The sequence below is a fragment of the Protopterus annectens genome, chromosome 8.part0 (assembly GCF_019279795.1).
Source record: "Protopterus annectens isolate FY-2018-M chromosome 8.part0, PAN1.0, whole genome shotgun sequence".
Classification (NCBI taxonomy): Eukaryota; Metazoa; Chordata; order Ceratodontiformes; family Protopteridae; genus Protopterus; species Protopterus annectens.
The window spans coordinates 497,010,857-497,155,035 of NC_056741.1; the positions used below are offsets into that span (position 1 = coordinate 497,010,857).

General features: G+C 37.3%; 1 protein-coding gene across 1 annotated transcript; it reads left to right on the plus strand.

The window, feature by feature from the left end:
* Positions 1 to 16,614: 16,614 nt before the first annotated feature.
* Positions 16,615 to 111,121, plus strand: LOC122808256 (melatonin receptor type 1C-like). The gene is made up of 2 exons (XM_044079220.1): positions 16,615 to 16,810; positions 110,331 to 111,121. The coding sequence occupies exons 1-2, from the start codon at positions 16,615 to 16,617 to the stop codon at positions 111,119 to 111,121; spliced, it is 987 nt and encodes a 328-aa protein (XP_043935155.1).
* Positions 111,122 to 144,179: the final 33,058 nt, after the last annotated feature.

Consider the following 144,179-nt stretch of genomic DNA (forward strand, 5'->3'; position numbering starts at 1 on the left):
GTTTCTGAGAACCAAATACACATTCAGCTCAAGACCTTTATAACAATCACTTCAAGTAAATGAAGTAAAACCTGATCAGTAATATTAACCTTTTAATTAATCAATACAAAACTATATCTGTTAACACATCACATAAAACCCAGTACACCTATCTTACCAAATATACAGAAATACAAGTTGCAATGCTTAATTTATTTGCCATCAACCTTTTTAGTATTTTAAAAGGCATGTCAGATTAATTGCCTCATGTAAACCAGGAGACTTATTTGCTCTTAACAGTGACTGCCAAAGTATTGTTTTTCATTCAGCTACACTCCTGTGATTATCTACTCTAAGATATTTAGGTACCTGTTCAGAATGGAACATAAAAACATTCTACTCTGATTAAACATGAACTTAAGTTAAAATAGGGCATTACTCTGGCCCTTAACTTTAATAGAATATAAATGTTTTGTAACAAAACAGTGTCAAGCTTACCAGGACCTAGACCATGGCCTTGGCCAATCCTTGATGGACTTGTAAAAAGTTGAGGGTGACATAATGTCAGTACCACCACATGTTTTAGCACAACAATGTAATATGTGCACATACCTCACATTTACATTGGCTACTGTTTTACTTGTTGTATTGGTCATATTCTGATTATGAGAGTACAACTGAGCTTAAATCTCATCCCCCAAAGAACAAAGACCTGATACCCATGTAAAAGTATGTACAGCTTGACACAATGATTGTTACAGTATTACAGTGGTGATCACAGTAAGCTGACCTGCATGCTCCTCTGCTGTGGAAACTGTGGCACCCACATCAATGATGTATGGTGTGATGGATGCCTGGGAGCCATCGTGTGTGCCTAGGTTCACCCAACATTCCTCAGTGGCCAAAAGTGGTTGTTCCACTGCAGGCCCTCCAATGGTAATGGCACAATTCCTGGCTACATCTGCTGCCCTTCATTGTGCAGCATTCACTATGTCCATTGCACAGTGTCAAACCTGCTCATATGTCCTGCCCTGGTGGCCCATGCCATTCACATCATGGACAAGGTCTGTCCACAATGCAGCCTGCAGTTTCCTATTATGCCTCTGCCTGGACAGTAAGATGTGATGATGATGCCTTAGTCCTTCCAGTATTATTTTATTCTTCACATCAGAGAAGGGTGCATGACATCTATAGTACATTATTCCTGAAAGACAACAAAAGGGGTACCCATTATTATAGGATCAGATATGTGGAAGTACACTATGTAGAGATACAGCAAGGACAAAATGGCCAGCACTATCCACTGCTTGCTCACACATGTCATACTCCACAGTGTGCAAATATACTACGTGTGTGGACACAACTGAGACAGTAGCAGTTCAGGTCTATATTAGACCACCAAATACTTAAAAAAGCGAACACTGGTTAATCGACCCTATGTAAGTGAAAGCTTACAATTTTACACTAGCAGAACAGCATTTTTTTCCTAGGGAAAAAAAATCGCTGTTCCAAAAAAAAAAAAAATAATAATAATAAAATACTTTAAACATTACATTAAGTGGGGGGCTTTGACCCCCCCCCCTACTTAAATATACCAACTCCGAGACAGCAGTACAGTGCTGATAATGACAAAGTAATGAAGCGGCCAAGCAATTTTTTTCCCAGGGAAAGAATTTGCTTAAAAGCCGCTTCAATATTTTGCCATTTCGGGCTTTTGAGTTTGACCAAGACAAATTTGAAAGAATGCGCCTTTGGTCTTCTAATAGGGAATCTAGGAATTCTTAGGTATTCCTCTGTGTGCTATGACAGATACTGCTGTATGATCATACACCCAACACTCTAGTCTAATGTGGTGTGTCCCCTAAGGGCAACCACCCGATAATATATCATAAGACCAGTGCCAGACAAATAGCAATGTGCTATTACAGCCACTACAAACACCACAATGACAATGCACACTTGATGTCTTGTATGTCCCATGTAGGTGTAAGAAAGCAGGATATCAATGACATGTCATTATCACAGGTCTAAGTCATGTTTAATACTGTAATCTCAATTCTCCAAACCTCTGTTCTCCCATCTGCATCTTGTTATACACAAAAACAGTTACATACCTAATGGAATGCAATACTCCTCTGTTGATATGTGCATCTAGTAATGTTTTCGTAAAGGCAGGCTCTGTGTGAGGAAAGTTTCATACAGAATTGTTTCCCATAGCCAGCTGCTTGTCTTTTTAACATACTTCTCATCATCAGGCGATTGCTTCTAAACCAATCTGTGGGTCTGAAATGTTAATTGTAGCCAACAAAGCTGAATTGCACTATCATTAGCTAATAACATGCACCACTGTGCAATATATAAGGCCTTCATGTAGATCAGGGCCCCTTTCTTCGATGTTGTGATGGACATTACTGGGGTTAGGAGCTTACATCATCTCAGAGGGTAGGTCTGTAGCAGAAATCTTTACATAGAGCTGTGTGTGCTACAGGCTACAGCTGCAGCTGCAGGTAATACACATAGGCAAAGAGTGTGAACAATGTGGAGGACAACAGGCTGTCGGAGTAACTGTGTCAGCCTTGTTGTAGAGGTAGAGCCAGAGTGAGGGTACCCTTTACACTCCAATTAAGGCTTGTGTTTAAGGTAAGTATGTTAGGCAAGTGTGTCAATAACAGAGTACTATGCAACATATAGTTTTGCTATACAGATATGTGACGTGTGTTCCTACCTGTAGCCCTGTGATTTCCAGCACTGAAAAGCAGTCATTTAATTTGCAATGCTTTGTGTGGATAAAGAGTGCATGAGTTATTCATTAATTGCTGGCTTCACAATAATGTTATTGAAATGCAATACACCACTGGATTTGAATCCAGGACTGTATGTGACAAAATATACTGTATGCAAGGCATCTAACAGACTGAGCTACTGAGTCACTGCTACAGTAGGTGTATTTGCAAGATATAAGTGCACACATACAGGCTGTGATAAACATTTTCTAGATCTATCAGTATGTGCATGGCTTTATATGGATGTATTTCTGCACCAGGGTCCCAGGTGAACATGTACTTTGCCATTAATAACTTAATAGGTGTCTTTCTACATGTTGCTCATAAAAGGGCACATTTACCTGCTATCACAGGCTTCGTTTACATCTGTTATGATGTCTTTAGCTTTCTACTGGTGTACTATTACACTAGAGTCCAAAGTACACTTCCCTTTTTCGCATTACTTTTTATTCAGGATTGTGCACCATGCCATGCAGCTCAGCTGAAACACGCCTAATGACTGTAACTGGCAATTACTATATTTTGTTTAAACCCCCTGTTTTAATTAAGAGTTGCATGGCATGGCAGGTTAATGCAGTGAGTCGCAGGTGCGATGGTCTTGGGTCCAAAATATGGGAGAAGTCTTTATTTTGTACGTGTCTTACAATTTTATGAACACATATAGTCAATATAGCTCTATTTGGCTGAGCTTAGCGAAGCTGCATGACGTAGAGAGACACATAGCATTGCACTGAAAAAATATAAAGAAAAAAAAAGGAGAAAATAGGAAACAAGTGAAATGGGGTGCACGCAGGGGGAAAACATAGTGGAAGGCAGGTAGGGATGTGCAGGAAGGGTGTAGAAGAGAACTAAAGCTATCTATTTCTTGTACAGCAACAACTGTGCACTTTGACAGAATTTGTACATGACTTTGAATTCTTACCCCCCAGAGAGTGGGATGAGGGCAACATAACTGCATTTTGAAGCCAATGGACCAAATTACATGTGTCCAGTAGACATGTGTGCAAAATGGAGACCTAGGTATGGGACAATTTTTTTTTTTTTTGGGACAGGTGGCCACTTTTTGTTTTTTAAGGTAAGAGTGGAATGTTGGGGAAGGGACATAGGTATGTGTGGGGAGGTAAGTTGGGTAGGTGAGGATGCATTTGCAGACAGACAAGACAGACAAGACAGCAGACAGGGGAGGTATATGACACATGTGGGGAAGAACACCTTAGATAATGTGGGTGTTGTGGAATCCAAGTCCCATGTGCCTCCACAAGATAGCAGCATGACTCGCATCCCCAACCATGGGACTGTCTGCACTGCTTTGTCACTGCCCCGAGGGTGGCAGTGGTGGAGGCTGGGCACTGAGGCAAGACTGTCCCACCAGGTTGGCCTGCATGCCCTCAATCTAGAGCAGGTGGTTGTCAAACACACAGTAGACCATCTTGCACTAGGTCCAGGAGTTCATCCCGGGTGACAACTCCCCCTCCACCACCACTCCCCAGAGGAGGGCTGGGTCCTATTCCATGGGGTAGTACTACTCGATGCCATGGGTAGTGCAGGGGCAGAAGAGGGGTCACCACTGGTCTGGATCCCAGATGTGCTGGGACCCAGTGCCATGGCCAGCTGAAGCAAAGTTGGAGGATCAGCCAGAAGTGGCCTACCTTGATGTCCTGTGGTAAATGAGGTATAGCAATAAGTTAAGGCTAGTCCTAAACAAACCATTGTTACAGCATGGAACATCATTTTAATTAATCCAAATACATATCAATGTATATTATGTGTAACACAACATTAAATAACATAACAGTCAGTATGTTAACAGCAAGCAAGTAAGAATTAAAGCATAAGGTCAACAAAATTATTAATTTAACAAGATCTGTTTATATTAAATCATAATAACACATAACAATGATAAAACACATTTCCCAAAATATAGTTATTTTAACAAAATATGTTAATATTACATTATAATAATAAATAACAATAATAAATAAATGAAGATAAGGGGTGGGTAAAGAGAGAAAAAGAATCCATTAGTGACATTGCAGATTATGCCCCTGAAAACACTAATATATCCTCTACAGGTGTGTATTGCAAGTTTTATGTACAATGACTACAAGTCTCCTACAGCTGATGTAGCATGAACATACCTCACAAGCTGTTTGCATGGGACAGTATGGGCCAAGCAATAAATGCAGGTACACAACTGCACAGAACAGTTTCACATAATATGGACTTATATAACTACCAAGGTGTTCTGTAAGTAGATTTGGGAATACATTGCATTCCAGGTAATCATTTCTGTGGTAATCCTGTGACAGACAGATTATGCAGTATTAATCACAGTACAAGAAATCGTGACACTTGAGAGGCATGTTTGTGTTCAGTACATAAACTAGACAGCCGTCATTCCTTAGTTGGCAGGCATGGGAATAGAACTCAATAGCTGTGACTGCAGGGGACATCTGCAAAACTGTGATAATTGACAGCAGCAACTTAATACAGACATGCAAGGAATACAGCTGTACTGGACATAGGCAGCTTTATTTAGAAATCAACAATGCTGCTTCACACTTTCTTGGTATTAAATATATATGAAGTCCACACACTATGTCTGCTCACAACATGGGCTACCTCAACCATATATCTTTTGTTCCTGGGGTGGTTGAAAAAAGGGCATTATGTGACTGATAATGGCATGGAGGCAACCTTGTACCATACTCTGGGTTGAACAATACATTACAGGACATTCATAATGCATTCTTGAACTGTTACAGTTTTATAACTGACTGTAGTTCATAGGTTCATAGGTTCCAAGGTGTTTACTAGGCTAATGGCCCTGGGGCCTTTACAAGCCTAGCCATAGGATTACCGTGGCATAGTGTCACCCAACCTTGGTTACCAGTGCCTCTGCCAAGTAGAACCACTGGCGTTATCCCAGGGTGAATTTTCTGTTTCCCATCCACTCATCAAGATTTCTCTTGAAGATGGTCAGGGAGGTGCTCTGCTTGACATGTATGGGAAGTCTGTTCCATAGCATGGGCAGTCTTTGGGTTATGAACCTGTCCCTCCAGCATGCCCTGTTAATTGTGGTAATGAGATTGAGGTCTCTGGAGAATGTGGTGTGGAGGGACTGGAATTTCTTTAGATGTAGCATTTCTAACAGAGCTGGGTCAGCCATGACTTTGTAAGTCAAGCAGAGATTGCCTCTAAGTAGGCAATATGAGACAGAGAATTGTTGGAGTTTTTTGAGTCTGTCCATATAGGACAAGTGTTTAAGGCCTAGGATCCTCTTTATGAGGTACTTTTGTGGCCTCTCCAGTTGTTGCAGGTGTCTAGTGAGGTAGATGCCAAATAGGGATTGTACTCCATGATTGGCCTAATGAGGCAAGGGTAGAGGGAGACAATGACCTCTTTCTTCCTGGATGCAAAATCTTTAGTAATGAGATGTGCCACATAGAAGGACTTTCAGACCACAGTGACAATGTGGTGATCAAAAGAGAGGTTGCTGTCAACCTGTGATCCCAGATCTCTTATAACAACTTCTGTGTTCAGTAGACTACCATCAATGTGGTAATTCATAGGAACCGGGTTTTTCCAAAGTGGATGACGACACATTTTTTGTCATTGAGCTTAAGGCCATATTTCTAACAACAGTTGTTGGTCTCAGTGAGGCTATTCTGTAGGATGTCAACATCACTTGGGGAGTTAATAATAGCTCCCAGCTTGCAATCGTCTGTGAACTTTGTCAGCCAGAGTCCCTTCATGTTGGTCTGGACTTCAGAGAAGTACATACCAAACAGGAGAGGACCTAGGACCAAACCCTGTAGGATTCCACTCATGACAGATCGGCAGTCTGACATGGAGTCAACTACTTTCAAACTGTGGGTTTTATCTGTAAGCCAGTTTGTAACCCACCTAGTGATTTAGGGGTTGATGCCAAGCTTAGTGAGTTTTTTCTGATTCCTGAGTGGGGAATGGCATCAAAAGCCTTGGACAGATCAAGGTAGACTGTATGAACCACCTTGCCTTTATCCACAGCTCTGGTGACTGACTCAAAGAAGACGACCAAGTTGAGCAGGCATGATCTACCCTTCACAAAACCAAACTGTGTGGGATCCAGAGTTTGGAGATTCCCTATATCCTTTTTTGTTAGGTCTATGATGATGTGTTTCATAGCTTTTCATATCAGACTTGTCAGGATAATGGGGCGATAGTTCCCAGGGTCTGTAGTCGCTCCTCCTTTATGAAGAGGGATGACTGTAGCAGTGTGCCATTCGGTAGGGAGAAAGCTTGAGGTGAGGCTGTGATTGAAGAGGGCACACAGGTGAGGTGCCAGTTCACTGTGTAGTTCATGTAGAACACAAGCAGGGATATTGTCACATCCCATAGAAGCTGTATTCTTGCCCTTGGTCAGTGCTGTCTTAACCTATGCAACAGTTATACTGGGTGCCTGGCAATCTACTGGTACTGTGATTGATCCTTTGGGAGGAGAGAGGTAAACTTGGCACTGAATCTGTCAGCCAGTATACTGGCAATATCTGTTGGCTTGGTATAGGTGGTACCATTGTGCGGTAGGTCAGAGCAAATCTGGGTATTGCCGTGGAGATTCTTTACATAATTATAAAAGGCTTTGTGGTTGTATTTACTATCTGCTGCCATTCTGTTTTCATAGCTGGCTTTAGAGGATTCGATGAGGAATCTCAACTTTTTATTGAGGCTGATAAGGGAATTTTCCCAGTCTTGGGACTTCACCTTATTCCACATCAGTTTCCTCCTTCTGTTGTAGAGTTTGTTTATGGTAGGGGACCACTAGATTGGCTTCCTTTTTTTGGAGGAGTGTGTCTTGGTTCTATTGGGTATAGTGAGATCCATGCATTTGTGTATGTGTTCATACAGTGCAGTCACGTAACTATTCTCCATTTGCATGGGTGCTGTGAAGTTAGCCACCTCTTTTTAGGACCCCAAAGTTAGCTTTGGAGAAGTTTTTCATGGTAGTTACCTTTGCGGGGGGGGGGGGGTGGATTTCCAAGGTGATTAGTTTGTGGCAAGATCTAACCAGGGAGGAGTTGACTATTGGTGTAGAGCAATGGTCACCCATGTTAGTAATTACCAGGTCAAGAAAGTTGCTACCTCTAGTGGGGGTAAGAACGAGCTGGTCCAGGGCATGGAAATAATGAACTCCAGGAAACATTGGGCAAGTGTATTGATACATGAGTAGTTTACTCAGTCAATTGAGGGGTAGTTGAAATCATCTAATATGAGAGTGTTAGGTTGGACCTTAATATTCTCCAGGGTGCTTAGGAATGTGGAGTACGAGTCTTTGGACATGGTTAGGGACCTATAGCAGGCTACAACCTGAATCGCTGTCTTACGCAATGTTGGGCTTCCAGTCTGGAGGTATGCACATCCTTTACAAATATGAAAACACCACCACCTTTGGAGCTTTGGTTCAAGTTCTGGGGCCGAAAGGTGTGGAATGAGTTATCACCTGGTAGTGCAGGTATGCTTTCTGCTGCCTTGAACCAGGTCTCTGCTACAGAACAAATGTTGATGTTCTCCATTTTTTGGAGTGCTTCAAGTGAGTGCATTTTGAGATTTAGATGTCTAGCATTGAGCAGCATGACCCTCAGATTGCATTTGTTTGTAGCTGTTATGGTGGTAATTTGGTCTTTGGAACGCCACCTAAAAAGGCATTATAGGGGTGGCAAGAGCCTTGACCAGTATCCAGAAGCCCAGGGTAACAGATGCAGGTCATCTCTGGCAAAGCATCAAGGTCTGTCAGTCATGTCATCCCAGGCAAACAGATACTGGATCCCCATAGAATGAGACCAGAAACTTAGCCAGTTGTTGAAATCAATAATTTTCTGCTTGTACTGTGGTATCATTCTGGGTGATGGTAGGATGCTGCTCAGGATGCTGCAGTGACAGTATAACACTCATGCTTGGAATACAGCAGTACTGCACACATTAAAAATATGTATTTATACATCAACAATGCTGCATATCAGTATATTGGTATTGCTGTTAAATATCTGTGAATTCTAAGTAAAATATCTGCTCATAACATGGGTTACCTCACCCATACACCTTTTGATCCTTGGGTGGGAGGAAATGAGAGCATTATGTCATTGATAACTACCTAGAGACATCCTTGAACGATACTATGATATAAACAAAATACATGTGACAGGACATTCATTTTGTATTCTAGAAGTATTACAGTGTTATAATTGACTGCAGGGACAGTATAACACACTTGCATGGAATACAACCATTCTGCATATATTACAACAGCTTTATTTAGGAATCAACAATACTGTTTCACACTTTATTGGTATTGCTGATATATTAATGTGAAGTCCACACACACTATTTGCCCATAGAGTGGGCTACCTCACCCATATACCTTTATTACCTGAAGTAGGAGGAACAGAGAATATGTGCCTGGAGACAGCCTTGGACCATACTATGAGTTAAGCAATACAGGCTGCAGGCTATTAGTTTTGCATTCTACAGGTATTACAGTGTTACACTTGACTGCAGCTACCGTACCATAGCCATGCAATGCTTACAGCTCTACTGCAGTGGTTTTGACAATACCCTTTTGCTGTACACCATTTTGCTTACTGTTATTGGTATTGTTTATTGAACTACAGTTGTTATTTTTCATTTATTGTACTAGAGCTATAATTGCCATTTATTAAAGTACAGCTCTACATGCCCATTTATTGCACTACAGTTGTACTTGTCTATACCTTATTGCAATAACTGCTTTACTCCTTCTTGCTTATTGTACTACAGTTAGGATTATAAATCTGTACTCACCACACTCACAGTGCAACCTGGCCAGGCGCCCGCCATGGGACACGACAGTGTGAGCCCTTTCAGCTGCAACTGTTGGAACAGAAGCACAGCATTATGAATACCAGTGTTGCATTTTGGTTAGACAGTGAACAACATACTTACATATTTGTCAGGCATTCCCATTTTGTGCCTTTTGGATCCAGGTTTGCCTTTTTCTCCTTTTCAGGTCATCATAATGGTGATGACACTGCTCTCCTGTGTTGGAGATACAACAGAACAAAGAACAAACATCTCAGCATTCAAAATAACCAAACAGAACCAAATGAAATAAATGCTGATCCCCTGTGTCTTGACACAGTGATGAGAACAAGGTCGCAACAAAGGCGAGGAAGCGAAATGTAAAAAACAGATGTTTATTATCCAAAGTTAAGTGCTTTCACTCGCTCAACTGCGAGCTTCATCAGAACTCCATACAAATGTAACAAATCCATTTAAACAACTCCATTTAAATAACTTCTTTGGCGCCAAAACTGCACGAAGTTAAAGTGGTATACACAGTATACCGCTACTAACATACAAATTAAGAAACTTAACAATATAAAACCACAATCTAAATATTAAAATGAGCATTAAAATATCATTAAAATAAAATGGAATAAATTTATACTCATACTCCTATTAAATTGTCATATTTGACTATCATTCAAAAACTGATTAAATTCATAAATATGATCAGTAATTGTATACATTATAACACTGGCTTGATACTAATATAATCATTTAAACCTGGTTCATTGGAGGCGTCAGTGTATAACTACCACCAAGTTTCTTTATAAGACAGTAGTCCTTTGTGATCACCCTCTCTGGGGTCCATAATAATACTGTCAATAATGGCAAATTTAAAATAATGTCCATCTCCGCATTTTTTGACATGCCTATAGAGTGCGTTATTGGTGTCCTTAGTCCTTATACTATATAAATGTGCATAGATGCGCTTATTAAATTTTCGTTCTGTTTTTCCTATATAGAATCCAGAACAGGCTGCACATTTTGCCAAATAAATTACCCATCTAGTGTTGCAGTTGCCTTGTATGAATCTAATATTTGTCTTGTTTACATTCTCTAATATTATATTTCCTTCCTCCAGAATAACATGACATTGCTTACACCTGCCGCACTTCGTGGTATGTCTGTGAATCAAATGTTTAGAGATGGTGCGTCTTTCCAGTATACTCTTAATATTACGCCCCATTTTATTAACAAATATTGGCTGAGTATCCAATATTTTAACTATGTCCTGGTCGGCCTTAATAATGTTCCAACTACTGGTCATATATATATATTTTTTTAATCTTACTAGTATACGGACCAAATTCTAAGATGCATGCTCTCCCAAAGTCCATATTCAATGTTATTGTTCTGACTACTCTGAATTACATATTATTATTTATATTGTAGTAATTCTGACCTAATAAAGATGTATATTTTTTACCCCATTCCTTGACAGTAATTGTACAAATGTGTGTCATTATACTGGTGTCATAACCCCTGTCACTGAAGAGAGAGGTGATAAATGACACCTATACCAACATCTCTGAATACATGGAGGTCATTCTAATAGCTCATATAATTTGACCTCTAAAAATGTTAGTAAATAATTTCCTGGGATAGTTGCTTGAAAATTCCAAGTAACTGTTAGAGAAAGTATTTTTCCTATACAACTTGGATTTAAAGCAGCCGTCACCCTTAGAAATATATGTATCTAGATATGGAAGGCCTTCCTTATTGCTTGAATAAGTAAATTTAAGAAAGTCACTACTTGAGTTTAAAAAAACAAGAAATTTCTCTAAAAAATCAATGCCTCCATCCCATAAGATGTAGATATCGTCAAGGTATCAAGAATAGTATTTAATGTACTTATTGTACTCACTTGTAAATAATTTCGATTCCTCCCAATCCAACATGACTAAATTTGCGTAAATAGGAGCACAAGCTGCTCCCATAGTAACGCCTTTTGTTTGTCTGAAATACACCCCCTCATATTCAATGTAATTGTGTTCCAGTACCAGGGACATTAATTCTAATATTAAACAAACTTTATCCCATTCTATTCCACTATATTTTTGTGTACTGTTGGCAAAAGCTTCTAAGCCAGTATCTTTAGGGATGCATGAGAACAGATCAGTAACATCCACTGTAACAAATAATAAATCTGCATTCCATATGTTTACTGGATATTTTCTCAAAAATTCCCATGAGTCCTTAACTTGATGTGGTATTCTGTCGTAAATATGTTTAAGAAATTTATCAATCGCTGTCCCTAGTCGAAATGTCTTAGATCTACTACCTGAAATAATGGGTCTGAACGGAGGATTTTCTATGCACTTGTGAACTTTAGGAATGCCCACTATTGATGCCAAAACTGGGTATTCTACCTTAAGAAACTTGTATGTGTCCGTAGTAATTCTTTGGTCTATAAAAAATTCCTCTATATGTAAGTCAGTGTGTCTGTATGGTATGTTTATTTCATTCATCGATACTATCTCATTGTTACCAGAATTATATAAGTCATGAATAACTGTAGTGTATTCTGTACTGTCATATATAACAATGCCTCCCCCTTTGTCAGGTTTCCTAATTCGAATATTTTTGTCATTCCTTAGTTCTTGTAGGATCTTATATTCATCTTCAGGTAAATTGAGGTTTGATTTGCAACCATTATGGTGATTCTGTAATAAGTATATTTGCCTGGACACTGATTTGTCATATACAGACACAATGGGATGCATAAGGGGCATAAAAGTACTTTTCTTTTTTAAAGTTTTCTGTTTGCACGTGTTTTTTGTCTTCCTTCTGTATTATTATTAAACAGAATAGCCAGATTTAATTTCCTTATGTATTTTTTAAACTCTTTAAGACTGTCAACAAGTCTAAATTTTGTTGTGGGTATGAATTTCATCCCTTTAGAAAATAACTTGAAATGGGAAATGTTGGGAGATCTATGTAATTGTATATTTTAAAATTTTGATAAGAATTTACGATACCTTCTCTGATAATATGTTCTCTTTGTGGAGTGCATGATGTACATGTAGTGGCTTCTCCGCCAATAGTGTTACTCCTAAGTTCACTAACATAACCTCTGTCTGTAACCATCTTTCCCTTAGTTGTCTCTAATTCACAGCCTAAACTTTGACATTCTTCAAATGATTTCCTAGTTGTTTCTAACAATTTTTCTATTACCAATTTCTCTGATACCCTGTCTGGTAATGACGAGGTCTGTAATGCGGCTGTACATATGGTTCCTTGATTTTCCCTTCCCAATTTTTGTCGCTTTGAGGTCTCCTGTTGCCACCTTGGTCCTAGGCATGTCAAAAAATGCGGAGATAGACATTATTTTAAATCTGCCATCATTGACAGTATTATTATGGACCCCAGAGTGGGTGATCACAAAGGACTACTGTCTTATAAAGAAACTTGGTGGCAGTTATACACTGACGCCTCCAATGAACCAGGTTTAAATGATTATATTAGTATCAAGCCAATGTTATAATGTATACAATTACTGATCATATTTATGAATTTAATCAGTTTTTGAATGACAGTCAAATATGACAATTTAATAGGAGTATGAGTATAAATTTATTTAATTTTATTTTAATGATATTTTAATGCTCATTTTAATATTTAGATTGTGGTTTTATATTAAGTGTCTTAATTTGTATGTTAGTAGCGGTACACTGTGTATACCACTTTAAATTCGTGCAGTTTTGGCACCAAAGAAATTATTTAAATGGAGTTGTTTAAATGGATTTGTTACATTTGTATGGAGTTCTGATGAAGCTCGCAGTTGAGCGAGTGAAAGCGCTTAACTTTGGATAATAAACATCTGTTTTTTACATTTTGCTTCCTTGCCTTTGTTGTGACCTTGTTCTCTTCAGCGTGTCAAGACACAGGGGATCAGCGTTTATTTCATTTGATTCTGTGTTGGAGATACCAGTAGCACTGGTGAGTTCCATGGCCAACCAGTCCCAAACCTCCACCTTACACTCTGAGCCCTAGTACTTGCCCTGCAACAACCTGGGTTCATGGCTCTTAACCAGGAGCCCAACAGAGACCTTGGACTCCTGAATGACGCATCTCTGCATCTAAAAGTGTGCACCTTCACCAGAACCACCTGCCATATCAACAACTGATTGAATGCCAAAGACTGATGCAGACTGATACAGAATTCCTGCCTATTGCACTTACTATAGGCTGTTTTCCTTCCCTTCCATGTCATTGAGCAACATTCAAAAAAGTGCTGCATTGCTTAGCAGTGTGAAAACCAGCTGAGCAGAGCTAAGCACTGAAAAAACTCGCACAACCATGGTTTTAGTGCAGACCATTTTTTATTTAAATAAAATTAAATGGTACATTAAAGAACATGTTATGACTGCTATAGAATTGAACCAAGGACCTTCTACACAGTACTCTGCAACTATACCCATTTAGATACTTGGATATTACGAAAACTTGTATACCTTCACATATACTACTAGGCTACCTGCTAGTGTTGCTGAGCAACATGCCGCACTGCACAAACACACTTAGACCTAAAAATAAATAATTACATCCAGTTGTATTTTTAGATGTCTGGCAGGTGTCTGCTAGGGTCTATGTTGAACGCTGGAAATGCTGAATGTCATATGGTCGAGAAGTGTTCAAAGGGTGACTTATAATGGCACCATATGGTGCAGAATGGGAGAATTTCCCTTTTCTGCACTGAAGTGCAGTGTTGGAGTTGGTATATTTAAGTAGGGGGGTATGGGGGTTCCGGGAGGCTTGCCCCCTGCTTGCATTATTAGTGTATGTTTTTCTTTTTTTTTTTTTTATTAGACATTCAAACTTCCAAATGGCGACCATTTGGTCTCGACCATATGGTATTCAACATTTTGGAAGTTTGAATATTTGACATAGACCCGTCTGCTATATATGTATAAGCACTGCTTGGTTTTGCATTACACCTACCATGTCGCGCAAATAGCAATTCTAAAAAAAAAAAAAAAAAACAATGATAATTGATTACATATGGTTTATATTTTTAGATGTGCAGCAGGTGTAATCTGTCTATATGTGCACATAACTTGGCATTGCTTTGCTCTGTGCCCCACAAATATACAAAGAGGGAGAAAAAATTATACAAATGAAATATTGCACATTTAAAACAATTCAAAGCATTTCAACAGTAGCAGGAAGCATCACATTGTACATAACATTTGCCCAGGCATCTACAACCATGGGTAGCCACTACACTTCTCCCTACACTGATTCAATATCCCTGTTCCTATGCTCTCCCTCAGCAGCATGCCATCATCAATATCCACTGCCAAGGGGAAACTGTGTCCGTGCACACATATATATTCCATGTAGGCTTTACATGGTTAGGCTTGCCACCCCTCCGTTTTTTTTCCGGACTATCAGGAAATCAAACTGATTCTCCAGTAGTCCGGAAAACACTGTACAAACTCCGGTATTCTGTTTCAAAAAGGAAACAGACTATTGAGTTTAATGTTGATTTACTATGCTTTTTTTTCAGAAAAGCATAGTAAATCAGCCAAAAGCAGGCGGCGGGAACGAAAAAAGAGGGCGTTCCCGTTGAGTGATGCTGTTGTGACATCACAAAATAGGAGGTATGTTGGCGGGAGAGGGGGTTGGAGTGGGCGGGGTTACTGGTGACGCGAGGGGCGTGGCTTTGCTCCGGTTTTAGCCGTGAAGGAAGGTGGCAACCCTATACATGGTGCCTGCACAGATTTTACTAAATACTGGGGTGTGTGTTCTCCAGCTCTATAGCAGAGTGGGAAGAAGCCCTATGCATAAATCAAATGACCCAAGTGTTGGAGTAATCAGTAGAGTAAAGTGTTGGTGAATAACTGACACTGGTTCACCTTTCCAGCAAGAGGAATAGAGTCTGATCTGTCATAACTGACTCCCAGGAGAGGTGATAGTTTCAGTATGCAGAAGACATGTCAAGGTATGTGTGCACCCCACAAGCAATGTGTTAATTAGTTGTCACATTTAAATCATGCAGTACTAAACAGTGTAACACTGTGGAGTCACACATACTTCAGACTGTAGCTGGGGCTTCAGTAATTAGGCCAGCATAAAGTGCATCACCTGTCATGGCTGCTTGGATGACCCCCTCATTCCCAGTGGTATGCTCTTGCTCTGAACTAACCATTGCAGTGGGGGAATAAATGGGGTCAATGATATTAGTAGGAGGGAGATGCTTAGCATGGTGGTGGAGGGAGGACTCTAAAAAAAGATAAGCAAGTAAATAGAGTGTTGTTACTTGCTCATAATATATATATATATATATATATATCGGACAACATACTGGTGCCCTACACATCAGATAATATTTGGTTGAGCCAATAAGATGGAATGGGTAACCCAATGAAGTTATTTTGGTGGAGGGAAAAACTCTTCACATCTCTGCATGACCAATTAGTGTAACTAGTTTCAGAGTCACCAAGCCTTAGAGTAAGTTATATCATTGTCAGTCACCAAGCCTTAGAGTAAGTTATATCATTGTCAGTCACCAAGCCTTAGAGTAAGTTATATCATTGTCAGTCACCAAGCCTTAGAGTAAGTTATATCATTGTCAGTCACCAAGCCTTAGAGTAAGTTATATCATTGTCAGTCACCAAGCCTTAGAGTAAGTTATATCATTGTCAGTCACCAAGCCTTAGAGTAAGTTATATCATTGTCAGTCACCAAGCCTTAGAGTAAGTTATATCATTGTCAGTCACCAAGCCTTAGAGTAAGTTATATCATTGTCAGTCACCAAGCCTTAGAGTAAGTTATATCATTGTCAGTGGGTTCTCCTTTCAGATTTCCATTCTTGAACAAAGAGCTTGGACAGCTCACACCCGGTCAGAGTATATGACACCTGTCTTGGTGTCTACATGTTCATTTATTGCTAGACGTGTTCATGATCTAATAGTGAATATACTGAATATTCAGAAGAGAAATACATCTTTCTTTTTCTCTGTCAAATATTTTTCATCAGATTCCTAAAATGGCTATCATGAACATGAGCTGTAATGATTGCTGGATCCAAGGAACAAATCATAGTGACCTTTTAACTCGACAGACCTCAGCAGTAGAGACAAAACTTTTGGTTGCTATGTTAAGCTTCACTATAGTAACGGACATAATTGGAAATGGTTTGGTGATTTTTTCAGTTCTGAGAACCAAAAAGCTAAGAAATTCTGGTAAGTGACTATTTTTGCAGTGCAAGCTGTATACTGTTATTGTGGTTATTTCCATGTCAGTAAAGTTTAAAAACACATACATTAGATTTTACAGAAATTCATTTGTATCACATCTGTCATAATATAAGTAGACCAAAGTACTCTTATTATTTGTTTTATACAAACCTTTAAGAATTACAAAAGCGGTCAAGACTAAACATTAGTTCCATCGTTGTCAAACTGTATAGCAGTTGTGCATTTTATATGATATTATTCATAAAAAGAGAAATATCTTCATTAAGCTTTGTCTCTGCATACAAACATTCTTATCAGTTGTTCTAATAATTTATATAGAGTGTGATAACATTTGTAGATTTTGCTAATTAGCTGAAGCAGTGTCTCAGCAATTCAGGTGCAAATTTATATAATGGATGACTACAACTTAATATGAAGTTAATACTTGAAAGCACTTTTGTATGATTCAGCAGTGTCAAATAAATAGCTGTCATATGTTCATAATGTTTTTCTGAATAATGAATCACATACAAAATAATTACTGTGCAAAGCATTGGGAAGCATAACAATAAGTCATGCCAGAGGAATTCTTAAACAAAGTATGCACTATGAACCATGGCCTGAAGCATGTAGGTATACAGCGAAGACAGTTGTGCTAGAATATATGTGTATACAAAGAAGTAGTGCAACTATACATTATACACACTGTACAACAATACAGTGACAAGCTTATTCAGTCTGATGAACAGCAGTACACATGTAAGACTGAAAGACTGCAAAGTGCTACTGTGTACCAAATATGCTACATGGAATTACAGCTGGTTCTTGGTCAAATGGGACCATAGGCAGACCCACGGCCATACCGATATCCCATTACTTGGTGGTCTTTCCTCAATTACCAGAAAACACTGCTCAAACCTTTCAGTGTGCATACTGTTTATTTCTTTTTTTCACTTTTACAATGATCCCTGAAATTGGGATTTAATTTTAAATTATTTCAAATTTAACAGCAAAGCATTGATAGACATTTACTAAATAAAACTGCCTTCACTGGAAGCTGTCCTCACCTTGGATGACACAGACATTTGTGCAGTCACTGAGACCTGGTTTAAGGCTGTGGAGAACACCCCAGCCATACCAGGTTATACCTCTTTCCACACATTCAGACCTTAAGCTGAAGGTGTGAAAAACTGAAGGAGGGAGTATCAATATTCATTAAAGATAAATACACCTTCAGAGTGGTTAAACAGTATGGCTCCCTGGAGACACTTCAGGTTCAATTAACTGTTGGCAGGACATCTATTCAAGTCATTGCCAGCTATAGGACCCCCCCCCCCATGAATCAGGACACCTACTCTGCCTATTTGCATCTACTTGAGTCTATCAATATACATTCTAACACCATGGGTTTGAGCAACTTTAACTACCTATCAATTGATTGGGCAAATTATTTGTGCTTAAACTTATTTTCCCAAAGGTTCCTTGACTTTGTTAATTCCAATGCCCTGGACCAGCTGGTTGACACCCCCACAAGAGGTGCCAACATCCTGGATCTGGTACTCACAAATATGGGGGACTACTGTAGCACCCCAACTGTGAGGTCCTCCCTGGTGAGATCTGACCGCAAATCTGTCTCATTTGAAGTGACTATCACACCTAACCCAACTCCAGCAACAACTAAACTAAAAAATGTCTCTAAAGCAGATTATAACCTCTTACAGGATGGTATAGATAGATTCACTGCACCTCCTTCCTCAGATGGAACTGGCAACTATGCTGAGTTCTACACCAAAGCTTTATACAAATAACCTGTATAACTGCATTGACTCGGCCATACTTGATAGGACCAAAACTAGCTCTTCAAGGAAGAGCAAACCTGCTAGGTGGACAACTGCTATTAACAGGTTTTACAATAACAGGAAGAAATTGCTGTTTAAGAGCAAGATGGAGTGAGCCATCCTAAACTGGAAACACTCTCTCCTCAGCTTAAACAATCAAATGAGACTTCTTGTGAAGTCCTCCAAAGCAAACTATGAGTCTGAACTAGCTTCCTCAACAAAGGACAACCACAAGACATTCTATAGTTACATCAGTAAACTAAAAGGAAAGGCGCAGATTCGTGCAGAACTGATAGTTAATGATACAGCATATAGTGAGCCTGCAGACACAGCTAACCTGTTGGGTGACAGGTTCTGTGAAAACTTCACTCCTCTGTCCCTGACATGCATACCTCATGACATCCATTCCACCTGTCCCCTACCTTGTATCTCTATGCCCTCTCTAAGGCCAAAAACACAGCATCTATGGGACCTGATAACATCCCAGGGCTGCATCCTACATGGGCTCCAACATGAATTAGTAATATCACTGAGTACTCTTTTCAATCATAGTCTAAGCACTAGCTTTGTACCAACTGAATGGAAAACAGCCACCATTATTTCCTTGCAAAAACCTGGTGCTTCCACTGACCCTGGGAACTATAGACCTATTAGCCTGACTAGCCTTATCTGAAAGGCCATGGAATGAGTCATCATGGACCTTATCAGCAAAGATATAGGTAATCTCCAAACACTTGACCCTACTCAGTTTGGATTTGTCAAAGGGAGATCATGCCTGTTAAATGTGGACTTCTTCAAGACAGTCACCATGGACATGGAGAAATCTGTGCATACAGCCTACCTGGACTTAGCCAAGGCATTTGACACTATTCCCACTAAGGTATAATTGACAAACTCACACAACTAGACATCAACCCTTATATCATTAGATGGGTTGCTAACTGGCTCACGGATAGAACTCATATAGACAAAATAAGGGAATTCACCTCCAACAGCAGACCTGTAACCAGTGGTGCTCCACAGGAATCAGTCCTGGGACCTCTACAGTTTGGAATCTATTTCTCTGAAGTGCAAGCAAAAACTAAAGGTCTGTGGCTGACAACATTTGCTGATGACTGCAAACTGGGAGTGGCCATAGAATGTACAAATGATGTCAACATCCTACAAGAGGGTCTTACACAAGCAAACAATTGTTGCCAAAGTCATGGCCTTAAACTCAATGCAAAAAAGTGTATTGTCATTCCTTTCAATAAAAGTGATGTTCCTGCTAACTATCACATCAATAGCACCAACTTAAGTATGCACTCAGTGTTGAGCAACCTGGGCAGACAGCAAACTTACCTTTGACCACCACGTCTCCACAGTGGTAAGAAGGGCATTCTGTATTGCTCATCTAATAAGTAAGGGCATTGCCTCCAGAAAAAAAAGAAGTTATTACCTCCATGTACTCTTCCCTCATCAGGCCAATAATTGAGTACAACACCCCTTTTGGTATGTACCTTTCTAAGCACCTGCAGCAATTGGAGAAACCACAAAGGTTCCTCACAAGGAAAATTCAAGGCCTTCACAATCTGTCCTATGGGGATCATCTGAAACCACTGTCACTTTATTCTGTTTCATACAGACTACTCAGAGGTGATCTCTGCCTTGCATATAAGGCAATCTCTGACCCTGCATTACTGGAAATGCTTCATATCCAAAAGTCAAATGGTATACGGGTTACTCGCTCTAAAGATCTTAACCTGGTATGTGACATTTATAAAATCTGCTAAAGGGACAGATTTTGTTTCCCAGAGGTTACCACACCTTTGAAACAGACTTCCACTTCATGTCAAACAGACCACCTCATTGGCCCTCTTTAAACACAATCTGGCTGATTGGATGGGTAACCATAAATTCACATCGGGGGTTCCACGTGTGTCCCTCTTGGATGGCGACAATAGGTGCTGATCATGAAATAAGTGTAAGAACTTGGATAGGCTTGTAAGGACCCTAGGGCCATTAGCCTAGTAACTTCGTATGATCCTATGAAAACAGTCTCATACCAAAAATAGACTTAGCATGAGCAACAATAAAGCTTTCTTACCTAAAGAATTTGTATTTTTTGTTTAATTAACATATCTGCCAGGTTTCTACTTAAACTGTCTACCATACCCCTCAACCTCTCAGTGCAAGAAATCTGGACAAAGCCAGAAGTGATGGTAGGACAAAGGCCCAAAAATAGAGACAGAATTTAAATATTCCTCCTATAAACTTGAAATGTTGCTAGAATAACAGATTTTGGATTATTATACATTTTCTGAAGCATATAAAGTCTGAAACGCAAATATCTGTTATTATTTAGTATTATTTACTCAATGATTTGCCAGAAAACCACACATTTTATGAGAAATAGACCAAAAATACAAGGCAAAAATCTGGACATCGTGCGAAAATCTGCACAGTTGGGAGCTATGAGTCTACTGTCTCTGTTGTTAGCATCTACGCTATTAAATTCATCTTTGTTGTACTATGTCATGATGTTACTCTAAATATTTTTTTTTATTTTAGGCATTGCTACATTCCTTGTAAATAACTTAATGCTAACCAAATTTCTCAAACATATTGCTACTGCATTCACAAAATACTTTACATTTGCCTTGTATATATTTGTATTGCGTCTCTCTCTCTGTATTTGTACTGGTAAGTATCTTAAAACATGACTTGTTAGGTTTTTCTTATTTTTTAATTACTTTCCTGGAGCTTTTCTCCTTGGGTCTCCCCTGAAAAAGGACTCCCTGGACCCAGTCATACTAACCCAGTTAACAAATGTAAAAATAAATAAAAATAAATACATCTTCCATTGAAAATCTGTAAAATGACATGTGCTTGGACTCGTAGTCAAAATGCTTATAGTGAAGCATTAATTCATGTCTATATGAAGGACACAGAATTCAAAAGCCAAGCTAAATATTTGCTAACAGCTTGGGACAGCCCACTGGATACAAGAGCCTGTGTTTGAGAACAGCATAAGAGCACTGTCTGGTGAAGTGACTTTGTCAGACTTGTGCAGTAGATAAATAAAAGCGTTGGGAATCAAACCCTACACTACAGAAACAGCAGCTTATAACTTTACTCATCTTCACTAAGTGGCATACAGACATGTAGTTCAACACAGTGCATTTTTCACCTATGTACCTGTAGAGAAACAAAGTTAATTAAAAATATATTCATAGTTAAATAAATTACATTAAACTCATAAACTTCATACTGTTTAGTTTATTCACAGCCAAAAAATCAACACACTATCACTAGTCAGTAGAACAAGGAAACCAAGGATTGTTCCTAAAGAATAAAGTACATTAGACGATCTTCCTTTTTATCAGTAACTTCCTTTATAACATTAACTACTGTGAATTGTGAGAACCAAGTATTTACACACACACACACACACACACACACACACACACACACACACACACACACACACACACACACACACACACACACACACACACACACACACACATGCATATAAATACATAAACATCCATCAATCACAGCAGTTGCATGGCTGTACACCTCTGATATCTGCTTGAAGACAAATGAATGAATGAATACATTAATAAATAATGGGCCAGAAATGTATCTCAGCTCTCTGCTGTCAAAAGCATAAAGTGGAACACATTATAAGTCTCCCCTGCCTTCTCAATGTATTTGGATAAAATCAGAGACTAGAAAGTTGCTAGGATGTAAAAAAAAACCTCTGTATTAGCAAGCATTTTCTGAATGGTACAATGTCTGAAACTCATGCCTGCCATTATTCAGTGACTACACTCTACAACAATTTGCCACAGAGTTTACCAGGGATGGGCACAAATACCTGTCAACTTCTCTGTTGAAAATATAGATGGACAGATGCTTGTGTTTTCTGTGATTATCCTGAGGCTGTATTTTTGCTGTTTTCTGTAACCATCCTGGATGAAAGGGTTCAGGGCTACTTTTCTGCTACATCAATCTTCTGAAGCCTAGCATGTTTCCTGGAAGGCCACACACACACACACACACACACACACACACACACACACACACACACTCACACGCGCACACACACACACACACACACACACGCACATCTGATCGCTCATGTGACAGTCCTCTAATGCAAACAAACATATGTGATTTGAGCTGCTTTTTGCTTCTTCAGTGCTTCTCACAAACATCGGATCTGAACTGAATTGTTTCTTCCATGATTTTTGATTTTGAGTGAGTTAATTTTCCAACATTTCATTTTGAATGCCTGATGTTTTACTGATGCAAACAGGAAACTTGTACTTGGGCAATGTCACACACAGAGTAGTGGAGTGATGCTAAAAGAGAAGAGAAAGCTAGAAACTTGTCCACAGAGAAGGAAGTGGGTGATTGGGAGTTTCTTTTTTTATTTTATATTATTTTTAAGACCAGTACAGGCCCCCTAGTCAGCAATGGGCCTTAGGAAGCTGCCTAGGTCACCATCTGCTGGATTTGGCCCTGCACTGATCATATGATCCATAAGGCACATACAACTATGGACAAGTAAAACAGTACAGACATGCAGACTCAACTCACACTCATGCACATATGCATGCACATACTTTCCTTCTTATGTAGACAGAGAACGCATTTGGTTGAAATTCATTCAATAGAATGTGATATAGTAACACAGTGCTGTATCATATACTATATACATAGACTAACTGTGAACAGGATGATTGTGTTATCTAAAAGCAATCACTTCTGGTGGAGTTTCTGTTTGCACCCCAACAGTGATTCAATGTGCATGGTGTGGTTGTATTCTTTGCACAGCTGTGCAACCATGGAGTTAGGATAGTTAAATGAGGGGTTGTGAGCATCACAACCCCTCATATGAAAAGTTGAAACAAAACACTTTTGACAGTATTTTCCTTTGTCTGAATTTTTCCAGTAATTGTTATTCAACAAGACGAGTGCTCAACATATCACCACCTGTTTTGGCTGTCAATTGATACTGAAAGCATTCTTTATCGTGTGCAGGAAGAAGCAAGTCATGTAACAGTTTCTGTTACATTCCTTGATTTCCCCTTGGGGTCACAGTTGTGTGACAATGGAATTAGTAGCTACAAATTAGGGGGTGTGGGGGCAGAGTCCCTGCATTGTGGGTGTGTGGGGCAAAGCTTTCCGCATAAGACAAATGCTTTAGTGTTTGCTTTGCTATTTTTCTAATCATAAAAGAAAGCTATATGATTTCCTTTTGCAATAAGACTAGTTTCACTAATGTCTTTGCTAGATGATGAGTGTAGCTGATATGCCAGTATTTATAGAATGTGCATTAATACGACACAATGTTGACTGTTGAGAATATATTCAAACATATACACACACACACACACACACACACACACACACACACATATATATATATATATATATATGTGTGTGTGTGTGTGTGTGTGTGTGTGTGTGTGTGTGCAGTAAAGCATGAGGGGGTCTGCATGGTGCAAATATTAATGTATCTAGGGCTGTTGTCATTGCTGATCCACAAGGGGGGCTTTACAGTTTGTAAACATTTCTAACATCTATACCATGCACAACTCCAAGTGCCTTATTGCAATTAGAAAGTGGATAACAGCAATGTTTTTTCTTTTTTTTTTTGCCATTTAAATTTTACATGGAGCAGTTTGTGTGCAACAGTTATAAGTCTGCAGTCTATTTTAATATATAACCAATGCCAACAGGCAAACAGATCTGGCAAACAAGCCAACTAGGCAACAGCAGTAAGAAGATCAATACAGACAGAGTTTTTACAGTTTAACACACCTATATCATTGAAAATTCATGAGATGTATGAAGATGGCCATTAAGGACATACAGCTTCCTACCTTTCCAGTGTACCTCATTGCGAGGAATGTTCCTCATTTGGTATCTTAGAAAGTTTATGTTCCTTGAAGTTCCACATTGAAAGGGTCTGTCACATATTTAGTGTTAGCATTTTTTTAACTGATATCCATGATAAATTGAAATGAATCATGTTAATTCATTAAAAAAAATATTCTATAAGTAAATACATCAATCACATTTAACCATTCTACGAGCATCCTAGTTAAATTATTAGTAAGTGCTGCACAATTTGTCCATTTGTTCCACATTATGAGAGCTAGTGTTCCTCATTGCGAGATATAAGGTTGAGAGCAATGTACAAATTTATAGGTTCAAACTAGGCTATCAGTCTACAGACTATTAGAAGACTAGCCAATGCCTAGAGGTTAGAATTAAATCCTGTACCCTGTATCTGTGAAGTAAAGACCTTAATCATTATGCCAAGCTAGCCACATTGCTCCAGCTACAAGACTTCTCAATGTCCATGATTTTTTACAGTCTTATATATGTATTTAGACCACAAAGCTAAGCCCCACTCATTATATACTCAACAAGGTTGACCCTTATTTGGGCTTATCTGTACATACGTGGATACCTTGACAAGATTTTAAAAAGACCAGTCTTACAAAAAGACATTTCCAATATATTAGGGTTGATGTGAAAATTCCAAATAAGAACCAATGCAACACGTAAAAAGTCACAGAGAAACATAGGATTGGCAGAAACAGCAAAAAGACCCTTGCAGACCAGAAACTCGGCAGTATATCTTAAACCTCGTTGAAAGATGGTCATGGGATATAATCCAATGATTCATTTTATGTTGTATAATCTCTCCATTCTTTTTAACTAATTGATGTATAGGGTTATAACTTTAGAATTTTATAACTATAGAGACGTTTGGTATGAAAGTTTTAGGATCCTACTGTCAAACTGTCATGTGCAATTGCATAATTTTGTTTATAAATTTCATGTCTCAGCTATGCTTCCAGTTGTAACTAACGGATTCTTGTACAGTGTCATAACTTTTAATTGGTTGGAATTTTGGTATAAAAATTCAAAGTACTTATTTAACTAGCTCTTCAGTCTGAGTCTCGTGTGCTGTTGTACAATTTCTTTGCCAAATGTCATTCTGCAGTTGTTTTTTCAGATCACCTTTAGGATCTGAGTTGTGCAAATTCATTGTCATATTTCATATTTCCATCAGTGTTTTTTGTCTGTAGTTGGAATGTTGAAAATATGAGCTCAAAATATTTAATTCTGTTAGTGTTTGTGGCATTTCTGAGTTAAAAAATATGCATGTTTTATCAGCTTACAAATGGCACTATCGTGTTCAGTATGAAGAGTTGTAAAACTTTTATATTTGAATATATGCACTCAATTTATACACTTTTATGTGATGTGATGTGATGCTATATGTGATGTTATTTAAAAGTTGTTCCTTTTGCACATGATATTTTGTATTGAGAAATTGCTACGTGTGTGAAAGGTTTACTATTCAGTAATAAAAGCACCCTCTGCCTGTACAGCAACTGCAAAGTCCAAAAGGTACCAAATTCCAAAACGCAGACCAGCAGACTGTGGCACAAATGATAAAGATTTATTAATGTTGTGCTAAAAAGCACAAAACAAAGGGAATAAAAAGCAAACCAGTTTCGGCTAAAAAATAAACAGCCTTTTTCAGTGCATGAAACATCCCAATGACATAAACCAATTCCCTCATATAGTCAGCAATTAAGGCTAATTAACTCATTATGATTGTTAGCTAATACATAGCTTAAAAATGCTCATTCAAACCGGGGGGGGGTAAACCCCCCAGTTTAAAAATCCATTTCCTTTCCATATTATTAAGAGTCTGATACCATCCAAACTTATTTGCTTTGTTACCTCTAACCCGATCAATAATGGTAACGTGAAAAGACGCCTTCTTGTGCGTGACAGTATGTTTGTAAAGAGCATTAGTTATTCTATGGTGCCTAATATCACTAAAATGCTCTGTGATCCTAAACTTGACTGGATGGGAAGTCCGGCCAATGTAAAATGCAGAGCAACTGCACATAGCCAAATAGACAACCCAGTCAGTTTGAAAATTAACAAAACAAGAGATTTGCTAAACCTGACTGGTATTCCTGCTGCTAAATTCCTTGGTCTTACAAACATTGGGGCAATATATACAATAACCACATGGAAAACAACCAATTAGTTTGTTCCCTAATAGAGAGGATTGAACCATTGACTTGTCATAACTGCATCCATGTTTATAATATCTCCTGTGAGTTACGATTCTACTGGAGATGAGTTATCTTTGCCCCATGAGGCTGATGTTCAATGTACCACAGGTTCCCCAACACCTAAAAGGAATAATAATATCCCTTTAGATGTAAAAAGAAGCGGGGTTTAAATGAGCATTTTTAAGCTATGTATTAGCTAACAGCCAGCATGAGTTAATTAGCTTTAATTGGTGACTATATAAGGGAATTGGTTTATTCCCTTTGTTTTGTGCTTTTTAGCACAACATTAATATAGATTTATCATTTGTGCCACAGTCTGCTGGTCTGCATTTTGAGCTTTACTATTCAACCACTTTTGCAGTTAATTAATTGAATCAGATAATTAAAAGCTTGCATCTGCCATCCTGTGCCTGACTCATTTAGATGTGTTCAGTTTCCCCTGGTAAATTTTTTTTCTGCTTTCTCTTTTTTCCAATTTTTTTAACTCATTAATGCATCTGAGTTGCAGTATGTCACACCTCTTACAACTTACATACTTCCTTATATTCCAAGGAAATCTCTGAAAAATCAAGTTAAAAAGTATATGTCAAATATATGTATAGCTGTCTTGAATAGCAAATATTATAAAAATGGTACAGAGGATACTGTTATCAGTAAAGCACTATTCTTACAATAATAATAATAATAGAGAATTCATAGTCACTCCATTAATATTGCAATATTTAATATAATGCACACAAATTCAGAGAGGGAATTTAATAATGCCTTCATGGTCTTTTTTACCATGTAGACATTGTGCCATGCCACTTACATAAAAGTAAACTGATTTGTGATTCAGTAAGCGCTGCTGGGTAGCCAACACGGGAAGTTCTGTGGCATGCAAACTACCTCATAAACAGGTGAATCTTATGCAAATGAGGCAGGTAGAGCAATCCATCAAGCAGATTGGCAGCCCTGCAGACCCCTTATCAGTGTTCTTAGGGTACACAGAAAAATTCTGTGTACAGGACTGTAGGCAGAGAAAAGGGGCTGCAAACTTGAATGTAGATGGACAGACATGGCCCAGCACACACAGATATGAGTGAAACTATCCTCTATGTGTACTGCTTGAATCACACAGAGTCAGCCCTGAACTACAGTTCTGTCAACTGCATTTGCAAGGTAAGTCTCTAACCTACACAATAATTGCATGGATTTCTGTAATAAGGTATTGTATTATGGATCTGCTGCTGTTATGAAGGAAACATAGTGGGCTATTTGATCAGATTTAACATCCACATAGGACTACAGATACCCTGTCCAGTAGTATGTGTTCCTTGATATTAACTAGTTCTCATGGTTGGAATATTCACAACATCAGGCAAGGGAGATGTTAAACAGTGGGCATACATGATATTTGGACTAGTATCTACCTAAGCTGATAATCTGCTGCTGTTCGTCCACTCCAACACAGCAGTGCACCCAGATAACCAATTTAACAGGAAAGCTATGGTATTTCAGTGAACCAGGCAATCTCAGGGCTGTAACATAGATATTGCTCACACATTGTATGTCTCTCCTCATGCAGGATGACAATGTACATATCTATGCTGTCATTATGTAATGAATGACTCCTCTCTGTCTAGCGACCTGTGTGGCTCACTGGATTAGGGAAGCTAGCATGGCTGAAGGTGTTGATAGTTGCAATCTGGAATTACTCACTTCTTTTGCATGTGAGGGAATACCATGTTGGTATTTTCACAGAATGACACACATTTCAACCTTTTAGTGCAAGAAATCTGGGCAACGCCAGAAAAATTGGGGGGAACAAAGGCCCAAAAATAGGGACAAATTTTAAATACTGGTCACATAATCCTAGACAGTTGCTGGAATTAAAGGTGTTACATTATTGCATATTTTCTGAAGGATATAAAGTCTGAAACACAAACGTTTGCCTGTAGTTAAAAGAATGTATTGATGTCAACATTCAATAAATCACGAGAAGACCATAAATGTATGAGGAAGAGATCAAACATATGAGGCAAAACTCTGGACATTCTGTGAAAATCTGGACAGCTGAGAGGTATGCAGTTGAGAGATATGCAGACTGTCAGTCTGTTGGTAGTGTAAGCTTACCAAACTCAGTCACATATTAAGTACAGCAGACAGATGGGGAATGCTGTGAACATTTTAAGTGAAGTAAAGTACTGCATATGTTTCTAGAGAGGGGCTACCCAATTAAAATGACAGATGATATTATAGAGTACGAGACCCTGTGGAAGTTGTAGACAATCTCCCTATATTATTAAAAGCCAGGACATTATGTTGAAACATATCCATTAATTTGAATAGTTTGTGTCTGATATTTTGAAGTACTCATTCCCTCACACAGAAAAAGAGTATGGTTAAGGGACAGGCAATAAGGATTGCATGTATGACGTCTCATTATAAGGATGTCAGAGATGAACTATTCAAATTAAGGGACATGTTTCTAGAAAGGGAATACCCAATTAAAATGACGGATGACATTATAGAGCATGTATATAATGAATGGGGAAAAGGTATAAACCACTGTTATGTGTGGGATTCCCCAAAACAGAGAACCCTTCTTTAGCTTCTGTATCCGCTAATTATGAAAAGGCCTGTATTGTTCAACACAGCCCTATTTCAGGGGAAATAAGGAACATCATTAAGAAAAACTGGAATATGTTTAGGGTGAATGATGATGTGAAAAGTGTGGTGATGAGAAGCCTGTGTTCATCAGCAAAGTGGGTATCAATATTAAAAAACTCCTGGAAAGTTAAGAAAAACATCAACTCAGATGCTGGTGTTGGTACGATACCCTGTGGAAGTTATAGGCAATGCCCCTATATTATTAAAAGCCAGAGCATTATGTTGGCAAATCAAATGAAAACAAAGTAGTTTACTTGGCTAAGTTTGAATCATGTAGTGGGAAAACTGAAAGGACTTTTAGAAACAGAATTTATGAGGATATTTATGATATTCACACTAAGAAAGAAACTAACACTTTATATAAACATTATATAAACATTCCTTAACTTGTCAAGGGTTTGTTAGGTTTAGTTTTGGTATACTGGAAAAAGTAAACATCGATTTAAGAGGGGGAGATTGGAAAAATCTTCTGTGTAAAAGGGAATTACAATGGTAACTAAGGTTAGATGCCAACCTCCCACCTGGACTGAAGGATTCAGTTTCTTTAATGCCAACTCTAACAGAAAGAGCTGACAGGATATAACACGTTTAACATTGTGTTACAAATATGAAGGTGATACAATTCCTTCCCTAAACTGCATTAATTTTAATGTGAATATTTTTAAAAATATTTTTATATCAACTTGTAATACAATTAATTAATGATTATGTTTTAGTATTAGGCATGAATATGCTTAAACACTTTTAACAAATAGTTGATGGACACTGGCAATTTTCTTTGAAAAAGATTTGAGAGTTCACAACATGTGATTATTTATTACATTTCTATTGATATGCACTTAACCAATAGTATGCATTGACTAGGTATTTATATGCATCATGTGTTTTATCCTTTATTCTGATGAAGTCTCCTGTGAAAGGGATGTAAGAGATAAATCTTTTTTAATAAATTTATTTCTTGCTGTTCCCCATTGCTACGTGGTTTTATGGCTACTGGTTTTCGTTGGTTAATGCACAGCACCTCTTTTGTGGTTTCAGTTTTCTATGTGCTTGCAATACCCTCTTGCAGAATACTGACATAACACAAAGACTTTCAGTGCTCACAATTAGCAGGCAGCAGGCACCATTTTTAGCTGCAGTCATTCAGTACTCAGGTGTACTGTGGTGACATGCAGTGCAAGTGGTAAAGGACCTAGGACTGCACCCTGTTGAACACTGCTGGTTACAGATCAGCTATTGGATTCGGGTGTCCCTATGTGGGGCATGTCTGCCTTCAGTGGGCTGTATAGTGACCCCTAAAATGACAGTATCATGGATGTCTAAATGGGTGCTTTGTATATTTTGTCTGAAGGGGTTGTATAGTCAGACAGCTTGGCTCAGTCTGGAGGCTGTACAGCTTGATGTACCCACACCCCTGTCACTGCTGACTGCCTTGGAAATGTCCAACACATGTAAAGAATCATGCACCCCCTGTCACACATGCAATGTGTGTACACTCAACCGTGTTTACACCACATATGTGTGTGCTGATCAGCTCCATGATGATCAACCCTATTGGCATACAGATATGGATATTTACAGAAAGAGATGTATCACCTCTGTGCAAGGGTAGAACAGGTGCTGTAGTCCACTCAACTGGTGTGCAGATAGTGGTGTCATTGACAGAGCAGTTTGTAACTGGCCTCACAATGGAAGGCACACAGCAGCTATCGCACATGTTAGCATGTGCAAAACATGTGCAATAGCTGCTGTGTGCCTTCTAATGTGAGACCAGTTACAAATTGCTCTGCCAATATGGAGGTTATCGGACAGGTTGTAGGAATGTCATGTGTCACATGTGGTGGGGACTAGGAAGTTTACATCATGCAGACAGTATGTTAAGAGTACATGTTAGCTATGAGTACAGACCAATCATATGTGGCATCATAATGTCTGCAGTTATCAACTATCTGAGCCTGTCCTTTGCGGTTACACATAACTGCACTGTGTGTTCCCATCCTGCTTCATGTGAGTGGTGATAGGTGTCAGTTACCATGTCTACACAACATCACATCAACACTATGTGCTGCTGTTACCTGAGGAGGTTATGCCACCATGTTAGGGGGGGCACCCCACCCCAACTATCACACAACAATGTCACCTATTCTAATGGCACTTGTCCACCAGTCAGGTGTGCTGAGCCATGATGAGCCTGTGTCCCTATTGTCCTGTACAGCCAAGTTCATGCAGTTGTAATGCTGATGACAAAATGCATGGTGTAGAGCTCTGCAGACATGCCTGTCCCATCTAAAGGGGGAGGTGCAGTCACGCTATGTCAAAAATCCCAGAGGAGGTAATAAATGGCTTTATTGACATATATGTCTATATTGTCTGAAAGGGGGGTACGTCATGGTAGTTCTAAGGAGACTGTCATGTGGCCAGATCCCACCAGGGTGGACCTCACATTGGGGGAATTGTAGTGGTCACCCATATTGCTACACACATGATGCTATATGTTGGTTCCCTGTGTGGGGATGTCATGGCACTGCTCCACAGCCATGTAGGTAAGGACCTGGACCATGCTTTGGACAAGGGAGCTGTAGGATGAGTAAGCAACACAGTGTGTACATATTACACTTCCCTAATGCATTTGTTTGTGCTCTGTACAGACATATTGCATGACCCTCTTCTTGCAGCATGATGGATGTAACTGCAATACTTACTTGTATAGAGGGCAACTAGCATGTATTGCCAAGTGCTGTCCCTAGATCTATGAGCTATGTCACTTGAAATGCCATGATAGGGGTTAACATGGATACCAGCACTAACACTGTTGTACACCTACTGACACTGGGTCAAGCACTGTTAATGTTGCTCAATGCCAGATCATGCCTACCAAATGTGACTAGCATAGCCCTATGACTGTTACACTATGCGATGGATGTCGGACAGCCGTCTCACTCCACCATCCTTGGCCTGACAAGGTTTATGTGTATATTAAGGTAGCAGGCCATGCTGGAAACTGTGTAAGTCATGTTCAGACTGATATGTCAGCTGGTGTATGGACATGTGTCTGAGAGTCATACGCTGGAAATATAGCATTGGGAAACCTATGCTGCACTGATGCTGCTCACTAGTGGGATTCTCCATTTGCCTTTAATGGCATGCCCCCTTCTAGGTATTCCCTCCCTGCAGTCACAGTCACTGTCAGTGACCTTTGACTGGCACATTAGCAGGTGGTTGCAAATTAAGAGCTATCACTGACTCCCACACAGACACAACAGTTATCCAGGATGACCTATGACACAATCAGTTGTTGTCTGAGCCACTAACACACACGACATGCCAACAGCTCCACGATACTACCCTGTGGGATATCATCCACCTCAGGACAATATTGTAGTGTCCACACACACACACACACACACACACACACACACACACACACACACACACACACACACACACACACACACACACACACACACACACACTTGAGCCATTACACATGAAGGTATGGACACACAGTACTGTATCCTTTAATGGTTATTGTTCATTAGGATGTTGGGATGCATTCACTGTTGCACCACCTATACCAACAGGTTTTGTATGTAAATGTCATAATGTCACTGCTATACTGAATGTGGCAGTCTACACACATAACATTGTGTGCAATGGCACATGTCACCACACAGGCATATTGTACAACTGTAACAGCCACACAGGTGGCATGGTACACCAATACACTGTGTAAATAACATGCCCTATATCTGTATCACAACCGTATAAATGTGGTCCATCTCCTAAATGCTTTGAAGGGGATATGTATGTCCTCATACAGGGAGGTATCAGATCCCACCATGTACCTCCGGCATTGCCATGACAGGAGTAACACGTCTCACATGTTCTACACACCTACAACATCAGTGTGGTATACATAGTACATACTGGGGAGACTGCTACGTAACACAGACAGTATACCCTACATGAAACAGGCTCCCCCATGCATGTATAGCACACATCTGCTGTGACACACATCATTTGCAGGTTACACAATGGGATGCAGAACACGGCAATCATAACTGATGTTGGCCAACTGTCCAAACCGGACACAGGATATTTGTAGATGAGTCCACTCCATCACCACAGCTTGTAGATGTGTAAGTTCCAAAAACACAGGTAACCAGTATCAAGGGTAACGGACCTTATCACAAATTATGACTGCATGAGTATGCTGACCATGGCCATTGTCCTTGTTAGGCTGTCATACACATATGAACCTATGGATTCATGCACGCATACTGCTCTACCTTGCTGAAGTCATATTTCTGCTGTGCTGCCATGCCATCCTGTGCCCCTTTACTGCCACCGTGTGTCCACTGGTTATCCCCTCAGACTCCTGGAACAGAAACATACACAGGTCCATGATATGCCTGTCATTGTGTAACAATACCACCAGTACAACATCATACAACATACGGTACACAAAAGTATGTTGCATACTCATGACACATGCCAGCATACAGAATAAGTTGGTGACCACTACAAGTGGCATGGCAAAACAATACTGCATTACACAAGTACCTGTCAAATAATATAGTCATCCTGTGCATCAGACACACAGCTTCATTTCCCTACATCAATGAGAAGAATGACAGAGATGTGGCACAAGTATCATTACTTGCACAGGGTGTTATATGAGGGTGCTGGATGCCTAGGCAGGCAAAAATGTTTGACAGCATGTGTGTGAGTCAGAAAAGGGAACATGTTAGGTGGACCATGCAGACGTGCTGTGTATGTCTGTAGGTAACCTGCATGTGGCAGTGGTGTGTGAGTGTGTGTTGTGCACACAGTCAAGCTCAGTGCTAGCCCTACATGTGGGTATTTTGGACAGATTTGGACCATACATCCTGCAGTTGACAGTTCACTGTCTCTGGCCCTGAACTTGGGAACTGGCTGTGCCACTAGTTGGAATGGCACCACCATGCCCAAGGTCAGACGTGGTGCTAGTACCTGACGGTGACTGTTTTCTGCTGGGGCCTGCCATATGATGGTGTGGACAGCACACTCCCATCTGTAGCACTGAATGTACTGCCATTATGGGAGTGTACCTGTGCACAGCCACATGGACTCTCAGCAGATGGGGTTGCTAACCTACATTCACGGGTCCAACGCCAAACTCCAACCACACGTTCCAGCATAGACAATGTGTGGTCCAAGACAGACACTGTCTCAGCTCACCATCTGTTTACTTCATCAGTGAACCAATCCAGGGTGTCCCTAATGTGGTGGAGGTAGTCACAGATGTTAGACTGTGCTGTATCTATTACCCTGAACATACATCTAGTGTTCCATTCAGAATGTGCCCCTGCCTCCATGATAGCCTGAACATGCTGTGAGTGACCCAAGATGTGAAACTTGCAACAGGTTGTACACAGACGGCAGTCCTTCTATGAGCACCCCTATCAATCTGCCTGTGTGGTACCTTGCCAGATCTCTGGCTATAGCCACTGTCTAAACTCAATGAAGCCATAGTTGCCACACTGTCCTGTTCAATGTCTCCACCCTCTGATTTTCCAATGTCTGTGGCTTCTGAGGACTGGATATTTGTGGGAATACTGACTGTGTGTGTTGTCAATGGGGACAGAAGAGGGATGTCAACCTCTGGGACAGATTCAGCCCCTGACAACCCCACATGTGCCTCACTGTGGCCACTATCATCATCAAAGTCTGAAGAGACACTGACATCAAGTTGTATGAGGGGGAAGAATACAATCCCCCTCCAGTCACCTGTGAAAACCAAGACAAAAGCAGTACTTCACTACCTGTGCTATTATGTATGGAAAATACAGAAAGGCTCATAATAATGAGGATTCCAGTCTTACATCTTCACAGCTCCACTTTCATGCACAACAGACTTCCTCACAACAAAATACACATTTGACTCAAGGCCTTTATAACAAGCACATCAGGTAAATCAAGTGAAACCTGACCAGTACAATTTACCTGTTAGTTATGCAATATGACACTATACTTGATAAAACAACACATAAAACCCAGTACACATATCTTAACAAATATATACAAATAAAAGTTTCAAAGCCTAAGGTATGTACCATCAACCTTTTGGTTTTTAAAAGGCATGTCAGATTAATTGCCTCATATAAACCAGGAGGCATATTCACTCTTAACTATAACTGCAAAAATGTTTCTGTCCTTTCAACTACACTTCTGTGATTACCCACTCTAGGAACCTTAGGTAAATGTTCCAGACTGGAACATATAAATATACTCTTCTGGTTACACACAAAATTAAGTGTACATAGGGCATTATTCTGGCCCTTAACTTTAATAGCATACACATGTTCCATAACAAAACAGTATCATGCTTACCAGGAGCAGAACCACAGCCTTGGACAACACCTGATGAACTTGCAAAAAGGCGAGGGTGAGGTTGTTTAAGTCCCACCGCATGTTGCAGCACAATAAGGTAATACCTGCATATATCTCACTTATACAGTAGCTACTGTGTTACTTGATGTATTGGTGGCATTCTGAGTATGAGTGTACAACTAAGCTTAAACCCTACTCCCCCAAAGCACATAGACCTAAAACCCATGTAAAGGTATGTGCAGCCTGACAGAATGACTGCTACAGTATTACAGTGGTGATCACAGTAAGCTTACCTGCACGCTTCTCTGCTGTGGACACTATGGCACCCACCTCTACTATGTATGGTGTGATGGATGCCTAGGAGCTACTGTGTGTCGCTAGGTTCACCAGAAATTCTTCAGTGGCTGTGAGTGGTTGTTCTACTGCAGGCCCTTGATCAGTGATGGCACAATCCTTGGCTACATCAGCTGCCCTTCATCATGTAGCATTCACTATGTCTGTAGCATAGTGTCGAACCTGTTCATATGTCCTGTCCTGGCGGCCAATGGCATTAACATCCCTGACAAGATCTGCCCACAGTGCAGCCTGCTGTTCCCTGTTATGCCTCCCCTGGATAGCAGGATGTGATGATGCTGCCATAGTCCTTCAAATATTTGTTCATTCTCTGCATCTAAGAAGGGGGCATGACATTTACGATACATTATTTCTGAAAGACAACAAAAGGGAAACACATTACAGGATCAGATACATGGACATCCACTATGTACAGATACAGCAAGAACAAAATAGTCGACACTATCCACTGCTTGCTCACACATCATACCCCACAGTGTGACAACATACTATGTGTGTGGATATAACCAAGATAGTATCATTACTGTGGTATTTCCCTGTGTACCATGAGATATTCTGCTGTATGATCATACACCTGACACTCTGGTTCACTGTGGTGTATCCCCTAAGGCCAACCACCCAATAATATGTCATAAAACCAGTAACAGACAACTAGCAGCATGCTATTACAACCATTATATAGGGACAGTCCAACAACATCAGTATGCCACGATGACAAAAGACAATGCAACCCTAATTTATTGTATGTCCCCTGGAGGTGTAAGACAACAGGGTATCAATGGCATGTCATTACCACAGGTCTAAGACAGGCTTACTGCTGTAATCCCTATTCCCCATACCTCTATCCTCCCATCTGCATCTTGTTATACACAAAAAAAAGTTACTTACCTGGTGGAGTGCAGTACTCCTCTGTTGAAATGTGGGTCGTGTAACATTTCACAAAGGCATGCTCTGTGTGAGAAATTCTCATACAGACTGTTTCCCCATAACTAGCTGCTTGCATTTTTAACATACTTCTCATTAGCAGGTAATTGCCTCCAAACAAATCTGTGGCTCTGATATGCTAATTCCAGCCTAAACAGCTGAATTGCACTATCATTAGCCATTGAAATGCAACCACTATGCAATCTATAAGGCCTTCATGTAGACCAGGGCACATTTCTTAGCTGTTGAGATGGATATTACTAGTGTGAGGAGACTACATCATTGCAGAGGGTAGGTCTGTAGCAGAAACCTTTGCATAAAGCTGTGTGTACCACAGGCTGCAGCTGCTGCTGCAGGTACTAGATATAGGCAGATAGTGTGAACACTTTGGAGATAACAAGCTGTAAGGGTACCTGTTTCAGCTGTGTCAACCTTGTTGTAGAGGCACAGCCAGGTTGAGGGTACCCTTTATACTCTGTTTATGGTAAGTATGTTAGGAACTGTGTCACTAACAGTGTACTAGGTTACATATAGTTATGCTATACGTATATGCAAAGTGAAGGCCTGTGACTTCCAGCACTGAAAAGCAGTTATTTCATTTGCAGTGCTTTGTGTGGATAAAGAGTGCATGAGTAATTCATTAATTGCTATCTTCTCAATAATGTAATTGAAATGAAACACAACAATGGATTTGAACCCATGATTGTCTGTGGCAAAATGTACTGTATGCAAGGCATTTAATAGACTGAGCTACTGAGTTACTGCTACAGCAGCTGTTTTTGCAAGATATATGTGTCCACATACAGGCCGTGACAATCATTTTCTACATCCATCAGTATGTGAATGGCTTTATATTGATGTATATCTGCACTAGGGTCCAAGTTGTATATGTACTTTGCCAATGATGCCTTAGCAGGTGTCTTTCTACATGTTGCTGACAAAAGGACACATGTATCTGCTATCACAGGCCTGACTTGCATGCATAATCATGTCTTTGGCTATCTAGTAGTGTACTATTGCACCAGAGTCCAAGGTACACTCCCATTACTTTTTATTTCCAGTTTGCATGATGTGGCACTGTGCAATCCCACTGAAACACTCCCAATGACTATAACTGGCAATTACTTGTTTAAACCACCTGTTTTAATAAAGATTTATACTGGATGGCAGGTTAATGCAGTGCGCTGTAGTTGTGATGGGGTCAGGTTCGATACATGGTAGAGGAATTTATTTTGTACATGTGTCTCTTACAATGTGATAAACACATACAGTCTTTATAGCTCTATTTAACTGCACTAAGTGAAGCTGTGCTTTGAGTCATGTCACGTCGCACAGTGCCACACTAAAAAAAATAAAGAAAAGAAAAAAGGGGAGATAGGAAAGTGGTGAAATGGGAGCAAGCAGAGGAAAACATGGTGAAAGGCAGGTAGGGAACTGCAGGAAGCATGTAGAAAAGAACCATATATGTAGATTTCTTGTACAGCAACAACTCTGCACTTTGCAGCATTTGTACATGACTTTGAACTCTCCAGCCTAGAGAGAGGTGTGAGGACAGCATAATTGCATTGTCAAGCCAATTGGAAAAAATTACACATGTCCAGTGGACATGCGTGCAAAATGGATAGCTATGTATGGGACATTTTTATTTTTTGGGACAGGCGTCCATTTCTTTTTTAAGGTAAGAGTGTAATGTTGGGGAAGAGACATAGGTACATGTGGCGGAAGTAAGTTGGGTAGGTAAGGATGCATTTGCAAACAGACAAGACAGGCAAGACAGCAGACAGGGGCAGTGTGTGATATGTAAGGGGAGGTGAACACCTTGGATAGGGAGGGTGTTGTGGAATCTGAGTTGCATGTGCCTCCAGACGGCAGTAGCATGACTCATGTCCTCACCCATGGAACTGTCAGCACTGCTCCTTCACTGCCAGAAGGGTAGTTGTGCTGGAGGCTGGGCAACAGGGTGAGGCTGCCCCACCAAGTTGGCCAGCATGTCCTCAATCCAGCACAGGTGGTGGTCATAGCCACGGTGGATTATCCTGCACACCAAAACTGGCAGCTCTGCCTGTGTGACAGCTCCCCCTACATTACCATTACCAGAGGGGGCCTGCCCCCATCCCATGGGGCAGTACTACCCGACACCACAGGTAGTGCAGAGGCAGTAGAGGGAGCACCACCCATCTGGGTCCCAGATGTGCTGCAACCTGATGCCATGGCCAGTAGAGGCAAGTAGGAGGATCAGTCAGAACCAGCCTACCATGATGTGCTGTGGTAAATGAGATACTGTATAGCTATAAGTTAAGGAGTTAAGGTTAGTAATAACCAACCATTGTTAGTATTAACAGAATAGAACATCATATTTCTTAATCCAAACACATATTAATGTATAATATGTGCAACACAACATTAAGTAACATAACAGTCAGTATGGTAACAGCATGCCAGTATGAAGAAAACCATAAGGCCAACAAAACAGTTAGTTTAACAAAATACTGTATGTTAATATTGAATCATAATAAAACATAAAACTAATCAACCACATTTGCCAATATATAGTTAGTTTAACAAATTATGTTAATATTAAATCATAATAATACATAACAATAATAAATAAATTAAGATAACGGGTGGGTAGAGAGAGAGAGAGAGAGAGAAATTCCATTAGTGATATTGCAGATGATATCCCTGAAAACACTGGTAATACATACTTACATAGCAGTGTAGTGTCAGTTGTCATTACATTGACTACAATTCTCCTATAGCTGATGTAGCATGTACATATCTTTCAAGCTGATAGCATGAGACAGTATGGGCCAAGCACTAACAAATGCAGGTACACAACTAAACAGAACAGTTTCACATAATGTGGACTTATATCACTATCAAGGTGTTCTGCAAATGGATTTGGTAATACATTGCATTCCAGGTAAGCATTTATCTGTTAATCATGTGACAGATGAATTAGCAGTTTTAATTACATTATGAAAAATTGTGACACTTGAGAGGCATGTTTGTGTACAGTAAATTAACTAGAAAGCTGTCATGCCTTAGCTGGAATGCATGGGAGTAGAACCCAATAGCTGTGACTGCAGGGGACATCTGCAATAATGTAATACTTGACTGCAGCAACTTAGTACAGACATGCAAGGGATACAGCCATACTGGGATTACACAGATTTATTTATGAATCAACAATGCTGATGAACATATTCTTGGTGTTGATTTTAACATTTTGTGAAATGTAAACACAATATATACTCATAATATGGGCTACCTCACACATATACATTTTGTTTCTGGGGAGAGAGAATATGTGAGCATTACATAACTGATTCTGAAAATGTAGTGCTACATGCCACCGGATTAGAGTCCAGGACTGTGTGTGGCAAAATGTACTGTGTACAAGGCATTTTACAGACTTAGCTACTGATTCATTGCTGAATATTGAGTGGCTGATACTTGCCGGGAGATCACCTGGAACCATACTATGAATTGAGCAATACAAATTACAGGACCTTCCTCTGCCATTCTAGTACTATTACAGTGTTATACTAGACTGCAGTAACAGAAGAACATACATGCATGGAATACAACTTTACTGCATACTGTATATTAATACAGCTTTATTTTAGAATCAACAATGCTGGTGAACACATTTTATTGTTATTGGTTTGAAACATCTGTGAAGTCCACACGCAATATCTGCCAATGGAGTGGGCTACCTCACCCATATACCTTTTTACCTTAAGTCTGAGGAAGAGAGAGCATTATGTGACCAATACTGGCATGGAGACAGTCTTGGACAGTACTATGAGTTAAGCAATACAGCTTGCAGGCCATTATATTTAAATTCTACAGCTATTACAGTGTTATACTTCACTGCAGCAACCCTACCTTATAGAATCAATGCATATAGATGTACTGCAATGGTTATGACAATATGATCCTGCTGTAAACACAAACCAAAAAATAAACTTGTCCCCAAAAACAAAAACAAAGATAGGCAGCAAGCTGTAGAATTCCAACCAGTTTATTGTTAGCGCTTTTGTTCAGGAAATACATGATCTTCTTCAGACAAGGAAACCCCCCCAAGCATCCTCAATCCTGCTGTACACCATTTTGCTTATTGTTATTGGTGTTGTTTATTGTTTTTATTGAACTATAGTTGTTGCTTTTCATTTATTGTACTACAGCTCTAATTTCCCATTTATTGCAATACAGATTTTCTTGTATATACTTTATTGCAGTAAATGCTTTACTATTTCTTGCCTGTTGCACTACAGTTAGCATAATAACATCTGTACTCACCACACTAATGGCATAACCTAGCCAGGCACCCAGCATGGGACTCCCCATTGTGAGCCCTCTCCGCTGCATCTATTGGAAGAGAAGAACACCAGTATGCATACCAAGTTTGCAGACATTCAGCTTGCATTTTGTTGTGACACTGGAAAACATGCTTACATACTTGTGAGGCATTTGCTACTCTTGCTTCTTGGACCCAGGTGTCCAAAGGTTCCCCACTTTCTCCTTTTCAGGTCATCATGGTGGTGATGACACTGCTCACCTGTGTGAGGGATACCAGTAGCACTGGTGAGTTCTTGGCCAACCAGTCCCAGACCTCCGCCTTACACTCTGAGCCCTGGAAACCACCCTGCATCAGCCTGGCTTTATGTTTTTTTACATGTAGCCCGACCATGATCCTGGACTCCTGAATACCCCACTTGTCTACCCAAACATGTGCACCTTCACCAGAACTGCCTGCCAGATCAACAGTCAATTGAAATCCAATGAATGCTGCAGAATTCCTGCCTATTACACTTAATATAGACTGTTTCCACTCTTACACATCATTGAGCAACATTCAAAAAATCTCTGCATTGCTTAGTATCATGCATACCAGCTAAGCAGAGGTGAGCAGCATGAAAACTCACACAACCATGGTTTCATCAAAACTTAGCACTGTGCAAATATTAGCAGCCATTATTATGTTTATGCTGTGCTTAGCATGGTTGAGTAGAGCTCAGCAGAACTCAGCAGAGTGCAGTAGTACCATAGTTTACAATTTTATTAAATATACAAAATTATTACATTACATAACAGACATGTTCTGCCTGAAATGGACTCAAACCCAGGACCTACTACATATAAAGCTGTAACTCTACCCATTTAGCTACTTGGATATTATGAAAACTAGCACACCTTCACATATAATACTGAGCTACCTTTTAGCATTGCTAAGCACCATGCCTTCCAAACATATGTAAACAAACCTGTAAATACATAATTAATTATATCTGGTTTCTATTTTTTGATGTCTGGGAGGTGTCGGCTATGTATGCGTTCATGGTGCTCAGCTCTGTGGTTCTCTGCACCATGCCATGCAAACAGCAATTCCAAAAAACTAAAAAAAATTGAAATAATTAATTATGATAATTGACTACATCCAGTTTCTATTTTTAGATGTAGAGCAGCTGTCCATAAGTGAGTTTGGCTTGGCATTGCTGCACTCCATGCCACAGAAACATGCAGGGAAAAAAACTTAAATATTAAACATTTAACAGAGTGAGCAGCATTTCAGCAGTGGTGGTGTGCATTACTGGGAGCCTCACCCTGTACTTAACATCTGCCAGGCATCCACAATCAGGATTAGCCCCTATACTACATGCATGGAGTGCCGCTGAGGGGGGACCATGGCCATGTAGGCTCTACATGGTGCCTACATGGAGTTTTTTAAATCCTGGGGAGAATTATAATAGTTTTCTCAAATGTTTATCAAACAAATGTGTATCTTGGAAACTGTAAGAGTGAGGATATTTTTAGTGAATTTATTATAGTACATTAAGGTAGAATAAGGCCTGAAAATATACAGTCAGACATGTATGCATTAAATTTCAGAGAAAGACAGTTTATTAGAAATGAAAGATATAATCTTGCTGGCTAAGCATGAAATGTGCAGAAAATACAAAAATACAGAATGTTCCTTTGTCAAGGGGAAATATACAATCTTGCTGGCTACAGAATGTTTCTTTGTTAATAATGCTATTTACCTTTTTTAACTTCTATGTGCTATAATAGATGTCTGCCGCCTAAATTTATGTCTAAAATAGAATATGTATGAGCTATAATAGTTTACTAAAACTTATGCTTTCTGTATTACAGGTCTATACCTTTGCATTGTCTGTTAGTGTCTTTTTAACTTTCTGACTAATGTACAATAATTATGTAAAGTGCACTGTAATCTGTAAATTAATTAACAAATTAAGCCTGCCCTGTTATGCCTTGAGTATAATGAATAATTATTACTGCCTATTCTTTAGATAACTTATCTTAATTAACCTGTAATAAAAAATTATTTCTCTTTGCCTTAACTAATGGCTGAATAATGTAATTCTGTCACTTTACCCTTAAAACTAATGACTGAATAATGTGAAGTAACTGACTATTGCTATATTCTGAAATTTGACTGAAATGTATTATACTGAACACATAATTAAGTATGAATGTCATATTCTGAATTACTTGGCCTAATCAGCTTTAAAACCCACAAAATACTGATTTTCAGAATACATCACACATACATCAGAGCTTAGACTTAAAAACTTTAAAGACTATGAATCTTTGTAATATGGTAATTAAATCATAACGTTAACAGACTTAAATCCAAACAAAAGCTATTCACCAGATAAATAAAAACAATTGCCCAGTTATAATTAAATCATAAATTTAAGATACTTCAAAGTTAAGAGACTTCAATCCAAACAGGCCACACATGCTCAAGTGACACATAGTGGTCAAAATTAAAATTGCAAGTTTATTACACATCTGCAGATTATTAGTAAAGTGGCATAAAGCCTGCAGATTCAAACCATATTACAGTAGTAAGCAACACAGATATAAGGTAACTACAAAAGCAGATCCCTGTAAACTTTCATTAGGGACCTCTGGGGGAGTTGTTAGCGTGAGTGTATTCTTAGTGAATTCACTATAGTACATTAAGTTAGAATAAACCCTGAAAGTATAGAGAGTCAGACATGTATGCATTCAGTTTCAGAGAAAGACCATTTATTGGAAAGGAAAGATATAATTTTGCTGGCTAAACATGAAATGTGCAGAAAATACAAATACAGAAATACATAATGTTCCTTCTCAAGGGAAAGATACAGTCTTGCTGGCTATAGAATGTTACTTTCTCAAGGGAAAGATGTACATAGCAATGGAATGCTAGATAAAGCGGCACATGCAAGACCAGGCTTAGAAACCAAGGCAACCAAGGCTAAAGAGGAGTGTAAAGCATTACAGGATTTTGGTATTAAAATACACTTCAGGTACAGTCAGGGAAATCAGTTAGTTAGTTTGGACAGACATACAGAAAAGATTAAATATCCAGCATTCCAGAAAGGAAGTTAGCTTTTGGGCTGAAAAACAGACACTCGAGCTGGAATATAGACGGCAGGTTACATTTTCATAATAAAAGATTGTTTCCATTGATATTATTCAGGAAAATCAGAATACACCTGCAGAATCTTTGAATATATTTAGCAGCACTGTTACTGGTACCTAGCATTTCAGTATTTCTACAGTCTGTTATTGTTTATCAGCATTGTTATTAAAGGCAATATTTGGATATCATTAACATCTAATAAAGCCTTATTGACTGAACTACAGTGTTTGCAGAATTCATTCTGAAAAGTACAGAAGACTTGGCCCATAAAAGAGAGACTGACACCTGTTCAGCTCAAGTTTGGGTAATTAACATATAAAGACTTTCATTCCAGTCTCATATCAGTTGTTTCCAGTTAATTTTAGTATACTACAGTCTTATCAAATTTCAAACACTCTACAGCCTATATATATATATATATATATATATATATATATATATATAGCTTCAGATCATTTTTGCTCAATTAAATTTGAAATTTCACTTGACAGACATGTTTTTCTGAGTGCTATTTATTGAGATATTGGCCAAAATATTAACAATTATGCTTAGTTGAATAACTAAGAATCTAATTAATAGTACATTTCTTTCAAGATGTCTAAACTACAGTTCAAACACCAGTGACAGTTTTCTTTAGCATCATCTAAGGTTTCAGCTAATGCCATCAGATAGTTTGTGAGTTACTTGGTTTTGGAAACAGTCATGTACATCGTTTTTCCACTTTCTATAAGAGTCTTAACCTCTAAAGTATCCTTTCAGATGTGATAAACATAAACCAGTTTGTTCTGTAGGGAGAAACATGTTAGCCCACTTAATTATTGCCCTGTTTCTTTCACAAACAAGTTATTTCATTTTTATTAACTATGATCCACAAGTTCTCCTCTGGTTGATAAAATATTCCTGTCCTATATATAATACTAATAGAACTATAAACATATTCAGAGCTTATACCATAGTATTCATATTTATAGTCATGAGCTTCCATCTTCTCAATATTTATATTATCTTTTGTTTAGTCTCTCCTGTGTTATCCTTAACTGCCATAATAGAATTGTTTTTAAATCCATGCACATAAGTACTCCATCATGTTATGTCTCAATAAATATGTGGAGACATAGGTTAGAAAGGATTGGATAATTAATTCACAAAGAAACAATGGGAAGATGTATGTATATCTCCCAAATATGCAACAAAATCTACAAGATTTAGGATTTTTGCTTGGAAATGTTTACATAGACATTTTTATACCCCAAGTAGATGCCAGAAAATTTTTCCTCAGGTAGACAGCAAATGGTGGAGATGTGACAGGGAAGAAAGATATACTTGGGAACATATTTTCTGGGAGTGTGGTGGGTTAGCTGACTTTAATTATTCCCTGTGGGATGCACTTTTGGAGATGCTGGCTGAGCGGATTGGTGTGACAAAGGAGATGATTTTTCTCTGCTGTGATACAGAATTAGAATTGCCTAGATGTGGTAAGGCCTTGCTGTGTCTAAGTATGGTGACTGCCAAAAATCAATTAGTAGAAAATGGAAATCAAAATCTAAACCTACGATATTAGAAGTAGTGAATATAGTAACAGAGATAAAACAACTGGAATTGAGATCTTCAAAAAAGGGTAGGAGCAAACTATATAGGAAAAATGGAAATTGTGGGAACAATACAAACAGGGGAGGAATGAGGTTTAAAAGAAGGTAGGACTTAAACAAGTTATGTAATGTTTGACTGAAAATGATGGGGTAGAGTATAAGTGATATATAATGTTTACAACTGAGAATGTGTCAGTATGGTTTATGATGGAAAATGCTTGCAACTGAGATTGTGTTGGTGTGGTTTGTTTTCATTTATGTAAATGTAGAATTGCTTATGTCATAAGTGATGGTTTAATAAAGATGTTTCATGTTTATAAAAGGGGCAGGGATTGAACAATTTATGTAATGTTGCTTAGGTTATGTGATATATAACAATATATAGGAAATATAATGTTTGTTAATGTTAATTTGTTAATAGAGTTTTATTACTTTTGTAATAATGTAAATGTCCCTATGCCACAAATGATAATTCAATAAAGATGTTTAAAAAATAATAAATAAATAAATACATATGTGGAGACAGAGTGTACTGCTATGGCCTTTATATTGTCTGCATTTATTTTATACCCAAAAAAAAAAAAAAAAAAAAATTAAACTGCCTCAGAATGTTCCACAACACTGAAATACCTTTTTTCCATTTATCAACTACAGAATATTATCATCTACAAATAAGACTATTATTTATATTTCCATACCAGTTATACCCTTACATTTGTGAGTTCATTATATTCTTTGCAACAGGTTCTAACTATAAAGTAAATAAAATGGTGAAAAAGATCATCGCGTCCTTGATCTTCAGTTCAGACATAGCTTGTCCGACAGGAATCTTCTGACTCTTCATTTATCTTCCTGATTATTCCCTTTATTTTATTAGTGAATGCAAATGTTACCATTGCCCTGCTGAAAAAATCATAGCTGACTCTATCTAATGCCTTTTCCACATCATGACCAATAATAATATCAATGCCTTCTTATGCAATGCTTCCATTTTGATCATCATTGTTCTATTATTGTTGTCAAACGTTTGACTCCCCTCCACAAAAACATTAATCCATATCTAGTAGTTTTGGCAACACTTAGCCATTTGCTTAGCTAACAATGACATAAACACTATAATAAGTTGCTGTGTCTTTCGGCTTTTTCCCGGTTAGGGGTCACCACAGCGGAACTCCGGTCTGCTAATGATTGGCAGTTGATTTTCATGGTTCAAAATTGAAACTAGTTTGTGCAGAGCCACAACATACTCATCTGGTGCTTGTTGCTACTCTCTGGTCTGGCACTACTCACACTAGGTAGTTCATTCTCCCATCTGGTGCTCCTTCCTAGAAAGAGAATCATCAAGATCTAATATCCTATGCCCTCCTGCTCTGCAGGAGAGCCAAAAAAGGTCTGTTCTCTGATTTGACACTCATTTCTTCCTTCCTTCCTTCTTTTCTAAGGAAGATTGTCATATATTTAATGTCCTTATGATCTAAGTGAGAGCAAAAAACCAAATGGATCTGCCAGTCCTGTCCCCGGACACCTTGCATTTATGGTGGCTGCTCTTATTTCCCCACCCTAGTTATGCTTCTGGGTTTGTATGAAGCTGGGGTGAAGGATCTTCACCCTCTTTGGGTTGTACAGCCACCAATATATTATTACTGTCACTGCTTTTCAAATACTGATAACATACTTCTAGATATTTAAATACTCCTAAATGACCACAAGAACAAAGAAACCAGACTGGAGGATGCAGAAAAACAGAGTGAAATCCACACAATATCATCGTGTGGATTTCACTTCTAGATATTTATCGCTTTCTTCCTTACTGTCTTCAAAATTTCCACTGGAATAACATCCATTCATGGAGATTACCCTGATGATTCATTAGACATCACCATTTTTGTCTCATCCCTTTCTAGCTTAGTTCTTAGTTCTTGAGCTTCATCCTCCTCTAACCTTGAGTTAGTCAAGTCTTCCAGAAACATTTGCATTTATGCCTTTCTTTGTTTTCCCAATTCCTCTTCTTTATGCAGATTTTTTTGCAGTAGTTTGAAATATGTCTAATAGTTCTACGGAGTTTCTCATCATTTTTCATTTCAATTAATCCCTAAGTTTGGCAAAATCCCTTTTTGTTTGTGTGTATGTGTGTGTGTGTGTGTGTGTGTGTGTGTGTGTGTGTGTGTGTGTGTGTGTGTGTGTTTTATTTTTTTGCCTAGGTCATTGTGCTAGTAGTTTTTATGCCCCGTAGTTGTTATCAAAAGTAATAGCAGCCTTCCTAAGCTCATGCGTATTATCCAAATGCACTTTTTCCTTTGCACTTAGCAATTGCTCCTCTTTATGTTCTATAAGATTCCCCTTACTCTGTAATGCAATAACCTTTAATAACCTCCCAAATAATTGATATTCTTTCTCATATCTCTTCCTCTTTTTTTTCTACCACATTTTAAATTCAATTTTCATTTTATCCCACTCCCTAGCTATCCCTTATAAAACTGTATCTTCCTTAATAACTTGAATTATTTTAACTAACCATTAACAAATAAATGGGAAAGAACTACTGTCTCATTTAACTTGATTACCCTGCATCTTTATATAGTCGTTATTGGTGAATGAACTGATACAGTTATTGGATGAGTTTCATCATAGCTCTTAATTAAGTACCTATGCTCCTGCAAAATATATTTTCTGTCTGATCTAACCCAGTTATTCTCCCTTGGGGAATAATATGCAAATTTTGTCTGCATTTATGCTAGTAAGTTCACATATTCAATTCAAATATTCTCATGAGTTTCTTAATAAATCTGCCTCTTTTCTGTATTTCCCTACCAGATCCCCAAGATACATTCTCATTAATGCAGACCCAGTTTCAATCCCCACCCTTGAATAATATTTCAAACTGAAAGTGAATTACCTCTCCTATAATTCTTTTAAGCAACTTAATAGTAAAATATAAATACATGCCTGTGTAATCATCTTTCTTTGCAATACCCATTTAAAGACACAAATCTATGATCGTCTTTCTTTTCCACTTTTGTCATTTTTGAAGACCCTCTCACAATAAATATTAATACCCCTTTTCCTTTACCCAGATACTCTGATATGCACTCTGAAATGATTTCTTTGCTAAATTAACCTGCTCATTTCTAGCAAAGTGTATTTCCTATAACATTGTTATTTGTACACTTAATATAATTCAGTACTTATTGTTTCTTATCAATATCTACAATGTCATTCATATTCCATGATGTAGATGAAAATGCAGCCATTCAAATTTTTATGTGTATATATATATATATATATATATATATATATATATATATACATATATATATATATATATATATATATATATATATATAGGTTACCCTTAGTTCATCGACAGCTCACTCCATCGAAACCAACTTCACTGACATGGTAGGACATTGACAACAGGACAGCAGATGATTCCCACATGGTAAGTAACTGTTTGGCCATCACCCTGAACTTTGCCCCTTACCCCCGTGGCAGTGCATTCTCAGAGTTGGAATATTAATTAAGGGGGGTGTGGGGAAATGAAGCCCCCCCATGTAGGGGTGTGGGGGTGTATACCCCCACATCTGTGGGTTTGTTTTACTGGTAGTTGTTACAGTTGGGATGGCCAAACGGTTACTTACCATGTAGGAATGGCTGTCCTATTGTCGATGTTCTGCCATATTGTTGAAGTTGGTTTCGATGGAGTGGGCTGTCGATGAACTAAAGGTAATCCATATATATATATATATATATATATATATATATATATATAAAATGCATATTACTTTCACATATTTGACCTGACAGTTTGTCTGAATGTACGTTTCCAACTTGCAACTTACATGCACATATAGACATACAGAGTTAGACTCGCCTTCAGGATGGGGTCTAAAGATGGTGAAGCAGAAAGTTCTGATAAAGATGTCAAACCAGGGTGAAAGCCACCTACAGGAAAACAAACTAGTCAACACTTAAAGACACTAAAGAAATTCAGTTTAGGGCATTTAAAATGGACCAAAACTGAGGATATTGAGATAGAAACAAGGGGCTCTATTCTGGTCAACACCAACCTATGGGCATAGATGAACAAGCATACATTTGCTTCCTTATCTTGACATTTTTTGGCAGTATCTCCTCTTTTTGTTCCCAGAAGTAAATATCCAGATCGGGGCTGATGGGTATTTGTGCCTTAGTAGTTCAGCCCTAAATAATGAATTATTTGCATATACAGCACAGGGGTGGAAACAACTAGTGGCAGAAAGGGAGTTTTCTCCAGAAATGCAGTTATGTATCTATCTAAAAATTGAAAAAGAAAAGAAAGTTGAGCCATTGAAGGAAACGTTCTTTAAAAAAATTTATGGAAAAAATTATGTATGATGGCAGAAGAATCTATAAAGTTGACATCTGACTGTGAAGAGGGAGATTCCAGTTTATATTTAGAGTCTTCAAGTTTGCTAGGGCCTTCTGCTCAGTCATCTGCTGAAGACAAAGATGATAGCAAATGCACAGAAACTGTAAATTTGCCAGAGAATGATTCAGATCAGTTGTGTAGTATTGAGACCATGACAGTCAAGGACTCTATAGCAGAAGCAATAGCAGAGGATATAGTGATATCAGAAGAATCTGTTATACAAGAAGAAATATCAGAGGAGGTTGAGTCAAGTATCTTTGAATGTCTTGAAGAAAATCCGGAACCCAAGCTTGTTATTTCTGTGCAGGGTGAGGAACAGTCCACTAATACTGAAGTTAAGAGTGAGCTAAATGCTGACAATGAAAAGGTTAAAATTTTGAGTATGAAGCCTTGGCAGATATTCCACTTATATTAGAACAGAAATTTGATACAACAGAAGAAGAAGAAGTTCTAGCTGTTTGTGAGCAGTTGGATCATGTCCAAACACCCCTTTATTCTGCACTTTCAGTACAGGCTGAACATGATATTGGCAACAGCTGTACTGGTACAGCAGAGGAAAAGATTCCTACACTAGTAAAATAGAGCATGTCAAATGTTATACTAGAAAATTCACCTAAAACTGTAAGTTGCATAATTAATATCAATATTCCAAACAAATCTGACCATCTTGATCCTGAGGAAAATGTTGTTTTAGAAGCACTATTTTCTTCTTAAAAAAACAATAGAAGCTAGTAGCAGTCTTAAAATACTGGTAGAAAATTTAGAGCCTACTTCAGAGGAAACCCAAAGCCCTGTATGCATTGAAACATCTTCTCTGTCAGAGCCACCCAGCAGCCAAAACCAGTACAGCACAGAAAGTTCAAAAAGTCCTGAGTACCAGCCACTTCAGGAGGAAGATGAGGAACCATACACAAATACAACTTCACCTACATCACCTGAATGCAGTTTGCATGACAGTGAAAGTTCTATACCTCAACAGGTAGTACCAAGTTGCACATCAGATGAGCAGGATGAATCCTTAAATGATGCCTCTTCCAAGCTTGTGGGGGCTGAAAATGAAACTATTACAGAGGAGAAAGCATGCATATTTCCATCAGAAAGTGAGCAAGATTCCTGTGCTACAGATATGCCGTCAACTCCTGAAGAGGCTGTGGTCAGTGAAGTTCTGGAGAGTGGCTCGTAGACCATACCTGAGGAACCACAAACTTGTGCACCTGAAGAAATTCCACCACCTGATATTACTAAATGCAAAAGAACTAGTGCACAACACATTTTGTCTGAGAAACTTTTGACTGAAAAGCCCTATAAACATTCATTAGAATCATCACTAGTTACAGAAGAGTTAGCAAGCAAAAATGCTGAATAATAATAATAATTCATAATAATAATAATAATAATAATGAAGTGCATCCTTTGAGTGATAAATCTTTCATCTTATCAGATGCTGGCTTATGATTTGAAGTGACCAGAAATAAGCAGCATAAACTTCAGCAAGTCTCAGAATAAGCCTACACTTTCACATTACTCAAAATCATCAGAACCTACAAAATCTCATGAGATGGTAAGAACTGAAAGTCATGAACCAGAAATCTCAAAAAAGAAAGACTGCAGAACACCCTGCTTTTGGAATATGAAAAGTGACGCCACCAAGAATTGAAGATGACTGTCCTACTTGAATTTCAGTTTGTAGCGGCCAGTCTGAAAAAGAACCTCCCCCAAGGAAAGAGACAAGATTTCCTCCCTTCAAGATTCAACTTTCAAGGACTGGACCACCTTTTATTATTAAGAGCCAGTCTACTAGGGCAGTGTCCAAAATATCTCCTTTATCATGTAACACAAGTGTGAATAATAGCAGAAACACAGGTACAATGACACTTGCAGACATTAAAGCCAGAGCTCAGCAAGCTCGAGCCCAGAGAGAAGTTGCAGCTGCTGCAGCAATAACTAAAGCTGCAAGCATTGTGTCTGGAGACAGTGTAGCCCACAGAGATGATATAAAAACATGGACCCTGGCACATATGAAGGAACAGACAAAGTCCAAACCTTTTACCAAACACCAAGGAAGAACCAAATCATTTGCTTCAAGCTAACAAAGATATAAAATTGCAGTCTGTTACAAAGGATGGCCTAGCAGTAGCAAGTGTGCAGGTTAATGTTGATTCCAAGACTGAAAGTACAAAAACTGGTGTTATTATTGTAAACCCAAATTGCAGACCTTCTGTCAGGAATTCCTTTCAAATACCTGATGCAAGTACCTCGATACAGCAGTCATCTGTGGAACAAGAATCTTCCATTAAAACTCCTGTGCAAAACAATATCATTCCACATTCAACTGACAACATAATTGCCTTGACCTCTACTGCAAATAATATCTTACTATTGTTCTTTGATAACTACCATTCCCGTTTCTCCTTCAAGCACTCTTGTTTCAACAGCAGTTGACAAATTTTCTTTTGCAAGTTCTTTTGAGGATTCTCCTGTTTTGATGTCTGTTGATACAACTACTATTACTAGTACTGCATAGCCTGTCAGGTTACTCATATATATGCATTTGTGACATTGCACAGACATTTTGCTTAAAAAAATCAATAAAAATACTCAAGAAATAAAACAATTATGTGCATTTTTATTTTTACCCCTCAACTAAATAACACAAAACTATATACTTTACAAAAATGGAAGTAACCTCTCAATGTCAGGGCAATTGCTCCAAATAGACAGCTACATTCACAAATGATTTACCTTTTCAAACGTAGGCTTCATCATGCTGCACATGTTGGAATCTGTTGTTCCCTTTTATACCAATGCCATCCAGCATCCATTTTGTCCCATCTCTATTACTCTCCCAGATGTGTAAACCACCTTGCATTCTCTAGGTTAACTGATATTTAGCCTTAACAAAAAGTGCACTGGCTACCTCTAAATGATAACCTCAATTGTGATCTGTAATACTTTATAGTGAAGTGCTGACTACTGCTAGGAATGCATCTGTTTACAAAAATATTTTCTTAAATGTGTCAGACTTTATTTATTGTAACTGAACTGCTTTCCACTTCCACTTTAAATGCTACATTGTCTCTCATACAAATGCATCATGGTTTATTTTTCAGTCATGTTCTGACTAATTGCCTACACCTGCAGGCAGACCATCTCCAGCTGCACAACTTTTTCAGTAGTGAGAAAAAACAGTTAATAATTTTACAATTGGACAGAGTAGCCTTTCTGAAATGCCAGGAAAATATCACTTTACATGCTTTTCATATTCTAATCTATTTACTCAGATAAAGGAGGAACAGTTTCCCCTCCTTGTCTGCAGCACAAACCAAGAACATACATCTCTGCCACCATCTGTATACCAACAGAGGAAGCCAGCATAATTTAATAAACACATATGATCAGTGCACTTCAATACTATCTCCATAACAGACAAAAATAACTTCAGTATACTGCTTATATCTATCTCTTATCGTATTAAATTATGAATCTGAGCTACATTACAGTGAAGAAAAAAGTACTTTGTTAATTTACCATCACTAGAATAAACAGCAGTCACAAAGATTCCACCCACCTCACATTTAAAGTACCCTCATATACTGTACAGAACTCTTTTCAATGTCGCATGCAATTAACTGCAGAAAATTACTATACACATATTAATAAGAAAAAAAAACTACTTACATTTAAATTTCAGTCCCATCATTATCATTCTAAACATTATTTATAAAGTGGGAATTATGCTTTACAGTCCTTCTAACATTGCAGTACAGTCCAAAATTTCTAGTCTTTTTAGTAACTTCTTGCAGAAACAGTTCTCATGCCTAAATTAAAACAGTTATCATGCCTAAGTTACATCTCATGGAAATTACACTTTACAGTTCTGACATTTATTTCTTACATTCACATTATTGTTTGTCTTCTTCTTTATCACCTCATCCACATAACACTGGTTTCTGGTTCAATCCTAACGTACCCTTGATTTTTCTATTCAACTCCTGTGTTTGTTTTTTTTTTTTTGGTAGCTCATTACTTTTCCTTTAGACCAATGAAAAATGTTTTAAAGGAAAGTTCTGTCTATGACCTTCACTATTCTAAGAGGCATGAGAAGCAGAGTTCTTTTCAGTTCACTGGTTCTCTCTGCAGGATAAGTTTTTGTATTTAGCCTGCTCTGCATCCAAAAATGTCTTTGATCCTCCATGAAAAAAATATTCTAAAAACAGCTGTACCTTCAAAAAGTAGCTCTGTCTATTCCTCCTAATTTCTTTGCCACAACAAAAAATCTCAGGTTTTCTCTGTGTACCCTGTCTTCTACTATTCTATTTTTTTAAACTTTTCTTCTCGAAAAGCTTCATATTCAGTTTTTCTTTCAGCTCATCCTGTGGAATCTGCATTTTTATCAGCTTAAATGCATATCAACTTAAAGTTTATTCTATTCTTTTTGACCTTTGAACATTTGACTTTGTATATTCCCCCAGTTTCTCACTTATTTTAAACACACCTGAATGCATTTGATTTATATTTTCCCCTGAGTTAATGGAAACCATCTCCTGCACACATGCTGAATCCTACACCTCTTTTTGTAAATATTTGCTTCAGCATTTTTCTTCCCGTTTATAGTTGTTTTTCTATTATTTTTATTTCCAGGTTTTGTCTTTACAGATATCCAGACAGTGTAGTGAGTAGCCAGTAATTGAATTTTTCTCAGTTTGTCAGGTTCCATAGGATTGTTTACTTCTGTTTTCTTTTTTCACTCTGGGAAAGCTCTAATCAACCTACTCTTCATAGTACAGACACCTTGAAATATATTTCTTAACAAGCATGGCATTGTTACTTTTTGCTGACAGTCCATCCCCTCATTATTTAACAAAGATACATCTCTACAAAATAAAAGTGTAGTCAGGGATCTAGGAAGCTGAGTAGTAATCTCCTGTTCTAGCATTTTATAGATATTTATTTATTTATAATATAGCTTGGAAGCAAACATAAGGCATAAATCTGGCAAGACAGTAGACTCTGCATTGAATTTTATTATAATAGCATGACATATTAATATCTCCTTAAGGATATTAGCAACTCACTGAAGCTGTTCCTGATGACAGCTGCACAGAATGCATGGAATGAATTATAAATGAGGTAAAACATAGCATATAGACTGTGACAAAAGAGATAGTGCCAGTACAGCTGTCTGGAATTTTGTAAATAATTATATGTCATTTGTGAATATCAACATGATTTATATAAGATGCTTGTTTTATAACTATATTAGAACTGTATGTCATGTGCATATGAAACTGGTTTGTACAGACTTGTGTTGAAAGCATATTTTATAAAAATGCTTGTGTTTAAATGGATCCACAGTGTGCCTTACTGGAAGAGAACAGAAATGTACATGCACTATTGTAACTGCTTAAATGTATATATTTTAAAAGTGAAATCTGTAATACAGGAGATTAACTTCAATGCAGCAAACTTTAGAAAAATAACTGAAATTAAATTACTTTATGGTTAGACCATAAAAGATGGTATTTTTCAGTTTTCAATGCAGCAAGAGACACAATGGCTGAATTAGGAAACATTCTGTATTGTTTTTAGGGTGAACTAATTACTGGTCTTGAAATGTGGAGGAATGCAATTGTTTTATGACTTCCAGCATCTGCCAGAAATCTGAGGAACAGCCCTTATCTATGTATTTTTACAGGCAGATGCCAAATGCTATTGAAGCAGTAATATTTGAGATATTAATTTAAGAAGTCTTTTAGTGAGACAGAGCATTATGTATTCTGTCTTGGACCTGGCAACATCAATAGCTAGAATATCCATTCACCATATCTGCCTTGTTCTAATAGTAAGTTCTTAGGGTATAGTGGTTCTCTTATATTCAGTCAGGAATATAGTGAAGCTTAGTTTAAATATGTTTTCTTTATTTATTTGAGACTGTCCTGCAATGTTGTTTTAAATATTTGCTGTGGTTTGAACTCTGATGTCACTGTGAATATATATTTAGCATTGTCTTGTTCTTTTTTATTTATTATTAAATATATTTAAACCTTTCATTGTGACTAATCTTTGTAGAACTATTTAAGTTTTGAGAGTACTTGCATATTTATTTGGTGACACTGTGTGGGCCACACCAAATAGCCTTGCTCTTGGTCAAACTACCATTTGTATTAGTATTAATATCAATCAGTGTATTGGTTACCCTTGGAAGTGCCTTAAGGTAGCTGGCAGGAGTGACTGTTGGTAGTAAAAACTACCTTATAGTCTGGGCAGTAGGGGGCATATCTAGTAAACTTGTGCCAGCCTTTCCCAGGTGCGTGTGTGTGTGTGTGTGTGTGTGTGTGTGTGTGTGTGTGTGTGTGTGTGTGTGCATGTATGCTTAAATTAAAATTTAAAGAGTGTGTGTTTCAGCTACTCAGGGTGGGACATGAAGCACTGGTTGGACAGAGAGGATGCTGGGGATTTTGGCTTGGTCACTCGGCTGAGATATCAACTCTATAGCTCTGCTAGTGGGGAGTCTTACTGGGGATCTGGAGAAAGAAGAAGAAAACAGCCTTGGACTGTCTGTGGTCTCTGTGTGCTCTTAAGGGGAATTGCACTTGATGCAGAGAGCTGCATCTGGAAATACTGTGCATGTACTTATTACCCTACCAGTGAATGTCTCCCACTGGTGCCAGTGATGAGGATTGAAGCTCCTTGATTACTGGTCTAACGGTGGTTCATCACATTTGGCAGGCAGTGGTAGGATATTCACATCACATTTGTTTGGCGGTGGTAAGATATCCACATATTGGGATTCAGTGGTGTGGATATTGAACTCCTGTAGCCTGGAAACAGTGGTCACTAAAGAAGGTGTTTGTACTCTCAATCAGCCACACAGTGAACATTCAGAGCTTCATATCACAATATTTTTATACATTTATTTTGTTAGCTTAGTTAGTCAGGGAGAGCAGGCAAGGATGTCAACAGAGGATTATGGCAAGCTGACAAGGAGTTAGTTGGCTGAGATGTGCCAAGCCAAAGGACTGGCACATGCCAGCCTTACTAAAGTGGAAATGGTTGCAGCCTTAGTCACAGCTGCATCACAGAACATCAATCAGGAAGACAACCAGACTGGCCCTTGGGATGTACAGCTCTCAGAAAATGGACAGTTCATCCTTTCCTCAGAGGACTTAAAATCCATCTGGGGTTAAAGAGACTTGAACTGGAGGCCAAACATTTGGAAACAGAATAAACAGAAAGATTGAGATATTTGGAGGCTAAAGGAAATGAGAGTCAGAGGCAACATGAAAAGGAAATGCTGACTCTTCGCCAGGGTCATGGAGGTAATGGGGAAGGGAGTAACTGAACACCAGAAGTAATAAAGGTCAGTATACTTCTTCCACAATTTACAGAGGGTGATAATTTTGATAATTTTATTCATCTGTTTGAAAAAGTATGTAAACAGTATAATGTTGACCAAGGGCTCTGGGTACAGTTTCTGACCACCTTACTCCGCGGTAAAGCTGCAACTGCTGTTTCTAAATTGTCTGATTCTGATTGCTTAAATTATAACACAGATAGAAATTGTTTAGAGTATTTTAAGTTAACACCTGAAGGTAAGTTTCAGTGTGTATAAATCAAACCTCAAAGAGTGTGTGTGTGTCAGCTACTTGGGCAGAGACATGAAGCACCATTTAGACAGAGAAGGTGCTGGGGGTCTTGGCTTGTTCACTGAGCTGAGATCTCAACTCTATAGCTGTGCCAGTGGGGAGTCTTATCGGGGATCTGATGAAAGAGGGAAAAAACAGCCCCAGACTGACTGTGGTGGGTGCTCTTAAGGGAAATTGCACTTGATGCAGATAGCTGCATCTGGAAATACTGTGTATGTACTTGTTATCCACCTAGAGTACATTCCCGACTGGTGCCAGTGGTGAGGATTGTGGCTCCTTGATATTTAGTCCAGTGTATATATATGTATATATATATATATATATATATATATATATATATATATATATATATATATATATATATATATATATATATATATATATATATATATATATATATATATATATATATATGCCTCTCAACTTGCCAGAATTTCCAGATTTTTGTTTAATGTTTTCTATATGTTTCTTATACAATTTGTGGTTATCTGGCAAATCACTGAGGATTAAAGTCACTACATAATTCAGAAATTTGGGTTTCAAACTTCATATCTTTGAGAAATTGCTTTCTAATACAAATCCTGTTTATTCTAACAAGCTTTTGTTTATAAGTGATATTTAAAATCTATACCTGATTTTGAGCCTTTATCCCCAGATTAGTTTTAACTATGTCTGGAAGTCTTGTGCTAAGAAGTTTAGAGATATTGGCATAGGTAGCAATGCACTTTGGTATATCTGCCTAAGGCCGCTACCCTCTTAAGAATGTGCTACATACTGTAAATCCTGAAGAAATGCTGGACTTTGGAAGTTGGAGGTGGAGATACTAAAGAGACATTTATTTACTTGTTTGTTGACTAGGCAAATTAACTAATCCTGTGCTCAATTGCAGTTGTAACCATGACCAAAGCCAGAGCATAAGAAATAAAAAGAGCCAAATATCAGAGCCCATCTTTTTCCTTATTATTAAGATAGAACAGTGAAACTTACTCTGTTTATTTCTTTCTAAATGGGTCCCCTTCATATTGCTGACACTTTCAAATGCTGAATTTCATATGGCCAAGGCCATATGATCGATACGTGAAATGCCGACAAAGCAGAACTGGCACCTCCCTACAATGCAGATTGGAAAGATTTCCATTTCTACACTTTAGAGCAACCTCAGAGTTGGTATATTTAACTTATAGGGGGTAAGGGGGTGGAGCCCCCCATGGGGGTACAGGGGGGCTTGCCCCCCTGCTAGCAGTGTTTAGGTAAGTGTTTTTTGTTTTTTTACTTTTCGATTTCATATGTTCGACATTTCAAATGTCGATCATATTGTTTTGGCCATATGAAATTTGGCATTTTGAAGTGTCAAACATATGAAGTAGATCCTTCTAAATATTTATATATATATATATGTATATATATATATATATATATATATATATATATATATATATATGTATATATATATATATATATATATATATATATTTATATATATACATATATATATATATATATATATATATATATATATATATATATATATATATATATATATATATATATATATATATATATATATATATACACACACACACACACACACACACATATATGTGTCACATATATATATATATATATATATATATATATATATATATATCTATATGGATTTACTTACCTTTTTCGAACACCCCTAATACCAATGTGCACAATGGTAACACCAGATGGTTGACATGTTACTAACCATGCACCAATCATCAATCCAGGTGCATGCAAGAACTTTTCAACAAAATGCAAAAGAACACATTGTTTTTTGCAGGGAGGCAAACCCCGCAGCACCCCCCCACACCTACTTTTAATTACATATTCTAATTCTGAGATCACACTTTTAATTACATATTCTAATTCTGAGATCACACAGTTCTCATGGAAAGGGCATATTCCCCAACCCAATAGACTGATCTCCTGGTTTTGTTATCAGGTATCAACCATCTGTTTAGTCAACCAAATTGTCTGCCAATAGATGCCTGCTTATGTGATCTGAGATCTCTCAGGGCATTCTATGCCAATGGAATGCTGTGGGCACAGACATGGGTGTTCTGTTTTGATGCCAGATGCTACTCTAGTCTGCATTTGATAAAAAAAGCAGAAAAGAAAAATATGTCTGTGTATATGTATAAATATATATATATATATATATATATATATATATATATATATAGGTCCCCTTCACATGGTCGACCCCATGGGGGGTGCAGGGGGGCATAGTCCCCTTCTAGCATCTTTAAAGTTAGTTTGTTTCTTTTTTTTTTTCTGCTTGCATGTTCGACATTTCAAATGTCAATCATATGGTGTCGGCTATATGGGTTTCGACATTCTGAAATGTTGATCATATCAAGTAGACCCATATATATATATATATATATATATATATATATATATATATATATATATATATAAATACACGTACATATGAGTGCATGAGAAAATCATGAAACCACTCATAGTCTACTGCAACATCAACCACATATAGTCAAAAACACAGAAGTCAACACCGTATTATGCATATGCCAAGAAAAAGCCTTGGTGCATGCAATTTTATCCTTTAAAAAACAAAGTAAAACATTGTTTTTTGTAGGGGCAAACCCTCAGCAACCCAGTACTCCCTGGTAGTTATATATACTAACTCCGAGATTACACAATCCCTGAGGAAATGGCATATTTTCCTACCCCAGTATTGTTAATCTCACACACTTATCAATCAATTGCCCAGCTGACCTTCTGCAGTTGACTTGACAGCTGTTGACCTTATGCACACTCAGTATTTTCTGTTACTCCCATAGATAGATAGACAGCTATATATGATAATAGTTCATTTCACTGAATTATTTTCCTGCGAATCACAAACCACTAAACACATTAACTGAAAATACTTCCCTAATTTTAAAGAGTCAATAGCCCTATGAATTTCTGCCAAAGAAATTGGTTGGTCTAATCTTACTCTACCCCACTTGAAAGACAACACTGATACAAAAAGGACATCACTAATTTTTCTTTGCATGACACTTGTGATTGATATGTTAAACATAAACAATCAGCTTATATTTGATTTATTTCATCTCATTTATGAATGATTGTGTCCTTAGTGGTTCTTAGTCCAACTACAGATATTTCTCTCCTTCTCCTCTTAATTAATTTTCAGCCAAAAGTTCAAAATGGGTAATATCTTTGCTAAAGATAAAGCTTTAATTCTTTTATATTTCTCACGAATCCAAAGGAATTGTAGGGGTTGACAATTGTATCTCAAATTGTTTTACATTCTTGTTTAGCACAGAGTCACTATACCCTTCCTGCTTATATAAGGATTCATCTCTTTTAAGTTGTCTCTCCAACAAAATCAACATAAAGTGCTCCTTCCTTTGCTTACTTGACTTATGTGTGATTAAGTAATGCTTTAAATGATTTTTAAACCTTTCCCATGGCAAAAAAAGCCCGTTCTTTTGACCATCTTCATCCCAATATCTTGAAATCCATGTACCCGAGTTTGCAGAGTGCTTCCCATCTCTAATAAACCATCAGGACAAAATACCAGGGAGTATCTCTCCTACAACCCTGTAGTCTATAGACTTCTAACAAAACATACTATGGTCTGAAAGACACCCTGGATAATAGCTAACTTGTACAACACTGCCAACTGTTAAACCTATCAAGAAGCCAGAAATCAATATTACTTGCTATACTGCCCTGTAGACCTAAATACGAATAATCACCACTTTATGCAGACATAAAACTTTATAAAACAAGTTTTGTCCATCAACCCCCTCTTATCTGAGAAAGAGAAAGAAAGAACGAAAGAAAGGCAGAAAAAAAGAAAGAAAGAAAGGAAACAGGCAATATTTCTATTGAAAATGTAAAATAAAAAAATATAATACAGAGTGCAGCCTATAAACAAATTAAAGGACTTATCTGAATAAAAGTTTGAAAGGAAAACATCAGTCAGATCTAAATGAAGCCAGAGATTCCACTGAAGAAGGAAGAATGCCTTCTTTTTCTCTCAGGGACATTTCTTCCGCAGTAGGATCAGGACTAGGAAATTCTCATCCACAATCGATTGACCTGTCTGCTAAGGCAGTATAACAATTTTGTTGGTTAGTAGAGCTATTTGTAATCATATTATTAGACTGCAGAGATGAAAGGTCAAAAGAGACTTTAAGTGACTTACCAGCATCTTTATGTAATTTTTTTACTATGCAATGATTAAATGGGAGATTTGACTGGCGTTCTATCCCTATTTTATTCTCTAACATCACTACATCTCTATAAGATGGTTTAGGATGTGTAGACATTTCAATTCTCATGCCTTGGTCCAGCATTAAATTGTCCAAACCATTTCAACTTCTATTAGTAATAAAAGGGTATGAGACTATCCATTATCTTGGATACACAACTGTATAGGGAAATGCAGCTGAAATTGGATTCCTTTCTCTTAACACTTCCTCAAATAGGGACAAATGCCTTCCATTTATAGTATAGAGTTGTTGAATAATCTGGAGTAAATTTGATATTTTTTGCCTTTAATAAACATTAGACCACAAACCTCTCCACACTTACTTAGAAGCAGTTCCTTGGCATTACAATCAAGACATAATAAGATAAACTGCTTAAGGCATTAGGAATCTGAACTTGTGGTTTTATTGGTCAAACTTTCTTTATAAGCATTTGATGAATAGCACTGGATTTTCACCTTTCATCTTTTCAAACAGACAAATAAAACATACATTATTTTTCCTAGCTCTATTCTTGGTATTGTCTACCTTATTTTCAAGTTAATAATATTCACACTGTAGACCCTTTAAATCAAACGAGTGTACTGCCAGAATATCTGTTAAAACATTTACTTGTTTTTGCTGGACTAACACTATTTCCTTGATTTTCCCACAGTACTGTTCATGGTTATCTGTAACAGATTTTATATGCTGGGCATCCTGTAAAAAAGTTTCTTCAAGCTCAACAACAATGCCTTTACATCATCAGCTGCAGGATCCATGCAATTCACAATGTTTGAGATGCAGCACCATATTGCACACAGCACAAACAGAAATAAACCACAAATAAGCATAAAAGTGTGCCTGAAGAGAATACTTGAGTGAAAGAAATTTTCCATTTGACAAATGAAAACAGTTACAATGAAGAAGTGAATGACTTTAAAATTATTTTAGTCTGAAAGGTAGGGACAGCCACAAAGCATTTAGCTGCAAATCTTTGCATGTCCATGAGTCTGCTCACCTCAGATCACAGAATGTACAAAGCAAATTAGTCTTGAACACCATCTGTCCTTTGCCAATTCCCCCATCGTGTTGTATTCCCATCTCTAGAAGTCTGTGTTTGTGCACCAGGAGTGATTCACTTAGTTTGGGGTTTTTATTTTCTTTTTTTTTTTACTCAGTTTTCATTTTCAAATAATATTATAAGAACATTCATAGTATATTATGTATAACTGTTTTTAAACAACTATATATGATATTTACAGTCAGCTTGACATTAGTAATTATAGGCAGTGTTTCCAATTATTAAACAGATAAAACAGTATATGGTTATCAGAGTATATCTGGAATTTGATGCAAAGTGTCAGTCAATAGTAAGACTATTTCCATGGGTTGTTTACTAATGGCCTGGGACAAATCCTCAGTTCTTTAATTTTTATTTCCATCAAGATTGAAGTCTTCAGTAAAGCAAAAAAGTATTCTACAGTCGGTGCTGTACTTGAATTCCATCTTTTAGTTATGCATATCCTGGAGATTGTAAGTATTGTCCATAGTAGGTGCAGATTTGATCTATTCAGATGAGGACCTTCATTTACATTCAATAAAAATCAAAGCTTTGGATAAAACAAAAGTTTCATTGAATAATGCCTGCAAGAAATTTTTGATTCCATTCCAGAATGGTTTGATGCTAATACAATCATAAAAGATATGATTCCAGTCTAGTCGGCTTTAGTTATCTGATTTCATCTCCAACATTTCCCATTTCTGAAAGGGCCAATTTTAGTAATTTTATCAGGGGTTAAAAATGTTCTATGCATATATTTCTAATTAAAGATTTTCCAATACTGTGTACTAGATTTATGTTTTACTGATAGCAAAATGTTTGATTTGACTTCTTCGGTTAGATGTAATGAATGACCTATAGTGATATGTTGCCAATATGTTTCTTTAGGTATCATTTTGTACTTTATTAATACTTTGTATAAATCTGAAATTCTATTCTTCATGTTATGATCATTATATATCATTTCGTATAAGTACTTTATAAAATTTGGCATATCTTTAAAGGAGGAGTTATTAATTACTCTACATGAATCCTGTGAATACATTAAAATTCTTTGCAGGGATAACCAGTCTTGAGATGGAATTTCATAAGTTTCTATTATTGTTTGAATATCTAGGACCTTAAGTTCTTCAATGCATTGTTGTCAACAGATAAAGATTTTTTTCCCCCAGGAGATAGATATTTCTCTATATAGTTTATGTGGAAAAAATTTTGTTAAGGTAAATGGGATTAAAATGTCAAACCAAACTTTTAAATTTAGATTTGCATTAATACATTTCCTAAATGAGTTGAAGCAATAATTGATCCAATATGATTTGTTGGGTCTTGTTATATTATATTAGATACTAATGCTTATTAAATAACAGGGTTTATTGATTTTATCTGATAGTGACATTTTTAATGGGGTAGATTCATTTGTTAATATGACACTCTGTAATACATTCCAGTTTGCAGAATAATTAGGATTTATCCATTCAATAACAGTTTTAAATGTGGATGTTTTTATATATGATTCAATATCTGAAAAATTTAGTCTTCCTTTTTCCCAGGGTTTAATGTGATGAATTAAAGCTACTCTATTCCTTTTTGGAAAGCGTAGGAATTTTAATAAAGTTGTGTTTATCACTTTAAGGAACTTTCTTTCAGGCAGTAGCTGAATTGCTAACATTACATACAAGATCTTGGGGAGTAGAACCATTTTTAATACCTGCAGTTTAGCTTCAAAAGTCAATAGGATTTTGTTCCACTTTTCTAAATAAATTTTTATTATGTTAATGTTACTATAATTTGGTGATATTAACTCTTTCACATCTTTGCATAAGACAATTCCTAGATAATTTAGGGTAGCAACTTGTTCTCCTATGATATGATTCTCCTTAAGTTGTATTCCTTTCTTTTTATTTAAAAATAAAAAATTTAGATTTTGATCTATTGAAGTGAAGACCTGAAATCATATAGTATTTTTCAATTGGTATATCTAATTCTTCTAGAGTTTATTTTGAATTAGACAATGTTAGCAATATATCATCTGCAAAAAGCATTATTTTTGAGATATATTGATCTTAATCATCCACACCTCTTATTTTTGTATTGTTTCTTATTAACACTGCAAGAATTTCAATAGCTAATGCAAATAAGATAGGCGACAAGGGAGAACCTTATTTGTTAGAGAAATAGATTCCTAGGTAAAAAGGCCTAATTTGACAAAAGTTAAATTATTTTATATACATATATTATTTATTAGCTGAATAAAGGAAGGGGGGAATTCAAATAAACATAGAACTTTAAATAGGTATTCCCATCTTAAAGAATCAAAGACTTTCTCTATGTCTAGTCCAATTATCAGTGTTTCTTGATTTTCTCTATTTAAGTAATCAATAAGAGTAATTATCCTCTTAATATTGTTGTGTATGTGTCTATTTTGTATAAACCCAGTTTGATCAACATTTATTATATTAGATAATGGAGTTTTCATTGTATTTGCAAAGAATGACATGAATATTTTATAATCATTATTTAATAATGATATAGGTAGGGGCAGCTTGTGCTATAGGACTACAGCCCTCCCACCTAAAAAAACAAATAAAAATAAAACCAAGAAACACAAAAACAAACACTGTCTTTCTCAGCAGTCTAGATAGGGGGAAAGGCATCTTGGCCCCAAGATGCCCACCAGTCTGTGCGGCGGTGATGTCAGGACTATTCGGGATGGACCGATCATGAGGAATACGGTTGCTCATCGGCGGCAAAGGGAGCAGTTAAGGCGGTGTGTGTGTGTGTGTGTGTGTGTGTGTGTGTGTGTGTGTGTGTGTGTGTGTGTGCAATGCCCCAGTTGCTATATACTGGTGGCTAGAGCAAACTCATGGTAGTGTGGTAGGGAATACCTCAGGCTTGAACCCTGTACTTTGTATGCAGGTGTTAAGGGCCTGAATTCCCTACCCACCACCATTTGTAAAAAAATTGCAGATTTTTGCCTCATATTTGATCTGTTCTGTTCCTCATAATATCTGTGGTTTCTAAATATTTAAATGCTTAGATATTTGATGGTGCATTGGTAGCACTGTTGCCTCACAGCTTCAGGTTTAATTCTTGGGTGGGGTGCCTTCTGTGTGGGGTCTGCATCTTCTCCCTGTGTTTGTGTGGGTTTGCTTTTGTGTCCTCCCATGTTACAAAGACATGTCTGCATTATTTCTTCCTGGGCATCTGCTGAAAATTGTTTTTTTGTTCCAGGTCAGACTGTCCTGGTTAACAAATGTTAAATAAAATTGACAGGCATTTGAATTTCAGACATCAAGATTCTGAATGTTTAATTCCTTAAATATTTCATGGTGCAGTGGTAGCATTGTTGCCTCACAACTATAGGTTTTCTGGTTTGATTCTTGGTTGGGGTGCCTTCTGCATGGAGTCTGCATCTCCTCCCTGTGTTTGTGTGGATTTGCTCTGGTGTCCTGCCATTTTACAAAGAGATGTGTCTGCAGTATTTCGCCTGGGCTTCTGATGAAAATTACTTTTGTTCCGTCAGAAGTAAAATTGACAGGCATTTGAATTTCAGACTTCATATTCTTCAGAAAATACATAGCAACACAACCTTTTATTCTAGCAATTTTCTAAGTTTATAAGATGAATATTTGAAATGTGTCCCTATTTTTGGGACTGTATTCCCCCATTATTGGCTTTGTCCAGGTTTTTTGTGCTAAGGTTGACAGCTGTGGCAAGAACTGAATTCACTGAATATGTTTGAGGGCTGTATTCCCTCATTACTGGGTTTGTCCAGGTGTTTTGTGCTAAGAGGTTGACAGCTATGGTGAGAACTGAATTCACTAAATGATAGCCATTTGCATTTCAGTCTTCCTCTCTTTCACAAAGCAGCTGATTTGGCATAGTGGTATATTGCTCTGACTGTTTTGCACAGGGACCTTGGCAGTAAAATGTATGGTGGTAACACAGCATTTTATTCTAGCAACTTTCCAAGATTCTATAAGCAATGTTTTATGTGTCCCTGATTTTTGGGCTTTTTCCAGATTTCTTGTGCTACGAAGTTGAGATGCAGCTGAGTATTGAGTAGATTTTACAAGGATCTGAGAGCTGCATGGGAAGAGAAGTTTAGTGCTGCTTATGCTGAGTCTGCTTGCATTGTTAATAGCACAACAGGTTGTGTACTTGCTTTTTGATGCATAAGGCTGTGGGTTCTACTCCCACAAGAGGTGGATGCTGCCGTACTGAGAATGTCCTCTTTGGAGAAGATACTAACTGTGAGCCTGTCAGTTTGCCATCCATTTCCTATTGCAATATTACTAGCTTATAATTTTTTAATGTAATATAGGCAATTTATTCCTCAGGGGCAACAGACACTATTTTTCGATGAAACCATGAAATATAAAGGTGTTTGCTAGCAGCAACCTCTTCATTAGTTATAGATTTCTTTAATGAGGAATTATTTAGATGACTTTTACTTCTTCAGAGATTGTGCATATTTACTGATAATAGTGGACTGTAGAATTGTGCATATTTGCTGATAATGGTGGACTGTAGAAGTTTGAGTAGACTTTTATGATGGAAATGTTCTGAACTGGGCAGTTTTGTCATTATGGGTGCATGCATTTTGTTTCATTGTTTACTGGAAAAATGTTCTGAATTGGGCAGGTTTGTCATTATTGGTGCATGCGTTTTGTTTCATTGTTTACTGGAAAAATGTTCAAAACAATAAATTTAAAACGCCCTCTAGCGACTGTAATGTATTGTACAAGGAACATAATTTAGTACAATCAGGAAGGTGTATCAAACAGCACATGTATGTTTCATGTGCAAGGGGCCTATGATTTGAAAACAGCCCACAATTAATCTTTATCTGCCACTGACAAAATGTATTTTCTTTGAATGTGGGTTTCAATGCTGTTTCAATGAATATGAGGTTCAAGGGCAGAGAGGTTTTAATGCTAAGTCTGTTTTCATTGTGAGACTGCATTTCTTTGTTTAGCAGATGGGTTAGTGTTTGTGCTGTAAAATGCAAAATAAAACATTCAAATGAAGTCCAAATCATCATAGACGTAAAGCAGTATGCACATTAGTGTTTATGGTAAATGGAGTGAAATAGCCAAGTAATGGATCATTAGAATGGCTGCGGGGGGAGGCTCCATTCAACCATGATTTTATGAGGAGGAAGGGCGGAAAACTCAAAGACAACCCCAGCTGAACTATACCTCCCAACTGTCCAGAGTTTTACAGAATGAATAGATTCTTGCTTCTTATTTTTGGTTTGTCCTCATAAAATGTGTGGTTTTCTGGAAAATCATTTAGGAATTAAGTCACTAAACAATGACCCACTGAGTTTCAGACTTCATAACCTTCAGAAAAATGCATGCTAAAGTAAGCTCTGTTATTCTATCAACTGTCTCAGTTTATACAAGAGCAATTTTTAGTACTGTTTATATGTCCCCCCAATATAGTTGGCCTTGTCCAGATTTACTGCATTAACAGGTTGAGAGGTTCATGCAAATAAATTGCTTTATAGAATTAGGCATAGCCAAACCTCTCAACTGTCCCCGATTTTGGCTCAAATGTTGCTCTTCCCCCTAATAATCCCTCCGCAAAATAGCAATTTTGGAAGAAAACATGGAGGGTTTACAATTAAGAAATAACTGTAATAATCAGAGTTATAGATTACTTTTATTTCAGAAATGCATGCAGATTTTTTTATTTTGTCAGCTGCTCAAGTTAGCAGTACTAATATTAAAGTGTCCCTTCTTTGACAGGCTCCCAGCTGTATTGTGTGGCTATTTTATATTTTCTGCATCACATTTCTGGTCAATTTTTTGTAAAAGTCTGTATTTTTTGGCAAATTAGTGACAAATCATTAAAGACTGAAGTTAGAAAATAATGACAGACATTTGAGTTTCAGATTTCATACCCTTCAGAAAATTCATACTAATGCAATACCTATTCTATTATCTTTCTAAGTTTATAGGAGCGATATTTAAAAATTGTCATTATTTTTGGGCCTTTGTACCACTTCTGTGTATGGCTTTGTCCAGATTTATTGCTCTGAGGTTGAGAGGTATGACAAATCTGTCAGGGTCATCACAGTCAGCCAGAGACATTTTAAATTGTGACATACTTGTTGCACCCCACTCCCCCATGTAGTGACTGGATGTGTCCAAGCAAGGCAATGAGTAGTTATGCAGTGTAAATGTGCAGAGTATCCCCCCATCCAAGGTAGACAAAAGTACTACAGTGGCTTTTCATCTGTCCTTGATTTTCCAGAATGGTCTGGTTTGTGTCATATTTTTGCACTGTTGATTTATGCTTATTACTCAGAAAGTGCATGTTGCTCTGTGTTTAAGTAGCAATGCTTTAATGACCATCAGGTAAGCTTGCCTGAGATTGTAAGATGCAAGTAAGCTTTAATAAGCATACTGTTAAAGAATTGCCAACATTGAAAGCCTTTCTGTTGTTGCCATGCAGAGAATACTTAACTAGATAATGTATAAGCCTTGGGTATTGAAAGGTATATGACAGTACTTGTAATAAAGGACAGGATTACATTATTTTAAGAAGCTCATTACACTTGGAAACTTCCAGTCATCTCTGCAGGCTTTACCCATAAACTAAACAGAATGCCAATTGTGTGTGGTCCATACCCTATACATTAATCCTTTAAGCAATGTATCTTGAGCTTGTTTCTTGTTTGCTTTACATTTTTTACTTTGATCATGTTTTCCCCATGAAACAAGTAGATAATTGTCAGGCAGCAGGTCTTTTTTGGATAAGAAACATTTTTATAAGTGGGGGCATCACAGAGATTTCTACTTTCAGCATGTTACTTGGTACTTTAATAAAGCTGAATATAAATTATAATTAGAACTGTAGTGCAAGGAGAAGTGGTTTGAGTTGAGTGCTGCTTGTTTTTCTTATACTTGATTTTGACTGGTATTCCAGTAATGTATTTAAAAAGTAATTTATTTTTCATGTCTCACAACCTTTTTTTTCCATCTAGATATTAAGTAAGCTGTCATGCAGCCAATGCATTGAAATATTTTTATTCTTCTACATTTCATTTTGTCTTTATTGGACTCTCATAATGACAGTTTGGCACCCAGGGCAGATTATTAAATAAAAGTTAGTTTTTTTGGTTTTGAGCATATCTCCTCCTCTTTCTAGTTGGCCGCACCCCTTCCCATTGACCCCATCCCATTCAGTTGTCTCCTGCAGCCCCTCTTTGATTTGAAGTCACCAGCCACCACTGGATATAGGTCTACATGAGTTAAAAAAATCTGGGTCTTTGTTTTCTTTTAAGATTGAAGTTATTAAGGAATATTTCCAAGAAGAGGGTATTATTGCTTATGACTGGATTTCTAATAATGTTTTATGAAAAAAGAGATTACAGATGTGGGAAAAAGTGTATATATCTCCAAGATTATGCCATCTATTCCTGGAGAATTATGAGTTTTACCTTCTTTTATTCTTTCAGTTATTTTTTTATATGAACTGGGTCTTTGCAAATCTAACTTTAGTTCATTAGGAGCTTTTTTTATGTTGGTATAAATTGTTTCCAAGTTTATTTGATCTATATATAATTTCTCATTTTCAAAATGTTTCATCTAATGATGTTGGAATGTTTCAAAAATATCTCTGCTATATCTGACACTTTCTTACTCATCTTTTCATGATATATATTGTTAATATTATTAGCTTTGGAATGTATTTTAACTCTTGTAGATAAATTTTGCAGATATCTAGCCAAATACTTCATTTTTAGTTTTTCTAGTGCTAAATTGGTTTTGTGTGTTAAAATTTCATTATATTTCTTATTTATTTCTTCTATTTTCTTTTTAAATTCTCTAGAGTTTTGGGTTTTTTCAGATTTCACTAACAGAAGTCGAGATTGTAAGTCATGTAATTCAGAATCCTATTCTTTAATTTTGCTCATATACCGATATACTAATGGTTTTACTGAATATAAAGGCTTTTAATGAATCCCATATCATTAATATGTTAATTTCTATTGAGTAATTGATATCCAAAAAAATTTTCTAACAACAACCAAGTTTTAAACTCCTTAATTTTTGTGATATATGATGGAATTCTAGAAGAAAAAGTTAGTGGTTTAAATTCACTGTGGAATTACAATACTAGAGAATTATGATATGAAAAAAAGACATGGAATTATTGAGAAGTTAGTATTTTTTTATTGTAAATCCCAGGCAACAAATATTTTATCTATTCTAGTTTTTGTGCTGAATCTATAATCCTGATGAGAAAACAATAATGATTTTTCTTCCCTCAATTTAAATGTGTCTATTAAATGAAATTATTCAGTCCATTTTTTAAAGATTTTGCCATAGAGGATATATGGATAGGTTTGTTCTTAGTAGTTTTAGATGTATCTAGGATACAGTTAAAATCTTGTCCTATTATTAAATTACCTTTGCAATTGTTAATAATAAAATCTAAATGTTTTTTGACAGTTCCTAGTCCAATACCAGGGAACCAATAATGATTAACTAGTGTCCATATTCTGTTATTAAATTTGACTATAACAAAAGCTATTAGATCATCTTTATCTATATATTTATAAACAACTTCAGGGGTAATAATATTCTTTTTCCATAAAATTGTTATTCCTCTTGTCTTTGATTTATAGATAGATTGAACTAGTATCATATATTTATTAGGGGTCCATATATATCTAGCATTTGTTTTAAAATGTGTTTCTTGAGAGAGGACCACTTGTGCTTTGTTTAATCTTAGATATTTCAGTAAGTTCGATCTTTTGCTTGGATTATTTAAGCCATTAGTATTTAATGATAACATTGTTATATCCATATCAACTTATTGTTAAAATATTGTTTTCTTTTGTGTTTATTGCTATTAAACAGATTCCTCTGATACTAGTAAAAACATGTTAAGATATAGTTCCTTAAATAGTGAAGTCAGACTTATTTCCTTTGTGTATAAAGATAAGATGAAAATTGAGCCAGGCTTAGAAGAAAAAAATTTAAATGCAAATATAAATAAAAAAAATGCTATAAGTTGAACAATGTGCCATTCTAAACATGGAATGCAGATCATTCCTAATCTACCAGATAAACATACGTCTGTTAGATTAAACATCATACCTTGAGCAATCAGGAACAACTGAGCTCCATAAATGAATTGTTATATGGAGAATACTATATAAAGAAAGATGTATAACATTTTAAGTGCATATACCAGGAAATATTCTTTTTACAAATATAAATCAACAATCTTATTAAGCTAGTACATTTCTAATATGTAAATAATTATATGGAATTCTCAATTTATAAAAAGTATTCTTTCATAAAGTTAATGCCTTAAATCTGAAACAGAATAAATCACAATTATATTTAATTTAAAATTAACAGTGAATACGTTTGCTGTAAAGAATGTATCTATCTATCTAGCCTATTTTAAAACATTTTCATTGTAGCATGATGTCTAATTTTTTATTATGACTTGATAGACTTTTATATGTAATCACAACTGATTAACAATTAGTACTCAAATATTGTAGATAAATGAGACATTACAGACTTATTAGTATTCAAAGATTGAGATAATAAATAAATCAAGACAACATATTAAGTTTTATAACCATACACTGAAATCTTTCTTTCCTTGAAATCAAAATTAAATTGACATTGGGTAGAAATGTTTATAATTAAAGGTATTATAAGCATCAGAATTATATGTCACCAAACTTAATTCATATGCAGATTACCATGTTTTTATGCAGAATGAAATCTTAGTTAATTTAAATGTATGTAAATATTTCTACCCAGTTTGTAGTATTCCAGAACTAGACACATTACTAGGTAGTTTACATTTCATTCCATACATCAAGGACTTTCTATATTTATATATGTCAACAGACTTAGTAAATGACTAGAGTACATCAACACAAATCACTAATGTTTGTCACTGAGTTGGTTGATAACTATTGGGAACTATCAAAATGTCCATTGTAAGATATCATGAGGATTGACTTTGTGCAGGATATGTAAGTTTCAGGGTTATGCTTGAATGAAACAGTTATGATTAAGAATGCATTATATGTTATACATATTAGTAATTGGACAATAACATGCAGTGATGAAGTTCATAGAAAGCAACACAAATATGCAAATACTGATTTAGAGATGAATAAATGTTTATATTGCACCTGTATCCAATTATTTTAGACATCCTGATTTACAGTATACATATCAGGAGTTATGATATACATAGCAACAGCTGCATTAGTTCAGCAGCATGTATAAATTACTGTTACTGGAATCGGTGATTGCCATGGGTTTGCCTTAGGAAATACTAGAAGATGATGCAAGTGGTAAACATTACAAAATAAACTGTAAACATGATACTTGGTAAAATACAGCCTCAACATAACACTGTTACTGCAGACTACCAAAGCAAAACACATAAGCTGCAAGTGAGAAGATAATATCCTTTTGACAAGAAGAACCCCCTCTCCAAATAAGTAAATGAGTAAGACTAATAGAGCAACATAAACTTGTAGGAATATCCTTAAATTATTTTATGCTCATGAAAATAAGTTTGTAAGAATTTTTAAATGGGGACATTCCTTTGTTGATAGAGCAAGTAACCAGCATCCATACCCTACCCACTCATACTGGGGGCAAACCTCAGAAGACATATAACAGCACATAGTTTAGGAGCACCTGAACACATGTACATACAGAAACTACAATGGAAACTGTGCGGACCTCTAACCTAATCAAAAAATTTAGTATATACAATGCCGCCTTAGCCCTACACACCACCACAGTTCCTACAATAATAATAGAAAGAAAACACCATAGGCAGATTTTCTGCTTCCATACCTAGATAAGTGCACAGCTCTTTTTAGATACACAGCATCTACTAATAATATATGTATATATATATATATATATATATATATATATATATATATATATATATATATATATATATATACATACACACACACAAATATATATATATATATATATATATATATATATATATATATATATATATATATATATATATATATATATATATATATATATATATATATATATATATATGGGTTTACTTACCTTTGACGAACACCCCTAATACCAATGTGCACAATGGTGACACCAGATGGTTGACATGTTACTAAGCATGCACCAATCATCAATCCAGGTACATGCAAGAACGTTTCAACAATATGCAAAAGAACACATTGTTTTTTGCAGGGAAGCAAACCCCGCAGCACCCCCCCACACCTACTTTTAATTACATATTCTAATTCTGAGATCACACAGTTCTCACAGAAAGGGCATATTCCCCAACCCGGAGAATAGACTGATCTCCTGGTTTTGTTATCAGGTATCAACGATCTGTTTAGTCAACCAAATAGTCTACCAACAGATGCCTGCTTATGTGATCTGAGATTTCTCAGGGCATTCTATGCCAATGGAATGCTGTGGGCACAGACATGGGTGTTCTGTTTTGATGCCAGATGCTACTCTAGTCTGCATTTGATAAAAAAAGCAGAAAAGAAAAATATGTATATGTATATATATATATATATATATATATATATATATATATATATATATATATATATATATATATATATATATATATATATATATATATATATATATATATATATATATATATATATGGGTCCCCTTCACATGGTCAACCCCATAGGGGTGCAGGGGGGCATAGTCCCCTTCTAGCATCTTTAAAGTTAGTTTCTTTTTTTTTTTTTGTCTGCTTGCATGTTCAACATTTCAAATGTCAATCACATGGTGTCGGCTATATGGGTTTCGACATTGTGAAATGTTGATTATATCAAGTAGACCCATATATATATATATATATATATATATGTAAATATATATATATATATATATATATATATATATATATATATATATATCCGTACATATGAGTGCATGAGAAAATCATGAAACCACTCATAGTCTACTGCAACATCGACCACATATTGTCAAAAACACAGAAGTCAACACTGCATTATGCATATACCAAGAAAAAGCCTTGGTGCATGCAATTTTATCCTTTAAAAAACAAAGTAAAACATTGTTTTTTGTAGGGGCAAACCCTCAGCAACCCAGTACTCCCTGGTAGTTATATATACTAACTCTGAGATTACACAATCCCTGTGGAAATGGCATATTTTCCTACCCCAGTATTGTTAATCTCACACACTTATAGATCAATTACCCAGATGACCTTCTGCAGTTGACTGGACAGCTGTTGACCTTACCCACACTCCATATTTTCTGTTTGTCCCATAGATAGATAGACAGATTATATGATAATAGTTCATTTCACTGAATTATTTTCCAGCGAATCACAAACCACTAAACACATTAACTGAAAATACTTCCTTAATTTTAAAGAGTCAATAGCCCTATGAATTTCTGCCAAAGAAATTGGTTGGTCTAATATTACTCTACCCCACTTGAAAGACAACACTGATACAAAAAGGACAGCACTAGTTTTTCATTGCATGACGCTTGTGATTGATATGTTAAACATAAACAATCAGCTTATATTTGATTTATTTCATCTAATTTATGGATGTTTGTGTCCTTAGTGGTTCTTAGTCCAACTACAGATATTTCTCTCCTTCTCCTCTTAATTAATTTTCAGCCAAAAGTTCAAAATGGGTAATATCTTTGCTAAAGATAAAGCTTTAATTCTTTTATATTTCTCATGAATCCAAAGGAATTGTAGGGGTTGACAATTGTATCTCAAATTGTTTTACATTCTTGTTTAGCACAGAGTCACTTTACCCTTCCTGCTTATATAAGGATTCATCTCTTTTAAGTTGTCTCTCCAACAAAATCAACATAAAGTGCTCCTTCCTTTGCTTACTTGACTTATGTGTGATTAAGTAATGCTTTAAATTATTTTTAAACCTTTCCCATGGCAAAAAAATCCCTTTCTTTTGACCATCTTCATCCCAATATCTTGAAATCCATGTACCCAAGTTTGCAGAGTGCTTCCCATCTCTAATAAACCATCAGGACAAAATACCAGGGAGTATCTCTCCTACAACCCTGTAGTCTATAGACTTCTAACAAAACATACTATGGTCTGAAAGACACCCTGGATAATAGCTAACTTGTACAACACTGCCAACTGTTAAACCTATCAAGAAGCCAGAAATCAATACTACTTGCTATACTGCCCTGTAGACCTAAATAAGAATAATCACCACTTTATGCAGACATAAAACTTTATAAAACAAGTTTTGTCCATCAACCCCCTCTTATCTGAGAAAGAGAAAGAAAGAAAGAAAGAAAGAAAGGCAGAAAAAAAGAAAGAAAGAAAGGAAACAGGCAATATTTCTATTGAAAATGTAAAATAAAAAACTTTAATACAGAGTGCAGCCTATAAACAAATTAAAGGACTTATCTGAATAAAAGTCTGAAAGGAAAACATCAGTCAGATCTAAATGAAGCCAGAGATTCCACTGAAGAAGGAAGAATGCCTTCTTTTTCTCTCAGGGACATTTCTTCCACAGTAGGATCAGGACTAGTAAATTCTCATCCACAATCGATTGACCTGTCTGCTAAGGCAGTATAACAATTTTGTTGGTTAGTAGAGCTATTTGTAACCATATTATTAGACTGCAGAGATGAAAGGTCAAAAGAGACTTTAAGTGACTTACCAGCATCTTTATGTAATTTTTTTACTATGCAATGATTAAATGGGAGATTTGACTGGCGTTCTATCCCTATTTTATTCTCTAACATCACTACATCTCTATAAAATGGTTTAGGATGTGTAGACATTTCAATTCTCATGCCTTGGTCCAACATTAAATTGTCCAAACCATTTCAACTTCTATTAGTAATAAAAGGGTATGAGACTATCCATTATCTTGGATACACAACTGTATAGGGAAATGCAGCTGAAATTGGATTCCTTTCTCTTAACACTTCCTCAAATAGGGACAAATGCCTTCCATTTATAGTATAGAGTTTTTTTACCTTTAATATACATTAGACCACAAACCTCTCCACACTTACTTAGAAGCAATTCCTTGGCATTACAATCAAGACATAATAAGATAAACTGCTTAGGGCATTAGGAATCTGAACTTGTGGTTTTATTGGTCAAACTTTCTTTATAAACATTTGATGAATAACACTGGATTTTCACCTTTCATCTTTTCAAACAGACAAATAAAACATAGGTTATTTTTCCTAGCTCTATTCTTGGTACTGTCTACCTTATTTTCAAGTTAATAATATTCAGGCTGTCGCCCCTTTAAATCAAACGAGTGTACTGTCAGAATATCTGTTAAAACGTTTACTTGTTTTTGCTGGACTAACACTATTTCCTTGATTTTCCCACAGTACTGTTCATGGTTATCTGTAACAGATTTTATATGCTGGGCATCCTGTAATAAAGTTTCTTCAAGCTCAACAACAATGCCTTTACATCATCAGCTGCAGGATCCATGCAATTCACAATGTTTGAGATGCAGCACCAAATTGCACACAGCACAAACAGAAATAAACCACAAATAAGCATAAAAGTGTGCCTGAAGAGAATACTTGAGTGAAAGAAATTTTCCATTTGACAAATGAAAACAGTTACAATGAAGAAGTGAATGACTTTAAAATTATTTTAGTCTGAAAGGTAGGGACAGCCACAAAGCATTTAGCTGCAAATCTTTGCATGTCCCTGAGTCTGCTCACCTCAGATCACAGAATGTACAAAGCAAATTAGTCTTGAACACCATCTGTCCTTTGCCAATTCCCCCATCGTGTTGTATTCCCATCTCTAGAAGTCTGTGTTTGTGCACCAGGAGTGATTCAGTTAGTTTGGGTGGGGTTTTTATTTCCTTTTTTTTTTACTCAAATAGTTTTCATTTTCAAATAATATTATAAGAACATTCATAGTATATTATGTATAACTGTTTTTAAACAACTATATATGATATTTACAGTCAGCTTGACATTAGTAATAATAGGCAGTGTTTCCAATTATTAAACAGATAAAACAGTATATGGTTATCAGAGTATATATGGAATTTGATGCAAAGTGTCAATCAATAGTAAGACTATTTCCATGGGTTGTTTACTAATGGCCTGGGACAAATCCTCAGTTCTTTAATTTTTATTTCCATCAAGACTGAAGTCTTCAGTAAAGCAAAAAAGTATTCTACAGTCGGTGCTGTACTTGAATTCCATCTTTTAGTTATGCATATCCTGGAGATTGTAAGTATTGTCCATAGTAGATGCAGATTTGATCTATTCAAATGAGGACCTTCATTTACATTCAATAAAAATCAAAGCTTTGGATAAAACAAAAGTGTCATTGAATAATGCCTGCAAGAAATTTTTGATTCCATTCCAGAATGGTTTGATGCTAATACAATCATAAAAGATATGATTCCAGTCTAGTCGGCTTTAGTTATCTGATTTCATCTCCAACATTTCCCATTTCTGGAAGGGATAATTTTAGTAATTTTATCAGGGGTTAAAAATGTTCTATGTATATATTTCTAATTAAAGATTTTCCAATACTGTGTACTAGATTTATGTTTTACTGATAGCAAAATGTTTGATTTGACTTCTTCGGTTAGATGTAATGAATGACCTATAGTGATATGTTGCCAATATGTTTCTTTAGGTATCATTTTGTACTTTATTAATACTTTGTATAAATCTGAAATTCTATTCTTCATGTTATGATCATTATATATAATTTTGTATAAGTACTTTATAAAATTTGGCATATCTTTAAATGAGGAGTTATTAATTACTCTATATGAATCCTGTGAATACATTACAATTCTTTGCAGGGATAACCAATCTTGAGATGGAATTTCATAAGTTTCTATTATTGTTTGAATATCTAGGACCTTAAGTTCTTTAATGCATTGTTGCCAACAGATAAAGTTTTTATCCCCCCCCAGGAGATAGATATTTCTCTATATAGTTTATGTGGATAAATTTTTGTTAAGGTAAATGGGATTTAGATTTGCATTAATACATTTCCTAAACGAGTCGAAGCAATAATTGATCCAATATGATTTGTTGGGTCTTGTTATATTATATTAGATACTAATGCTTATTAAATAACAGGGTTTATTGATTTTATCTGATAGTGACATTTTTAATGGGGTAGATTCATTTGTTAATATGACACTATGTAATACATTACAGTTTGCAGAATAATTAGGATTTATCCATTCAATAACAGTTTTAAATGTGGATGCTTTTATATATGATTCAATATCTGAAAAATTTAGTCTTCCTTTTTCCCAGGGTTTAATGTGATGAATTAAAGCTACTCTATTCCTTTTTGGAAACCGTAGGAATTTTAATAAAGTTGTGTTTATCACTTTAAGGGACTTTCTTTCAGGCAGTAGCTGAATTGCTAACATTACATACAAGATCTTGGGGAGTAGAACCATTTTTAATACCTGCAGTTTAGCTTCAAAAGTCAATAGGATTTTGTTCCACTTTTCTAAATAAATTTTAATTATGTTAATGTTACTATAATTTGTTGATATTAACTCTTTCAAATCTTTGCATAAGACAATTCCTAGATAATTTAGGGTAGCAACTTGTTCTCCTGTGATATGATTCTCCTTAACTTGTATTTCTTTCTTTTTATTTAGAAATAAAAAAATTAGATTTTGATCTATTGAAGTGAAGACCTGAAATCATATAGTATTTCTCAATTGGTATATCTAATTCTTCTAGAGTTTATTTTGAATTAGACAATGTTAGCAATATATCATCTGCAAAAAGCATTATTTTTGAAATATATTGATCTTAAACATCCACACCTCTTATTTTTGTATTGTTTCTTATTAACACTGCAAGAATTTCAATAGCTAATGCAAATAAGATAGGCGACAAGGGACAACCTTATTTGTTAGAGAAATAGATTCCTAGGTAAAAAGGCCTAATTTGACAAAAGTTAAATTATTTTATATACATATATTATTTATTAGCTGAATAAAGGAAGGGGGAATTCAAATAAACATAGAACTTTAAATAGGTATTCCCATCTTAAAGAATCAAAGACTTTCTCTATGTCTAGTCCAATTATCAGTGTTTCTTGATTTTCTCTATTTAAGTAATCAATAAGAGTAATTATCCTCTTAATATTGTTGTGTATGTGTCTATTTTGTATAAACCCAGTTTGATCAACATTTATTATATTAGATAATGGAGTTTTCATTGTATTTGCAAAGAATGACATGAATATTTTATAATCATTATTTAATAATGATATAGGCAGGGGCAGCTTGTGCTATAGGACTGCAGCCCTCCCACCTAAAAAAACAAATAAAAATAAAACCAAGAAACACAAAAACAAACACCGTCTTTCTCAGCAGTCTAGATAGGGGGAAAGGCATCTTGGCCCCAAGATGCCCAGCAGTCTGTGCGGCGGTGACGTCAGGACTATTCGGGATGGACCGATCGTGAGGAATATGGTTGCTCGTCGGCGGCAAAGGGAGCAGTTAAGGTAGGTGTGTGTGTGTGTGTGTGTGTGTGTGTGTGTGTGTGTGTGTGTGTGTGTGTGTGTGTGTGTGTGTGTGTGTGTGTGTGTGTGTGTGTGTGCAATGCCCCAGTTGCTATATACTGGTGGCTAGAGCAAACTCATGGTAGTGTGGTAGGGAATACCTCAGGCTTGAACCCTGTACTTTGTATGCAGGTGTTAAGGGCCTGAATTCCCTACCCACCACCATTTGTAAAAAATTTGCAGATTTTTGCTTCATATTTGATCTGTTCTGTTCCTCATAATATCTGTGGTTTCTAAATGTTTAAATGCTTAGATATTTGATGGTGCAGTGGTAACATTGTTGCCTCACAGCTTCAGGTTTGATTCTTGGGTGGGGTGCCTTCTGTGTGGGGTCTGCATCTTCTCCCTGTGTTTGTGTGGGTTTGCTTTTGTGTCCTCCCATGTTACAAAGACTTGTCTGCATTATTTCTTCCTGGGCATCCGCTGAAAATTGTTTTTTTGTTCCAGGTCAGACTGTCCTGGTTAACAAATGTTAAATAAAATTGAAAGGCATTTGAATTTCAGACATCAAGATTCTGAATGTTTAATTCCTTAAATATTTCATGGTGCAGTGGTAGCATTGTTGCCTCACAACTATAGGTTTTCTGGTTTGATTCTTGGTTGGGGTGCCTTCTGCGTGGAGTCTGCATCTCCTCCCTGTGTTTGTGTGGATTTGCTCTGGTGTCCTGCCATTTTACAAAGACATGTGTCTGCAGTATTTCGCTTGGGCCCCTGCTGAAAATTGTTTTTGTTCCGTCAGAAGTAAAATTGACAGGCATTTGAATTTCAGACTTAATATTCTTCAGAAAATACATAGCAACACAACCTTTAACTCTAGCAATTTTCTAAGTTTATAAGATGAATATTTGAAATGTGTCCCTATTTTTGGGACTGCATTCCCCCATTATTGACTTTGTCCAGGTTTTTTGTGCTAAGGTTGACAGCTGTGGCAAGAACTGAATTCACTGAATATGTTTGAGGGCTATATTCCCTCATTACTGGGTTTGTCCAGGTGTTTTGTGCTAAGAGGTTGACAGCTATGGTGAGAACTGAATTCACTAAATGATAGCCATTTACATTTCAGTCTTCCTCTCTTTCACAAAGCAGCTGATTTGGCATAGTGGTATATTGCTCTGACTGTTTTGCACAAGGACCTTGGCAGTAAAATGTATGGTGGTAACACAGCATTTTATTCTAGCAACTTTCCAAGATTATGCAAGCAATGTTTAATGTGTCCCTGATTTTTGTGCTTTTTCCAGATTTCTTGTGCTACGAAGTTGAGATGCAGCTGAGTATTGAGTAGATTTTACAAGGATCTGAGAGCTGCAGGGGAAGAGAAGTTTAGTGCTGCTTATGCTGAGTCTGCTTGCATTGTTAATAGCACAACAGGTTGTGTACTTGCTTTTTGATGCATAAGGCTGTGGGTTCTACTCCCACAAGGGGTGGATGCTGCCGTACTGAGAATGTCCTCTTTGGAGAAGATACTAACTATGAGGCTATCAGTTTGCCATCCATTTCCTATTGCAATATTACTAGCTTATCATTTTTTTAATGTAATATAGGCAATTTATTCCTCAGGGGCAACAGACACTATTTTTCGATGAAACCATGAAATATAAAGGTGTTTGCTAGCAGCAACCTCTTCATTAGTTATAGATTTCTTTAATGAGGAATTATTTAGATGACTTTTACTTCTTCAGAGATTGTGCATATTTACTGATAATAGTGGACTGTAGAATTGTGCATATTTGCTGATAATGGTGGACTGTAGAAGTTTGAGTAGACTTTTATGATGGAAATGTTCTGAACTGGGCAGTTTTGTCATTATGGGTGCATGCATTTTGTTTCATTGTTTACTGGAAAAATGTTCTGAATTGGGCAGGTTTGTCATTATTGGTGCATGTGTTTTGTTTAATTGTTTACTGGAAAAATGTTCAAAACAATAAATTTAAAATGCCCTCTAGCGACTGTAATGTATTGTACAAGGAACATAATTTAGTACAATCAGGAAGGTGTATCAAACAGCACATGTATGTTTCATGTGCAAGGGGCCTATGATTTGAAAACAGCCTACAATTAATCTTTATCTGCCACTGACAAAATGTATTTTCTTTGAATGTGGGTTTCAATGCTGTTTCAATCAATATGAGGTTCTAGGGCAGAGAGGTTTTAATGCTAAGTCTGTTTTCATTGTGAGACTGCATTTCTTTGTTTAGCAGATGGGTTAGTGTTTGTGCTGTAAAATGCAAAATAAAACTTTCAAATGAAGTCCAAATCATCATAGAAGTAAAGCAGTATGCACATTAGTGTTTATGGTAAATGGAGTGAAATAGCCAAGTAATGGATCATTGGAATGGCTGCGGGGGGAGGCTCCATTCAACCATGATTTTATGAGGGGGAAGGGCGGAAAACTCAAAGACAACCCCAGCTGAACTATACCTCCCAACTGTCCAGAGTTTTACAGAATGAATAGATTCTTGCTTCTTATTTTTGGTTTGTTCCTCTTAAAATGTGTGGTTTTCTGGAAAATCATTTAGGAATTAAGTCACTAAATAATGACCCACTGAGTTTCAGACTTCATAACCTTCAGAAAAATGCATGCTAAAGTAAGCTCTGTTATTCTATCAACTGTCTCAGTTTATACAAGAGCAATTTGTAGTACTGTTTATATGTCCCCCCAGTATATTTGGCCTTGTCCAGATTTACTGCATTAACAGGTTGAGAGGTACATGCAAATAAATTGCTTTTATTGAATTAGGCATAGGCAAACCTCTCAACTGTCCCTGATTTTGGCTCAAATGTTGCTCTTCCCCCTAATAATCCCTCCGCAAAATAGCAATTTTGGAAGAAAACATGGAGGGTTTAAAATTAAGTAATAACTGTAATAATCAGAGTTATAGATTACTTTTATTTCAGAAATGCATGCAGATTTTTTTATTTTGTCAGCTGCTCAAGTTAGCAGTACTAATGATAAAGTGTCTCTTCTTTGACAGGCTCCCAGCTGTATTGTGTGGCTATTTTATATTTTTGCATCACATTTCTGGTCAATTTTTCATAAAAGTCAGTATTTTTTGGCAAATTAGTGACAAATCATTAAAGACTGAAGTTAGAAAATAATGACAGACATTTGAGTTTCAAATTTCATACCCTTCAGAAAATTCATACTAATGCAAGACCTATTCTATTATCTTTCTAAGTTTATAGGAGCAATATTTAAAAATGTTCCTTATTTTTGGGCCTTTGTCCCACTTCTGTGTATGGCTTTGTCCAGATTTATTGCTTTGAGGTTGAGAGGTATGACAAATCTGTCAGGGCCATCACAGTCAGCCAGAGACATTTCAAATTGTGACATACTTGTTGCACCCCACTCCTCCATGTAGTGACTGGATGTGTCCAAGCAAGGCAAGGAGTAGTTATGCAGTGTAAATGTGCAGAGTATCCCCCCATCCAAGGTAGACACAAGTACTACAGTGGCTTTTCATCTGTCCTTGATTTTCCAGAATGGTCTGGTTTCTGTCATATTTTTGCACTGTTGATTTATGCTTATTACTCAGAAAGTGCATGTTGCTCTGTGTTTAAGTAGCAATGCTTTAATGACCATCAGGTAAGCTTGCCTGAGATTGTAAGATGCAAGTAAGCTTTAATAAGCATACTGTTAAAGAATTGCCAACATTGAAAGCCTTTCTGTTGTTGCCATGCAGAGAATACGTAACTAGATAATGTATAAGCCTTGGGTATTGAAATGTATATGATAGTACTTGTAATAAAGGACAGGATTACATTATTTTAAGAAGCTCATTACACTTGGAAACTTCCAGTCATCTCTGCAGGCTTTACCCATAAACTAAACAGAATGTCAATTGTGTGTGTTCCATACCCTATACAGTAATCCTTTAAGCAATGTAGCTTGAGCTTGTTTCTTGTTTGCTTTACATTTTTTACTTTGATCATGTTTTCCCCATGAAACAAGTAGATAGTTGTCAGGCAGCAGGTCTTTTTTGGATAAGAAACATTTTTATAAGTGGGGGCATCACAGAGATTTCTACTTTCAGCATATTACTTGGTACTTTAATAAAGCTGAATATAAATTATAATTAGAACTGTAGTGCAAGGAGAAGTGGTTTGAGTTGAGTGCTGCTTGTTTTTCTTATACTTGATTTTGACTGGCATTCCAGTAATGTATTTAAAAAGTAATTTATTTTTTCATGTCTCACAACCTTTTTTTTTCCATCTAGATATTAAGTAAGCTGTCATGCAGCCAATGCATTGAAATATTTTTATTCTTCTACATTTCATTTTGTCTTTATTGGACTCTCATAATGACCGTTTGGCACCCAGGGCAGATTATTAAATAAAAGTTAGTTTTTGTGGTTTTGAGCATATCTCCTCCCCTTTCTAGCTGGCCACACCCCTTTCCATTGACCCCACCCCATTCAGTTGTCTCCTGCAGCCCCTCTTTGATTTGAAGTCACCAGCCACTACTGGATATAGGTCTACATGAGTTACAAAAATCTGGGTCTTTGTTTTCTTTTAAGATTGAAGTTATTAAGGAATGTTTCCAAGAAGATGGTATTATTGCTTATGACTGGATTTCTAATAATGTTTTATGAAAAAAGAGATTACAGATGTGGGAAAAAGTTTATACATCTCCAAGGTTATGCCATCTATTCCTGGAGAATTATTAGTTTTACCTTCTTTTATTCTATCAGTTATTTGTTTATATGAACTGGGTCTTTGCAAATCTAACTTTAGTTCATCAGGAACTTTTTTTTATGTTGGTATAAATTGTTTCCAAGTTTATTTGATCTATATATAATTTTTCATTTTCAAAATGTTTCGTCTAATGATGTTGGAATGTTTCAAAAATATCTCTGCTATATCTGACACTTTCTTACTCATCTTTTCATGATATATATTGTTAATATTATTAGCTTTGGAATGTATTTTAACTCTTGTAGATAAATTATGCAGATATCTAGGAGAAGTAGCCAAATAATTCATTTTTAGTTTTTCTAGTGCTAAATTGGTTTTGTTTGTTAACATTTCATTATATTTCTTATTTATTTCTTCTATTTTCTTTTTAAATTCTCTAGAGTTTTGGGTTTTTTCAGATTTCACTAACAGAAGTCGAGATTGTAAGTCATGTAATTCAGAATCCTATTCTTTAATTTTGCTCATATACCAATATACTAATGGTTTTACTGAATATAAAGGCTTTTAATGAATCCCATATCATTAATATGTTAATTTCTATTGAGTAATTGATATCCAAAAAAATATTTCTAACAACAACCAAGTTTTAAACTCCTTAATTTTTGTGATATATGATGGAATTCTAGAAGAAAAAGTTAGTGGTTTAAATTCACTGTGGAATTGCAATACTAGAGAATTATGATCTGAAAAAAGGACATGGAATTATTGAGAAGTTAGTATTTTTTTATTGTAAATCCTGGGCAACAAATATTTTATCTATTCTAGTTTTTGTGCTGAATCTATAATCCTGATGAGAAAACAATAATGATTTTTCTTCCCTCAATTTAAATGTGTCTATTAAATGAAATTATTCAGTCCATTTTTTAAAGATTTTGCCATAGAGGATATATGGATAGGTCTGTTCTTAGTAGTTTTAGATGTATCTAGGATACAGTTAAAATATTGTCCTATTATTAAATTACCTTTGCAATTGTTAGTAATAAAATCTAAATGTTTTTTGACAGTTCCTAGTCCAATACCAGGGAACCAATAATGATTAACTAGTGTCCATATTCTGTTATTAAATTTGACTACAACAAAAGCTATTAGACCATCTTTATCTATATATTTATAAACAACTTCAGGGGTAATAATATTCTTTTTCCATAAAATTGTTATTCCTCTTGTCTTTGATTTATAGATAGATTGAACTAGTATCATATATTTATTAGGGGTCCATATATATCTAGCATTTGTTTTAAAATGTGTTTCTTGAGAGAGGACCACTTGTGCTTTGTTTAATCGTAGATATTTCAGTAAGTTCGATCTTTTGCTTGGATTATTTAAGCCATTAGTATTTAATGATAACATTGTGAGATCCATATCAACTTATTGTTAAAATATTGTTTTCTTTTGTGTTTATTGCTATTAAACAGATTCCTCTGATACCAGTAAAAACATGTTAAGATATAGTTCCTTAAACAGTGACGTCAGACTTCTTTCCTTTGTGTATAAAGATAAGATGAAAATTGAGTCAGGCTTAGAAGAAAAAAAATTAAATGCAAATATAAATAAAAAAAATGCTATAAGTTGAACAATGTGCCATTCTAAACATGGAATGCAGATCATTCCTAATCTAACAGATAAACATACGTCTGTTAGATTAACCATCATACCTTGAGCAATCAGGAACAACTGAGCTCCATAAATGAATTGTTATATGGAGAATACTTTATAAAGAAAGATGTATAACATTTTAAGTGCATATACCAGGAAATATTCTTTTTACAAATATAATTCAACAATCTTATTAAGCTAGTACATTTCTAATATGTAGATAATTATATGGAATTCTCAATTTATAAAAAGTATTCTTTCATAAAGTTAATACCTTAAATCTGAAACAGAATAAATCATAATTATATTTAATTTAAAATTAACAGTGAATACATTTGCTGTAAAGAATGTATCTATCTATCTAGCCTATTTTAAAACATTTTCATTGTAGCATGATGTCTAATTTTTTATTATGACTTGATAGACTTTTATATGTAATCACAACTGATTAACAATTAGTACTCAAATTTTGTAGATAAATGAGACATTACAGACTTATTAGGTTTCAAAGACTGAGATAATAAATAAATCAAGACAACATATTAAGTTTTATAACTATACACTGAAATCTTTCTTTCCTTGAAATCAAAATTAAATTGACATTGGGTAGAAATGTATATAATTAAAGGTATTATAAGCATCAGAATTATATGTCACCAAACTTAATTCATATGCAGATTACCATGTTTTTATGCAGAATGAAATCTTAGTTACATTAAATTTATGTAAATATTTCTACCCAGTTTGTAGTATTCCAGAACTAGACACATTACTAGGTAGTTTACATTTCATTCCATACATCATGGACTTTCTATATTTATATATGTCAACAGACATAGTAAATGACTAGAGTACATCAACACAAATCATTAATGTTTGTCACTGAGTTGGTTGATAACTATTGGGAACTATCAAAATGTCCATTGTAAGATATCATGAGGATTGACTTTGTGCAGGATATGTAAGTTTCAGGGTTATGCTTGAATGAAACAGTTATGATTAAGATTGCATTATATGTTATACATATTAGTTATTGGACAATAACATGCAGTGATGAAGTTCATAGAAAGCAACACAAATATGCAAATACTGATTTAGAGATGAATAAATGTTTATATTGCACCTGTATCCAATTATTTTAGACATCCTGATTTAGAGTATACATATCAGGAGTTATTATATACATAGCAACAGCTGCATTAGTTCAGCAGCATGTATAAATTACTGTTACTGGAATCGGTGATTGCCATGGGTTTGCCTTAGGAAATACTAGAAGATGATGCAAGTGGTAAACATTACAAAATAAACTGTAAACATGATACATGGTAAAATACAGCCTCAACATAACACTATTACTGCAGACTACCAAAGCAAAACACATGAGCTGCAAGTGAGAAGATAATATCCTTTTGACAGGAAGAACCCCTCCCCAAATAAGTAAATGAGTAAGACTAATAGAGCAACATAAACTAGTAGGAATATCCTTAAATTATTTTATGCTCATGAAAATAAGTTTGTAAGAATTTTTAAATGGGGACATTCCTTTGTTGATAGAGCAAGTAACCAGCATCCATACCCTACCCACTCATACTGGGGGCAAACCTCAGAAGACATATAACAGCACATAGTTTAGGAGCACCTGAACACATGTACATACAGAAACTACAATGGAAACTGTGTGGACATCTAACCTAATCAAAAAATTTAGTATATACAATGCTGACTTAGTCCTACACACCACCACAGTGCCTACAATAATAATAGAAAGAAAACACCATGGGCAGATTTTCTGCTTCCATACCTAGATAAGTGCACAGCTCTTTTTAGATACACAGCATCTACTAATAATCTATGCAAAAAAAAGGGGGGCCCTTTAACAGAGCTTTCCTAATTGTTCATATTCTCTTCCCCATAGAGCCTTACAGTGGTAGTCTTAAGTCTGTTATTATCAAGAAGATTTACTGTGTGTATATATTTAGCATCCATTTCACCAAGCAATTGTAACCTTTATGATGGTGCCTTCGTTGTTGAAAGCAACAATCTAAAATAATTATTTCAACATCAGCTAGTGCAATACTGCATTACTTTAACAAGTATCATTACAATCATGCAAATATCAAATATGTAGTAAAAGCATCTTTCTTAATCGATAACCAGGGTGATGGTGATTTTGTTTACATTACTGATTTTTGCTGAAATAACTGTAGCAGTAATTAAAACTTTGTACAGTGTGATGCCAAACTAAACTTCTAATACCATTCTAGAGCATATGCTGCTCGATCATAATTTCATTATTACCTTAGCACTATACAGTCCATGAAGCAGTTTCTTCTTTAGGAAAAGGATCTATTTTCTTTGCTCAAAGGAATCATCTATTTTATATTTTCCCCTTTCCCCCTTTCTCATCCTCTCTTCCTTTCTTTGTTTGCTTTCAAGTCTTTATACTGCATAAAATAAATAAATGAATAATATGGTAACAAGTAGCTGAAAGGAGATTCTGATATATAGAAGCATTAATCAGGCTATGTGTGGGATATATTTGTTAGATTAACTGTTTACCCATACTCATTACAGGAAGTTTATGTAAAGATTAAGACTCTAACGTGCCTGTTTCCGTTACTATGATAACCCAGGCACTAATCAAGTACTACCGCAGAATAAACGGGGAAAGAGAAAAAAATGACAATGTGCTTGTGAGGTTCTCTTGTTGCAAAAAACTTCACTCCACAGATTTGTCAATGCTTGTTTTCCCTCCTTTTTAAATGTTATTAACAGAGATAGAAAAAAAAAAGAAATGACTGTAGTGAATTTTAAGATGCAGATAGTCTTCTTGGATCTTGTTTAGTGTCTCAGCATGGAGAATAAATACACTGGACATACTATAAGCCTAGAAATAATCAGTAACATCTAATAATTTAATAAAGCCCTAAAGGCAACCAAATTAATAAGATAAGTCCAACAATCAATTAAAGCAATCAAGAAATAAAAATTAAAATCTTTGTTTGATAGTGTGGTGTTGCATGCCTTAATTAACCATCTGTTGTCTAATGCAGGGACCCAATCTACTATCCGAGAAACACAATACCCCAATTTGCCTCTTACATTATATTAATAAAGTTCCTCTTACAGATTTAATTTATTAAAAACCTCTAACTTCCAATAAAAGAAAATAGATTTAGTTACTTGTATTAGTGTAGAGCAGTCACTTGAACTCTTTGTCTGTCAAGACCAAGTAATAGATATTTCTGATAATAAAATAACTTAAATGACTCTTTTGCTTGAAATTACATAAAAAAGGAACATACATTCCCATTTTAAACATTTACTTAGTGACAAATCCTGTTGCAGTAGAAACTTTGAGAGATCTAGCTGGAAGAGCTATTTTAGACTCAGTCCTTTGTTTTTTTCTTTTTAACATCAGTCCAAGAATTTGTTTCTTTTGTTCTCTTCATAGTAGGAGATATCCAATCCATATCTTCAGGGATAGAAACCACATTATTGTTTTAATACATAAAGAAGCTTTTTTAAGCCACTAAAGGTTCTCATTTCATTTTCATAAAAGATTTTGATCCTGGCAGGATAAGCAAGCTATGCCTTGATGTTATTTTGTTTAAGCAACTTTATTATTGGCCAAACTTTTTTTCTTTGTTCTAGCACTCTGGTAGAATAATCATTGTCAAATCTGATTAGATTCTGACTGTATTTTAAAGGTGATTTTCTCCAGACTGTTTTTAAAACTAGTTCCTTGTCCAGGTATGAAAGAAATTTAATTACTATTGATCTAGGAGGAATATTAGTTGAAGTTGAAACCGGTTTTCCTAGGGCTCTATGCACCCCTTCAATACCATAAAAGAGACCTTTTTTATCCAAGAAGTCAAAAATGAAATAATGTCCTCACTTTCAGTATTCTCAGGTAGCTCAAAGATTCTAATGTTGGTCTTCCTTCCTCTATTTTCTAGATCATCCACTTTATTAAGAAGCCAGGTATTTTGTTTAGGTAGAACTTCTTTCTGAGTTTCTTCTTCTTTAAGCCTTCCTTCAATGTCATTTAATAAAGTTTCTACATTTGTTATTTTTGTCTGATGTTGTTGTAACAGTTCCTTAAAAACATCAGTTTGGTTTTCAGAATTAATTTTATGATTTTCCAAGTTTTCTTTGAAATCATCCATCTTTAAAGACAGTTCTTGTATGGTAGTAGATATCAGTTGTAGTTCTTTCTTTAAAGCTGCAACCAGGTGAGAATTCCTTGAGTTACCCATTGCCAGAAGTTGAAGTTGAATAATCTCCAATTATTTTGGCATGAAAATGTTGGTAAAAATCCACCAGATTTACTACTTATATAGTTTACACTTGTATATATATATATATATATATATATATATATATATATATATATATATATATATGTTTTTGATATCTTTGTTAAAAAAATAAAAACATCCTGTATATTTTAATAGCTTTATGGAGCTCTCAGATTTACCTGCTTTCAGTTAGCCATTTAGGTTCTGCCCCTTTTTTATTTTCTCTTGCCTCCATGGTTGTGTGACCTTGCAGTTAATATTTTTAAGTAAGGGGATATGGAGGATACAGGGAAGTTTGGCCCCTGCAAAAAAAAAAAAAAAAAGAAAGAAAAAGGTGGCGTTATTTTCAATGATTTAGTGACACAATGAAATGTGTTTGCAATGATTTAGTGACACAATGAAATGTGTTTGCAATGATTTAGTGACACAATGAAATGTGTTTGCAATGTTTTTTGAAGTGATTCAGTAAAAATGTAATTTAGTATAATGCAATATACTCACACAGAATTAAATAATTTGAATACATGCTTAAATGCACAAGATGGAAACTACTCTAGGCATTACAAAATATGATGTGAGACAACAGAAGCAAAGTAGGAATAAAGAAAATGTGAAGCTATTCAGGCAGCTTTTTTTTGCAGTCATGCATACTGACTGCTGTCTGTAACAGCATTGTGCATGTTTTGTGACTTTTAGCTTGTTGGGCTTTATGTAGATATGCTCACACCATATATCCAGGACTGCATTTATAAGTATATATTACAGAAGCCAGATATGAGGCATCATTTCACTGGTGTCATAAAGCTGAGCTATCTATGACAGTCTCAGACAACAGATGCATATTAGATAATATTGCTGTAAACATCTGTCACTGAAAAGTGTACTGTTCCTTTGTGATATTATAGCTCATTATCAACAGGTATGCCACTTTACTTCTTATCGTTCTTGTCCCCACTGGACATTAGTATTGTCTGGCACATGTAATAATGACTTACTGGACATTCTCCTAAAGTTTGTCTACACACACACACACACACACACACACACACACACACACACACACACACACACACACACACATGCACACACATGCACACACACGCGCACACACGCACACACACACACACACACACACACACACACACACACACACACACACACACATGCACACACACAGACACACACACACACACACACACACACACACACACACACACACACACACACACACACACACACACTGGCAACTATTTCATGTCAGTAATGCTCCATGGCTCTAGTCACTGCCAATTTACAAGAATGAAAGTTTGATGATGTCCTTGTGTTGCAGAGGTAAACTGATGCAGTAGTTAGCATTGCACCATGCTGATTATTGTGCATGTATGTGCATGGAATAGCTCCTCCTGAAGAACCTGACTGCTACATAAAGACAGAAGGCAACAGCTGAGAGCCATGACAATAAGATGATAACATACACGTACAACTTCAGGCTTATGAATTGGTATACAACTTTTACAAATAACCCTGTGTCCCTGTTATAGAGATGACTCAAGCCTATATGATTGAGAAATGTAAGCACACCTGCTGCCATTCTGTATTATATTCTATTGTGGCTAATTGCAAAGCTTATATCTATCCTATCAGCAAGGGATGCCTGATCAATTACTTGTGTAAAAAGGAACATGTTCATATGTACAAAATGTATGTCAGATGCCCTCTGTGTGTCTTTGATGACACAAATGTTGGACAACAGTGTATTGTTACCTGTATGTCACAAAAAGACATATATTCTTTTGTGGAAACTAATATGCCTACACAATGTCCCCTGGAGGGTATGCTCAGCTGGCTACATTTATTACCATTTGCAACAGTATCTTATTATCCTCTCTGAGATGGATGCCTGCGGGTAGAGACCATTTATTATTGCCCTTCACATTATGCACATGGTATATTTCCTCTGATATCAGCCACAGTTATCCTAAAGTAAATATCCCTAGGATGATTACATTATCCTAATGAAAGGTGACAGATCCAAGCTGAATGATATGCACCCCATAGACCATAAAAGGCAAAATAAATTCAATGGACTTTAATGGAAAACAATCTTTACAGATTTACTGTTGAACTAGAATATAGAAAAAATACATAGCATTCCTCTCACCCAACATCGTAATCGGACCTACACTCTGTTTCACAGTTATATAAACTCCATTTACAAACCATGATAAAATAAAAAGAGGACCAAACTGCAAATGAAAGAAATGTGAGGAAAAGCATGAAACCTACACACATACACAATCAAAAATATTCCTTCTACCCCCAAAATCAGACAACTGCTTTCTAAATGTTCTGGCTCCCACAGTTATGCAAACACCCTTGATAATTCGGGATAAAATGAAAGGGAGAAAAATATAAAGGAAAGAACTATGAAGCAAAACATGAGATGTACACATTCAAAAGATAGAAAAGAAATTAAGAAAGAAAGAAAAAAAAGCAATAAATAAAAAAAAATGAAATGAATATGGCTAAACCTGTATCAGTGGCATAGAAGACCTTATAACACAAAAAACACCAACAGGGAACACCCACCACTCAAAAGTAGATGTAAAGGCAAATTTAATCCAGGCACATTAACGCTTACACAAATATAAATACGTTTTTGTCTATCACAAACTTCATCAGATACTTCATATAACACAAAACACGCTTTAAATACTGTTAATTCATGCTCATAAACCGATCAAAATGCAGGTATCAAATCACCCTTCGCTTGCCATAATTTAAAAACACATAATCCATATAAGTGTAAAAAGGGTCTATATTAGAACATCAAAGTTTCAAAAGTTCCAATGTTCTAATATTGACCCGTATTCAGTGAAAGCTGAAAATATCGAAGCTACAGAAAAACAAATTTTTCCTAGGGCAGGACTTTGGTTGTCTGTTTCTGTTGATCCGGTATTTTCAGCGCTGTGGTGGAAAGTTACGGGTTGGGTTCAGGTAAGTGCGATTGAGCATGGTTTAGGTTAGTTAGGGTTAGGGTGCAGGTTAGGTATGTGTGCGATTGTGTGGTTGTGAGGGTTAGGGTGGGTTAGGTGAGTTAGGGTTAGGGCGCGGGTCAGGTAAGTGTGCGATTGTGTGGACGTGAGGGTTAGGGCGGGGTAAGTGAGTTAGGGTTAGGGCACGGGTGAGTTGAGTGTGCGATAGTGACTGACCTTAGGGTTAGGGTTTGGGTTAAGGTAAGTGGATAGTGGTGTATGTATAGTTTAGTGTAGGGTTATGTGTAAGATTTTAGGTATATGTGTATGGATTGCTGTTTGCTTGGTGTGCTTGTGTTGTGTGTATGTGTTTTGGAACAGCAATTTTTTTCCGTGTTCTGTATGTTCGATGTTTCCAACTTTCGCTGAATAGGGGTCGAAATTAGAACATTCAAAGTTTTGAAACTTCGATGTTCTAATATAGACCCTGTAACAATGAATAAACACACATTTTAATATATAGGATACTTAAAAAAACCTAATTAAAAATACATTTTAAAAAAATACATTATTAAAAACATTTTAAAAACCAAACCTAGTGAATCAAAGGAGACCTTGAAAAAAACTTGTATTTTTATATTTTTGTTGTTGTTGTGGACCATTGATGTAAACTGGAACAACAAATTTGCAGCTACAACTATGCAGCTCAGCACAGAGGCTATATTAATGTGACCATTTAGTCCCGGGAAGCTGTTGGCTTCAAGTTTAATTTGCCAAAAAAAGTTCTCAATACTCCAGTTTAGCTTCCCATGCTCCACCCCTCAGATCAACAGGAACTTTCTCCATAACTAAAAACCTAAACCTAGCTTCCTTACTAAACTTTTTATGCTTGTAAAGGGCATTAGTTTCTTTTTTATTACAAATATCATGGATGCAGATGGACAATAGGGGTACGACTGCTGAATCCTACAAAAATGCACTTTATAAGCACTTACACGAGTGCATGGATCGTGGTATTCCTAACAGAGCCAAGATGCTATCATCCAAAAAAAGGAAGCCAATCTGGTGGTCCCCTGCCATAAACAAACTCTACAACAGAAAAAGAAACTGTTGCAAAAAAAGAGTAAAATACCATGATTGGAGGAACTCCCTGGTCAGTTTCAGTAAGAAGTTGAAATCCCTCATAAAATCTTCCAAAGCTAGTTAGGAAAACAAAATCACCACTGATTCTAAAGACAACCACAAAGCATTCTATAGCTATGCCAAGAATCTCAATGGAAATACTCAGATCTGATCTGAGTTACAGCACAATGGCACTAAATATACTAAACAAACTGATATTGCCAACATCTTGACAGATAGGTTCAATGCTAACTTTACCCCCCTCTCACCCCCTGTAATCACGGCTGCACAAGTAAAAAAACACACTCTCCAAAGCCAAGAACACAGCATCCATGGGACCTGACAACATCCCAGGCTACATTCTACATGAGCTGCAGAATGAACTGGCACCCCACCTAAGCACCATGTTCAGTCATAGCCTCACCTCAGGCTTTGTGCCCACTGAATGGTGCACAGCGATGGTTATCCCACTCCACGAAGGGGGAGCCACCATGGACCCTGGGAACTACTGCCCCATTAGCCTAATGAGCCTGGTCTGCAAGGCCATGGAATGTATCATTATGGATCTTATACACAAAGACATTGGTAATCTCCAAACTCTGGACCCCACCCAGTTCAGGTTTGTAAAAGGCAGATCATGTCTCCTAAACCTGATAGACTTCTTTGAAGCAGTCACCAAAGCCGTAGATGAGGGCAAGGTGGTTCACACAGCTTATCTAGATCTTGCCAAGGCTTTTGACACTATTGCCCACTCTGGAATTATAGATAAACTCATGAAACTAGGTATAAATCCCTGTGTCACAAGATGGGTTGCCAATTGGCTCACTGACAGAATCCACATTGTGAAAGTAGCAGACTCCAAATCTGACTTCAGACCAGTGACAAGTGGAGCACCACAGGGTTCAGTCCTGGGTCCTCTCCTGTTTGGTATCTACTTTTCTGAAGTACAGGCTAAAACAGGAGGTCTTTGGCTAACAAAGTTCACAGTTGGCTTCTAACTTGGAGTCATAATCGAAACTCCTAAAGATGTGGACATCCTACAAAAGGGCCTCACGGAGACAGATGGCTGGTGTCAAAGCCATGGCCTTAAGCTCAATGCCAAAAAGTGTATTGTCATCTCCTTTGGTAAAAGCTCTGTACCCATGAACTACCACATAGGTGGTGGTCTACTTAACATCAAAAGTGTGGTAAGAGACCTTGGGACACAGGTGGACAGTAGTCTCTCCTTTGATAATCACATCACCAAAGTAGTCAGGAAATCCTTCTACATGGCACACCTCATCATAAAAGTTTCTCATCTAGGAAAAAAGAGGTCATTGTTCCCCTCTACTCATCACTCATTAGACCCACTATAGAGTACAATGCCCCTTTTGGTATGTACCTCACAAGACATCTACAACAACTGGAAAGGCCACAGAAATACCCCATAAAGAGGATTACCGGCCTCAAACAGATGCCCTATGCAGACTGTCTCAAAAAAGTCCATCTTTACTCCAAAACATATCGCCTACTTAGAGGTGATCTCTGCCTAACATACAATGCTATGTCAAACCCAGAGCTGTTGGACATGCTCCACTTAAAGAAATCCCAATGCCTCTGAGCTACACTCTCTAGGGACCTAAACCTTGTCACTACAATGAACAGAAAATGCTGGAGGGATAGATTCCTGCCCCAGAAACTTCCCATACTCTAGAACAGACTACCTATCTATATCAAACAAAGCTCCTCATTAGCACTCTTCAAGAAAAATCTTGATGATTGGATGGGAAATAGGAAATTCACCCCGGGGATCACCTCTGTGGTTCTGCTTGACAGGAGCACAGGAAAATAATTTTCTTGGGTGACGAAAGCCAGGATACCTTTTTGGCTAGGCTTATATAGGCCCTAGGGTCAATAGCATAGTACCTACCTATGAACCTATGAACCTATGTGTTCATACATATGAGTACGAAGCCTCCTCTTCATTTTGCTAATATAAAATGCTCCACAGGTACCACATAGTGTTAACTAAACAACCCCAACAGAATTACAATTATAAAATGAATCTGCTAGAATCTCAAAATTCCCACTAGGGATAACCACATGCCCTTCATTTAAAATATACACACATTGAACACATGCACTACATTTAAAAGTGCCCAGTCTCCTATTAAATCCCATGGTTGACCCTCTCACATTTCTTTTTCCATCAAATCTTTAAGATTGTTACCTTTCCTGTAAGTAATCTTGAGCCTTTCTGTCTTTGAAGAGGTTAAATCTGTGAATTCAACAAACCTACCCCATTCATTTACTATAATATCCCTACTAATTTTGGAATCACCATTGTACTCCATAATAAATGCCCTATCAAACTGTTTTACCGCTTCAAAATTCAAGATTGTATTGGTGACTGGGGCCCCTCTCCCTAAAAGTGGGTAGAAGTATTATTCATGCCTGCCAGTGACCTCCTTTGCAATTTCATCTATAAATTCTTCAGGGTAACCCCTTTCCAAAAACAATTAAGGTCTCCCTTTCACCCTTAAAATAATCTTCCTCAGAGGTCAATCTGCTAGCTTGTATAAAGTGCCCCTTAAAAATACTCCTTTTCTGGGCCATGGGATGTGCACTAGAAAAGTGCAAAAAAGAATTGGAGTAGGTTTCTTTCCTATACATCATTGACCTAAACCCATCCTTAACCTTTTGCATAGTAATGTCAAGGTAATTCATTTTATCAAAGGTGACATGGTGGGTCAATTTCAAAAATCTTGTGGCACTTTCCATATATCCAATAAATTCCATAAGTTAGGTTTCTGAATCTTTCCAAAAATACATATATCATCCAGGAATATTTTATACAAAAGCCAACAGTTGTAATCAGAGTAAAAAATAAATGTACGTTCCCACATAGCCAATACAATATTGGCATACATTGGAGAGCAATAGGTCCCCATGGCCTCCCCTTTTATTTGTTTGAATAACTCACCATTAAAAAATATAAAGTTATTCCTCAGAACAAGTTCCATTAATGTTAAACATAAATGAAACTCATTATTACTACCTTTGTTTTTTTTTAAATTAATGCTTCCTCAAACATCTCAAGTCCTTCTTTGTGGGGGATAATGGAGAATTAATCTTTGATAACAATAGTAACAAAAATTAACTTACTCACATCATCCACAACTGGGATACCTCTAAGGAAGTCATAGGAATCCTTTAAAATTCCATTCAAGTCATTCAAAATTTCTCTTTCATTCCTATTAAGGTTGAGTCCTGTTCTATTCTTTGGGATGTCTTCTCTAAAATGCTTTTCGACTACTCTTTCAAAATTGGCTAATTGCGGGTGGAGGGGAGGGTTAAAGTTATTTTCCTCTTTAGTGTACTATTATTAGCATATTCCCTACTTTTCCCTTAAAAAACACTTCCGAGTATAGCTTTCTAGTGAACATTTTTAAGTCCAATCTTCTTCTTCTTCGCCACAGCGGATCACCTTGTCCGCACATTGAATGGCAGTGGTGTTTTATGGTGTCGAGTTGCCAGCCCGGCGCCCAACCTTCCACAGAAGGCACACTCACATGCACACCTAGGGCCAATTTAGAGTGTCCAATCCACCTGCAGCATGTCTTTGGGATGTGGGAGGAAACCGGAGCACCCGGAGGAAACCCACGCGACCACAGGGAGGACATGCAGACTAGAAGGCACCCCAGCCGAGGATCGAACCGGAGAACCTCTTGCTGTGAGGCAGCAATGCTAACCACTGCACCACCGTGGCCGCCCTGAACATTTTTAAGTCCAATATTGAGTAATATTACATTTTTTTTATTGGGAATAAACTTGAAGCCCTTAGAAAACAATGCACTGTGTTCTCTGCACACATCCACCTGACTATAATTAAAAATATAAAAGTTATCCAACATCAAAACATTTTCATCAAGGCTTCTCACTGGGTTATTTACATTCCCTGTCTGCCTCTAACCCACCCTCCCCTCATGTATCGAAAATCCTGTTGTTCCTGTTCGACTCCATACCTAGTCATAATCCTTTTGGAAGTCCAGGAAATTCATCAGAATTATGAATATCACATAGTTCTTGTTGGTTTCCCCATTGGGTATACTCAAATACCTGGTATTATGATGGTTATTAATAATTATTCCCCAATCACTAATGAAATTGGCGAAATAAGCAAATTGGTTGGACAGTTGACTTAGCTGACTGAATTGCTTACACCGATTTGTTAAACACTCACTGAAGAACTTTTTTTGGGAAATTAAACTTGAAGCCAACAACTTCCTGGGACTAAATGGTCACATTAATATAGCTCCTGTGCTAAAATTAAGAAATGCAAAGTTGTAGCTGCACATTGGTTGTTCCTGTTTACATCAGTGGTCCACAACAACAAAAAAATATAAAAATACAAGTTTTTTCAAGGTCTCCTTTGATTCCTAGGTTTGCTTTTTAAAATGTTTTTAATAATGTATTTTTTAAAATGTATTTTAATTTGTTTTTTTTTAAAGTGTCATATATATTAAAATGTATGTTTATACATTTTACACTTAAATGGAGTATGTGTTTTTAAATTATGACAAGGGAGGTTGATTTGATACCTGCATTTTGATTGGTTTATGAGAATGAATTAGCAGTATTTAAGGTGTGCTTTGTGTTATATGAAGTATCTGATGAAGTTTGTGATAGACGAAAATGTATATATATTTGTGTAAGCGTTAATGTGCCTGGATTACATTTGCCTTTACATCTACTTTTGAGTGGTGGTGCTCCCTGTTTGGTGTTTTTGGTGTTATTTGTTACTATTTTACCAACTGCCTCTGTTTTGTTTTGGATAGAAGACCTGAGCTTGACAAGCAACTTTGATGCTGAAACACTTGGGATGCCCTTACTGTGACCCAGAAGAACCAGCTTGGATGCTAGAACAGTCAGGCTGGGAAGGATGCCTTACACCAGCACACCAGTCCTGAAGCCAGGAAAGTTTGGATGTGGTCTTCCAAAATTGCTATCATGTAAGTGGGTCCTTGCATGATAACAATGACCATGGACTTTTCGGATGTCAGCTTGGTATTCTAAGCATATGACATTAGCATTATAAGCATGTAAGTACAAGTATCCTCGTGCCATAGGAAGGCAACTACAAAATCCATAACGACTGCCTGCAAGATGGCTGTTGAGGAAGGGTATGCTAATGGATGGCACACAATGGGGAGAAATAAGACAAAAATTTAAAAGGAATAAAAAATAAATTGTATGGATAAATCTATGGATAAAAAAAAAGAAAAACACCAACTCTGTAAACTTCAGACTCCATTTGTAATCTGTGTAATATGAACACTGAAAGTACAATATCATGAATATATGCAAAGTCTGAGATTACAAAATCTTAAATTATACCACTATAATCCAAAGAATAGCATTCTTGGACTTAGGATATTTAAGAGGGGCTAACACATTACACATCTCATATCAGGAGATGCAACCTCCCTTCTGCAAAACAATTTTAATTCATTTATTTGTGCATTCAACTTTTATTGCAAGCTTTGAAGTTTGCTGAACACTAATTGCATTCAGTCTATATTTATCATACTGCATTTACAATTATGAGACTTACTACAAAGAGTAAATAAGCAATCTAAACCTCAAATTGAAAAAACATGCACAATAAAATAACTCAAGAAATAGAGCAAAAGAAAATGACATGAAAGAACTGAGGAAACCCTATATGGACACACCAAACAAAGAAAGGGCAATCAAGATCTTAGAAAAAAAGAAAAAGAAAAAAAAATGAAGATAAAGATTGATAAGATCACACACTCACACACACACACACACACACACACACACACACACACACACACACACACACACACACACACACACACACACACACACACACACACACACACACACACACACACACACACACACACACACACACACACACACACACACACACACACACATGCCCACACACACACACACACACACACACACACACACACACACACACACACACACACACACATACACACACACACACACACACACACACACACACACACATCTATATATATATATATATATATATATATATATATATATATATATATATATATATATATATGGGTCTATGTTTGCTCATCAAAAGTACACCCTACCGAATCTGAAAACACAGACTGCTTTGAAGCGAAAGTGCTGTTTATCGAAACTGCACTTTCACAAACTACACATCACCGAAGAATGGTTGGCAATTCTGGGATCATGTTTACCAGCAGGTGTGGTGTTTTTCAGTTGTCCATTACATTTCTAATAAGAGGCAAAGGTGTACATCAGTTGGGGTTTTATGGGACTGATCGCGGTACAGAGAAGACAAGGAAATGTATCCTTTTCCGCACTGTAGTGCGATCTTGGAGTTACTATATATAATTTGCAGGGGTGTAGCAAGGTGCAGGGAGGCTTGCCTTCCTGCATAAACTTGTATTTAATGTATATGGTCAGAGATTTGTTATTCAATGATGTGTAGTTCCCGAAAGGGTGGTTTTGCTAAACAGCACTTTCGCTTAAATGGAGTTAGTGTCTTCAGATTCGGTAGGGTGTACTTTCAATGACCGAAAGTATACCCATTTATATACACATATATGTGTATATATATATATATATATATATATATATATATATATATATATATATATATATGTGTGTGTGTGTGTGTGTGTGTGTGTGTGTGTATATATATATATATATATATATATATATATATATATATATATATATATATATATATATATATATATATATATATATATATATATATATATATACATATATCAATTAAAGACTCACACATAAGATATATGTATATATCAATTAAAGACTCCCACATAAGATAGAAGAGGTCAGTTAAGGTTAATCATCTGCGAACTGAGGGTGTGGAGTAGGAATTAAACCCTCTATTTAAGGTGTAAAATAAAACATTTCAGAGCTTTACTAGAAAGGCTCACCCATACTCTGCTACACTTTGCTGTTTGGGAAAGGTTAGTTTGCTTTTTATTTGTTGAATGTTGTATTACTTTATTACATTTTTCTATTTTGAATACTGTGATTTGTTTTTTTTTTTACCTTGTGTTATACTTGCATTCTGCTTTTAACTGCATATTAAAACTTGAAGAGACTACAGCTCTGTCTCTTGTGAGTCAGGCAGAAATATTTTTTCCTAACCTCCCACCCAGTTACTGTTGCATTCTTAAACACCACTGTCTTTCTTGCTGCCCTCTCTTTATGTTAATTTGACCATATATCTCATTTCATCTTTGCTTTTACTGGCTTGTGTGAGTAAGTAAGCACAAAAGTATCATTTTGTGAAATCACTCCCCTTCAACTATTTAAATGTATTGGCCATCCTACTGTATTCCATAGCACCAGAATACAAAGGTGACCACCCCCTTTCAATCTATCTTGCTGTTTTAAAAATAGTGACTCTCCACTAAAACTCAACTTTTTAGACAGGTAAAACTTAAGTTACCTTATTTCACATCTAATTTCTCTAGTGCACACTGCAGTGTTTTGGATAAACCATTTTTTTTCAACAGGAGACAGCTTGGAATCTGTGCTTATATTCTGATCCTGGTGAGAGTAGGAGCAGCGTGCATTGATTTCTGACTCTTTCTGGTTGGAGTCCCTGTGACTATCACTTGCTCTAAAACTTGCTGGAAAGCACTAGGAAGCCTTAAACTGATACAAGCACTCAACTCTTCTTGTTAATAAGATGAAATTAATCATAGGCACTAAGCCTATAATTGCAAAGTACCTTGCCAAGGTAAGGGAAAACAGCTCTTGTACTTTACAAAAAAAAAGCCCCTAACCAGGCATGTCCAAGGGTTGGCTTCTGGTGATTTCTCCTTTCCACCTGGTGAATCTGGTCATACTGGGGCAATGCAGCTATTGCCTTATATACACAGACAACCCTCCCCTCCTACCATCCAACACTACAACCTGGGAGAGATGCACTTACGTAGCCAAACTGGAAGCAAAGCTCTCTCCAGCCAAGATTGTGCTAGACAATCAAGAGGAGAAGGTTAACACCTACCCACACTACACCTCAAGCAACACATAGCCCTTCAAAAGCCTCACCACTAACACCCACACATTGCAACACTAAAGCCACATATGCGGAGGCCCTTAACATTAACCTGCCCAAGCAACAAGGACCTCTGAAGCTGAAACGCAAACAAACACCGATCACAACCAAAGTATCACATAGCTCACAACACCAGTGTACCACCCAACAGCCCCTAAGGCAAGACAATGTACCCAACACTTTAGTCATAGGTGACTCTATAGTCAGGCACAGTGATGTCCCACTCACCAGGCTGAACAAGAAGAAAATTACAGTCAGCTGCATGTCAGGTGCCAGGATCAGACACATAATGCATGCACTCAAGTCACTCCACAAGTACAAATACTACTCTGTCATTGTCCATGTTGGAGTGAGTGGCTTGAGACATACCTCCCTGGACTACATGAAAAGAGACATAGAAGAGTTCTTGGATCATGTGGCCCAGAGTAGCATCCTGCCTTCACCCAGAATGATACCACAGTATAAGGACAAAATGACTGACTTCAACAATTGGCTAAGCTTCTGGTGTCATTCAAAGAAGAACCAATATCTGTCTGCCTGGGACGACATGATCGACAAACCACAATGCTTTGCCAGAGATGGTCTGCACCTGTTGCCCCTGGGATTCAGGTTACTGGCTAAAGCTCTTGCCAGCCCTATAGTGCCTTTTTTAGGCAAGGCTCAAAGGACAAGACCACCACTGTAACAAGTACAAGTATACAAAATCTGAAGGTAATGCTACTCAATGCTAGAAGTCGAAATCTCAAAATGAACTCTATTGAGGCACTCCTAAAAATGGTGAACATCGATATCTGTTCAGTAACTGAGACCTGGTTCAAAGTTCCAGAGAGCACTCCTGCAATACCAGACTACAACTTTTACCACACTTTTTGGCCACCAAACCAGGACCAAAACACTAAAGGTGGAGGAGTGTCCATATTTACCAAAGATATTCACACCCCCAGGCTAGTTTCCCAATGCAATGCATCCGAAATTCTCCAGGTGCAACTAACACTAGGTAAGACTGCAATCCCCCAAAATGCCCCAAGACCCTCACTACACCTTTCAAAACATACTGGAAGATATTAAGCTACAACCAAACACCCTAATACTGGGCGATTTCAACTACCATGCCATTAACTGGGAAAACTACTCATGTACCAACACCTTTACCCAATGGTTCTTGGAAGTGATACATTCCAACACCCCAGATCAACTAATCCATCGACTCATCAGGAGCTCCAATATCCTGGACCTGGTCATTACAAACATGGGAAATCAATGCTCCACACCAGTGATCACCCCCTCATTGGTTAGGTCTGACCATAAGCTAATCAACTTTGACATCCACATCCCAACACCACTCTCCAGTAAGGAAACACCCGTAAAAAACTTCTCCAAGGCCAACTTCATGCTACTCAAGTCAGAAGTGACAAACTTCATGACACCCATGCAAATGGGAACTGAACGTTCGACTGCCGAATCCTACACCAAAGCACTGTACGATCACATCCACTAATGCATGAATCATGCCATCCCAAATATAACCAAGACACTCGCCTTCAAAAAAAGAAAGCCAATCTGGTGGTCCCCTGTCATAAACAAACTATACAACAGAAGGAAGAAACTGTTGCAGGAAAGAGGAAAATTCCAGGATGTAAAAAACTCCTTTACTAGCCTCAGTAAGAAGCTGAGATCCCTCATAAAATCCTCCAAATCTATTTATGAAAATAAAATTGCCAAAGATTCCAAAGACAACCACAAGGCATTCTATAGTTATGTCAAGAATCTAAATGGCAATGCCCAGATCTGCTCTGAGCTACAACAGAATGGTATTAAGTATACTGATCCCAAGGACATTGCCAGTATCCTGCCAGATTGATTCAGTGTTAATTTTACCCCCCCACCCCCACCCTCTAAAGGGCCCATCTCAATATCGAAAGATTGCCAAACTTGGGTAATCATGGCCATACAGGTAAATAAATGCACTCTCCAAAGCTAAGAATACAGCATCCATGGGACAAGACAACATCCCTGGCTGTATACTACATGAACTACAAAATTAACTGTCACCTCACCTAAGCGTCATGTTTAATCATAGCCTCACCTCAGGCTTTGTGCCCACTGAGTGCTGCACATCTACAGTAATCTCACTCCACAAGGGGGGATCCACCTTGGATCCTGGGAACTACTGTCCCATCAGTCTGACGAGCCTGATCTGCAAGCCCATGGAACGTATTATCATGGAACTTATAAACAAAGACATTGGCAACCTTCAAAAACTGGACCCCGCCCAGTTTGGGTTCGTGAAGGGCTGATCATGTCTCCTGAACTTGATTGACTTCGAATCAGTCTCCAGAGCTGTGCACGAGGATAAGGTAGTCCACACAGCCTATCTGGACCTCACCAAGGCCTTCAACACCACCCCCCACTCTAGAATCATAGATAAACTTATTAAGCTGGGCATAAATCTCTACATCACTCGATGGGTTGCCAACTGGCTTGCTGACAGGACCCACAGTGTAAACGTAGCCGACTACAAATCCAGCTCCAGACAAGTGACAAGTGGAGTACCTCAGGGTTCAGTCCTGGGACCACTCTTGTTTGGCATCTACTTCTCTGAAGTACAGGCCAACACTAAGGGACTCTGAGTAATAAAGTTCTCAGATAACTGCAAATTGGGAGACATTATTGAATCCCTAAATGATGTGGATATTCTACAAAAGGGCCTTACAGAAACAGATGCTTGGTGCCAGAGCCATGGGTGCAAGCACAGTGCCAAGAAGTGTATAGTTATCCTATTGGGAAAGCCATGTACCCATGAATTACCACATAGGTGGCAGTACACTAAACACTGAAAGTGTGATAAGAGACTTAGGGACACAGGTGGACAGTGGTCTCACCTTCGATAACCACATCGCCACAACAGTCAGGAAATCCTTCTGTGTGGCACACCTCATCACTAAGGGCTTTTCATCCAGAAAAAAAGGAGGTTATTGTCCCACTGTACTCATCCCTCATTAGACCCATCATAGAGTACAACGCCCCATTTACTATGTACCTCACAAAACATCTGCAACAACTGGAATGGCCGCAGAAACACCTCACTAAAAGAATCACATGCCTAAAGCAGATGCCCCATGCTGACCGACTAAAAAAACTCCAGCTATACTCTGTCACATATCATCTACTCAAAGGCGATCTCTGCTTAACATACAAGGCCATGTTAAACCCAAAGCTGTTGGACATGCTACACCTAAAGAAATCCCAATCCATCAGAGTCACATGCTCCAGGGACCTAAACCTTGTCATCACAATGACCAAAACATGCTGGAGTGATTGGTTTTTGACCCAGGGACTCCCTATACTCTGGAATAGACTGCCCATACATGTCAAGCAGAGTGCCTCCTTGGCCCTCTTCAAAAGGAACCTTGATGACTAGATGGGAGACATTTACCCCAGGGATCATGTCAGTCACCTTGCTAGACAGGGGTCCAGAGAAGTAAATATTGTGGGAAGAAATAGCCAGTAAATTGTTATGGCTAGGCTTGTATAGGCCCTAGGGCCGATAGCCTAGTACCAACCTATGAACCTATATATATATATATATATATATATATATATATATATATATATATATATATATATATATATATATATATATATATATAAAACCTCTTTGCTGGACAGCCTTGTTTCTTTTTACCTTCTTCCTGTCTGTCCCAAATCACCTTCACCAGACTGTATTCTGTTTTTCTGCACGTGTCTAAACTGCTGTAATCTGTTCTCTTTAATCTTTTCTGCAATTGGAGCTACATTGGCTTCTACTCTTATGTCCTCATTTCCTCATCGGTCCCATGTGAGCATCCTACCACCCTTCTCAGGCACTTCATTTCCATCACCTCTAGCTTCATCATCTCTTCTGCCTTTACTGCCCAGGTTTCTGTACCATATAGTAGTACTGGTCATACCACTGTCTTGTATACCTTACTTTTCAGCTTCTTTGGAATTCTTCTGTCATAGACTACACCTGGGACTCCATGCCATTTGGCTGCAGCCCCTCTGACTCTAGCTTTGACCTCTTCATTCAGACTTCCCTTCTAATCAACCACCCCTCTCAGATACTTGAAGCTATTTACCTACACCTTTGACCTCTTCAGTCAGACTTCCCTTCTCCTCAACTACCTTTCTCAGATACTTGAAGCTATTTACCTGTTCCATTATCTTCCCTTCTATCTCAATAATCAGATTCTTCAGATTTCCCCAATTTGCTGCCATTACCACTGTCTTATTGGTGCTTAGTTTCATCCCATGTGCCTTCAGTTTTGCATTCCATTCCCATATCCTTTGCTGATGCTCTTGCTCAGAGTCTGCCCGTAATGCCACATCATCTGCACAAAGTAACTTTGTTGATTAGTCCTCTCCAACCATGAGTTTGCCATTAATTCTGATGATATCCCTCACTGCCTTCTGAAGCCTCTGTCTCACCACAGTTCTCATACCATTTCTAGCCTATTCCCCCTCCTGCACTGCTTTTCCATTTTGTCTTTTGGATACATAGAATGTCCAGCCTCCTCTGTATCATCATGTTATCCACTTCCAAGCTGCATTCTGTTGGTGAACCTACATTAAGTGCAGCAATTCTCAGTTCATGTTTGGCATGTGATTGGTTTTATCTCCAGCTTTTGTTCAACAGAGCTATCCCAGGTAACCCAGGCTGGGCAACTAGAGACCAGCCTGCCAGTAGTGACCCAGGGCTGTTAGGCTTTATGGCAGGCACACAGTGGCCAATAGGGGGATATACATCCCTCCCATCATTAGCATGGGTCCCTGGCTGGAGTAGGTCATGTCCTCATTTCACTTATCACTGGTAATTACCCATGCCTATTTTGGCAAGATTAGTCAACATGTCATGGTGTTCTCTATACCTGGTGTTGAAAAATAAATGTGCTCTGGATTTTGCTTGGGAAGTCTTCTTCTTTGGTGCCTTAACTGTATTATTTCTTGGTTTTGGCATGCTTCTGCATTTTGGCATGTTTCTGCACTTTAAGGCACCTTTCTCCTATTTTTGTTTGCATTGTGAAACATGACTGAATCACCTAGAGCTATATTTTACACAGCGCACAGTGTATGATCCATGTTCTCCTATCTTGAGGATACTGTGCACCACAGTTGATGCCCAAAGTGGTTGGTCTGTACGGGTCTATATTATATGAACGAAAGTTCATATAAGCAAATGCTCAATGAGCAAAAGTCCCAGACATCAAAAACAATATTGTGAGGGGTTGCGTCCTCCACACCCCTCGCTAAATATATATTCCAGCTCCAAGATTGCACTACAGTGAGGAAAGGGCAAAAACTCCAATCTTTACTGTACTGCGATCCCACAACATGCACCTCCATGTCCGGGAGTTTCGCTCATTAGACAGTTTGCTTATACGAACATTCATTCATATAATATAGACCTGGTCTGTACAACTCTTCCCCCTATAGGGCACCAACTCATTGGTGAGTTTTGAGATGGAAAAATTCAGCATGTTTTTCAGGGTGGGAGAAACCCCACAAAGGGGCACAGGGAAAGCATGCAAACTTCAAACAGTCATTGGTTGGAAGTCAGGATTAAACCTTATACCTTGTGCATAGGAGGCAAAGACCTTAACCATTATGCCAGCTGATCTCAAATGTTTTTGTTTTAAGTTTTTATAAGTAAATTTCAACCAATAAAGCCAACCCCCCCAGCTGAAAGCATGCATTTTTCAGCCTTTTTTCTGACATCATCAGTACGTCCTACGTGTATTGTTTGGCTATACCTAAGAAACACAGAGCCTAAAATTAGCCTAATTAAGTTGCTTGCAAAATATCCTAAATAACATCCAAACCAAAGGATAAACAGGTTACTCAGATAAACCATTCAGTAAAAACTGCAAGAAAACTAAGCTATAGTTTTCTCTGTGTGATACCTTAACCTTCCTGTAGTAGAGGCAAATGGAATATACCCAAATGACACCAAAAAGGAAATTAGCTGAGCTTAAAATGCCCCACAAGGTCATCTAGCCTACTACTCTCTTAGAACCTATGAACCTAGATTTTATATGTACCAGAATTAATTGACACTATATTGCTTATATTGCATAATAAAAAAATGACTTTGTTTAAAACCTTGTTTGTTATTGGAAGCATTTCCAGTTTTGGCAGTGACTTGACTTCATTGATGAAACTTGGTCATTCACATGGCTAATGTCAGCAATTCTAAGGAAGCAAACAGTGTATATAATGATTTGAAAATAAACTATGCGGTCTTCATACATTTCTATGAAATGTTGTTTGTAATACTTTAGGTACCCTACCAAAATAGAGTTATTTGCTATAAAACAACTGCATTCAGCTGCAGCATATCAAATATTTTATTTTGTTGTATATGTTTACTTTTTTCTTTGTTTGAAATATATCTGACTTTCAAAAAAGCAAATTATGAAATACCAGTCTTCATATTTCTCTTTAACTTGCTTTTTTTCTTTTCCAGGCAATGTTTTTGTCATCAGCTTGTCAATTGCTGACCTCATTGTTGCTCTTTATCCCTATCCTGTAGATCTGATTGCCATTTTCAATGAAATGTGGACACTTGGAGCTATGCACTGTAAATTAAGTGGAATCGTCCTCAGCTTAGGTGTCATTGGTTCTGTTTATAGCATTACAGCCATAGCAGTTAACCGGTACTGTTGTATTTGTCACAGTAGCACATACGACAAGCTATACAGTAGGAAGAACACCTATTGTTATTTTGGCATTCTTTGGATCCTTACGATCATAGTCTTGCTGCCCATCATCTTTGTTGATGCTTTGCAATATGACCCACATGTATATGCATGCACATTTATACAGAGTGTTAATGCATCATGTGCCATGTTTGTAGCTGTTATCCACTTTATTGTTCCAGTTTCAGTCATCATCTTCTGTTACTCAAGCATTTGGATCTTACTTATTCGGGTCAAGTACCGAGTCCGGCAGGACAGCAAGCAGAAATTGAAACCTTCAGAAGTACGAAGTTTTCTGACTATGTTTACAGTGTTTGTGATTTTTCTTATTTGTTGGGGTCCATTTAGTGTTAATAGCTTGATTTTAGGCTTCCATCCTCCTGGAAGAACACCAGAAGTGCCTAATTCATTATATGTACTAAGTTATTATATTGCCTATTTTAATAGTTGCCTTAGTGGTATTATTTATGGAATTATGAACAAAAATTTTCGACAGGAATACAAAAAAATACTTGCAATGTTATGTTTACCAGCACTGAAGTGCAAGAAGACATCTTAGATTAAACCTAATCTAATAAATGTACAATATAAAAGCTGTGAAAATGTTTTCATTTTGACTCTTCCCATTCATTAAAATACCTGTTTCATCTTTTCAAATATACAAACACATTTATGGAAACTTCTGAATACTTCTGCAACTGTTTAAAACATCATCTTAAATGCTAGTATTGTGTCAAATATATGCTATTTTAACAGTTAAGTTTGGTTAGTGGCTAGACTGTTAAAAAAGTCTAGATAATGAGGTACATTCACCATAGCTAATGCTGTCTGATTATAAAACAGTTACCCTTCAGATTAATTAGCAGTGTAAAAACAACATCACTGTACTGTGACTCAATAAAATCTAAATATCACACAGATATAGTGCACTTCAAATCAAGCCTTGCTTAGGCAAGTGGCACTATCCATGGACAGAGGGAGACAAGGAATATCCAAACAAAAAAATGTAACACATTTGTTTATAGCTGCCCTGATGTAGTATTCATATTTGAATGCCTCTCAGAATCATACAAGGGAAAGAAAGAGGTGTACAGTATAATAGGAAAAACAAGCAAAGGGTCACATAAGGGATAACATATGAAAATGGGTTGCAACATTTCTTTGAAAGATGAGAAAAGGGAAAAGGAAAAAGAGAAAGCATGTTTGGAAAAAGGAATAAAATAGTGTGAAGGAAAAAACAATCAGCATATAACAGCACAGACAAACAGCAGTAGAAGTGCACACAGTAACTTGGGGAACCATGGATAGACAAAGACAAAGAGAGTGCAGATGAATAATGATGAATAATGATAGGCTGGATTGGACAGTGTGTAGTGTATGGGGGTGTGACACAAGACAGAAGCAGCACACATGGCTAGGCCAGCTGTAAACAATATATTATTACTTTTGTCCGTGTGCTCAATAAAGTCGGTGTTGCTACCTGGTGAACCTTCCAGTGCCTTATTTTTTGGTTATTCAATATATTATTACTGTATGAGGCACTTGGTGCCATTCCACTGAGAGGTGTAGTACCAAACACACAGCCTAGCTACTATAAGTGTTAGTTTATATTCAGGGACACCTGTCTGGGTTCACATTTTCTGTTATCCTGAGATCATACTGTATAATGTATAATTTCTCTGCGGATTCTCTCTCATACTTCTGTATGTGTGTATATATGTGTGTGTGCATTCGTGTGTGTTCATAGATATAAATGTATTGCATGACATGATTGTATCCACTTGCATTGTTATGCAACAGGGCTAGGTCCACAAGCATATCTGCATTGCAACTGTCATGTCATCTTCTATCCTAACCCAGAAAGAAATTACAAGGATTCATTCCCATATGATTGCTTAAAACAGACACTAGTATGGGCCACACCCTTCCCTGGGGTCCTGATTGCAGCCGCAAGCAGGCCAGGTGAATCTGCATTTCACTTTGTGTCTCTCCACCATCTACTTCAGTTGTGGCCGGGCTACCTCAGGCATTGCAAGTAGGCTGCTTTCTGGTGAGGGACAGAGTCCCGTTCATCACCATGTTGTATCTCAGCCACAGCCTCAGCAGGAATAGAATGCAGTAAGCCACCTACTGAGAAAATGTATTGACTGGGCATGAAGCAATGAGATAAAATGAGAAAGTAGTCACAAATAAATCTAGCCTGACATTGAAATGAATAGTATAACAGACGTGAGCCTTTGTGAGAGGACCTAATCAAATCTGACTGCCATCCTTTCCTTTATGAAGAAGGTGATAAGATTTGCATTGTACTCTTGTCATGTTGAAAGAGAAAGGACATATTACATAATTGTGATACTCATAGGATGGGAAGGTAGAACAATAAACACAGCGCCTTATACATTTCCCATTAACTAAATGATAGGCAGCAGGCAGATGTGTGTTTCTTACACATAGTCTAAAACACATCAGCTAAATGTACCACAGCTATAGATGGGACACATCATTTCACTGTGACATGGCGTGCAGCATGACCCCAACCTAGAAAATAACCCTGCAGGTACCTACACAATTGTAGTAGTATAACACACCTCCACTACTACCACATTCACCTGACATGGAGGAGACATACAATAGCAGACTTTATTCCTAGGAAAAGCTTGACAATTACTTGCCATTAGCATAAACCATTTGAATTATGCAATATGAAAAAAGAGAAAACATAACAATATTAAAAACAAGAACAAGAAAAAATATTATACCATTCAGAGTGTTCCACCCTAATCTCTGTTTGTCATTGAAGCTCACTAGAGTTATTTTGCAGTGAGTAATCAAAACATTCAATGCAATAACCCCCCCCCCCCATTCTGTTGATTTATTTACCAGTCATGTCATTTCAGACATCCACTTGTTTGAATGAAATATTATAGAGGCCTGGTAGAAGCTTTCTGAAGGCAGCTGTGAAGGAAACTAAATGGCAATCTGTGAAGAGAAGCATATCTAGGCCAGGGTGAAGGGCGCAGCTGCACCAGCTGAAAAATGTTAGGGGTGTGGTCAGCTGATGCCAATCACATTTTGATGCATATCTGCTTTTAAAAGCCGGTATTGCATTTGCTGTCAAACATGTGCTGTAGCATCCCCTGTGTGGTCTAAACTTAATTGCTTGCTATACTGTAACAAGCACTTTGCGATACAGTTCAAAAATGTCTTTTTTTTTTCTTTAATATAATCTGAGTGCTGTAGTGCTCCATGCAGAATACAAACTGCAGCAATTGCTTACTATATTGTATAGTGTAGTGGTTAGAGTCCTGGCTTTACATGCAGGCATTCATGGTTCGAGTACCAAAACAGCCAAGTTATTGAACTTATGATGATTGGATGGGAAATAAGAAATTCACCCTGGGGATCACCTCTGTGTCTCTGCTCGACAGTGGCACAGGAAAATAATTTTCTTGGGTGGCAAAAGCCAGGATACCTTTTTGGCTGGGCTTGTATAGGCCCCAGGGCCAATAGCCTAGTACCTACCTATGAACCTATGAACCTAAGCAGTGTACTGCAGTTTAAAAGTTATTATTTTTTTAAATACAACCTGATCACTGTAGTACTTTGTGTGGTATAAACTGCATCACTGCTCCCTAAATTTGCAGCAAGCAGTTTGTTGCAATTTAAATAATTGTTTTTACTTAACTAGAATATGAGGAAGAAGGGGGTCAGCGTCAGGCTGCAGAAAAGGGACATGATTGGCTTATGGGGCAGGAGAAGAAGGGATTGAATCTGGCCACCTTATTAGAGTGCCAGTAGAAGGCATGGTTTGTGTGCCCTTCACATGAAGAGCTGAGGGCATGGTGCACAACTTTGTGAGACTGGCACAGGGTGTTAATTGAACTAGCTAAATCCCTGTCTGAGAATCACACCTACAATGTGATTTTAAAATTATAGTGACTTCTAATGTAGTGAGAAGTGTGCACCCATTCAGGTCACTGGCATGAGGTCATGGCCATGAGGTATCAGAGGTAAGAATAGGCAGTAAGCTGTTTATGTTGCAGGTTCACTGCAGCAAAAATACAATTATTCATATACATTCATACTTCCTGAGTTAACTTGCCTATATGTCATACAGATATTACAAAGTTGTGTAGTCTTGGAGGTTGACTGCCAGATGTAGGCTGTCACTGGGATTTAGAAAGCTGTAATCCATTTCTGGACACCATTATTAGGTTGAACAGGAGCATTAACTGAACTAATTGACAAGCTATGGGGTTAAAGAGTACCTTCAATGTATGTGGTAAGCTGTGTTTTGTCTGCCTTCCGAACGTTATGAACACTTTCACTGCAATACATAATTGTCTGCCTTCCTAAAGCTATGAACCATTTCACTTCAATATATAAAACTATAAATGTAAATAAGTATACCTGCATTTATTTCATGTTTGTAGAAGGGACTGACACCAAGGTAGTCCACAGTATCAGGACAACCTATGCCTGAATGTGCCTGGTGCTATTACAGCACTTTTATTGCCTGTCTTACATATGTGTTGACCTTTGCTGGGGAGTGCAAATGTCAGATGCTTTCACACATATTTCCCACCCAACATTCTACAGTAGGTCCATATCATTAGTTGTAACCTAACTGACCCCAAACATCTGCAACAGGGATCCCTGCCATACATTATACTTATCTTCTGGCACATAAAACTGCCTGCATATTCCTGTATATTACTCTATGGCACTTATGTGACATAACCCTGCAGTTGTCCCTTTGATTATAGATGGTCTGTGTAGGTTACCACTTTGTCTATAGCAGTTGTTATGTCAGTTTCACTTGTATATAAGTCTATAGTTCTCTGTTATTTGTTAACAAGTGTCTGCATATCCACAGATCAAGGTGGATGACAGAAGCAGGACAGTTTTAGACCTGCTGCAAATCATGTCCTGCTACAAGCACTTAGGACATATAGATGGTACATATCAGGAAGAGGGTGTGCTGACCAGCCTTTATGCAACCAGTTGTAGCAGACATTGGTCCATGTCATTAATATTGTAGAGGAAGTTAATTACACTTTACAACAGTGTCATAATAGTATTATTGACATACTAAGCCATGCCAAGACAAAGGCATGTTCTATTGCAATTGAGAAATTGACCATGCAGTATACATGAGAGTGATAGGCTGACAGAGCCACATGGTTTTTATTTTTATTAATATCCCTGTAGCGGTACATTGGTTCTAGGGTCATATTTGACACAGTGGGAGCTGACACCATGATGAACCCACTCCCACAAGTCTCAGTGGATGATGTACTAGGCTTGCACCTTTTACACCAGATTTTTGTACAGACACAGTAGGTTGACCATAACAACTATTGTCTATGTATTATTTCAGATATATTGGGAATCCAGCCATGTTAGGATGGCAGTAGAGGTATGTTGGGTCTGCATGCAGCATCTTGCAAGGTCACCCTTTTCATGCATGCTACAGGGGAACCACACACTTGGATGTGTATTTTATTATTTTATTATTCACAAGGTAGAACTCTGCTGTGGTGGTACCTGTTGAGGAATGAAAAGCACATGTTGGTACCTTTGCTTGGAATAATGATGATGAAAATGATGAGGCACAGATACTCAATTGTCAGTCTTTTGACAATGTAGGACTGTCTGTCTGTCTCTCTCCACCATGGGTGTGGATGTACCCCATATACAGGCCAAGTGTGTGACCTTACCTGTACAGGAAAATGAAGCCATACAGAGGAAGCACTTACTATCCTCAGTGGGGGTGGGATCACTCATGACTTCAAACAAGTGAAGCTTCTTCTGTAGCTGCTGCAGCAAATGAACACATGACATCTATATTGGATATACCCATCATTTATCAACCTCACCTTTGTATTTCTCACAGTCACTTGACTTAGGTGGTCCACTGAGAAGTGACACTCATGATCAGTCAGCTGATTTGCCACAGTATCTGCACTCATAGGTTCATAGGTTCATAGGTTCATACTAGGCTATCTGCCCGAGGGCATTTATAAGCCTAGCCCATAGTTTTGTGGCTTACGCCACCCCTTTAGTTTGGAGAAACTATGCCCATTATTTTGCTGTTCCTCTGTCGAGCAGTGACACTGAGGTAACCCCTGGGGTGTATCTGCGATCTCCCATCCATTGGTCAAGATTCCTCTTGAACAAGGCCAGCGAGGTGCTCTGCCTCACATAAACCGGGATTTTGTTCCACAGCATAGGGAGTCTTTGGGTGATGAATCTATCCCTCCAGCACGACCTATTAATAACCGTGTCAAGGTTTAAGTCTCCGCCCTTGTGACTCTGAGGGATCTAGATTTTTTGAGATGAAGCATGTTCATCAAATCTGGGTTTGACATGGCCTTGTATGTCAGGCATAGGTCACCTCTGAGCAAGCGGTAAGCAACTGAATATAACTGGAGTTCTTTCAGTCGGGCAGCATAAGACAGATTTTTGAGACCCTTTATCCTTTTGGTGAGGAACTTTTGTGGCCTCTCCAGCTGCTGCAAGTGTCGGGTCAGATACATTCCGAATGGGGCATTGTACTCGATCATTGGTCTGATGAGTGATGAGTATAGGGAGACTATGACTTCCCTTGATCTAGATGTGAATCCCTTCATGATAAGGTGGGCAATGTAGAAGGTCTTTCTAACTACTTTAGCAATATGAGTGTCGAATGAAAGGCTACTGTCAACCTGGGTTCCCAGGTCCCTAATAACTTCTTCTGTGTTCAGGGGATTGCCACCTATATGGTAGCTAGGGGTAACCTTATTTTTCCCAAAGGGTATGACTATGCATTTCTTGGCATTTAACTTTAGGCCATGGCTCTGGCACCAGTTATCCGTTTCTGTGAGACCCTTCTGAAGGATATCTGTGTTGGATGTGTTTTCAACTAGGCGCCCAGTTTGCAGTCATCTGCAAACTTTGTCAGCCATAACCCTCCTGTGTTTGCTTGTACTTCAGAAAAGTAGATGCCAAACAAGAGTGGGCCCAGGACTGAGCCCTGTGGGACACCACTTGTGACAGGCTTTGAGTCTGACATGGCGCCAGCAACTCTGACCCTGTGGGTTCTGTCACTCAGCCAGTTTGCAACCCATCTTGTAATGTATGGGTTTACATTTAAGTTGATGAGTTTTTCAATGATACCTGAGTGAGGTATTGTATCAAAAGCCTTCGCCAGGTCTAGGTAGGCTGTATGGACTGCCTTTCCCTCGTCAATGGCCTTGGTGACTGTTTCGAAAAAGTCAACCAAGTTTAAAAGGCATGATCTGCCTTTGACAAAGCCAAACTGGGTTGGATCCAAAGTCTGCAAGTTCCCTATGTCTTTATTTATGAGATCCATTATGATCCTCTCCATGGCTTTGCAGATAAGGCTTGTCAAGCTAATGGGATGGTAATTTCCAGGGTCGGTGGAGGCACCGCCTTTGTGGAGTGGGACCACAGTCGTTGTGCGCCACTCCCTGGGTACGTATCTGGAGGTGAGACTAAGATTAAACAGCTGTCCTAACTGTGGGTTTAATTCCTCATTGAGTTCATGGAGCACACAGCCGGGGACACCATCAGGTCCCATGGATGCTGTGTTCTTTGCCTTGGAGAGAGCAGTTCTCACCTGGGTGTTAGAGATGTTTGTACTGTTCTATGTGGCATCTACGAAGATATGGAGGTCAGAGATACAGCAATGGTCAGTCTGTGGATGCCTATTGCAGCAAACACCGTTGCCATGTCCACATGTATGCAGTGTATTGCTGGTGCCACCATCACTACATTCATTGTCAGTGTTGTCCAAGATCAGGGCAGTAATATATTAGGGACAGAACTCTCAGCTGTCCCTACTTTGAAGGACCATTCCCATTTTCAGGCCTCATTAACCCCTGCAAATTAGGTACTTATTTTTGGAAGTATGTTCCTATTTACAGACTTGATTTACCCACTTGCACAATTTTCTGAATCCTTTCCTCATCAAATATGATTTTGAAGGTGTCAAGTACACAGAAAACCACACTACATGGCTAGCATACTAATGGCACCAATAATTTCAACGAACACATTTTAAATTTCCCTTTTTAAGAAGAAAAAAAAATGACTTTGTGTGTAATGTTTTACAATACAGTTTGTTAAATTCTTCATATTTTACATTATCTCTTTGAAAATGTGCATGCATTTTTCCATAATTTTTCTTACTCTATTTTTCAAACATGCATTTTTGAGTAGTATCCGATATTCATACTGGAAGCTAGTTTATATCCTATTTGGCATTCAAATGTTATGCTAATTAGATGTCCAGATTTTGGCTGGACATACCAACTTTTCAAGGGTCTTTGTTCCTATTTTTGATGTCTGCAGGTTGAGATGTATGACTAGAGGTGGTTGTGTCGAGTGGCCATTGTGTGTGGTGCACAGTCCACATCTGCATCTGGACGTGTGCCCTGCTCTGTCACCACTTATCACAAGAGGACACATCTCTCATCCTCACTCAGCAGGACATCATGAATGGACATCCTCCAGGTCACATACCTGCAGTCATTTAGCATCTCTGACAGTGGGACCACAAGTCCCACTGCACATTAGCATAGTGCTCACAGATAATAGTCATGCACACATTGCAGGAAGAGATTCTGTATAGTATGGAATTTTCATTTAATTTATAATAATCTGGGCTATTACTTCTGTAGTAAGTTGCAGCCAGGGAATAAAGGTGTCTGGAACATAGGTCTTTTCTATATGCATCCTGTCTAATTTTATTGCCTTTCATGTTATTTGTACTAACATATATTTCAATCTATGATTGCTTTATTATTTAAGTATAGTTCACATACTAACCTCTAAGCTCTTGAATCCTTATTTATTTGTTATGAGAATATTTATGCACTGTTATCTTAGAAGAGGTTAATCATTATTTACATTGTTGGTTAACGATCTGTATGGCATACATCTCACATTGGATTGCTAGGCTTACTACTAGTGAAAGAAATATTAACTGGTGTATTTCATATTTGGCTTGATTTAACAGCAGTAGGTAACTGGAAGCCCCTGGCTTTTCCAGGATGGTGGTAGTATTACTGTGACAGGAAGATGATAGCCTTTCTTGAGAGGTGGTGTGTGTGTGTGTGTATGTGTGTGTGTGTGTGTGTGTGTGTGTGTGTGTGTGTGTGTGTGTGTGTGTGTGTGTGTGTGTGTGTGTGTGTGTATTTGAAAATAATACTTTGTATAAAAAGCAGTTACCATGAACAAAAGGGCACTGGTACCCATTACTTAACAGAGACAGAGAGAGAGAGAGAAAATAAAGAGTGGTAAGGTAGGGGCCTGGGAGTGCTTGGCAAAAGATTCAACTCTATATGCAACCTTTGTATAGTCCAGTCTGAGTGTGAATATTAGAATCCCATACTCAGGACAGTAGTGCATATTCATTTTAGGTTTTGGGGCCAGATTGTAGATTATTAATCAGTTAATGAGTTAAACTCATGCATTTACTTGATATTACTTCATCACTGGTTGACAGTGATGGGATTCAAACTTAACTGGAAGCAGCCATCATGACATCAGTCGGTGATGTATCATTGGATGGCATTCTCCCATCTTGAGGTTACATAAGGAGTCCATCCTTCCATCACAGTTGGTGGTAGGGTTGTCAGCCTCCACACCACAGAAGAGATTTTAAATTATATAGAAGAATGAAGGGGGGGCAGAAATGACCAGAATAAACAAAGAAGGGAGGGAGCTCATTGAAGAATGGGAGAAAGCAGAAGTACAGAAAAAACAAGACAATGCAATGCTGAGAAGAAATCAGCATGGCATAAGGGCAATAGTGCACAGACATCAGGATAGCAAGGATGTAGTTTCAGAGGGAACTGGCTGCCCTTAGGAAAAATACACAAGAAGGGAATGGGCTGCTTCCCAGAGACCTCAAAATGTGGTCAATGTACTGAAAGGTCACCTGATGGCTAGCTTCAACAGTTCATTGAGTGATGAAGAAGAGGACTGAATGACAGAAACTGGATAACCTCATATAAAAAATGGAGGAATGGCAGGGAAGTTCATGGACAGAAAGAAAGAGCAGAAGGCTGCTATCCATCGCAGCATCCAACATGGGTTTATGTCCATAATGAACTGTCATTCAAATCTGATCCAGCTTTGTGTCTGGGTTAAAGATGAACTTGACAAACCAGTCCATATTTTATCATGGCATTTGACTCAGTTCTACACAGATAGCTGAAAGAAAAACAGGTGGGTTTATGTGAAAAATCAAGACTGAGAACCTGAAAATCTGCATGACAGAAAGGTTCAGATACAGAGATTGTGTGGGAAGGACAATGTTGGGAATTAGGTAAGTCAGTACTAGAGTGCAGCAGTAGTCAGTGTTTAGCTCGGACATATCTGAGGGAATCTTCTTTATGAAGGCACATAGGTGCAGCACTGTAGGATGTATTTAGAAAGGTCAATCAATTAGGGAGAAAGGTCTCAGCTGAGGTTCCTTACCAACAAAGGTAAATACATGACTCATGACACAACAGCCTTGGCTTGAAGTATTAGCTGGGGAGTGGAACTGATGGCAAAATGGCTTCATAGGCTCTGAAGACCACTGTTCAGCACATAAGGACATTGAAGAATACTGACTCCATTAAGTTGCATTTCAACACACCATCATATACCCAATGGTATTGCCTAAAACTAAATAATGTTCTTTACCATTCTTCTTGTTCCAAAGTTTAGGTTTCCCTTGTATAATGGGGTTCAAAAGTTCTTACTAAGCCTATAACTAAAGAGAACATCAACAAATGCAGCCACATCACCTTATACTGAAAACAGATTAATAATGTACTTGATTACATTGATCTTCCGTGCACAGTCCTGATGAAAATTTGTGACCACCCAGACAGTCATCCAGAGTAGTTTTAAAAGTTGCTAAGGAAACCCTTGGCTTCTTATGTAAGAAAAACCTTTTCCAGAAATGGGGAATATGTTGGGTTAAGTACCTCTCATGCCATATAATGCCATTGATGTGGTAATATATGTTTAGGTCTCTGTAATGGACATTTGCTTAACCACTGTGTGACACCCGTGCACTGGTCCATCAATGAAGGAGCCTCAATCCTCACCCCTAACACCAGTGAGGGGCATTCATATAGGGAAAGGATAATAAATACACATACAGTGAGGTATAATTTCTCTTATGAGCACAAAGAGATCACAGTCAGTCTGGGGCTGGTTTCTCCCTTTCTCTCCAGGTCCCCAATAAGACTCCCCACTGGCACAGCTATAGGGTCCAGATCTCAGCCTAGTGAGCAAGCTAAAACCTCCAGCACCATCTCTGTCCAACCAGTGCTTATTGTCCCTGCTCTAGTAGCTAACACAGACACACACACACACACACACACACACACACACACACACACACACACACACACACACACACACACACACACACACACACACACACACACACACATGTTTGAGATAAGAGATATATACAAGCACATAGACACTCCTGGGGAAGGCTGGCACAGGTTCTCCAGCTGTGCCTCTTTTACCCAGACTATACTGTAGAAATCACTGTCACCACTCAGCTAATATTTATCAGCTACTCAAAGGCCCTTATTAAAGAGTGTCCAATTATTACTGCACAATATTATCATCCAAATACTAAGTGTGACTGAACAGCAAAGCTTATTTGGAGTGACTTGATACAGTATCCCTGTACTCTAGAGCTTAAATTATCTCTGCATAAAACAGCCACAATTGAAAGGTTTAAAAGTATTTAATAATAAATAATAAAAATGCAAGAGAATACTTCTTACTACACAGTGCTAGTCAATAGTTCAGAGATCACAGAGATTTTTTTAAAATAATACAGTAGAAAAAATCTGACATCATAGAAAAACAAACTAGTCTAATCTTCCTATTTCCTAGCTATATCTAAAGGAATAAAAGAAAACACAGTTCTAAAATTCTACTTGCATACAGACATAGGCAGTGCTGGTTATGTTGGATGTTCTCAAAACAAATGCTCTAATGCTGTCATTATCTCTCTCCTTAAATTGATAACACAGTGCCACTGCTTCATTTCAGATTACATAATTTCTTTCTGGTTCCCAGGCTAACAGAACTCAGAGGTTAATGACCCTATTGATCTTGCAGTTGGTCAGGAAACCATGGCAATAAGAGAAATTATACATGCAAATTCTACCCATTAGCTCTGGTCTCAAAACAATATGCAAGATGCCTCCCTCTAGACATCTTGGCTCCAAATTTTGACATCAAAGAACTGACTTATCAGCTTTGTTACAGCAGAGTGCACAGATGTTATATTCTTGCAGCTCACTATCCAGTTCAGTCTTTTCACATTTAAGAGAACAAGCCTGTGGCTTACATTAATATTTACAAATGACAAAATTATCTACAAAATTCTATCTGGCTAGGCTGACGGCCTTTACCTATTTTCACACACTGCTTCTATTAAGCTGAAGGAGTGGAGTTCAAAGTGCACTTGGTCATTCATTAAATGGAATGCTATGCAGAGATCATTTCTTAGGAGTCTACATGACAATAAGTAGTTGATGGGGCTTTTAGTACAGGGTAACAATGGGTAAAAAGACCTGAGATCTTTTTGGTGAAGAAACATTACACTCCCTTTTAACTGTCATATTTATCTGTGTACTAACCTATATGTACCTGTACATTGTGCCATTATTATAAATGTACAACTTGATCACATATGCTTCATTTATATGCTTTATTTTTGGCCTAGAATGCCAAAAATAACTTGTTTTACATACATAAAAGTAATATTGAAGAAACAGAACTATTTCAATCTATCCTAATATTCCAAATGAATTATAGACTTAATACATTTTGTAAATAAACATGTATTGCACAGATTCTAACATATTAACTTCAGTAGAAGAGCATTTACAGACAGAGATGAATTATACTCTGAAACTGGTCTAATAAAAGTTTTATACAATTACATCAATGCATCAGAATCCAATATTGCCAAGCATTCATTTAGTAACCTTACTTGCCTAAAAGCATTGTTTTACAAATTTTGCACAAACTCTTTAAATGTAAATCGGTCACTAATATTTATTCTTAGAGCTTTAAAACTACTAATGTGCCATAGTGGATGTTATTCAAAAACAGAAAAAGAATTTTTTTTTTGTTATGTGTTTTCTGGTATATTCTTTCTAAAAACATATATTTACTCACTCTCCAAAAACACACACCCTGGAGGGGCATGGCCAAGATACCAGTCTGATAGCAGCAGAAATCCATAGCTCTGCTTAGATTTTAATATCCTGACAGGAAATATACTTTAATTTTTTTGAAAAATCTAACTAAAAGTATACTAAAAGTTAGATTAACATAGACTATTTATTATTGTCTAAAAATTAATATATAGTCAAGAGAATCTTTCAATTATTCATGCCAAGAAATTTTCTAATGGAGATCTTAACATGAGCAAATTGAATAACCCACACCAGGACAGTGTAGTGAAGAAAGAACTACATCTTATAATAACAAACATCTAAGAACTGTCACTAAAAATGGACAAATTCAAAAACAAAATGGATATTATCAAACAAGAATGCAGTAAACAACTGCAACTTCTAAATAGAATAGTAAAAAAAATCTGAACAGATTTTTGCCTTAGAGGAAACAGTAACTGACCTAGATACTAGAGTGACAGAAAATGAACATCACAATTAATTTCTTCTGAAACAAAATACCAGGCTGATTGAGAAATTGGAAGACCTCGAAAGTAGATCAAGGAGGAATAACATAAGAATATATGGAATTCTTGAGAAAGAGGAGGGGTGCTAACATGACTCAGTTCCTCAATAAGTGGTTTTCATCAGCACTAAACATGCCTGAATCACTGTCTTTTGGAATTGAGAGGGCTCATTGGTCTCTGGCAAATCCAGCTTAATCTCTGAGTTCATCTAACCTCAGGTCTATAATAGTTAGATTTCTTTCCTTGTCAGACAAGGACCTATTGCTCTAATCAGCTTGGACTAATTCCCCTATCAAAATGGGTGAAAAAGTTATTTGTTTTGACAATGACTACACCTCTAAAGTCATATCCAGAAGAAAGGAATGTGTTCCTCTAATTAAGTCCTTGAAAAAGCCAATATTAAAGCTCAAATTCTTTTTCCTGCAAGAATAAGAATCACGTTGCCAGAAGGAGTGAAGATCTTTGACTCCCTACAAGAAGCAGTAGAATTTATCCAAAAGAAGAAAATACTGTTAGACATAGAAGAAATGGAATGGTCACCCCAAAGTTTGAAGAGACAGGCAACAAAAAATAGATGATCTGTGAAGGAAGGAGCAAACAAAACTTAGAAACTAAAGGACAAATGAATACATTCCTTCTAATTTTAAATGCTTTGTTTTATGAATCATAATATATTTGATTCTGGAAAGTATCTATGCTGTAAAGTAATGTGAATCATCTTTATTATTAACTTTCTCTTTTCCTTTCTATATCTACTTCTAATTACATATAGTACTGAGTATTTAAATAACATTCTCTCTCTCTCTCTTCTTTCTTCATATTCTTTTTGTTACTAAAGCTCTTTTTCTATCTTTTCCCCTTTATAAGTACTTTACATACTTTTCCCATTTAAATAACTACAAATGATGTATGTCTTCTAATTCTTCAGTAACAGTATAATTTGACTTAATACCAAAGTGCATTTTTTCTAGTGGGTCAGTGGTGGGTAACAAGGTGTTTCTGATTAGTGTTTCTAACTAGATGTTTTAGACTCTGTTTAGATACATATAAACATTAATACAGTACATTAATGGTGTTTTATAGATAGCTAAATATACGTTTATATATATATATATATATATATATATATATATATATATATATATATATATATAGACTGCGGTGGTGGTGCTGTGGTAGCGTTGTCGCCTCACAGTAAGATGTTGTCCCGTTTGATTCTCAGCTAGAGCGTCTTCTGTGTGGAGACATGCGTGAATGGGCGTACCTTTGTTGAAGGTTGCGCGTCAGAGCTGGCAACTCAGCATGTAAAAATCTGCTGCCAGTCATTAGTGGACCAGAGTTCCGCTGTGATGATCCCTAACCGGGAAAAGCTGAAAGACACACACATATATATATATATATATATATATATATATATATATATATATATATATATATATATATATATCTATGGTTCTACCTGAGTTAGTCGAAACGCCAGAAGACCGACAAACCGATGAAAAGAGCCCCCAAGATCGACAGTTCAGAAAGAAGACCAAAACAGGATGAAAAACCCGAGAGGAGGACATGTGTACATAAAAAAAGGCTGTGTAGTATAGTGAGTGACGTGAGGGTGGTGTAAGGTAAGTGTGGATGGTGGATGACGTGTGTGGGTGGGGGTTAGGGAGTGGGTTAGGTTTAGGGAGTGGGTGTGGGAGTGTGGGTGGATTGTGGTGTGTTTGGGTTAGTTAAGGTTTTTAAGTTAGGCGGGTAAAGTGAGTTAGTAGTGGGGGTGTGTTAGTAGTTTGGGTGTGTAAGGGTGTAGTAGGGAGCGGTAGGGTAAGGTGTGGGTAGTAGGTAGGTGTAGGGGCGGGTTTTAGGTGTAGGGTTAGGGTTTAGGTGAGTGGTGTGTAGGGTTGTGTGTTTGTGTTGGGTGTGCTGTGTGTGTGTGTGTGGTTTGGGGTGTTGTTGTGTTGTGTGGTGTTTGGTGTGTTTGTGTGTGTGTGTTGTGTGTTTTTCGTGTATGTTGTATGTTGTATTTTTGTGTGTGTCTTGTGTGTGGTGTGTGGTTTTGTGTTTTTGTTGTTTTGTGTTCTTTCATGTGTTATGTCGTGTCGGTGGGTTTTTGTTATAATTGTCGTTCGTTTTACTGTATCGGATATATATATATATATATATATATATATATATATATATATATATATATATATATATATATATATATATACACTATGTATACTAGGTTCCTTTTTTTTTCCTCTCTGGTTTAGTTAACTGGTGGGTAAATGATTGAAATGTTATAATATGATTTCTGATTTGCAGTAGCTGTTGTTGCTCCTGAATGGCTGTTTTTTATATGAAAGGGTTAATTTCTTCATGATGTTGATGTTTTGTGGGGAGACTGGTGGTCTGTGTGACTGTTCTCATTGTGAAGATTCATGACATGCACTGACAAGGCAGCTTGAGTGTTTTTTTTTTGCTTTCTGTAAACTCTAGAAGCTTCAAGATCTGAATTTCCCACTGAAAATGCTTTTTTTATTCACTAGAGACAACTTCTGCTGTGCATGAGCCTAATTAGATACTTTTTAACAAGCTTATGAAGCTGCATCTTGAGGAAACAACAGTGATGACATAATTTGACCTTTTGAATGTGTTAAATGGTTGTACTTAGAATTCTTTTCTCTTGAAATTCTGTTATCCCTCACTTAGATAATTTATACAGTAAATAATTAGTTCTGATAAAAGTATTTTTAACTCCTTTAAAATGCCTATGTTCTCTTATAGATGCATACATTCTGCAGATTCAATGACACTATTAGGAACTAAATGACATCAAGTGAACTAGGAGCTGCATTAGAAAACTCATTATGCATATTAACATCAGACTTATGTTACATAACTAAACCTTTAGTAACTAAACAGAGGGTTGTGAGGGTTGTAAACAAGATTCAATGCTTAAAGATTTTATTATTTTAGTAAAAGTTGTTTCTAAAAAAGAACTGCAAATCATTTGTTATAGAACTCATAACATTACTCATAAAAAAATAGCATGGCAAAAATTGGAAAACCCTTTGAACAAATACTGATAATTTCTGATGGATAAAATGATTGTTTATCATGGATGATTGTTGTTGTTGTTGTTTGCCTTTCGGCTTTTCCTGGTTAGGGGTCACCACAGTGGAACTCCAGTCTGCTAATGATTGGCAGTAGATTTTCACGAACACCAAGGTGCCAGCTCAACGTTCAACCTTCAACAAAGGTATGCCCATTTACGCATGTCTTTCGAACGCCCACCCAACCATGGGGAGGACATGCAGACTCCACACAGAAGGCACTCCCTGCACTTCAGCCAAGAATCAAATGGGAGAACCTCTTGCTGTGAGGCAACAATGCTACCACTGCACCACCGTGGATGTTTATCATGGATGAATGTAAATATTGTAAATAGTTTTGTTATTATTTTATTGTATTTATTATATGTACAATTGCCTATGTTTATAATGAAAACAAAATAAAAATGTTTTGAAAAAAAAACAAAAACACACTCCCTAAAGTCTGCCCATAACCTTATTAACTTTTGTAAAGACAAGTTCAGTGAACTACTTTGAAAAATAAACTGGTCACCACAAAAGGAACCATCACTAGATGAGGCAGTACACTACTTCAGCAACAGTTTCCTAAAATTATTGGCACCTTAGCTCCAGTTCGCAGTAAAAAATTTAAAAAAATCCTGTCCTTTGGGTAACCAAAGAATGTAAACATTTAATGTCCCACTAAAGGGACCTCAATTTAGCCTGCACCATAAACAGAACTTGCTGGAGACATGGCTATATCTCTCATAGGTTCATAGGTTGGTACTAGGCTATCAGCCCTAGGGCCTATACAAGCCTAGCTATAACAATTTCCTGGATATTTCTTCCCACAATATTTACTTCCCTGGACCCCTGTCTAGCAGGTTGACTGACGTGATCCCCGGGGTTAATTTTCTATCTCCCATCCAATTGTCAAGGTTCCTTTTGAAGAGGACCAAGGAGGCACTCTGCTTGACATGCATGAGCAGTCTGTTCCAGAGTATGGGAAGTCTCTGGGTCAGGAACCTATCCCTCCAGCATGTTTTGTTCATTGTGATGACAAGGTTTAGATCCCTGGAGCATGTGGCTCTGAGGGATTAGGATTTTTTTAAGTGGAGCATATCCAACAGCTCAGGGTTTGACATGGCCTTGTATATTAAGCAGAGATCACCTCTGTGTTAAGCAGAGATCACCTCTTACAGAGGTTGCCACTCCTCTGGAATAGGCTTCCAGTCCATATCAAGCAGAGCACCTCCACAACCCTATTTAAGTGCAAACAGGATGACTGGATGGGAAATTGTAAATTTCTGCCAGAAATTTCCCCTGCTTCTCTCCTGGACATGAATAATCCTTGCTAGAAAGAAATTGGGCACAGACAATATCTCTCATCTAGTATTATATTAGGATTTAATGGCTAGGCTTGTAAAGACCTTCTGGTCAATAGCCTAGTAACAGCCTATGATCCTATGAATCTAAAAAGGGATCTAGCCTGGGATCTATAGAAGTAAAGTAAAAAACAACTAGATTTAATACATTTTAAACAGCTACATAACCAAGGGATAAGACAGCTTACCAAAGATAAACAATCTTACTTCACTCACCTACAGCAGAAACATAAAACTTATCCAAAATATTTTAGTCCTCAGTCTCAACCTTATTTGACCCAAGCACTAAAAAAGACAATGAGATTTTACTCAATACCCCTCCCTCTCAAATTGCTGAAGACTTTAATAATCACTTCATAAAATCCCTAGCTGATCCGATTGTGAAAACCCCCAATGCCAACACCTCTTCCTCCCTAACTACCATTAATGATGTTCCCTCTTCTGGCCCACATCCTCCCCACCTTCATGGCACAAAACCCCTTTCCAAGAACCATGCCACTTTCTCTCTACAATCTATACCTGCAAGCCTCATAAAAAATTACTGCACAAACTGAAACCCTGCTCTACTTCTGCAGATAACCTCCCTCCCTCATGCCTAAAATTAGCTGCGGACTCCATAGCTTACCCAGTCAGCATCCTGATTAATCAATCTATATCTAAATCCATAGTACCTAACATCTGGAAAAAGTTCCATATTATCCCCAAAAGCAAAGAAGGTAACCCCACTAAATTTACTTTCAACCCATAGCCATACTTTCTCCTATTGCCAAAATACTCAAAAAATGTATTCACCTACAACTTATGAAATACTTGCAGTAAAACAACCTTCTTACAAACACACAACATGGTTTCTGTCCTGGCCACAGCACATCAATAGCCCTCCTAGACTTTACCGAATCTGTAAACAGAGCTAGAGATTCAGGTTGCTGTGTATTTACTCTATTTCTTGACCTTTTAAAGGCATTTGACACTGTCTCACATTCTTTACTCCTGAACAAGCTCTTTAACTTAGGCCTCACTTCTTCCTCCCTAAAATGGTTCTACAGTTGCTTATATGATCGAAAATGAGCAGTAAAATGGTCAAACAGTATCTCCTCCTTTCTAATCAACCCCACTGGAGTCTCACAAGGATCTTTCATAGGACCCTTATTTTTCAACATATTTACAAATGACAAATGACCTATAAAAAAAAAAAAAAAGGAAAAAGTCCAGTACACTAAAGTGCTAGGTGTTGTCATGGATGAACATTTAAAGTTTGATCTCCATGTTCAACAAAATATAAAGTGTGCAGAAACTTGGCACACACTATAGAAACAAATATTCTCTAAACTCATCAACCAAAACTACCCTTGCCAAAACTTTCCGTCTGCCTTCTCTGCTTTATGGTGCATCTGTACTTACCAACTTACAGAACTCCACTAGGTACAAAATGGAACAGTGCCTGAATAAAATGGCCAAATTTGCCACCAACTCAAAAGCCAGATCACATCACTGTTTATCTTTACAAACACTAAACTGGCTAGAATTCCCGGCCTTCCCTATCAGGGATTGATATTAGAGTATAGGCAAAGAGAAAGAAATAGGGGATCCTAAATGAAAGACCAGCACTGGTAGAGTTTTTAGCAGAATATAGAATAGAAACTGCCATTAAAAAAAGGTATACTTAGTACAGCATATAAAATGTTGCATGATAACTATAAGAATCAATCAGAGGAGGTTAGAAAGGATTGGGTAGAGAGACCGGATAAGCAATTCACAAAGAAACAATGAGAGGATATATGTATTTCTCCCAAATATGCAATTAAATCTAGAAAATTTAGGATTTTTGCCTGGAAATGTTTGAAGAGATATTTCTATACACTAAGTAGACTAAAGAGAAATTTTACTCAGGCAGACAAAAAATCTTGGAGATGTGATGGTGAAGAAAATGGTAATTGGGAACATATTTTCTGGGAGTGTGGTGAATTGGCAGACTTAAGGATTCCCTGCAGGATTCACTGCCAGAGATGCTGGGTGAGCAGATTGGTCTGACGAGGGAGATGATTTTTCTGAGCTATGATACAGAATTGGATTTGCCTAGGCATGGTAAGGCCTTGTCATGTCTAATAATGGTCGCTGCCAAAAAACATTTACTGAAAAATCGAAAACAAAATCTAAACCAACTATACTAGAAGTAGTAAATACAGTAACAGAGATAAACTAACTGGAATTGAGGTCTTTGGAAAGGGTAGGAGTGAACTACATAGGAAAAAATGTGAATTGTGGGAACAATGCATATAAGGGAGGAATGAGGTTTAAAAGGTGGCCAGACATAAATGAACTATGTAATGTTTGAAAAAGATTGGGTAGCTTATAAGTAATGTATAATGTTTGCAACTGGGAGTGTGGCAGTATGGTTTATGATGTAAAATGCTTGCAACTAGGATTGTGTCTGTGTGGTTTGTTTTCATTTATATAAATGTATGATTGCCTGTGTAGTAAGTGATGGTTTAATAAAGATGTTTCTTGTTTAAAAAAAAGCAGGAATTGAATATGTTATGTAATGTTGCTTAGGTTATATGATATATAACAATATATGTGAAGTAAAATGTTTGTTATGTTAATTATAATGCGATTACTTTTCTATGAATGAAAATGTGCTTATGTCACAAGTGATAATTCAGTAAAGGTGTTTGAAAAAAATAACTGGCTAGAATTTGCCAATCACTTACTATATGTTCAAATGCTAACACTCCACAACATGGTCTACAAACCCCTAGCTTTTCCAGCTCTGAATAACATCAACAAAGCATACAACCCAAACGGAACCCTGAGGTCTGAAGATAAGAAACTTCTCACTATCTCCAAACCCTTTAAAACAGCTGGACAAAGCCTGTACTCACACTAAGTTTGCAACTTCCTCCCGCTGTCAATAAAAAACATTTCTAACCTAGTAGCATTCAAAACATACCTTAAGACAGCACATGAACAACTCTTGGCAGTGCCCATGTACTGACCCAGGCTAATCATTTTACCAGCCCGGACTAATATCTCCCTCAATTTCTTCCTCCCTCTTTCTTACTATCCTTTTCTTCTTCACTCTACTCCAACCTTACCTCCCTCTAAATATCCCTCCCTCCTACTAATCTCCTCGACACCCTCTCCCTTCCCCTCCCTCTTACTATTGCTATTCCATCTAACTAGCTGTCTCATCTCTACGCCATCTAAGCAAAAAAAAAAAAAAAAACACTTGCACGGTATGTACTTAGCTGATATCCTAATCCTATGTATACTTACCATCTAGTATGTAAATATTCAATGTTTACATATTATGCCTGAATAAAATGGCCAAATTTGCCACCAACTCAAAAGCCAGATCAAATCACTGTTTATCTTTACAAACACTAAACTGGCTAGAATTCCCGGCCTTCCCTATCAGGGATTGATATTAGAGTATAGGCAAAGAGAAAGAAATAGGGGATCCTAAATGAAAGACCAGCACTGGTAGAGTTTTTAGTAGAATATAGAATAGAAGCTGCCATTAAAAAAGGTATACTTAGTACAGCATATAAAATGTTGCATGATAACTATAAGAATCAATCAGAGGAGGTTAGAAAAGATTGGAGAGAGAGACTGGATAAGCAATTCACAAAGAAACAATGGGAGGATATATGTATTTCTCCCAAATATGCAATTAAATGTAGAAAATTTAGGATTTTTGCCTGGAAATGTTTGAAGAGATATTTCTATACCCCAAGTAGACTAAAGAGAAATTTTACTCAGGCAGACAGCAAATCTTGGAGATGTGATGGTGAAGAAAATGATAATTGGGAACATATTTTCTTGGAGTGTGGTGAATTGGCAGACTTAAGGATTCCCTGCAGGATTCACTGCCAGAGATGCTGGGTGAGCAGATTGGTCTGATGAGGGAGATGATTTTTCTGAGCTATGATACAGAATTGGAATTGCCTAGGCATGGTAAGGCCTTGTCATGTCTAATAATGGTTGCTGCCAAACAACATTTACTGAAAAATCAAAATCAAAATCGAAACCAACTATACTAGAAGTAGTAAATACAGTAATAGAGATAAACTAACTGGAATTGAGTTGAAGGTTGTACGTTAGGCCTGGCAAGCCAGTACGTAAAAATCTACTGCCAATCATTAGTGGACAGGAGTTCCGCTGTGGCGACCCCTAACCGGGAAAAGCCAAAAGACACAAACAAACTATATATTACGTAAAAAGGTTTTAGTCATCTGCCTCATCGCAATGTATTTACTATTTGTATTTCTATTATATACAATTATTGTTCTTTTAATATTTTACTTAATTGCCTTCATTGCTTATAAGGTTTGTAAAGTGTAGTCTGCAAATGGAGCTTTTATCCCTGGGCCTCTGCTGAAAATGAGTTCTTTCAGAACCAGTCAGACCATCCTGGTAAACAAATGTCAACTAAATAAATACATTTATGTGGGATGACTTTAAACTATATTGCTAGTTATATTGTATTAGATTATATTTCCAACCCAAGTTATAACTTCTGACATAGTTACTCAGCTCATTTCTATGTGTAAAAGAGATGTAAAAATGGAGTGCATTTTGTGTGATCAACATATTTGGTCGTCAAAACTATTTTTTGGGAAAGAAGTAAATATTAGATTAATTGCAACTAGACCCAGCTCTGCTCTGTAAGGTATTCTGACAAAAGTTTGTCTCTTCTCTGACTGTTGTCTTAGTACTCTTACATTTTTGACCTTTGTAATAGCCATTCTTCTATTGGTTGAAATGTATATGCATTAATGTCATGTCTCTTCAGAACATGTAAAATAGATTTTTAGGTAACATGTCAAAGGCTTTAATAAGACCCTAGAAAACTGCTAGAATTACAAATTGCAAGCAATTTGTCATGCTTACTATGACATAAAATTCTTGAAACTGGTCATTATAGAACAATTCTTTAAAAACTCATGGCAGATAATGTACAGCATTGAATTATAAGACTCAGACTCTGTTATTATGTTGGGTAAACCTTTCAAGAACCATTGTCCCAAGACTGAAGTTAGGCTAAATTGTCCAGCATTCCAGACATTCCAGTCATTAACTCCTTCATAAATTTGAACTACTTACTATTATTACTAATCGTATTTTATGTAAAAGGTACTCTAATACATATCTTATTCCATTTACCAAAACTCCTGGTATAGAAACTGGGCTCAGATTATTATTTTGTGTCAGTAGTGTTTAAAGAAATATTTTCAAATTCTACATAGGGTCAAGCCTTGTTTACAAATTCTAGCTTCAAGATTATATAATCAATTTCCTGATTCATTTCCCAATGAAACTGTCATTCAAGATATTTCAACCGTAGAATCATATATCCAAAATGTATTTATTTCTAAAGGATCTATTTACTGGCTATTCATGTTTTCATCATAATTATTGTCAACCTCATTTTCCCATTTTTAGTCAATGTGACTAATTCACCTAGAGCTAATGTTTGCTAATTGTGAATTCACTTACTTGAAATATGCCTTCTTATTTTTCCTCCTTAGTGTCTTACTCACTTCATACTTAGTCTTTAAAGCTTTATTAACCCTTCATTTTTTTTTGCCATCAACTTTAACCTTGTCTTATTCATCTGAGTCAATTATTTCTTATAAAAATCTCTCTTTCTCTATCTCTCTCTATATATTTAGATAGTACACACAAGCACACACACACACACACACACACACACACACACACACACACACACACACACACACACATATATATATATATATGTGATTTCAGTATCTTGAGACTATAAATTCGAAGTCTGAAAATAGCAAAAGTGCATAATTGCGAATTCGAAGATCTCAAATTCGTGGGTTATGACTTTACACTATGTAATGTCTGGGATTGTATGTGGATGGTGTGTGGTGCCATGTGTGGATTTTGGTGTTATGTCAGGTAAGTGAGGGTTTTGTAAAGGTTTTGGGTGGGAGTTTGAGTGTATGTGAATGTGCTGATGTGTGTGATATGTGTGTGAGGAACTGTGGAATGTGTATGTGTGTGTGTGTGTGTGTGTGTGTGTGTGTGTGTGTGTGTGTGTGTGTGTGTGTGTGTGTGTGTGTGTGTGTGTGTATGTGTGTGTGTTTGCTTTGTTTACTGTTTGTGCATTCTTGGAGTTAGTATATATAAGTAGGGGGTGTGGGGGGCACATGGGGGCTTGTCACCCTGCTTATTTGTGTTGTAGGTTTGTGGATGTGTGTTGTTTTGTTTGTTTATGTTGTGATGTGGTGTTGTGGTATATGTGTGGTCTGGTGTGTGCTGTGTTTTAGGTGTTTTGAATTTCGCAGTTTTGGGCTTCGCCGTTTTGGTGTTTCAGTGTTGTGTGGATTTGATTTCAAGGTCTCGAAAAACTGACATTCGAGATGTCAGTATTTCAAGATTATGAAGTGAATCCACACACACACACACACACACACACACACACATATATATATATATATATATATATATATATATATATATATATATATATATATATATATATATATGTATATATATATATATATATGTGTAGAGAGAGAGAGACACACACACACACACAGATCAAACACTCATATCAGTGATCCTCTAAACAGTGATCACTTTAAAGTGAATGCTCAAAAAAGCAAACAATTATTACTTTCTATTTTTTGAATGGGGGCAAACCAATCTGCAATCATTATTTGGGGGACTATGCCCCCATACCCCCTGCTAATTACATATACTAACACTAAGATCACACAACAGTGGGTAATGGCAAATTCCCTTACCATGCTGTATTGCAACCCCATTCATAGGTTCATAGGTTCATAGGTTCATAGGAGATTACTAGGATAATAGCATAAGGCACCTTACAAGCCTAGCCAATATAAACCTGATTTTACCCAGTATGTGTCTCCTAGGGGCAAGAGGATAGCATGGACTTGTGATTATGCCTTGAGTATCTTACAAATTACCCCTGGCTATAAGGGATGTAGACACTACCCCAGGTGTGAATTTGTGATTCCCCATCCATTGATCCAAACTGCATTTGAAGAGGGCCAGGGCCAGGGGAGGGTTCTGCTTAAAGTGAATAGGAAACTTATTCCAAAGAAGAGTCAGTGTCTGAGACACATATCTGTCTCTTCAGCATGTTTTGCTTGAGTTGCTGATTAAGTTTAGATTCCTAGATCAGGTTATCTTTGTACTGTTTGACTTGTGAATATGTAGCAGCTCCATCAGAGCTGGATTTGTGAGTGCCTTGTAGGTCAGGCATAGGTCACCTCTTAATAGTTGGTAGGAAACAGAGTAAAGAGATAGGGCTTTTAGTCTATCTGCTTAAGACATGTTGTTTACACCCTGTATTTTCTTTGTGAGTAATCTCTGAGATAACTCCAGGTACTATAAGTGCCTAGTCAAGTGCATGCCAAATGGCACATTGTACTAAATTATTGGTCTAATGAGAGCTAAGTACAGCAGGACTATAAATTCCCTGCATCTGGATGCATAACTTTACTTATAAGTTGTGCCACATAGACTTCCTCATGGGTCTATATTAGATACTCGAACATTTAAAAGTTCGAATCACTACAGAATGAACAGTAGTGATTGAACTTTTAAAAGTTCAAATATATATATAAAAAAAAACTAAATAAAAAAAGAAAAACTAAAGGGTGTAAGCAGGGGGGCAAGTCCCCTGCACCCCCACACCTCCCGCTACTTAAATATACCAACTCCAAGATCACGCTACAGTGTAGGAAATGGGAAATTCTCCATTTCTGCACTGTAGCACACTGAAGTGCGATCTTGGAGTTGGTATATTTAAGTAGCGGGGGGTGTGCGGGGTGCAGCTTTGTATGTGGGGGGTGCAAGGGGGCTTGCCCCCCTGTTTAAACCTTTTACTTTTTCTTTTTTTTAAATATTGTTTTTATAAATATTTGAACTCTTAAAAGTTCGATCACTAAAGTTCATTTTTTAGTGAGTCGAACTTTTAAACTTTTGAATATCTATTATAGACCCCTTCCTCACCACTATGGACACATGGTGGTCAATGTTCATTGTACTGTCTATCTGTTTACCTAGATCTCTCCCCTCTGAGACTGCTCTTAGGGGTGTGGTATTGATATTATAATTCACAGGGGTATTTGACTTCCAAAACTGTATGAAAATGCATTTTTTCACATTTAGTTTTAGACCATGGTTAAGACACCAATCATTTGTATGATCTAGACCCTCCTGAAGGATATTTATATTGCTGAGAGATTCAGTGATTACCCCCAGGTTGCAATCTTCAGTAAACTTTGTCATTAAGAGGACTTCCACATTAGCATTGACTTCAGAAAAGTAAATTCCAAACAGTAATGGTCCCAACTCTGTGCCCTATGGTACACTATTAGTAACTGGCCTCTTGCTAAATCTGGATTCACCCACTTTAACCATGTGTCCTCTCCATGAAACAATTGACTATTCATCTGGTGATGTAGGGATTTATGTCCAGTTTTCTGAGTTTATTTATAATACCTGAGTGGAGAATTTGTGTCAAATGCCGTGGCCAGGTTGAGGTAGGTGGTATGTGTAGTTGTATCCTCATCCATGGCCTTAGTGATTTTCTCAAAGAAATCTACCAGATTCAGTAGGCATGACCTGATCATGACAGAGATGAATTAGAATAGGTCCAGTTTTTGGAGGTTTCCTATGCCATAATTTATCAGGTCCATGATTATTCTTTCCATGGCCTTACATATAAGACTAGTCAAACTTATGGGTCTATAATTTCTGGTCAGCAGATTGTCTCCCTTTATGCAGAGGGATGACTGTTGCTGTTCTGCACTCTATTGGGACAAAGCAAGTACATAGGCTGTGGTTAAATAGACATCCTAAAGGGGCTAATAAGTCCTGATTTATGCTGTTTAAGAGACAACCTGATATATCGTTAGGCCATGTTTTTAGCTTTAGAGAGCACAATGGTAACCTGTTCTTTGGTGATAATTGGCAGTGGACTGGTGAAGGATATTTCTTGGGGGAGAACTGTAGGTGATGGGGAGGTGAAATTTGAGCTGAATTTGTCGGTCAGCAGATTTGTTATATCTTCCAGCTGAATAAAATTTGAGCTGAATTTGTCAGTCAGTAGATTTGTTATATCTTCCAGCTGAATACAGGTGATACCATCTGCAACTAATTCAGCACATTATTGGGTGTTGCCCTCAAGACTGTGGACATAACTGAGAAATGCCTTATGGTTATCCTAAGCTTTAGAGGCTACTTTTTACCTCAAAGTCTGCTTTCAGAGACTTTACTTTCCCGATTTGCTTGTTTCAACAAATAAGGGGCTTTTTGCTCTGTTGTGCACATTCCGTCTTATGTCTCAACAGGATCTTCTTTCTTTTGTTGTACAACCTATTAATACAGGGGTCCACCAGGGTGGCTTCTTTTTGCAGTTTGACCTGGGTATATTTTGGTCTGGTACTGGCATTATTATGCAGTTGTTTGTATGGATGTACAGGGCTTTTGTGTATACCTCTGCATAGGTTTCGTTTTCTGAATTTGGGGAAGCTTGGAAACTAGCTATGCCATCCCTTAATAGGGAGTAATTTACCTTAGAGAAGTTCTTAAAGAATTTGGGGTTAGGTAGGGAGACTAGTTTTACCTTTATTTCAAAGGAGACCTCTTTGTGATCTGATCTTACTAGTGTAGACATCACAGTGGGGTGGGACTGCAGTTTGTGAGTACAAGATCTAGGATATTTGTTTGCCCAGTGGGAGTGCAGACTAGCTGCTCCAGCACATTTGAATTTATAAAGTCAAGAAATCTTTGGACCTGCATGCCAGTTGTTGTGTATGCCTCCCAATTAATGGAGGGCTAGTTAAAAATCACCCATGATTATGATATTGGGCTGGATATTGAGTGATTCTAATGGCTTCAGATATGATGCATGGTTTTCCTGGTTCTTAATATTGGGCAGCCTGTAGCTAGAAAGAATATGATAATGGATTTTTCCCATGGTTAGTTGGACATGGAGTATCTCAGTCATGTCATATTTTTTTACCAGCCTTGGGGTGTGCTCATCCTTTCTGTAGATAGATACACCTCTGCCATTTATTCTTTCATGTTCAGTAGGTCATTAGAATGTATGAAAGGCATTATAGCCATGCACTGCTGGAGTGCTTTCTGTGGCTTTGAGCCAACTTTCAGTAACTGCATGCACGTCAGCATCCTCCAGTGTGAGGAGAGCATCCAGGGAGTGCAATTTCTTGTTGACTCCTAGCACTGAGCAGTAATACCTTTATCTTGCTCTGAGTAGCTTTTGTTATGTTGGAAGGTCTTTCTATTTGGCAATGCCTGAAAAGGCATTATATTGGTGGATAACGTTTTGACCAATAAAAAGCTTAGTGGTGACAGGCAAAGACCATCCCTAGCAAAGCAGCATGGTCATTAAGTCATGTTCTTCCAGGCTGACAAATATTGGACCCCTTTGGAATGACACCAGTAGCTAAGCTAATTAATAAAGTCAATCATTTTCAGTGATATTGCTTCATCGACCTGGAGACAGTAGAATGCTCCTCAATGCCAGACTAATGCTTGCCTGTGACACATATTCTGAGAGATCAATAATGTCTCTCTTCATATAGCTCAAGGAGGTACATTTCAGGTCTTTCACACCAACATGGCTTATAACTGAGTCATACTGGTACTTAGGGGCAAGTGCTCTGAGTGTTTGTTTGATCTGGTGAATCTTGGCCCCTGACAGGCAGATAACATTTCCCTTATCCAGCCTAGTAAGAGAGACATCAGTGTGTCTCACAATATATCCTATGACTAGAATATTGGGTTGTGGAGTGTTTTGCCTTATGGGACTGGGAATTGAGACTCAGTGAGATGTGCATTTATGTGTTGTGTTGGGAACTGTCTTGTTTGTGTCCATGCAGAGTTTCTGAGGCCTGCACCTGAGAGATCTTTGAGGTTTGGGTAAATTATATGTGACCACCTCCGTATATGTGGGTCTATGTGTGTAGTCCTTTGTGGTTGTGGTAAGTGATGTGTGTGAGTCATTGAGAACTTGTTTGTTGCTTTTTGTGTCTGTATGTGAGAGTCTAGCCTCCAGTGTTAATGTGAAACTACAGCTCTTGCATACTGTATTTGTTTGAGAATTAAATGGTTTTCAGAGTACATAAGGCAATTTTTACATTGCGGCAGGATCACCATATCTGTCGACCAAGCTGTATGCAGAAGTAAAAGGATAGTGTCCATCCATGTTTGCAGATTATAATGTATACTTGAAAGGATAGGAGTGGAAACCAGATGCTTTCTGAGTGGCAATAGTCCTGGGTGCTATAATAAGGGTAGATAGACCTAAACAGTCCTAACTAAATGTGTAAATAATGTTCACTATGCAAACTAATTGCTCCATGAGTAACACGGGTCTGTGGTAAAGTTCTGTGGAGTTTTTAGAAGAAAATTTCAACTTCCGGTGATAGCATGCATACAAAGCACTTGTAACCACTGCTGTGCAAAGAACAGCCTCTTCCAAATATGAGACTTCTATACAATCAGAAAAAAGCAGGTTTTACACTAACTGTACCCTAAGGCCAATCAGGAAAGCATACAATGAGCTTTCCACCAGCAATTTCAAGCCCAAATAGGTGAAATCAGCCTTCTCCTGTCACAAGGGTACAGACTTTAACCCTCTTTGTAAAATGACTGGTTTAGAGCGCAAGTGTTAAGGAACCTCAAACAGATGCCTAATAATAACTAAGAAACACTAGCTACAATGTATCCATTGCATAATAGTAGCCCTTATGGCAGTTTGAAAATGTAACTTTAAACTTTAAAGAAGTGAAAATATATATATATATATATATATATATATATGTGCGTGTATATATATATATATATATATATATATATATATATATATATATATATATATGGATCTACTTTGATCCAGCAAATTTACGTTATATCTAAACGTAAAGTCACGACCTCACTCTCGCAAAAGTGCATTTTTTTCGAAAATGCACTTTTGTCTAAAAACAAACATAAAACCTAAACCAAAAAAAACCCCCACTAAACACGGATTCCCCCCTGCACACCTCCCTGCTTTAATATTCTCACTCTGAGATCGCACTACAGTGGGGAAAAGGGAATATACCCTTATCCCCACTGTACCACTATCTCAGCAATAGTTGCTTAGTTGTACATCAGTACTAAATGTTGATGTACAACTAACATCACAAGCAAACGGCATGTTTTTCTTCCTTTTCTGTTGTTTTTTTATTTTTATTTTTGTTTTTACATGAAAGTGCATTTTTTTCAAAAAACTTCGAAACTGAGGTCGCGAATTTTTCATATCGATGAAACATAAATTCGCTGGGATCAAATGTATATATATTTATTTATAGCACACAAAAACTTTCACAGTATAATGAAAATCTGAACAGGGCACTGGCAAAGCAAGCAGCTCTGTGCAAATGTGTTGAATTTATGCCAGCACTGGAAATACAGGAAGCAGACTACGGAATCTTCTGGCTAATAAAAGACTATACTTAGAATCCTTTTATGGCTTCTCAACTCACATAGACCAGGTAAGCACCTACTGCCACTAGATGAATAATCCTAGTCCACCTAATGTAAAAGTACAGTAAAAGAGTGTCCACAGTGAAATGCTACCACAAACTTAAACTTGTGGAAAAGCAATAAATAATTAAAGATGGCAGCAGTGTACTTTAAACAGCTTATAGAGGTGTGATTATTCATTAAAAGTACTTCAATATGTAGAAATAAGCCAAGAGCCAATTAATTGAGCAGAATTTATACAGGCACTAAAAGCAATATAAGCTGATTAATAAGCCCTCCAGTAAATAAAACAACTACATGCATGAAACTCTGGTGTGCTCCCCAACCTATACAGATCAGGCCACCACCCACTGCCATTAGATGTAAAATCCATTGTCCTTTTTATATAAAAACACAGAAAAGAAGTTGCTAATGTATAAAAATACACTACTTTATTGAACAGCTAGCTAGATGATGAATTCAGAGCAAGCAAATCAGTGGAACAGACAATGAGAGGCAAAATGCACTTTTTTTCAAAATAAGCAAAAGGAAAGGCAAATAAATAATTCAAGATATAAGTAGCAGTAGAGAAAGGGAGGCGCTCATAAGCTCAATTTACTATGAGGGCAGGCATCTTAAAATGCTTAAGCTTTGAGTATTATCAGAAAAGACAAAGTCACAGATATTCTCTATGTATATAAGTATCACTCAAGAAGCAAATTAACCAGTGAAAAAAGCATCTGAAATGTGCAACATTGGTAATTTAAGTGTCTATCTGCCACTTAGAAAAAAAAAACCACCAGGCAAAACAGATTTCTTAAAACAGAAAATAAAATGGAGCAGGTAAAACAGAAATGGCTTAACAGTAGCCAACACATGGTTCAGAAAGTAAGACAGTCACAAGATCACATACAACAATAGCCAACATGCAACTCAGGAAGACTTCCTCCTAGTAAGGAAAAGGCACTGGGGTAGAATCCATGATTGCAAAGCCATCACCAGTGTAACAGTCAGCTGACAGCATACACCACTGATTGGAAGTTGACTGGAGAGAAGGGACAACAGTTCAAGGATTTACTCAGGGCTCTAGCATTCAAAGAAGAGGAGGAAATAGGTGGAGGTAAAAAAAATGGCAGTGCCTCAAAACAGCATGTGTTAGTATTACAGAACAGACATATAGCAGAGCCAGGTATGGAAATAAGGTAGATAAGGAAAGCTGGTGGTGGAATACAGAAGCCCATGAAGTGATCAAAAGAAAGGAGAGCAGAAAAAAATGGCAGCTAGAAAAGCCCGACCAGGTTTGGAATGAATACTGGTTGGCTAACAAAGGAGCTAGGAAAGGAGTTGCAATAGCAAAATGTAGGGCATCAGAGGCACTCTACCAACTTATGGAAAGTGACTCAGAGGTGGTAGAAAGAAACTATATCAGGTTGCAAGGCAAAGACAGAAAGATAAAGAATATAGTCAGGCACCCTTTATAAGGGATGCCAGCAACAACATGTTCATCAGTCCACAGGACATCATAGCAGAATAAAGGAGTATTTTCAGCAGCTTCTGAATGTGGAAAACCCCACAGAAGCTGTACTGCCCCAGAAACAGCCTAAAATGAGAGAATAAGAGGATCCCACCCTAGAAGCCATAAGAATAGCACTAAGGAAAATAAAGTCATGGAAAGCAGCAGGCTCAGATGAGGTCACAGTAGATATGATAAAGATGATGCATGAGATAGAGAGAAATGGCTCCTTAGGGTACTCATAGCAGTGTGGAGAGAAAGGTGTATTCCCAGATGACTGGAGAATAAGCATACTCATGCCAGTATAAAAGAACAAAGGGGACATCCACAACTGTATGTAATAAAGTGGCATCAACCTCCTATCACATTGCATTAAAATTCTGGAGAGTATGATTGATAAACGGATACACAGAGTAGTAGAATGCAAGATGGGAGATGAGCAGTTTTGATTCGGATCAGGATGCATCACAATTGACCCGATGTTTGCAGTGAGACAGATAGCTGAGAAGATGCTAGAGATGAGGAAAGAGTCCAACTGGGTATTCCTAGACTTGGAGAAAGTATATGACAAAGTCCCAAGATAGCTGATCTGGCCATTACTGTGAAGGTTTGAAGTCCCAGAAACATTGGTAGAATCAGTGCAGGTTATGTGCAAGGAACCAATGACTCTAGTATGAACAGTGTTTGGCCTCACAGAGGGTGTCCCAGTGGGAGTGGGTGTACACCAGGGATCAGCTCTGAGCCCACTGCTGTTCATACTGGTGATGGACTACATTAGCAAACAGGTTGGAGGGGCAGATCAACAAAGTTACTGTATGCAGATGATGTGGAATTACAGGCAGACTCTGAGCAAGAACTTCAGCAAAGGATAGGGGAATGAAATGCAAAACTGAAGGCACATGGCATGAAACTAAGCATAGATAAGACAGTGGTGTTGGTAGCAAACTGGGGAAATCAGAAGAAGCTGAAAAATTAGATAGAAGAGAAGATAGTGGAATATGTAAATAGCTTCAAATATCTGGGAGAGGTGGTTGAGGAGAATGGAAGTCTGAATGAAGAGGTCAAAGCTACAACCAGAGGGGCTGCAGCTGACTGGCATCAAGTCTCAGGTGTAGTCTATGACAGAAGAATGCCAAAGAAGCTGAAAAGTAAGGTGTTCAAGATAGTGGTGTGACCAGTACTACTGAATGGTACAGAAACCTAGGCAGTAAAGGCAGAACAGATGAAGAAGTTAGAGGTGATGGAAATGAAGTGCTTGAAAAGGGTGGTAGGATGCACACTGTGGGACAGGCGAAGAAATGAAGTCATAAGAGCAGAAGTCAAAGTAGCTGCAATTGCAGAAAAAATCAAAGAGAACAGATTACGGTGGTTTGGACATGTGTAGA

Excerpts from the sequence above, each read along its gene's own strand:
- LOC122808256 (XM_044079220.1), top strand. The coding sequence starts at position 16,615 with ATGGCTATCATGAACATGAGCTGTAATGATTGCTGGATCCAAGGAACA. Across the intron at positions 16,811-110,330 it reads CAAAAAGCTAAGAAATTCTG|GCAATGTTTTTGTCATCAGC; the intron begins GTAAGTGACTAT and ends TTTCTTTTCCAG.